The sequence below is a fragment of the Amia ocellicauda genome, chromosome 7, assembly GCF_036373705.1.
Source record: "Amia ocellicauda isolate fAmiCal2 chromosome 7, fAmiCal2.hap1, whole genome shotgun sequence".
In the NCBI taxonomy this organism is placed as follows: Eukaryota; Metazoa; Chordata; class Actinopteri; order Amiiformes; family Amiidae; genus Amia; species Amia ocellicauda.
The window spans coordinates 36444884-36565447 of record NC_089856.1 but is presented as its reverse complement, the minus strand read 5'-3'; the positions used below and the strand labels follow the sequence as shown (position 1 = coordinate 36565447).

General features: G+C 41.5%; 4 protein-coding genes and 1 pseudogene across 13 annotated transcripts; 1 reads left to right on the top strand and 4 right to left on the bottom strand.

Annotated features, from left to right (window-relative positions):
- Positions 1 to 10511: 10511 nt before the first annotated feature.
- LOC136753382 (ankyrin repeat and IBR domain-containing protein 1-like) lies at positions 10512 to 23440 on the bottom strand. Of its 2 annotated transcripts, none has more exons than XM_066709441.1 (19): positions 23123 to 23440; positions 20572 to 20829; positions 19956 to 20223; positions 19315 to 19479; positions 18128 to 18245; positions 16308 to 16606; positions 15601 to 15689; positions 15061 to 15205; positions 14238 to 14404; positions 13758 to 13846; positions 13292 to 13422; positions 12780 to 12905; positions 12504 to 12590; positions 12329 to 12395; positions 12048 to 12193; positions 11789 to 11931; positions 11470 to 11521; positions 11171 to 11239; positions 10512 to 10732 (listed from the first exon to the last, which is right to left on the bottom strand). In XM_066709441.1, the coding sequence occupies exons 1-19, from the start codon at positions 23155 to 23157 to the stop codon at positions 10637 to 10639; spliced, it is 2550 nt and encodes an 849-aa protein (XP_066565538.1). In that variant the 5' UTR covers positions 23158 to 23440; the 3' UTR covers positions 10512 to 10636. The 2 variants fall into 2 exon arrangements, with proteins under 2 accessions (XP_066565538.1, XP_066565539.1); XM_066709442.1 differs by lacking the exon at positions 23123 to 23440 and adding an exon at positions 22035 to 22142.
- Positions 23441 to 32595: 9155 nt separating this feature from the next.
- LOC136753381 (voltage-gated potassium channel subunit beta-1-like) lies at positions 32596 to 117930 on the top strand. Of its 9 annotated transcripts, XM_066709438.1 has the most exons (8): positions 32596 to 32862; positions 34067 to 34146; positions 34539 to 34583; positions 37870 to 37914; positions 38812 to 38855; positions 104546 to 104632; positions 115690 to 115772; positions 117451 to 117930. In XM_066709438.1, exons 1-8 carry the CDS (start codon positions 32800 to 32802, stop codon positions 117520 to 117522), a joined length of 519 nt encoding a protein of 172 aa, XP_066565535.1. In that variant the 5' UTR covers positions 32596 to 32799; the 3' UTR covers positions 117523 to 117930. The 9 variants fall into 9 exon arrangements, 5 of the variants coding, with proteins under 5 accessions (XP_066565535.1, XP_066565533.1, XP_066565536.1 ...); XM_066709436.1 differs by lacking the exons at positions 32596 to 32862; positions 34067 to 34146; positions 34539 to 34583; ... (1 more) ...; positions 38812 to 38855; positions 117451 to 117930 and adding exons at positions 94944 to 95436; positions 96606 to 96685; positions 97079 to 97123; positions 100410 to 100454 and having other exon boundaries at positions 115690 to 117199; XR_010817421.1 differs by lacking the exons at positions 32596 to 32862; positions 34067 to 34146; positions 34539 to 34583; ... (2 more) ...; positions 104546 to 104632; positions 117451 to 117930 and adding exons at positions 94945 to 95436; positions 97079 to 97123; positions 114359 to 114945; positions 115099 to 115219; positions 115489 to 115577 and having other exon boundaries at positions 115690 to 115811.
- Positions 59478 to 60895, bottom strand: LOC136753380 (translocon-associated protein subunit gamma-like). The gene is made up of 4 exons (XM_066709434.1): positions 60758 to 60895; positions 60451 to 60549; positions 60023 to 60154; positions 59478 to 59732 (listed from the first exon to the last, which is right to left on the bottom strand). The coding sequence occupies exons 1-4, from the start codon at positions 60859 to 60861 to the stop codon at positions 59666 to 59668; spliced, it is 402 nt and encodes a 133-aa protein (XP_066565531.1). The 5' UTR covers positions 60862 to 60895; the 3' UTR covers positions 59478 to 59665.
- Positions 71935 to 80749, bottom strand: LOC136753247 (ankyrin repeat and IBR domain-containing protein 1-like; annotated as a pseudogene).
- A 607-nt stretch (positions 117931 to 118537) lies between the features above and the next one.
- Positions 118538 to 119958, bottom strand: LOC136753379 (translocon-associated protein subunit gamma). Its single transcript, XM_066709433.1, has 4 exons — positions 119821 to 119958; positions 119514 to 119612; positions 119083 to 119214; positions 118538 to 118792 (listed from the first exon to the last, which is right to left on the bottom strand). The coding sequence occupies exons 1-4, from the start codon at positions 119922 to 119924 to the stop codon at positions 118726 to 118728; spliced, it is 402 nt and encodes a 133-aa protein (XP_066565530.1). The 5' UTR covers positions 119925 to 119958; the 3' UTR covers positions 118538 to 118725.
- Positions 119959 to 120564: the final 606 nt, after the last annotated feature.

The window sequence follows — 120564 nt, the reverse complement described above, 5'->3', positions numbered from 1 at the left end:
CAAATGCAGACATGAAGGTTAAAGTGGCGATTTGAAAAACAGCCAATTTAAATAACAAATCACACAAATTGAGTAGAATTGTTAGTAGTAGTATTGGTGTAAAAATGGCCTGTTGTTGGAGATCATTTTAAAGAGGCGACTCTAGCGCTGCCACTACGAGCCACATCGGCGAGTGACGGTCGTGTTCGTGCCGCGCAGATGTCCGCAGATCTGCGCTGCTCCACCAATGGGATCGGTGGAAATCTGCAGATCTGCGGAAACCTGCGCTACACCAAGGCGACCGGCTATACACTACACAGCGCATCAGTACTGCACTGTACTACACCTAATTGTGCCCATCCCACCGTCTCAAACACACAGTCATTTTGTATCGCAAGGTGTAGGTGTATGTTGCATTACCTATAGCTATAGGTTAAGTTAAAATACAGCCTCATTGAGAAAACAAAACAAAAAAACACTGGACAATCATAATTATGCAAACATCTGTTTTCGAGTGGGGGTGCAGCTGTTTATCTCGGGTGTGTTCATTTAGTACAGAAACTGGGGTGCATTGGCCTGCATTGGCCACCAGAGGGGGCGCTTTATTACTGGACGAACTTTTTTCACGCTGAGAAAGACGACACATGAAGTACTAACTCTGCCACAATGATGCCCTCAATGAGGCGCACATGGAAGTGGAGTGATGCACCAGGCAGAGGAAGAGGAGGAGCCTAGATGGGAAATGTAATGAATTCCTTCTGAGGTCCATAAGAAATAAGTAATCACAAGACAATATTGAAAAGTCACAATGTCTTTTTATAATTTTTATAATACTGGTGGCAGTATTGCATTGTAATATTTTCTATACAGGAAACTGCATGACTTATTTCTTATGTAGTTCATTTTCCTTCAAAAGAAAAAACATGGCCGTATAAACGAGTATTTACTTGTGTGGGCGTGCTCTCTCATTTATATCTAGCTAGCAAGCTAGTGACAAACAGGACACTTACATCAGAAGTGAGCATAAATCTCATAAGCAATGCTCATGTGCGTCTAAAAAATGCAAGGCTAATTTACAATCAAGATGAGAAATAATCATAACACACTGAAGACAAACATTTTAAATTTGACAAGCACACATGCATCATTTCAAAACCGTGCAAAACAGTTAAGTATGTGAATGTAACTGTGATGTAAAAAACAATGAAGATTAGTCTGTAATATATGATTTGAGACACAGCTTGAGTGTCCATGCACTACGCATTGCCCTATTATAAAAAATATGAACAATAAGGATGTATTTTATAATCACGGTGCCCCAGGGGTTGGTCTTGGGACCCGGGTTCGAATTCAGTCTTGGCTCCTCACACCTCCCATTGACAGGTTGCTTAGGTTGATTGGCTGCTCTGTTGGGTGTGTCAGTGGTGTGCCCGGATAACATTCACAATAATAAACACAGGAGCGTCTGGAATCGGCCCACTCACCCCAGCTCGAGGATGGGCGGCTTGTCGCATGAGGCCGGCGCTGAGCTCGGCCGGGTGCCCCCTCTTCAACAGCACCAGTCCTCTCCCATCCCGACTAAATCTCATACTAATCGAGCTTCCTTCTCTTCAATCTCACCTCTCTGTGACTCTGAACGTTCCTCTCTCCTCCTAGGTCACAAACACACACACTCCTACACCCTGCTCATCCCCATGCTGACACGAACCTGGCCGGCCTCCCTGCAGCTGCTGCCCGCCCACTCCAGCTCAGCCAGAACTCTGCAGCTCGGCTGGTGTTCTCTTTGCCCCGATTCTCACACGCTACTCCACTGCTCCGCTCCCTCCACTGGCTCCCAATCCTGGCTTGACATTGACCCTCACCTGTCTCGACCAGACTGCACCGAGCTACCTTCAGACCCTGACCTCTCCGTACGCCCCCTCCAGATCTCTCTGGTCTTCCTGCGCCAGAAGACTAACATTACCTCCTCTCCACTCCCCTCCCTCCAGAGTCCACTCCTTTTCATCCCTGGCCCCTAAGTTGTTGGACGACCTTCCCACTGAAATCAGGACAGCAGAGTCCCTGACCACCTTCCGGCGATTTCTCAAGACATATCTTTTCAGACTGAACTTGTAATTTAGTTGTTTATTCCCATGTGGCTCAGCTCCCCTGTATATTTTCACTTTATGTAACATTTCATCAAACTACATGCTTTTACATTGCTAGTACTCGTGTTGTTTATTTGATTTCCCTCATGCACCCTTCCCCTTAGCTCTTAACTATGTCTTCACATCTTGTCAGCTCACAATCTAGGATGTAGGACTTGTATTTTGTATACAGGGGCATAGGGCGGATCCTATTGAAACCGTGCTGTTTCCACCCTGGTCCTACAGTTCCTCTTCCTGCTTTTTGTTCCAGCTGAGCTCAGTCTCAATGGCTTCTGTAAAATCGGAGCTTTTTAATAGTTTTTCTAGCAGTGTGTGTGTGTGTGTGTGTGTGTGTGTGTGTGTGTTGCTTGCCATAAAAAACAGTAGCACCTGACCAGTAAAAAAATTACCTGGTGAGCATAATGAGGCGGTATGTTTTTTTTCTCCATGATCAGGTGCTGATAGATGAAATGAAATCACCTATGGAAGAATCAAATCTATATAGAAATATTCAACCCCTAAACTTAATCAAAAATAACTAACAAAATATCATCAAGAAAGATTTGCTAGTTGCCGAGTCCTGGTACTGTGAGGAGTTGAGAAATGTCTTTCGTCCACGTTTAGGGAAAAAAAAACATCAGGCAGAAACAATTATTTATATTTTTATTATATTGTTTTTGGCAGGAAATTTTGACATGACACTACATACTGAGATGCATACACTATATACTGAGATACATACACTATATACTGAGATACATACACTATATACTGAGATGTATACACTATATACTGAGATACATACACTACACACTGAGATACATACACTATATACTGAGATACATACACTATATACTGAGATGTATACACTATATACTGAGATACATACACTACACACTGAGATACATACACTATATACTGAGATACATACACTATATACTGAGATGTATACACTATATACTGAGATACATACACTATATACTGAGATGTATACACTATATACTGAGATACATACACTATATACTGAGATGTATACACTACACACTGAGATACATACACTATATACTGAGATCGTATACACTACACACTGAGATACATACACTATATACTGAGATGTATACACTACACACTGAGATACATACACTATATACTGAGATACATACACTATATACTGAGATGTATACACTACACACTGAGATACATACACTATATACTGAGATGTATACACTACACACTGAGATACATACACTACATACTGAGATACATACACTATATACTGAGATGTATACACTACACACTGAGATACATACACTATATACTGAGATGTATACACTATATACTGAGATGTATACACTACACACTGAGATGTATACACTATATACTGAGATGTATACACTATATACTGAGATACATACACTATATACTGAGATGTATACACTACACACTGAGATACATACACTATATACTAAGATACATACACTATATACTGAGATGTATACACTACACACTGAGATACATACACTATATACTGAGATACATACACTATATACTGAGATGTATACACTACACACTGAGATACATACACTACATACTGAGATACATACACTATATACTGAGATGTATACACTATATACTGAGATACATACACTATATACTGAGATGTATACACTACACACTGAGATACATACACTATATACTGAGATACATACACTATATACTGAGATGTATACACTACACACTGAGATCGTATAAACTATATACTGAGATGCATACACTCACCTCATGCATAAGGCCTGATGTGTGACACTTATTAGGCCGGCCCTGGGCCGCCTCAAATTTAGTCCGGCTTTTTTCAGACACCCAGTTCACACTTGCGGTTTTAGGAGGCCTAAGTGCGTCACATATGCCGGCAAAAAGGCGGCCTAAACAAAATGCATGCCGGGAATAAACAAATCTGCTCTAACAAACCAGTGACGCAGGACATTAAATTTGCTTACAGGTGTATGCGCTGTATTTATAATCACAACTTATTAATATTGATTGGCTATTGTTCGGTTCTATATTGTATTTGAAAGTAATCTTAACCCTTTGCAGCCAAAGCTTTCTAAAATAATTAAAAATGTGCTGGTTCAGTGGGGAATCTAAATAATATATTTCCCTTTTCAAATGTCTATCTTCGGTTCTGCACGTCTGAAAGTGCTGTTACAATTCACCCGAAAGCGAAGCACCTTTATTAGCACATCTGCATTAAATCACAATAAATCGTATGCATTAGTAAGCTTAGTATACTTCTGACTATGTTCCATGTTGTAAAATGCTTGTTTGTCACAATAAAAGTCACCATTGTGTGTGTGTGTGTGTATTTTATTAATTCTATACATTTGAGCACAAACAAATGATATTATATATACATATACACTCACCTAAAGGATTATTAGGAACACCTGTTCAATTTCTCATTAATGCAATTATCTAACCAACCAATCACATGGCAGTTGCTTCAATTCATTTAGGGGTGTGGTCCTGGTCAAGACAATCTCCTGAACTCCAAACTGAATGTCTGAATGGGAAAGAAAGGTGATTTAAGCAATTTTGAGCGTGGCATGGTTGTTGGTGCCAGACGGGCCGGTCTGAGTATTTCACAATCTGCTCAGTTACTGGGATTTTCACGCACAACCATTTCTAGGGTTTACAAAGAATGGTGTGAAAAGGGAAAAACATCCAGTATGCGGCAGTCCTGTGGGCGAAAATGCCTTGTTGATGCTAGAGGTCAGAGGAGAATGGGCCGACTGATTCAAGCTGATAGAAGAGCAACTTTGACTGAAATAACCACTCGTTACAACCGAGGTATGCAGCAAAGCATTTGTGAAGCCACAACACGTACAACCTTGAGGCGGATGGGCTACAACAGCAGAAGACCCCACCGGGTACCACTCATCTCCACTACAAATAGGAAAAAGAGGCTACAATTTGCACAAGCTCACCAAAATTGGACAGTTGAAGACTGGAAAAATGTTGCCTGGTCTGATGAGTCTCGATTTCTGTTGAGACATTCAGATGGTAGAGTCAGAATTTGGCGTAAACAGAATGAGAACATGGATCCATCATGCCTTGTTACCACTGTGCAGGCTGGTGGTGGTGGTGTAATGGTGTGGGGATGTTTTCTTGGCACACTTTAGGCCCCTTAGTGCCAATTGGGCATCGTTTAAATGCCACGGCCTACCTGAGCATTGTTTCTGACCATGTCCATCCCTTTATGACCACCATGTACCCATCCTCTGATGGCTACTTCCAGCAGGATAATGCACCATGTCACAAAGGTCGAATCATTTCAAATTGGTTTCTTGAACATGACAATGAGTTCACTGTACTAAACAGTGGCCCCCACAGTCACCAGATCTCAACCCAATAGAGCATCTTTGGGATGTGGTGGAACGGGAGCTTCGTGCCCTGGATGTGCATCCCACAAATCTCCATCAACTGAAAGATGCTATCCTATCAATATGGGCCAACATTTCTAAAGAATGCTTTCAGCACCTTGTTGAATCAATGCCACGTAGAATTAAGGCAGTTCTGAAGGCGAAAGGGGGTCAAACACAGTATTAGTATGGTGTTCCTAATAATAATTTAGGTGAGTGTATTAGATATTATTTTATACATATGAGTATTCACAAATAGTGCGTCACTGTGTCTCTCTAAAAAAAGTGGTGTACGTGTCTTTAGTGTCTATTGATAAATAAAACATAACAAGATTATATATATATATATATATATATATACGTGTGTGTGTTTGTGTGTGTAATGAAATTAAATGCAGTATATTCGTAAATATGATACATGTTAAGGCTACATTTGAGCATTCACTAATGTAACAAATATAATAAGTACAGGGCTGGTCAAATGTACAGATATAATTCTATACATTTCACTGTTGTTCTCTAAGAAAAGTGGTGTATTTGTCTTTAATGTCTATTGATGAATATATAAACTAAAGAGATATAGGTATGTGTGTTTATCTGTGTTTGCTTAAATATATATATATATATATATGTATATGTGTGTGTGTGTGTGTAATGACATGCAATATATGTACAGTGAGGGAAAAAAGTATTTGATCCCCTGCTGATTTTGTACGTGCCCACTGTCAAAGAAATGATCAGTCTATAATTTTAATGGTAGGTGTATTTTAACAGTGAGAGACAGAATAACAACGAAATAATCCTGAAAAACGCATTTCAAAAAAGTTATACATTGATTTGCATGTTAATGACGGAAATAAGTATTTGACCCCTTCGACTTAGTATTTGGTGGCAAAACCCTTGTTGGCAATCACAGAGGTCAGACGTTTCTTATAGTTGGCCACCAGGTTGCACACATCTCAGGAGGGATTTTGTCCCACTCCTCTTTGCAGATCCTCTCCAAGTCATTAAGGTTTTGAGGCTGACGTTTGGCAACTTGAACCTTCAGCTCCCTCCACAGATTTTCTATGGGATTAAGGTCTGGAGACTGGCTAGGCCACTCCAGGACCTTAATGTGCTTCTTCTTGAGCCACTCGTTTGTTGCCTTGGCTGTGTGTTTTGGGTCATTGTCATGCTGGAATACCCATCCACGACCCATTTTCAATGCCCTGGCTGAGGGAAGGAGGTTCTCACCCAAGATTTGACGGTACATGGCTCCGTCCATCGTCCCTTTGATGCGGTGCAGTTGTCCTGTCCCCTTAGCAGAAAAACACCCCCAAAGCAAAATGTTTCCACCTCCATGTTTGACGGTGGGGATGGTGTTCTTGGGGTCATTCCCCCTCCTCCAAACACGGCGAGTTGAGTTGATGCCAAAGAGCTTGATTTTGGTCTCATCTGACCACAACACTTTCACCCAGTTCTCCTCTGAAACATTCAGATGTTCATTGGCAAACTTCAGACGGGCCTGTACATGTGCTTTCTTGAGCAGGGGGACCTTGCGGGCGCTGCAGGATTTCAGTCCTTCACGGCGTAGTGTGTTACCAATTGTTTTCTTGGTGACTATGGTCCCAGCTGCCTTGAGATCATTAACAAGATCCTCCCGTGTAGTTCTGGGCTGATTCCTCACCGTTCTCATGATCATTGAAACTCCACGAGGTGAGATCTTGCATGGAGCCCCAGACCGAGGGAGACTGACAGTTATTTTGTGTTTCTTCCATTTGCGAATAATCGCACCAACTGTTGTCACCTTCTCACCAAGCTGCTTGGCGATGGTCTTGTAGCCCATTTCAGCCTTGTGTAGGTCTACAATCTTGTCCCTGACATCCTTGGACAGATCTTTGGTCTTGGCCATGGTGGAGAGTTTGGAATCTGATTGATTAATTGCTTCTGTGGACCGGTGTCTTTTATACATGTAACGAGCTGAGATTAGGAGCAGTCCCTTTAAGAGAGTGCTCCTAATCTCAGCTCGTTACCTGTATAAAAGACACCTGGGAGCCAGAAATCTTGCTGATTGATAGGGGATCAAATACTTATTTCCCTCATTAATATGCAAATCAATTTATAACTTTTTTGAAATGCGTTTTTCTGGATTTTTTTGTTGTTATTCTGTCTCTCACTGTTAAAATACACCTACCATTAAAATTATAGACTGATCATTTCTTTGTCAGTGGGCAAACGTACAAAATCAGCAGGGGATCAAATACTTTTTTCCCCTACTGTATATAAAATGTTTATTTTTCTTATTTTCTAATTTACTAAAACAGTATAATCAAACATAATCTAAAATAAAATATACATATGTATTTACAACTTGTATTTTTCTCAAATTTATACAATATAATGTAATATATATATATAAAACTTTTATTTTTCTTATTTTTTAATTTACAGAAACAGTATCATAAAACAATATAACCATATATATATATATATATATATATATATATATATATATATATTTATAACCTTATACATATATATGTATTTAAAACTTTTCTTATTTTTATTTACTAAAACAGTATCATAAAACAATATAACGTTATATATATATATATATATATATATATATATCATAATCAAATCATAACCTATATATATATATATATATATATTTAAAACTTTTATATTTATTTTTTAATTAACTAAAACGAATCATAAAACATTATAACCTAAAATAAAATATAAAACTTTTATTTTCTTTTTCTTTTTATTTACTAAAACAGTATCATAAGAAAATACAACCTTATATATATAAAACTTTATTTTTTCTGATTTCTTAATTTACTAAAACAGTATCATAAAACAATATAACCTAATATATATGTATTTAAAACTTTTATTTAAATTTTTTAATTTACTGAAACAGTATCATAAAACATTATAACCTAAATTAAAATAAATATGAATTTAAAACTTTTATTTTTCTTATTTTTTAATTTACTAAAACAGTATCATAAAACAATATAACGTAATATATATATATATATATATATATATATATATATATATATATATATGAGAGAGAGAGAGAGAGAGAGAGAGAGAGAGAGAGAGAGACAGAGACAATACTGTGTCCTGCAGCGCTGTAGCTGTTTCGCCATCTGTGTTTATTCCGCGTCTCTCTGACCCCGTTCACACTTGCAGGACACAGTATTGTCTCTGAATTGTTTGAATGTCATATCGATCTATAGCCTTAAATGTACCGATACATTTCGCTAGTTCACATCTATATATATATTATAAAAGTCTAGGCTAAGTAATGACTTATAATGTAAACAGTTCAAACTACTCGGTCGATTAAAAGTGTGTGTAGCTGGTAAACTTGCTATTTGTTGTTCTTGTACTAAGTATGATTGAAGTCTGAAATTTAACAGTATGCATTTTACACGTGGAAATTGCATTGTGAAATTGTGAACGGGACCATATAACTTTATTAATTATCTGCATTTTGCATTAAAACGATATAAATTTAACCGAAGCAGGTTTCCATTCAAATCAGTGCATTTTAATACGAGACCAGTTATTTACTATGCAATCCGAAATGCAGTTATATTGAGCTGAGCAGTACAATCACAAATGCCAGCGTTAGAGGTAAAAACTGGGACGATGCAGAAATGAAAGCGCTGTTTACAATGTGGATGAAGATGAAGTTAAAAAACAAACCGCAGGAAGTGCACAGCGCTGCTGTCTGAGGATAAAACTATAGACGCGTCACAGAGGCTGCTTTCGATGCACACGATTGCTTACTAATGCATAAGATTTATTGTGATTTAATGCAGATGTGCTAATAAAGGTGCTTCGCTTTCGGGTGAATTGTAACAGCACTTTCAGACGTGCAGAACCACAGACAGACATTTGAAAAGGGACATATATTAATTAGATTCCCCACTGAACCAGCACATTTTTAATTATTTTAGAAAGCTTCGGCTGCAAAGGGTTAAGATTACTTTCAAATACAATATAGAACCGAACAATAGCCAATCAATATTAATAAGTTGTGATTATAAATACAGCGCATACACCTGTAAGCAGATTTAATGTCCTGCGTCACTGGTTTGTTAGAGCAGATTTGTTTATTCCCGGCATGCATTTCGTTTAGGCCGCCTTTTCGCCCGCATATGTGACGCACTTAGGCTCCTAAAACCGCAAGTGTGAACTGGGTGTCTGAAAAAAGCCGGACTAAATTTGAGGCGGCCCAGGGCCGGCCTAATAAGTGTGAACGGGGTCTAAGTCACACATCAGGCCTTAGGTTTGAGGCAAGTGTATGCATCTCAGTATACAGTGTATATGATCTCAGTATATAGTGTATGCATCTCAGTATACAGTGTATATGATCTCAGTATATAGTGTATGCATCTCAGTATGTAGTGTATACACCTCAGTATAGTGTATGTACCTCAGTATATAGTGTATACGATCTCAGTATATAGTGTATGCATCTCAGTATATAGTTTATACGATCTCGGTCTATAGTGTATGCATCTCAGTATATAGTGTATACGATCTCAGTATATAGTGTATGCATCTCAGTATACAGTGTATATGATCTCAGTATGTAGTGTATGCATCTCAGTATATAGTGTATACGATCTCAGTATATAGTGTATGCATCTCAGTATACAGTGTATACGATCTCAGTATATAGTGTATGCATCTCAGTATGTAGTGTATATGATCTCAGTATATAGTGTATGCATCTCAGTATATAGTTTATATGATCTCAGTATATAGTGTATGCATCTCAGTATATAGTTTATATGATCTCAGTATATAGTGTATGCATCTCAGTATATAGTGTATATGATCTCAGTATATAGTGTATGCATCTCAGTATACAGTGTATATGATCTCAGTATATAGTGTATGCATCTCAGTATACAGTGTATATGATCTCAGTATATAGTGTATACGATCTCAGTATATAGTGTATGCATCTCAGTATGTAGTGTATACACCTCAGTATAGTGTATGTACCTCAGGGTTGAATTATGTCCCTAACGGCCAAACCCCACCCCAGGCCCAGGCTCTCAAACTGCTCGAGGCCGTAGGGGCTCCCCATGTTGCCCAGGCACCTCAGGCTGTCCCCCACCCCCGCCAGCTCAACTGCTGCTGGCAGAGCAGGGTGACCAGCCGGACGCTGAGGTTGTCCTTGTCCAGGGGGCTCAGCACCTGCAGGGTCAAGAACACGGGCGTTAACGCGCGGGTCACACTGCACACTGCTGCTGCCGTCAGCTCACAACGGCATGATTGTGTGTCTCCCACCCCTCTGTGTGCGCCTGGGTTTACATTTCAATACATCAATACAAAAGGGATGCAATCTGACTACAGACCACCAGGGAGTTTGGAGCATCAGAAAAGACAAATGAACAGAATAATCTGAACTAATCTCAACTCTGTGTCAGATTCAATATTGATCCTCACTGTCAGCTATTGGCAATGGTGATGTGCAATCCTATCTTGGCAATGATATCTAAAGGTCCAGTATCGCACAACCTAATGAACGATTTTCACAGAAAAAAGTAAACAAAAATCATTCCAATGTGTGTATTTGTTTTAGAAATAACACTTAAGCATCCAAATTAAAATAAAAAGTGTCTTTTGCAATACCTGTGGATGGCCTCTGTGACAGTTCTCTCTTTGGGCATTCCTCTCAAGCCTCAGCAGATACTCCATAAGCTTTAGATTAAAACAGAATGACACTTCAGTTACCTTTCTCGGCAAACACGGTTAGGCACCTACATACAATCGCTTACAGAGAACAAGTTACTTCCTGCACAAGCACTCAGTCTGTTAATGTCTTAGTCACATGCGTACGTCTCTGCAGAATAACTCAACAGCACAGTCTACAGGAGAGCACAGTCTCACTACAACACAACAGAGTGAGAAAGTACACGGCAGATAGTTACCTCAGAAGACTGCAACCCCAAGAGCTCCCAGTCCCACTTGCCATCATGGAAACTGCAAGATAAACAGTACAGCAGGCATGGTTTCTTTCTTCTCTTAACATTTGACAGATTAAATATTTCAGGATTGTGTCGCACTTGCTGACAAGCTAACAAATCAGCTCAGACTCAGGAACATGACTCCAGCTCAAAGAATTAATCTTTAAGAGAGAGTGAAAAAGAGAGAGAGGAGGGGGGTAAAATTCAGGGTAAGAGAGGGAGAGAGAGAGAGAGGCGGAAAGACAGAGCCATGCTGAAGGACACAGGGACAGGGGAGACGTACAATGTTTCCAAGTCCTGGGACACGGAGAAAAGGAACTCTTGCCGCTTCTGCTGCACCAAGCAGGCGGCGCGCACGATCTTGTGCCGTGGCGTGCGCTGGGTCACCAGGGTCACCAGGTCCTCTGTCACCGTCTCCAGGTCAGTCTGTGGACACAGGCACAAGAGGTCGGGGGAGAGATCAGGGAGGGGTCAGATTACATACTGATTATTTCCCATGAATCCAAAAACAAACCGAAGCCCCAGGGAAACAGCCACCTTACCTGCATACGTTTGAATGTTTTCTCCTTTCTGCTATTGACTTCCAGAAAGACCCCGTATGCAGAAGAGCAGGCCAGGATGCGCCTGGTCTTCAAGAGCTCGTGCATGGCGTCGTCAAAGAAGGTGGTGTCGGGGGCGCCACCCTCTCCTGTAGAGGCAGAACACAGAACACGGGCCGGGGGGGCGAGTCTCAGCATACAGATTAAGCATGTCCGCATCCAGTGTGAATTCACAAACTCTCTCACTAGGCACAGGTCAGTGGGGGTACGGGAGTCTCACTCACGTTCGCTCAGTGCCCGGCTCAGCTGCTCTATCCTCTGTTTTCCGGTGATCAGAAGTTCCTGCTCCAGCTGCGGGGGGGGAAGGGGACAGGAGAGAACAGAGTCACTGCTGTCCTGTTGCATTGTGTGTGTGTGGGGGGGACACCAGTGGCCACTCTGGAGCCACGTCTCTCTCACCTGGTAGCGGTCTTCATGGGTCCTGTAGCTTTTGAGGTACTCCTGAAAGTGATCATGCTCCTCAAGAGCCTTGCGCTTCTTCTGAGCCTGATTGGGGAGGGGTGACAACAACACAAAACAGAAGATAAAGCACACACTGGGTCACACTGATGCAGAATACAAAATAATAATGGTCATAATAACCACAACAACACCATAATAAAAATAAAGATAATAACAATAACAGTAATAACGCTAACAACTATAAAACAACAACAGTAAGAGTCAGGACCAAACCTCCTTCGCAATCCTCTCCTCCGCCAGCTGGATGGCATCGAAGCGCGTGCAGGTGTAGGATCCCCCTGTGTTGTAGCTGTGTAACCTCCAATCGTCCAGGCATATCCAGCAAAAGTTGAACTTGCACTGAAAACCCAACACAGACACACACAACTCTGCAGGGTCAATATTCACAGACACACATTCACTTGTGCCTACATTATTAGAGAGACTGACAGACAGAAACACAGACACAGAGAGAAAGAGGCCGACGCAGAGAGAGAGACACAGACAGACAGAGAGAGAGAGAGAGAGAGACACACAGAGACAGACAGACAGACAGACAGAGGTTCTTCCCAGGCTGCCCAACATTGTCCTTCCTGCTTTCATGACGATGATTTTGCTTTCAGTGGAAATTATATTTTTAATACCAGGAAAGAGCCAAATGAGCTCCAACAGTGGCGATCAATGAATTCAATTCACAAAGCAATGATCTTAAATGTTCAGGTGGGGGGTGGTGTGCAGGACATTACCCTGAAGCACTTCATATGATTGCATCCTTCGTTTTTCTGGATCGGCGTCTCACAGTTGGGGCAGGGCTTGGAGTTGTTGAGCAGCCACAGGCTGTTGACTACGTCCTCGCGGGCCTCGCTCACTCCACCCCCTGGGAAGACGACAGGAGAGACAGAAGACATGGAGTCAGCGGCGCGGTGAAGCCGGGGGCACACACTGACAGGCAGGAGGGGGGCTGCCAAGGAGCCGGGGAATAAACTGAGCCAAATGGGAATAGGACCGTCTATTCATTAACACAATATACATACAAATTAGCTAAAAAGGACTCAAAACAGTCAGGGTCTTTAGATCAGGGCTGGGCGGCTCTAGTCCTTGAGGGGGTAACAGGCTCCTGTAGGTTCTATCAGGTACTGTAGATTTAATAGGCAACCTGTAAGCAAACAGCAGGACACACAATGAGGATAGCAAAGCACAGGGGTCACTCACCTTCTTGCCGATCCATCTCTGACAGTTTGCCCTGCCACGCTTGCCACGTCTGACAGTCACAGGGTTCGTGTGACTTGCCGAGACATTGCCTGTAGACAAAAACAGGTGTTCAGATATGCCTCGGGCCCCCTTTCACACTCGGCCACCTCGGCTCAATCAGAACCGTGGCCGCTAAGCAAGAGAGGGGATCCCTGGGTTATCAGACTCAAGCCCGGCTGAGGTAAAGAACAGCAGAGAAGCCTTCCCAAACCTGCCCGATCTCATGAACTGCAGAGAAGCACACAACGACCTTCTGCTGACACTGTCAGGAACTCTGAAATCAGTGGCTTGTGTCTCAGGACTTGATATTGAGCAGTAATTGTATTGCTGGTGGTATGTATTTCTTTGAGACCCTAGACACAAAGCATTGTTTGCTTTTTTAGATGCTTACATTTTCCCATTAAAAAAAAAAAGTATGGTTGTTCTCTCTCTCTCTCTCACCAGCAGAACACGTGTCCGTCTCCACAGTCCACAGCCGGTGCCTTGAGCTGGGGAAAGATGAGTGGATCGGTGCCGGTCCCTCCGGGGCCCTGTCCGGCCAGTATGACAGCTCTCTCACACCCCGGGTTGGGGCACCACTTGATAGCAGGGTTGCTGTCAACAAACGCCTGGAATACAGAGGAAACAACACTGAACTGTAGTCAGGGAGACAGAGGGAGACGGGGAGAGGGAGGGAGAGAAGGTGAGGGCAAGGGGGAGAGGATGGGAGACCGAAGCAGACAGAGGGAGGACGAGGGAGGGAGGATTGATGGCCTTCCTGGAATCAGTGTTACACTTACATAGGAACAGATGTCTGTAGGAAACAGGTGAATAAACAACAGCATTCTTCTTAACAAGCAGCTAAACACACCTATACCCATGTGTACACAGACACACACAGACACAGACAGCGAACACAACTCCTCCTTGCATGACAATATCGCAGAGGAGCTATACATCAAAAGCCTCCTCAGATTTAAACACAGAATTGCTTTTTCTCAGGCTAATGATCTCTGACATCCCAACTGATTAAAAGGATAATAAGCGAAAGAGGGGAACTACAACTGCAATCGGATCATCTCAAAACTTCTGGGGAGGAGAAAAAAAAAAACAATAAAACAAAACTACAATGAGTTTCAGTTCACTTGGATGAGCTGAAATGATCTGTTACAGAGCAGATACTGAGATATGACGCCAGTACAGCCGTGACTACCGCCGAAATGTGTGTCATACACACACACTGACACACACATGCACACAAACACACACACGTTTGTGTTTTTACCTTGATGTCAAACAGGAGGTAGCGCTTGTACATCTCCTTAGAGACAATGCTCTCTATGATCTCTGCAGGAACCAGCTGGGAACAGCCACAGGCCGGGCAGAAGATATTGGGAGCTGCTCCTTCCTGGATCTTCAGGTTGAGAAACCTGAGGGAGGACACAACGCACAGAGTCAGGGGCCACGGCAGCGCAGGACACAACGCACAGAGTCAGGGGCCACGACAATGTGCTGGCCTCTCCCGCCAGTCACATCAGTGGTTTGGCCAAAGGCTGCCGCAGAACCAAATACAGTAAAGTATCCAAGCGCCAAGGGGGCTTCTCTTCACAGGAATTCAATTCACTTACCAAAGCACGCGGGTCCTTACAGTACAAACAGGGCTATAAGCAAACCAGGGAACTGGTTTCAACCTGAACATGATGATGGGGTGGGGGACGACAACCTGTGAGCTTAATACTGCTCTGCCACCTTAAATGCCACAGAAATGTCATTTGAAGCAAAATGGTCAAGTCATTTCAAGGGTGACAAAATAAAACCAACTCACCCTTCCCAGCATTCTCTGCAGAACTCGTGTCCACAAGGCATGTCCACGGGGTACTCAGACGCTGGGATAGTGCACAAACACAAGGCGCACTGGAAGAAGACACAGAAACAAGAAAACACAAGCCCATTACATTAATTCAGTCACTGATTCATTCATTAACGAATGTTAATTAGTCTGTGTGTGTTCTTCAATATGGGCTGCTTCTTGCCGGAGCCCAATTGCTAACCTTCGTAACGATTATCTGTGTAATAATAATAATGAAATGGAAAGATGTTGGATTCATTCACGTATCACCAATGTACAGAGGTAAAGAAAAGTTGACTGTTTCTAGACAGAGCGGAGACAGGAGCTGTGAACGCAGCGATTGTCAGGGAAACCCAGCGCGACCTTTCCGAATAAATATCAAAGACTATGTCTATGTAAATGTAGTGCCTGAATGCATTAGCATAATTGCTCTGCCTCAGAAGATTTCTTGATTAGGAACCCTAATAAGGGTGTCTGATACCACATCAAATCAATCAACCAACTGATTCCAGTGGCTGTAACTTGTAGATTTGTCAGGCACTGCCCCGTACCCCAGAGTACAGGGAGGAATGTAGCTGAGAGCAGTGTAAGCACACACACACACGCACACGCACACACACACGCACACACACATGCACACTAAGAGTGAGGCAGACACAGGAGTGACATGGGGGGGTCGTTACCAGAAGCCTGTCCTCATCCTCATCATTGTTTGCGTCCATGTACTCGTCCTTCTCACTGTCCTCGTCCTCTTGACTGTCCTCATCCTCCACACAGTCCTCCTCCCCGTCCTCCTTCTCGCCCTCCTCACTGTCCTCATCCTTCTCCCCGTCCTCGTCCTCGTCCGGGGTGCAGGGGGAGGGCAAGTTGTCCCTCGAATTGTACTTGCTGGGTGGAGGAGTGGGCATCTTCACCCCTGAGCGTTTGCAGCAGTCCTCTGCATTGGACAGCAATGCCATCTGCAGTTTCTCCTTGTCCCAGTCTGACACCCATGGGAAGAAGAAGAGCAACACAAGTGAAAACTGTTAGTCACTCTCACCCTAACAGATGAACTCATAAAAACAGACTCACAGACACTTTGTATTATTGCCCACTGTAAACTGCTGCTGATTTCTAAAGGAATCTTGTTTTGGGATCCACATACAGGGGTTCTCAATCCTGCCCTGCCGTTTCTTGGTTCAACTGTGCACTCAATTACTTCATTACTAATTGGGTGACCCCTAATTTAACTAATAATTTGCCTAATCTGAGATCTTAAATGTTAAACAGTTGTAGAGTTCATGTTAAGTATGACACTGTAGATTAAAATCTGGGACATAGTTTATTGAAATACACTGATTTTATTCACTGTAGCTTTGTATGTTGAAAACAAAGTTTACACAGTGTTGAGAATGTTTACTTTAATGTAGAATTATGTTTTGATAAATGCAATATTATTTTATTTTAAAATAATATTATTTTTGAACTTTAAAATATTGCTTTTGAGCATTATTGCATTATGTTTAGAAAAGTGTTTTGTTCTTGCATTAGAATGTAAATTTAATCTGTATTCATGTTTTCATGTAGGTGTATTAATTAAGGTTGTGGCCCGTGAACACATTTGTGAACACTCGAATGGCCCTTGATAGGAAAAAGGTTCCCCACCCCTGCTGTAGATGGAACTTGAAATCTCCAACTTTTATTGAGATACACAATTTAAAAAGTCAATTGAAACAAAAGAGTAAAATTGAGGGTTGAAGTAATTGAGAGTTCGGTTGGAACACAAACCAGCATAGCATGTGGTACTCCAGGACAGGTTTGAGAACCACTGAACTAGTCAATCAGAGTGTTTCTGGCTTCTTTGTATGTTTTTAATAGAAAAATTACACATAAGAAGCCAGACAATCACATTCAATTCCTCTCCATCTTATCTAGTGCATAAATGTCATCCCTTGCATCTAATGATCAGGACCAGAAACCTCTTCAGTCATCAGCGATGTTTCAGGACACGGAAACGCCAGTGGTGCGAGTTTCCCATGGTGTACATTTGTTTTTAATCAATAATTTGTATATGTTTTCCCCTTCCTCTTACTGAATGGGCCTCCATTAGGAGTGAAATGGACTTAATTAATCCCCCCCCCTCCCCGGTCGCCCTATGTAACTCCCCATCTGCTAACAAACAAACCATCTCAATATATGAACTCCCGTGAACAAATGCGAGAGATTTGCAGCAACTGCATTTCCAAGCTTTATCAATGGAGGGGGTGCTATCCAGGGCTTCAGAGATGCCTGCTGAACACAATGGCTGTGTGAGGGGACAGTGGGCACTGAGGTGCCTTAGAAAGTGCTCAATTTCACAGGCCACTGGCCGCAGGCATAATGACAGAAGACGAACAAGGCTGGCTGGTGGCTGAGTCACGACTATGTCTGTGTGTGTGTGTGTCTGTTTCTCTCTGTCCCCCTGCCCGTCTCTTTGGCTCTGTTCAGGGCCAGTCAGTGTGGAGTGCTGCGCGGGCACCGGTACCGTGAGTGCGGAGCAGGGCCCCGGCAGTGAAGAGGGGAACCTGCAGCATGTCTGCCGTCTCCTCAGTCAGATTGTTCTTCAGTTCATGCAGGTCCTGCATTGTCAGACCCTCATATGGCTGCATAGACACAAAGAAACAGAGACAAACATAGAGAGACACACACACAATGACACACAGAAATAAGAAAAACTAAGAATCCACAAGGCTGTTCAGACAACACACTATTATGTGACAAACGTAACTTTTGGTTTGAAGTGGAAGAGTAAGAATATTATGTACAATAAAACAAATCAAAAACATTACAAAAGCAATCAATCAATTTAGCAATCGCTAATCTCAAAATCAGATAGGAGAAAAAACATCAGCTGACTTTGGGATCAGTTTTTCATCACAATTTCATTCCTCCCTTATAATTTTATGGAATGCAAACCACCCCCCCCTTCTCCCTCTGTGCTTTACAGCTATAATTAGAGGTTATACACTGAGCAGCCCTCAGAATACACTGCCATGTTTTAAAACCAAACGGGAAAGTCTCCCGCAGCAGAGTGCTCTCTTATACACAGTGCATCGATGTGCTACGTTTCCCACAGAACATAATAAAATCCCTGCTTGTGTACACAGGCCACACCAGGGCATCTGAGCAGTCACACGACAACCCTGTCCCACCCGTAAATCCGTACAGTCATTTGTCCGTTTTCTCTTGGTTACATCATAGCATGGTACTTTTTTTCTTTCCCCTCGCTTTCCACAGCGGTGTGTCATGGCTGACCAGTCTGCACCCCTCCATGCCTCTTCTCCAGCTCTGTCAGGACTCTGGACTCCAGTGTAGAGGGTTGAGGGGTCTATCCCAGGTGAGGGACAGTGCTGTTGTACCCTTAAGCAAGGCACTTTACCCAGAATGCTCCAGTAAAAACCCAGCTGTATAAATGGGTCATTGGATGTACAAATTATGTGATATATTGTAACAACTGCAACTGCCCTGGATAAGGGCATCTGGTAGGCAATATGATAATGATGTCACTTGGCTGTCTGGCCAATCGACTTCTTCTTTCTCTTTGTTCTCAGCTGATTCTCCATCGTGTAGTGGCTCTGTGAACCTTTCCTCCCCCACCCCTAATACAAGAAACAAGCCCAACAGGGTGTTCAACAAGCCCCCCTCTGCCCCCTCGCTCCCAGGGGCCAGTACCTTTCTCTTGTCCAGGGCCTCCATATCCTTGGGATCCTTGGAGAAGACCATCTGAGCCTCCAGGCTGAGGGCCAGTTCTGTGTGGTGCTGCTTCTCAGCGCAGTCGCATGGGGTCTCCCTGTCCTTGTTCTCAGAGAACAGGTTGGCGTTGCAGTTCACCAAGATCTGCAGGAGACCAACATGGGGGTCGTTACAAGGAGAATAATAATGATGATGATGATGATGAACTTATTTAGCAAGTGGCTGTATCCCAGGCAACATACATGGTTTAATACGTTTATTTTAACTCCCCCCCACACCCTGCCACCAAGGGTTTCACTATAAAACTCAAACTACAAACCAGGGAGAATAAAATCAATTCAGATCAGAGAAGATCAGAACATCACCTATTCTCATAGGGTTCAAAGAGCATCTATGAATCTGTGTCAATATGTGTGGAGCTACGACGAGACTGTAAGAGCGTACAGAGCCCAGCCAGGTGTACAGCATTGTTGAGCAACTGGGAGGATGCATTTTTATACGAACTGTAAGAGTGTAGAACGAGAAAGCAGGGTATACTATTCACTTTCCCAGCTCAAACCCAGTGTCCCAGTGAGCACTGGCCAGATGTGGGCCGGGCTGTTTGAGTTCAAAGGCCTCACCTGCACACAGGTGCTCAACCCTGCAGAGGCAGCGTAGTGTAGGGCCGTGTTCCCCTTGTCGTCGGTGGCGTTGACATCGGCCCGCTCGTACGCGCCACCATCCAGCCTCTCGCCCCTCCACTTCAGGATCATCTGCAGGCAGTTGGCCCGGCGCTGATCGTCCTGCTCAGGCGGCATGGTCTGGGGCCCGGAGCACAGCAGGTGGAGGGCGGTCTGGTTGTGCGCATTGCGCTTGTTGGGGTTCCCACCTTTGTTGTAGAGGAACGACCTGTTCGTTCAGGAAAAGAAGAAAAATAGAAACTCACACACGGAACCCAACCCTTCGGACTTTGAAGAGTCAATGCCACTCGCCTCGCAAATGTTGTCAGCAGTTTATAGAATAAAACAAAAATGTTCATTTTACCCAAACACATACTTATAAATAGTAAAACCAGAGAAACTGTTATATCAGAATTAATACCTTTTTGAATTGTTTTATCGATGGCTGATATAGTCTTTTTTTTTCTTCCTTCAATTCCTTCACAGACAGAGAGAAACACACAGACACACAGAGGAAACACAGGAGGGAGACAACGAGACATTCAGAGGCAGACGGGGAGGGCGGGGTGGGGCTGACCTCAGCAGGTGTGTCATGGCGTGCTGGGAGGTGTAGTGCAGGGCGGTGTTGCATCCATATTTCTTCCCGTAGGAGGCGTTGGGGTCCAGGGATTTTCTGAACTTTGGGTTGTCCTGGTAGATCTGCATGGCCAGGGCCTCATCTCCCTTGATGAGGGCTTTGAGAAACTTTTTAGCTGTTGTTCTGAACGTTGTGGACAAGAAATGCTTTAACCCTGATCGGTCGGCCGCGCTCATCGCTTGCAATATGCTTCTGGGTCTGGAAGAGAGAGGGAGGGAGAGAGGGTTTATTCTCTATTTTTATTCAGCTTTGCTGCATCTGTGAACACTTTGGCAATGCTGGTGTAAACAGGCCACGCCAATAAAGTTCATTTTGAATTTGAGATGAACACAAAAGGGGGTTAGGGTCTGTGGAAGTGACCTGAAAGATGGCACAAGGTAACATATCCCAGTTGGCATCAGCGTTGCAGTGCCTGTTTCCTCACTCCTGCCAGAGGAGCTGTAATGACACTCTGTATCTCCACTCCAGTCAGGATACCTGGCTGTCTTCAACACTAATCCACAGGAATCTCTCCAAGTGCCCAAGAAATTAACCCCCCAACCCCAAATTACCGCTAAGGAGCAGGACATGGCAGCCTGACACCTCCTGGCAACCCTCAAATCTGGAGAAAATCAGGGGCAGTATTAATACACAGGGAAATCTGCATATATTTGGACAGGCTCCTCTGTTCCTCACTCCTACCCCCATTAAAAAGAATAATGCCAGCCCCGACCTGACCCCGTCGTAAACAACAATGGGAGAGAGTGAGTGCATCTCTGTCAAGCCTTGGGCCTGTACATCCTTAGGGATGCCACAAGCTGTTTTTGGTGGACATATATCAGCAATATCGCCGCAACCCTCACCTAATAGAAATTATAATTTATGTTGTATTTTTTTCATAAATACATGTAATGTTCAATTGCTTTGACAACATGAATTTGAAATTGAGAGAGAGGGAGGGAGGGAGAAGGAGAGAGGTAGAGGGAGACAGGAGAGAAAAGGAAACAGGGAATGAAGGACCGTTTTGCTTTGAGGAGGGGTCATGGACAATCTCTGCTGATACAGATTATTTTTTTGTTATTTGATGTTCAGCCATCTCTGTTTGGTTTTATATACATGCTTTACATGCTATATATAAATGCTTGAATTATAACCCAGTGACAGGAAGGTATCCCTTCACTGCAGGAGTGCAGCTCAGCAACCCTGTCCTGGAGGACCCCCTACCCTGCTGTTTTTTGTTCCAACCAAGCTCTTAATTACTTAATTGAAACCTTAATTTAATATATTTTGTGCACATCACAAAAACAATCTTGCTCTCATCCTGTCCCCCACAAAAAGCACATATCCCGTCTGTCTGTCTGTCTATCTATCTATCTGTCTCTGCACTCCTCCATGTGCTGAAACTGTAAAAACAAATACAATACCTGGTAAGTTTGAATAATTGGGAAGGTAGATCTGTACTATTCAAACATTGTCAGACGACGTCTACTCTCTCCTAGCTGTGAACAGCAACTGAATGCTTGACATTCCGGGGAAATCACTGGGGAAATTGAATGTGACATCACAATGGCGAGTTGCCGTGACCTCCGATGACGTAATGATTAGCGTTGCATTAATCACGTATTGGACCTAATCGAGCTACATGCGGGCCAGAACATCGTGTCCACTTTGGTTGGCTTTTTCACAGTTGATACCATGCCTATAACGTTCATATTAAGCACACAAACAATACAATTGAGCTATAGAACATTTATATATATATATATATAATTACACACACATATATTTGTATTAAAAGACCTCAGCCCAGAGAAAAGAGAAACCCGGTCCCTAACTTATTTGATTAAATCTTACGTGTAACGCTGTTGGAGAAAATATATGCTGAGACATAGCCACAGCTTTAATAAAATACGAAATCGGATTTGTATTGGGCAAAGAAGTAGGCTATGGAAATATAAAGAAAGGGATGCAGATACTAAAAAACATACAAAAATGACCACTTTGTAAAGCGACGGACATTAACTAAATATTCATAAAACACATTACGCAACTTCAAAACACCTATTTGTTAAAATAATAATAATAAAGGTAATTTCCAGAGATCAGCTGTTGTTTCATCTAATTTCCTTTCTTTTTGGAGCAAAAAATAACACACGTATTGATTAACACTGACAATAAGTTAATAACCCACATATTTTCCATTATTATTTCTCTGCCAGAGAATTAAACTGCGCTCCACTATTTTACAGTCGCAGCCATATGTATCTCACTGATTGTTAACTAAACCTATTGTTAAGAAAATAAAGAAATACGCCAACAACACTCTGGCATCCATAACTTACAGTGATCTTCCATATCCACATACGATTTACCAACTAAAACACGTCTTCTAAATAAATGATTGACACACCTATAACATCGTGTGCTGCATCATCTTGTATTGCGCATGTCCTTCCTATAGCCTGTTGTCAATGGGTCAGGTAGTCTCACGTCTGACTCAGATCATTATTACCTGACAGCTCTCGGCGCCGGCCGATGCGTCACCATCAGGGGCCCGTTTTTGAGCCCTGTCGATTTTGCTGATGGCGTTCAGATGCCCGTGTGTGAGCCGAGAGGGCAGGTTGCTCTTGTGAAGCTTCATTGTGGATAATGGCCGCTCACAGAGACGTAGTCCCGATCTGGCAAAGGACAACAAAGTTCACGTTGGCCAGCAATGGCGAAGCAATGAAAGCCGCGGCTCCCGGCCTGGCGGGTCGTGTTTGTCCTGATCGGGAAGCTCCTCGTCTGATGCAACAGATCCCGCTCCATGTGCGCAGTGTTGCCAGGTCCTCTCCATAAATTCCCCCCAGTTTGGTCGTACAAATCCCCCAAATCACGTCTCCCCCCCAAATATGATTGCTGGTCAACTGAGGTCCGGGGGGGTGGGGGTGGATGAAGTGAGAAATCGATTGTGCCAAACCCCTAAATTCCCCCAAGTTCACCATAATACCCCCCACCACTTCCCCCATACAAATGTTGCCCCCAAATGTCCCCCTGGGCTCTTAAAACCCCCCCAAATTTAGGGGAAAATCCCCCGATGTGGCAACAGTGCACGTGCGCCTGTTCCGCTGCTCTCGGCCAATCGGAGGCTCGCTCCGCTCCGCCTGCGCAGTCGCAGTGAGAAGGACGGGCAGCTCATGGCGTTTTAATCCTATCGCTTCATTTCAGACGTCGTTCGTACATCAATCAAAATCACGCTGTCCAGCGCTTGCGGTTTGTCCACAGTAGTCATGCCATAAGTTTGCGAGCCCAAGGACAAGACGAGAAATACTGTGAAATACTTGTACATACTTTACTAATCATGTCAACAAAAGGCCGATCCGGAATTGAAAGGTAGGCCTACGAGTTATCTTGTTTGAAACGAGTACATGAACTCTCCGACTACAGACTGGGCGTATATGTTTAGATGTATTATTTGATGTGAGTTACTAATAACAAACTTAATTATGGATTAAATATAGGTAAGCAACATGTCTTACACGGTCTGTGCGTTTTTCTTATTAATATTATAGGCCTATTTGGTGTATGTATGTGTATATATATATATATATATATATATATATATATATATATATATATGCTTCAAATTCAAGGAATGAAAAAGCAGCAGGTGAACTCCAACCGATTAATCACTATTTTACTGTCAACATCAACAACTGCCAAATGCTCACACCTCTGTCATGACAGGATGCAACCATTCAGTGTACATCTTGCCGAAAGAAAAAGTCCCTCAGTACTGGTGAAGTGCATCTGTCATTCATTGAACTTAGTTGGGAGCAAAGCATCTGAAGTATTGCCAAGGCATTTGGATTTTCTTGTGCGTGAGATATACAATTGGGTCTTACACAGTGCCAAGCCAAGAAACGTTTACAAGGAATTGTATAACACTCTTGGATGTGTTGACCTCAGGAAGATGATTCAACCAGCAGCAACCAGTTGGCTAAGTAGAGGAGAAAGCAATTCTAGGGTGTTGGATCAGTGGGATGCTCTCCAGTTATCTCCACAGATGCTGCAGAAGTTCAACAGATACAAATACAACATCAGGAACCGGCCTCTCTGGATGCTCTACTCATGGAAGCCTAAGTTTGCATAGCCCTGGTAAGATATCCATACGCCTAATAATACTAATAAAGCAATCTACATGATGTTGGGGGATAATTGCTGAAAGCAGCTGAAAATTGTGGATTTTTTTTTCCGCCAGTAGGGGAATTTTGAAAGAAGTGTCTGGCAACCCTGATGAGAGCAGCTTTCACTCTGTGTCATTCATTAGCGTTGGACCCTTAAAAAATAAAGGTGGTGCCCAAAGAGTGAGACCAAAAAGAGAAGGATGTGCTTTGGCTGTGCAATATATTGTCTAGATATCTTTTGAAATAGGCTAGTACAGTAACAATAGTCTAATTAGGCAATGGGGGAGAACATGCAACAGGTGTAACACATGTGTCTAGGTGTTAAACTGACAGTAGATGTAATTTGCATTGTCTGTCAGTAATGCATTCTCCCGCAATGTGTAACGCTGCGCACTACCATACTCCTACACAGACAACTCCTTCCCAAATGCAGCCCACAAAATAAAAACATTGCCTTCTTAAACTATATTTTTTTACAATTCTTTTATAATTTATATTATGTTGATCAGACCTGGATTTGAACCTTTATTTTAAGCATTTTCCGAAATAAACTATAATTACAAAGAAATTGAACGCAGCTGTCTGAGGATAGCGTTGGGCCATCTAACATCAACCAAAACCCAGGATTATGAGACACTGGTGATATAATTGGCATTTAATTAGTGATGTTCTTTGTCTAATATATCAATCAATTAAATCAATCAATTTTGATTTGTATAGCGCCCTTCGCAGGGTAGCCACGAAGCGCTTTACAGACTGATAAACATACAACAAACGTACAGCAAAATAAAAAACATAAATACAAGAAAATCAAATATAGACCTGTAAACATTTTAAATGATCTAGAATAAAGTGAGTGAACATTTAAGTAAATAAACCATTTAGGCATGGAGGAGAGAAAAACAAAAAACTCCTATGGATGGCATGTAGGAGAAAATTAATCTCTGGGGGTCCACGGCTTAGGGCCTAGGCCTAATGGTTGCCTCCCCTCCAGGCAGTATAGTTATTACAGCAGCAAGAGATCAGAAAGTTCTTTATCAGTGCTGCTGGTTGTGGTCTTCCCTCTGGAGGAGGCCTCTCGCTGGCCATCGGGGGTGGAGGGTTTGGACCATCAGCAGGCTTTGGGTTGCGATGGCTCGTCAAACCTTGGGTGTGGATTCCCCGTTGACCTTCCATGGTGAGGTGCTTCTGGGATGGGTTTTGCCTCATCAGACTTCCATGGTGGGGGACGAGGTGCCTCATTGGACCCTCAGAGGAGGCTGTTGCTGGAAGACAAAAGGGCAGTCGTGCTCAGATACTGGTCATGCAGTGCAGGACATTTCCAAAGACAGTTGTGCAATTGCATGTCCATGGCACACCGGCGGCACTATGGGCTAGAAAAACAGAGACTAAACAGATGAGTCTTCAGCCGTGATTTAAAGGCTAAGACAGAGGGGACATCTCTTACATTGACTGGAAGATCGTTCCACAGCTTCGGGGCCCTTTAACTGTATGCTCGACCACCTGCGCTTTTCTTGTGTATTTTAGGGAGCGCTAAGTAACCAGCTTCCTGTGATCTCAATGGCCAAACTGGAGTGTATTCGATAAGGAGATCTTTTAGGTAGGGAGGTGCCGGTCCCTTTAGTGCTTTAAATGTTAATAAGAGCACTTTAAAGTCTATCCTGTAGTGCATGGGCAGCCAGTGAAGAGAAGCCAATACTGTAGTGATGTGTTCATGTTTTTTTGTTTTTGTTAGGATTCTTGCAGCAGCGTTTTGGACGAACTGAAGTGCAGAAATAGCTCTGTTTGTGCTGCCGGACAGAATGGCATTACAGTAATCCAATCTAGATGTAACAAATGCGTGTATCAATTTCTCAGTGTCCTGTAACGAGAGGAATTATCTTAGTCTAGCAATGTTTCTAAGATGGAGGAAGGAAGATCTCGACACATTCTGAATGTGTGATTCAAAAGATAGATTATGATCACAGATAACACCTAGGTTTCATGCCATCTCCTTAGGGGAGAAATTAAAGTTATCATTACTTAGTTTTGTTAGTGAATGATGAACAGTTCGATTTTTGTCTCCTAAAATTATGACTTCTGTTTTTTGTCATCCATGTTTTAATCTCAGACAGACAGCAGATTAGTTTTTCTAGGTCTATGGTGTTGTTAGGATTTACTGACAGATATAATTGTGTGTCGTCTGCGTAACTGTGAAAGTTAATATTGTGTCGTCGAATGATATCACCTAAAGGGAGCATGTACAATGAAAAAAGTATAGGTCCGAGGACTGAGCCCTGTGGGACTCCGTACTTAACTTCAGTTAAATTTGAGTGGTTCTCGTTAATCTGTACATATTGGAGTCTGTTTGACAGATATGATTTAAACCATGAAACCACATTGCAAGATTTCTAAGCAGTGTATCAAGATTTTGTGGTCGATTGTGTCAAAAGCCGCACTTAAGTCTAATAAAATAATAACACTGGCGTGCCCTACATCGGAGGACTGAAACACGTCATTCAACATTTTTAACAGGGCCGTTTCTGTACTATGGCCGTAACAGAAGTCTGATTGAAATTCTTCATAAAGATGATTATCGGTTAAAAAAGCTAGCAGTTGGTTTGCAACTACTTTCTCTAGAACCTTAGAAAGGAAGGGAAGGTTTGAGATAGGTCGATAGTGTTTAAGTTGATTAGGGTCGGCACTGGGTTTCTTAAGAAATGGTTTAATTACAGCTATTTTAAATGAATCAGGAACAGATCCTGAGGATAAAGAGACATTAATAATATTGTGTATTCTGTGAATAATGAATGGAGATTGTTTTAGCAGTTTAATGGGTATAGGGTCTAGTGCGTAGGTTGTTGTTTTCATTTTAGTAATTAATTAATTAACGATGTGTGGGTCCAGACACATGCTGAGTGAAGCCTACAGACTCCAATAGGGACAAGAAACGAACAGTGAGGGGGTCGTCTTTAATGTCAATATGTATGTTAAAGTCCCCCAAAATAATGAGTTTATCATAATGTATGGCTAAGTCAGATAAGAGATTGCTACATTCGGTCATAAAAAAGGAATAGGGTTCCTGGTGGCCTATAATTAGCTATAAGCTGAAGAGGTGGATTAAGCCTAAATTCTACCTGGTGAATTTCAAAAGATGTGAAGCTGTCTAATGGCTTAGTAGACAGGCGCAGGTATGTGCGGTAGATGGTGGCCAGCCCCCCCCCCGCGGCCTGTTGTACGAGCCTGCTGGCAGTAAGAGTAGTCATTAGGGGAGGCTTCTACTAATGGAATAGTGTCGTCTGGTCTTAGCCGAGTATCAGTCAAGGTGAGCACATCTATGTGTGTGTCAGTTATGGTGTCATTTATTAAGGCTGCTTTGCTAGGTAGTGAGTGGATGTTTAAGACAGCAAGCTTATACATGGGAGAAGTAATGTGAGCAGGTAATTTCTGTCTTTTTTTTTTAACTTTTATTAGATTGTTGAAACGAGAGCCCCGAGAGGAAGGAATATGTGTTTATTCAATCACAACTAGGATGTTCCTGGTTGTTTGTGATTTGGGTTTGGGGGGCTGGTGTGGCTAAAATGCCACGGCTGAATTTTGATCCCAGTCCTCCCCTTGTTGCAGTTTAGGGGATTAAACAATTACTTCAGCAGAAAATGGCTTAAATGGCCAGTAATACTTGCCAAGAGAGAAAGATATTTTCCCCTGTGTTCCAACGGCACCGCAGTGCTGCATTTGTGGTCCAGCATCTCTCTACGAAATCTGGCACAGAAGTGCTTCCAGAATAAAATGTGATGCATTTATATATACACGTGTTGGAGTACATGTTTTGTTTTTAATTGATTATACTTTTTTCAGTCAAAGACCTTATTAACACAAAACCAATTTTTCTATGCCATTCTGTTTTTTGGCTTTTCTGCTTTTCTCCTTTTTTCTTGCTGCTGTCCTTGTCTGTTCTAAAATCCAATAGCCTACACAAGCAGCGAGGAAAATACGATTATTCAGCCCCAGTCAGATGGGCAAATTGTGCCTTACAAAATATCATCAGATTATGTCGCTGCAAAGTTGATTCTGCTCAGCAGCCCTTGTAACGGTTGAAGGTCATGGTGAAGAATTGCTATAGGGATCTTGAAGATATTGCTTTTGCTGCTTTGTTCTGCTAAAACAATATAACTGCTGACCTGTGCCAGTGATTAATCTTTTCTTATTCCTTCAGAAAGGAGAGTGCAGGAGAAGTGCAGAGCAGTGTCATGTCTAAACGCATAGTGGGTGAAGTGGGCTGACCAAACAACACAGCCTCCAGGGCTTTTTCTGTTACACAGATTGAATGTCTAGTGTGACAAGTCTGTTTTAGGGGCCGCTGGCTCCAAGTTGTTGTCTGCCCTTCACGTGCATCTTTCGTGATTTTGTTTAGTTCTTACACCTCAAGGTTCGAGAACCTGCACGTTGCAGCTGGATCTTAGACACTGGTGTGACAGGAACACTGACATTGGTCTTGTCACCGTCAGCTCCATGTCACAAATATTACATTTCACAAAGGAAATAATCCTTTTGCTAATAAAATCTAGGCCAATGTGTTTACTTGTTCTCAATTATTATTACTACTACTAGTATGATTATTTGGGGGTTTTCTTTCATCATGTGGTGATGAATTTTAGGACCATGCTCTGAAAATTCCCTCTTGTGATCTCTACGAAGGAAATAAAGATCTGACAGCTGCTCATCACTGGGGATTTGATCAAATGGAAAATCCTGTCTTCAGAACTCTGACCTGTCCTGTATTATTAATCGTGAAAGAGCCCACACTTCGATTTGAAGAAATATTCGTTTTCAGTAGCCTATATTCTCACTTTCTGAGCATACATCGGCTGGAGGTCTAGATTGTATGTTTCTCTCTAAAATGTAAAGAAATAACCATTTTCTGTTTATATCATTAGTGTGGGATTTATTTTTTTCGAAAACAGTTTCATTTACTTTTGCATAACCATAAAAACACATTTTTTCCAGATGAAATATTTTTTTCATAGTTCAGGAACAATGCATTAAGAAAATAGTATATTGTTTGCAAAAGTTGTATTATAACAAACTATTGTGTGTGATGTCTGTACTATGAATACAATTTGTGTTGGAGGAAAACTATGTATTTGCCCCTATTTCCATATGCCTACCACTTTGAGTGGCACTCGGCACAACATAAACCAAATCGACTGCATGGAAACCGATCTCTGAAAGAAGGAATCAGGAGAGTGATCCCTTTAATTGTCCTTTCAGTGGCAAAGCTTAAAAACAAAACCAGATTGGACAAGTGGAAATGTCCAATCATCTACATTGTTACTTGAAATAAAGTATTTTTACAATTAATTTATAATAGATTGTACTTCTGCAATATTTTTAAAACCATTCTATGTACTAGACATAAAGTAGAGTACTGCAAATTAAAAACAAAGACATTTAAAAAAAGGCTTTTAAAAGAGGACAAGAACCACCCAGCACGTATTTGGACGAGGTAGACTGGATAGTAACATTTTTAATATGGAATTTATACACATAATCTTCATATACTGTATGAGTACATTGAGTATGTAGAAATACAGTTCAACATAAAGAACTGAGAAGAGAAAATAGGGAAACTCCAAAACTAATTCCTGTCATGAATTATTATTATAGTCAGTCTTCAGGTTAAGCTATTCTGCATTGCGTTGCCAACAACAATCCAGTTATATTTATTTTGTTTTATTATATTTGCAATTACGGATGACAATTAGACCATTTTAGAACATGTTCAAAGTAATGGCGATGTAATTATATCATAAACTATCTCGCATGTCATGTTTATGATTTAAAAATGTACTTATCATTGGGTTCTGTGGTCCTCTTATTGTGGAGTCCTAGGTTAGAACTCTGTGACAGCAATAAAAACAAACTCAAAACTGTGTAGAACATCTGGAAAATGAAATGCAATTTAATTTCAATAACCATGGCCACAGCCAATCATGTATGGAACTTGAAATTGTTTTGAGACTTTTATTTGTACAATGCACATGTGGAGAGTTTGGTAGCTGAATTGAATTAGCAGTGGAATGAAAACCAGTATAAAGTTACCCAGCTATCTGCCCATCTATCTGCCCAGCTGTCGGTCTGTCTAATCTTGAGGTATTACCAAGCCGTAAGGTATCCTTGTGACCTGACAGATAATCGCCAGTCCAAGGTCACTCACTCGCTAAATGTATGATAACTCCCCTGCCCCCAGCAGTTTTCTTTCATAGCATATGACCTCATGAATATTCTGCTCCTGTTTTCTCGGGGGGTAAAGCTGATATGTAAATGCAGGATGTGGAATGACCTTACGTAAAGGTGAACTCACTCAAAGAGGTTGAAAAATCAATTCAGGAATGGCAGATTTGTGTGCTTGCACAGTCGGGCTTTTGTTCCCAGACTTCAACCCAGATCTCTTAAAACCGCTCTGGCAGTTAAAAGAAAAAACACTGTAGTGTTGCATTGTCAAGCAAGAGATTTGAGGCTTGGTGTAAATGTCAATAAAGCATTTGTGTGATGTAGTCAGTGCTAGATAAAGGCATGTTTTTGATAAGGTTCAGTTTTATATTGATCTCTGAGTAAGCATAAGGAAACATATCAGCAAATATTTGTTGTTGATCCTTTACAATCCCTATTGGTATCGGCGTGTTAAGAGAGATTATATTATACATTCACATGTATCCTAAATGAATCCACTAAATACTGTCCTGATGTAGAAAATGATCGCGCTTTTTTAAAAGATGCTGAGTTACAAGAATTGGAAATACAAACTCAGGACACTGCTTTCTCTCCACTTTATTTTAATGTGCTCAGTGTTAAGAGATAAGGAGGCTATAAAAGATGTATGGGTTCCCTTGCACGGAGCCCTTGAGCTGCAGCGATACTGAACAAAATCCATTTGGCATAATTGAAGTTGTGGGGTCCAGGCTGTGTAACAAGTGACTAAGTTATTAATCTCTGTGATGAGTGCTAAACCTTATTTTTGTTATTTGCAGAGCTGGGAGATGTATATTTAACACTTTGGACACCAGTAGTAAACTAGCTGGAATCCCTGGGGGGAACATGTCTAGCATTTCAAATGAATCAGTTTCTCTTAAAACAGTTACAAATTTTCTTGAAAACTTATTTTTGAAGAATCCCAAAACGCCACTGGTCACATGATTTGCCCACAGCATAGCCAAGTAAGAGAAGGTGAAATATTCTCAGATATTTTGTGTAATGCAATAAACGTGTCCAAAGACAATATTACATCTTAAAACCGATGAGGCCAAAACTAGATACATTTTCACATTTTCACAAGACATCATTTGTATCATTTTCTGGACTGTAACACAGCAATTGTCACTGATAATATACATTTTATGGCAGTCACTCCCATCTTCAGAAGACATTTGATTTGTCTGACCAGGATTATGAGATGAAGGTGAAGAAGTGATGCGAGTTCCTGGCAATTATTCCTGCTGGGTTTTTAGTCATTAGTAGCAAAGGCCGTCTCGTCACTGAAGTCCTCAGGAATCACACGCACGTTTTATTCACGTCGCAGCCCGTGCATGTACTGCACCACCTTGCTGTGAATACAAATCCACCTGGGCGTCTTGTTTTGCTCCTGTCCATACTTCTTTTACCGGAGAAGTGGATTTGAATACGAGCTGCCAAATGCAAACCAGTAGGAAACTGTTCCCATCGCTATTGTGAAGCGAGTCTTCTGGTAACGGGCAGCACAGCTTCCTGGTACTGACAGGCCTAATGAAGAAGAGAGAGAGAGAGAGAGAGAGAGAGAGAGAGAGAGAGAGAGAGAGAGAGAGAGAGAGAGAAAGCAAGCCAAGCTCCTCCTCTTTTCTGGGGCTCTTGCACTGAGAGGGGAGGCATAAAGTACTTGCAACAGCTGGGAGAGCCGCCGCTACCACAAGAGTTGGCGGTGCAGGATGCTGTAGATGGGAGCTTTGTCACGCAGCAAGCCGCGGCTCAGTACAAGTTAACGCGCATTGGTGCAGGACATACAATACTCATGATCAGACGGGATTTCAGCTTCAGACAAAACCTCGGACAGAAAGTCGCGATTCCTCTCAAGGTGCGGTCCAGCTTTGTTACTGTGTTTATACATGTAAAACACGAGTGCGTGCATGTGTAGCATACGTGTGTGTATTATAGATCTACGTGTAGCTATCGGTGGAGATAGAGGTACTTTGATTGCATTGTCTTAAAGTCTTAGTAATATTCTTGCTACGAATGTGAGCAGATGTTAAAGAACATGCTGTAAGTGTTGCTCCTGTACGTCATAATTTAGGTATAGTAAAATATGCGCTGCTGTCCAATACCTTTGTAGGCAACCAGATTGAAACTCGGTGCAAGTTGTTAGGCTACTTTGTTTCCCAGCCCGAAGCTTAATGGACGGGATCTGATCGAGAGCAGTTACCTGCACCTACGGGGTGGATTAGATATTGGATGTGAACAGTAAAGAGCATATTAGCGCACACACACACACACACACACACACACACACACACACACACACACATCAGTGGTTTTATATCGTTTCTCTGCTGTGTCCAGCTGTACGGGGTTTGTTACACTATGACACTGTGAGTAGGCTACTGAGCTTGGTTTTCAAACAAAACAGAAAGATGATTTCAGTTTCTGTACCTTCACCCACAATGACTCGATGAAATGGGTCAATTAAAAAAAGCCTTTCGTTATAATTGGGCTGCCACGATCTCGCCCCTGTCCTTCATGGGAAATCTAAGATCCGCAAAACAGTTCAGGGTATGCGCTATTGACTAGTATCGTTGCACAAGACGGAGCATAAGAAGCTGAGAATTGAAGTTACCCTAACACACAACGTTGCTTGAGCCTTTAACACCTTTTCTGCAGCGTTCATTTGTAACCTGGGCACGACTACGCTATTTTAAGCTACTGATTTTCCCTGCGATCATTTCCTTTTTGTTTTCCGACTCCATTCACAGGTTTTGAAGGTGCTCCCTACCCAACCAGAAACGCCTGCTGAAATCCCAGACGCATCCCTCCTTGGGAATCGCGATGCGCCACTGAGAGTTCAGTGACCAGATAGTCAAATTAGTCTCCAAATTCTGAACTTCGGTCGTTGACCAGCCAGAGAAACAGTGAAGTCAGTGGCATCTCTCTTTCAGTTGTCCCCACAACAGATCAAGTCAAGAAAAGAGGATTCATTCTTATACTTGGCATGTTTACCTGAGGAGTCCAGAGCGATAGAATAAGACCTTCCTATTCAGCAATAATTTAGGCATTGTTTTTCACAGGTGGCTGAGCAGCTATTGACAATTGCATATGAGAATGGAGTCAATGTATTCAATACTGCCGAGGTCTATGCTGCTGGCAAGTAGGTTGAATACATCATCTAAACAAATTCATTATATCTACTGGTGTGCATGTGTGTGTGTGTTATGATGTGGAATCCAGTAGGCATACATCTGAGTCACAAACTAACTGCACCCTCACCCCAATTCTATACTGCATAGGTGTTTTTTAATTTTATTTCTGGTGCTTCAAAGACTAACACACCTAAGAAGACCACCCATGGCAAATTAAACGGAAAGCCCTATATCTTACAGTATTTTGATTGTGGAATTGTGTACTAGCCTTTGTTATTCACAAAGCTTACTGCATATTGTACAGTGTAAACTTACTACAGACACAAAACCTGCTTTTTCCTGATTTTTTTTTTTAAATTAGTCTTATTGTGTATAATGATGGATTGCTTGTGCTTTTCAGAGCCGAGATCATACTGGGCAACATCATCAAGAAGAAGAACTGGAGGTATTGTTAGTCTTGATACAATCCATTACTATAAAATTGTCAGTAAAACACAGACAAAAAAACTAAAACAACAACCAAATTAGTGCGGTGTAAGTTTTGAATTTAAACTTGAATGCCATACAGACATAGTCCAATCAGGAGCTGGGTATTGGTGGATGTTTGACATATTCGTTGTCCTGAACTGCATATGGCTGTTGGGAGTTCAGGCAATGACAAATTACGCACTTCTTCAGTGTACTGGACGACAGACTAATAATCAAATTTAAGACGCATCTGCTCAGTCACGGAATTGAAGGCAGTTTTGTTGTTTTCCTCACGCCTGGAGCTCCTCAGCTGGTTAAACACTCTGATAAGTAGGCCTCTGATGGAAACCATAGCAACAGATGTTTTGTCTCTTCTGTCAGAATTACAGGTTGAAATTTAAAGCTGACAGGATCGGTCAGAGGCTCGTTCTGTCTGTCAGGTTTCCCATCTCTGTTGTGTTGATTTTAATGTGACAATTAGTATTAATTTAAATAAAAGAGGATTCTGTCTTTGATACCGTTAACTGGTGCCCAGCAAAATCCAATTGACAATGGAGGTTTCTATTTGAATAATTTTAGAAAAAACTGATTCCACATGCAATCCGTCGCCTTGAAAATCCTTATTAGCTCAAAGTCCAATGTGACAGCCCCAGTAGGATATAATGAAGAAGTTAAAAGTGTGTGCTATTTGCATAAGCTGTTGGATTTCCGCACTAAAACAGACTCCATCAATCCTATACAGATAGCTAAAGATTGTTTCCTGAACTAGATCATGACTTAAATCCTTTATTTCTTAACCTTTGGTCCAAGAAATCTCCTTGGAAATCTTATAGTTATCCCTCCCCTGAGGATTAGTGAGGTCTAGCTTAATCACATTTACAAGCCATGAATAACACACCTTCCTAATGCAATGTTTTGTAATTATCCAAATATAAGGATGAATTTTCTTTTGCTTTAAGTCAACCATGCAGATGCTGTTTTTCACAGAGCAAAGCTATGTGTGAAATGTTCCATAAAGCAAATCCTCTTCTCCTTATAGGACGCAGATTTGAGACAGAGCTGGTGCTGAGCAGATTTGGAACATCACACTAAATATAATATATTTTATATGGAACTAAAAAAAATCTGCGCAATTCAGCATCACACTGAATTTTGTTCCAGTTCTATCCTATGCAATGTATTGGTAGAATATACGTACTCCTGTGATGATCTGTGAACTGTGTTGTCGTCTGTTTTTTGCTTCAAGTATTCGCAGTCCGTTTGGACACAGATTATCTACCCCTGTTGATCACAAGAAGGGGAAATGAGAGAGCTTTCCGATTCCTTCCGGTGCTCTTCAGATTCGGTTTTAATTGAATTGACTGTTAGTCCCAATTTTAAAAACCGTGACAAAACCCATGGTGTTATTTTCACTATCAATTCACAGCTCCTATTTGACATGTTGAAGATATTTTTAATAAGGTTATGCTATTATCTATTCTATATAGTGTACGCTGTTAATTCAGCACAGTTATTTATATTTTTATATCGGACGGATATATTGTTTTAAATGATTGTGTATAATATAGAACTACATGATACACTGATGTGTTTGTGTACTACCTGTACCGTAGTGGGTGGCTTCAGACTTTTTTACCATTGTACCTCTTAATAAGCATTGGGAAAGCACTTGAAACTTTGAATATTGTTAAGATTTCGCTTCCTTAAATGTGATTAAAGGAGAGCAGAAAGATATGGTAGATGGCATTACATAAAATCATGCCTGTAAACCCAATATCTGACTTCCCGTAATTAAATAAGCCATATCTTAATCAATACAAAATACGGGAGAAATGAGTCCAGTCTAATTCAGACAGAGTATATTCACTGATGCAAATGTGCTATTACTTCACTTATTATTACAGTGTTATTATTCCATTTTACATTATAATGTAATAATGTTATAATAATATAGTGTTAGCAATATATAAATTTCTACTTACTTTGTGCCACAATAGTTGAATCACATTTCTGAGTTTGGCTTAATGTTGGGGCTGGAGTGGAACTGATGTTGATTACTGTTGCTTTGTGCACTGTTTCCTGATTTGACTGCAGGTCCACTAGGTGTAGCCAGACAAGGCAGGTGGATTTGACAGGCCTTTATGCTGCTAATTCACACCGCTCAATTACACGCTCTCTGTGCTTTGGGGAATTCGGGTTTTGCACTGTATAGCTTTTGATTCCTGCGGAGTCCAATTTAATGTGAAATGTCTCTCTGGGGAAACCATCTGAAGTTTTCTTTTAAATGTGTTAAAATAATAAATCCAGCAAATCATTGTTTTTTTTATTCACACACAAACTATGGAAATACAAATTAATAATACATAACATGCACACAGTTTTTACTGGTAGGAAATCAGTACATTTTCATTCATTTACAATTGAAATGACATGGAGATGTTGCCGACAAGCTAAACATTTGTGACAATGCTTGGTAGTATAGAAGGTCGAACCAGCCTATCAAAATATCCCCTGCATCTTGCAAGAAATGGTTATGATTTGGGTAATCATCTGCAGTTGCCCGTTTTAGAGCAGCAGATTCATCGTAATAGATCAGCACAAGAGCAAGCCAGTCGAATTTTTGTGCACCCTATTTCCTGGGCCAATATGCCTATGATGATGTATGATCATGCGTATCCTATGTACTGTGTCATTAATCATAACCACCCCTGGATTCTGGGACTGTGTGTTATAGGAACAAAACCGCTGGATACAATTTTTTTTTAAATATATTTGTCCAGTTGTTTGATTGAGAGTTACAAGCTTTCTTACTATTTGTCTCAAAGACATATTTCTATGTAATTTAAGGTTAAATAATGTAGTCAGAAAGAATCTGCATGTATTTATCCTGAGATTATCTTAAAGAACCAATGTGTTTGCTTTAATCTCACAATAGGTGTTATATGGAAATATTTGGTACTCTTCCTATCAGATATTTTATATGTTATTATCCGAAAGTAAATGGAAGTTGCAGCGGTACAAATTAGCTTCTATTTTCTATTCATGTTGTCTCATTTACATAGCAGGGTGTTTTTTTTATTGTTTTAAATTTAAAGCCTGTTTGCAACAAGTGGTGCAACTTCAAGCTCTCTGTTTGATAATTGTGCCTAAAATTAACTCTGTTGCAAAAATATATAGATAAGAAATGCTGATAATGGTTGGACTCCTGGAGAAACACTGGTGCTAATTATACTGACTGTTTGCTTCTGGATTTGTCTAAACAGGAGATCCAGTCTTGTGATAACAACCAAGCTTTACTGGGGTGGAAAGTAAGTGCAAGCTTTTAATCATGTTGTTTCACTTGTTCATGAATCACTCAGTGCGGCTATTTCAGAATCACATTTTTAAACACTGTCGACAAGTAAATCGCAATTCGCTGCATTAATGTCTGCATGTGTGTACAATATTTAAGGTTATCATTCTTGACATCCCCGTAACTATTAATTAAATTGACAGGCCTGCAATCTTCACCCCATGCAAACAGAGTCCTAACCTTTGTGCAAGGCTGACATTTCATGGCTGTAACAGTAATCTATTGGCTATTGTCAAATGTTAACGTTGTTTGTTCCGGTGTGAGGAAAGCAGCCCTGAACCAAAGGCTCAGTAAACCTGACCTGACCTATTCTGTCTCCCTTGCTTACACACCTTCCTATTAGCCACAGTCCCCTGTCAGACAGAGGACTTGTTGTTCAAAACCACATGAGCGAAGGTCTGTAGTGACAGAATCCTGTGCTGTGCTGAGTAAGGTATCGAACGGTTAAGAAATAAGTTTCACATGGCATTATGTAAAATCCTAAAAGGCAATGACACAGCTGTAAGATGTGATAAGCTAGCTAGGCATATTTCATCTCTCTGATGAGGCTGCATGGAACTGTTTAACACTCCCTATGAATATTAATTCCTTTCATATATATGTGATTATGATTAAACCAGCTAACTGCTGTGGGGGCAATGACAAGCCCCAGCCAAATCACACAGACAGATCGACAGATTGAATGAATTGTCTTCACAATGTTATTTTGTTTTTAAACGCTGTACACTGATTTCATTCAGAGCGATTTAGAATACTATCTGTAGTCTGTAGCAATTGCCCGTTAGGAGTCTCAAACACCATTTTCTGTGGAGGTAATGATCCGTGTTTGTTTTCTTTTTCTTTTTTTATTCAGAGCGGAAACTGAAAGAGGACTTTCCAGAAAACACATTATTGAAGGTATATCTTTATTGGTTGCTTTATTTGTTGGCATTTTTCCTTGACCCATTGTAGAATCTCAGTAGTAATTACAGCCTGGGAAATGTATCAGTCCCAGTAACTGAAATGCTGTTACCTGTACAGAAAGTAATATAATTGTGTAACTGAAAAGCACTTACCCTATTATGAGGTGTTTGTAAGTTGCTTACATTTGCATTGTGTCATTTAAGCTCCCTCATATTGACCAGTGCTTGCATAAAATGTAGCATATGGATTGGAACGGTTTCAAATATAATTAGCACTAAAGTGGCCTGCGTGTTTTCCATAAACCTGTTTAAGATAAAGCCAATGTAATTACATAAGCTTTGAACTCTATAAGAAGACAATTTTATCTTATTCAGTGTTTCAATTAGATAATGTGCGCTGTCAGATTTCATTGTACCGATAAAGGTTTCAGGGTTCTGACCACATTGTTTTGACAGTGCTTTCCTTGAACTGAGATGTCATTGCATTACAATCATCAGCTTTGCTTTTAGGGCAAATTGTGGTATGATTTCCCAACATTAGATTCAGGGCCGCCCGTGTGTCATGTGTGCAATGCTGAGGTCTTGTCAGTGGGCATGATTAGAAACAGAACTCTGTGGTGGCTATTCAGACTTATTTCTGCAGATGGCATTCTTGAAATTGTACAACATGATCAAGGGAAATAAATACAGGTGTGAAGTCATGACTGGCATGTCCTCAAACTCCTCCTGACATGTGTCTTGAATGTTATTCTGCTGCAGCATGCAGTCATGGCCTGCTGAACAGTGGAGGTGCAAGGCCCGTGTTTTTCTGCACTCTCCGTCTGCGTTCCATTGCCCACATTGAGAAGACTAGATTATAGGAGTTTAAGTGCACACTGTCACACTGTTCTCTGGGTCTCAGAATGGGTGCAGAATGTGTAAAGTTCAGGGTTTGTTTCACGATATGATGGCACTTTAATAGGAAACGGACCACTATGGGATCTCTCTCTCTCTCGACGTCCTGCACATGCAAACAACGTAAAAAATCCAGATCGCAAATTCAAATGAACTCAATATTCAATACTGTAAGACAGAACCTGTGCACTGCACATACCAGCTATAGCTCTGCAGGGCTCCATCCTTGGTCCCTTAACCTGACCCGTCTTATTTATACTTTCAGATTCGGCATAGATATGGTAATGTTTTTGTTTAAATCAGTTTCTTAATCTATATATTTTTTTAGCATCCAACTAACTAGCTTAAATCTATATTTTTACCCTGCAGACATTTGCTGGTTTACTAGCTATAACAGCAACACCTTCATAATTCTCACTTGCTCCCAGTTGTCTTAAAGCAATTGTAAATGTGTAAGGAACTTTCCCAGCAATGGTTTTCAGCTTTAAAACTTTTCAGCATAGCTTGAGGAGAGGATACTTCCAAGCACCCATTTCAATCTCCTCTCTTGTCAATTTCTAATCCGTCTGCTGGTTACCTGTCAATTGTAGCATTGGGGCCCTGTTTTCTGTAATTGAGCCTTGTCCAGTGTGCTTTTAAAGATCAGAGTAAACTGACTTTAGTTGTTAAAAAGTAATTTTAAACTCAACAGAAAGCAGAGCTGATTGCTTTTGTTATAGCCTACCTGCTACCGATCTAGGCATCGTAAAGAAACGGGTATTAGAGGAAAAAAATAAGAGCAAACCCATAGGTGTTGTGGAGCATGCCTTTATATACTGTAGTATTGATGTGTTGTATATCCATTCTCATTTGCCATATTATTTGAAAATGTAACCCACATGGAATGGTACAGTACTTATTGAACTACATTACCATGTTTTCAAACTAAAATATTCAGAAGGAAGGAGATTTAGACAAGTATACAATATTAATGTAAAGAGTGACATGTTTTGGAGAAAAAAATATATAATATGTAAATATGCAGGACGCAAATGAAACTGATGAAGAAAATAAGACGTACATAAAAATAATGGATTTTAGTTTTTGAAGGGAGTGGTCTAGTTTAAAGTTGATTTAGCATATCTTTCATTCAGGGGAAACAAAAAGTGACTGATGTTTCTGTCAAGTAGAATTTAGTACGGTCTTAAATCAATGAGTGGGAAGACGGTTATGGCTAAGACACATGTACATCCTCGCCATTTCCTGTGGCCTTGTAGAAAAAAAACTCAATTACTTTTGTATGCTCTTGGTAATTGATAAAAAAAGGTCCAACCATTATGAACATGGAATAGCATGTCTAATGATTCCCTAAAGGTGTGCTGTCAAGACGAATATGACAAATGAAACACACACACACACAATAACAGATGTTGCTAGACAATTGACTCAGTGAGGCCTCGTCTATTTGTTGTTTCTGTGGTTTAATTTCTGGCCACAAATGTTCTGCTTTGCTGTTTGAGTACTTCAGCTGATTTTAGTATTTTTATTCAGTTCACGTCACCCAAAAAAAAAAAATATATATATATATACACACACTCACCTAAAGGATTATTAGGAACACCATACTAATACTGTGTTTGACCCCCTTTCGCCTTCAGAACTGCCTTAATTCTACGTGGCATTGATTCAACAAGGTGCTGAAAGCATTCTTTAGAAATGTTGGCCCATATTGATAGGATAGCATCTTGCAGTTGATGGAGATTTGTGGGATGCACATCCAGGGCACGAAGCTCCCGTTCCACCACATCCCAAAGATGCTCTATTGGGTTGAGATCTGGTGACTGTGGGGGCCAGTTTAGTACAGTGAACTCATTGTCATGTTCAAGAAACCAATTTGAAATGATTTGACCTTTGTGACATGGTGCATTATCCTGCTGGAAGTAGCCATCAGAGGATGGGTACATCGTGGTTATAAAGGGATGGACATGGTCAGAAACAATGCTCAGGTAGGCCGTGGCATTTAAACGATGCCCAATTGGCACTAAGGGGCCTAAAGTGTGCCAAGAAAACATCCCCCACACCATTACACCACCACCACCAGCCTGCACAGTGGTAACAAGGCATGATGGATCCATGTTCTCATTCTGTTTACGCCAAATTCTGACTCTACCATCTGAATGTCTCAACAGAAATCGAGACTCATCAGACCAGGCAACATTTTTCCAGTCTTCAACTGTCCAATTTTGGTGAGCTTGTGCAAATTGTAGCCTCTTTTTCCTATTTGTAGTGGAGATGAGTGGATGTTGTCTTTGCAAATCGACCAGACAACAATACCCCAATGGAGGGTGAGTGGAGTTTTATGTTGTCGTGAACGCGCTTCCGACAGAAAGATGTCAACTTACGCTGTGCTACTGCCCGGGCAAACCATGCTGCTCGAGCCTGATTGTCCTTCGTAAGGGATTTAAAGTGTGAATGGTTTTTGTTCCTGCCAGTGTTATAACTGTTCACTCAGTTATAATAGATTTTCACAAGGCATAAAGTATTTGCACTCGTCTGAGCTCAAATTGCATTTCTGGTTCCAGCTCAATATAGATTTCTTTTCTTTAATTACAAACACACATTGTGCTTTATTACAATAAAAAACAACTGTGTAAAAAGCCCAATTATTTGCTAAAACAGTGGTGAGATTGAATTACAATTCAGGGTTTTGTTCTAGTGAGCGCAATGTCGGCGGTTAGTAAAGTTTGTTCAAGGCACTATATCTACAATCTATAAACATGACGTTGTGGGATCTCTTTGTCACTAAGGCTGTTTGGCATCTGTGCTGGAAAGAGAAAAGACAGATGTATTAACAGTTTTCCTCTAGAGAAGGACTCCAGGATTTTTAGTTGCTCTGTACAGAACTTAGAAACAGGATGAAAGTTAAAGGACAATTGAGGGAAGTTTTGTACCTCATCCTTATTGTCACATTAGGTTTATTCTGAACTACGCACTACAGTAGGGACAAGAGCCAGTCGTGTCTGGAATTCATCCCTCGCAAAGCGGAGCCTTTGAGTGCCGACATATGGCTTTGCTTCAGATGGTTAGGCCTCTACACAATTCACTCCCAGGGCTGGCTCTATCAGAAACCTTCCATTTGTTTGCATTCGTTACATTTTTCAAGTAAATAAACTGCAAGTGAAAAAGGGGACCGAGTGCCGGCTTCATAAGAGATGTGCATTCCCAGAGGCTTATTGTTGCATAAGCCTATTATTGCCAAACATTTTTGAAATCAGTCATTCACTTCACACACAGCAATGTGAACTCATAACTCCAGTCTGAAAAGATATTCTGCCATGGGGGTAAAAATGCCCTGCTTGTAATGAAATCATAAAAATTATATATATACATAAATAGAGAGAGATAGAGAAATTAAAATAATTTACATTTAGAATATATAGTATTTCTAAATCAGTCCCTGCTCAATGAACATGCTGTTTATTGTTACTTGTTTTAATTTATTTCCACAATAATATAAAAAAGTGCAGACACAAAGCTGCGCAATTTGCAAATATATATAATTGCTGAAAAAGTAGCTGACGTGATGAAAAGCTACTTGCACAAAAACCCACTCTGGCTTCTCCTAGTCTTAATAAGAAATTGCTCATTGGTTCATTAAAGTCCCTGAGGCTTTGTAGATTGTATGTTGCTGGACATTACTGTAACAAGCACATCCTGGCAATGAATTCTCACTGTATAAATAATCCAGTGATATGGGCTGCAGGAGCACCTTCCATTGCACTTGAAACGTGTCGCAGCTTTGGCGTTTGTTTTGTTTCTTCGTGTATCAGTTTCCCTCAGTTCTGCTCAGTTAGTTGCATTGTCTTGTGAATGAAACCTGATCTTTTACCCAAACCGGACAAAGAACACAAGGGGGTTTGCTCCCCAACGTGCGCAGCTCTGATAGTTATGCTGCATCATCATGCCGAGTCATCATCTTTGGGAGAACAAGAAATGCCTATCCCAGGGATATCAGACAGAGTGGAAGAGACTCGTTTCCAAAATACGGCCACATCAGGGCACTCCCATAGCATGTGCAACAAGGTGCCAATGGCACCCCGGGGACAAAGCACACACAAAGGGGTAGGGGCAAGTTTCATTAGATATAGCTTCCGAGGGGTTAAATAAGTCCTATGAATATAATTAAAGTGAATGAGCTGGTGATTAGGGTTCCTAGACGCACGCTGTAGATTATTCCAAACAGTATCCCAAGATATTTCCTCATCAACAATAGATAAGTCCCTGGTGTGGATCACAAGAGGTTTGTAGGAAGCTTTAAAAAAAATAGAGTATAGTCTGGAAACCATACCCCTAGTTTTACCCCTCTTATCAAGCACATCACGTAGTGTGTGCAATGGCAGCTCCGTCCCCCATGGCACCCCATAAGCACGCATTGCAGAGCGTAAATGCAAATAAAATAAGAAAGAGGTACCTGGAAAATTATATTGCAATTTTAAATCCTGGAATGTACGGAGGAGGTATTTATCTTTAAAACGTCAGCAAGCACATGAATTCCTCTATCTCTCCACTGAGGAAATTAAAAAGGGTGGCCATCAGAGTAATTGTGAAAAATGGGAGAATGAGAGTGCCATTTGGGTCCAAGTTTAGTGTGTTTCTCAGCTAATCTCCATACTATGATTAGCTAAGAGATTATAGGGCCAAAGTGTAATTTACAATGCCTAAGGGGAACCTCTGAGTGAATCAGATCCTGGAGTCTATGTGGGAATACTATACCTTCCTCAGTTGGTCGCCACGATACAAGAGCGCTGGGATCCAACCAACTAGCAATTGGTCGCAAAACAAAAGACCAGAAATAATATCTGAAGTTGGGCAAAGATAAGCCTCCTACGGACTTTTCACGTTTCCCCTTCCAGACAAATCTAGAAATTAAAGTATGTAGTTTATCCCAGTATTTAACTGGATGGGAGAGCGAGCTTGCAAGGAGTTAGGAAGATGCGCCCATTTATTTAAATCAGTCTCTATTTGTTTAAGGATATTAGTGAAGTTATTCATAGTGATAGAGTGTAGGGAGGGAAAAAATGTCAACACACCGAGATATTTAAACTGCTTAACCATTGGTCTATTTAAAGGCAAAACAGATTCCTTCATCCGACCATTCAAGGGCATTAAAGCAGATTTTGACCATTTTATTTTATAGCCTGATAGTGAGCTAAAGTCATTACAAAATTGTCAGTAAGTGGGGGATTGACTGAGGGCCATTCTCAGCATACAGCGAGATATGATGCCGAGTGTTGTTAACACTAATGGGAGTAAAAGATGTAGACTGACGAACATCTTGCGCAAGTGGCTCAAGTGACAAAGCAAATAAGAGTGGAGAAAGTGGACACCCCTGTCGGGTACGTCTTGAGATAGCTAGCTGGGAGGAGCACCTATTACCAGTGAGAACCATTGCGGAAGAGTTAGCGTATAAAACTAACCATATTAATAAAGTCTGAACCCAGCCCCATATGTTCCAAGACCGTCCAGAGGTATCCCCATTCCAGATGATCAAAAGCTTTTTCTGCATCCAGGGAGAGGACAGCACATGGGAAGTCAATATCTTTGACTGTGTGAATTACATGGAGAAGGCGACGGATATTAATGAAGCCTGTTTGGTCATGTCTAGTCTAGTCATATAAGTTTCAATACGACGCGATAGGACCTTGGCAAACCGTTTTACATCAGAGTTTATTAGAGACAGGGGGCGATAGCTTGCACAGTTAGTGGGATCATTGCCTTTTTTTAACAATAGGGATATAATAGCTGAGTTAGCATCACGGAGAAAAGAGCCTCTATCAATACAGTGAGGGGAAAAAAGTATTTGATCCCCTGCTGATTTTGTACGTGCCCACTGTCAAAGAAATGATCAGTCTATAATTTTAATGGTAGGTGTATTTTAACAGTGAGAGACAGAATAACAACCAAATAATCCTGAAAAACGCATTTCAAAAAAGTTATAAATTGATTTGCATGTTAATGAGGGAAATAAGTATTTGACCCCGTCGACTTAGTATTTGGTGGCAAAACCCTTGTTGGCAATCACAGAGGTCAGACGTTTCTTGTAGTTGGCCACCAGGTTTGCACACATCTCAGGAGGGATTTTGTCCCACTCCTCTTTGCAGATCCTCTCCAAGTCATTAAGGTTTTGAGGCTGACGTTTGGCAACTTGAACCTTCAGCTCCCTCCACAGATTTTCTATGGGATTAAGGTCTGGAGACTGACTAGGCCACTCCAGGACCTTAATGTGCTTCTTCTTGAGCCACTCCTTTGTTGCCTTGGCTGTGTGTTTTGGGTCATTGTCATGCTGGAATACCCATCCACGACCCATTTTCAATGCCCTGGCTGAGGGAAGGAGGTTCTCACCCAAGATTTGACGGTACATGGCCCCATCCATCGTCCCTTTGATGCGGTGCAGTTGTCCTGTCCCCTTAGCAGAAAAACACCCATAAAGCATAATGTTTCCACCTCCATGTTTGACGGTGGGGATGGTGTTCTTGGGGTCATTCCTCCTCCTCCAAACACGGCGAGTTGAGTTGATGCCAAAGAGCTCGATTTTGGTCTCATCTGACCACAACACTTTCACCTAGTTCTCCTCTGAAGCATTCAGATGTTCATTGGCAAACTTCAGACGGGCCTGTACATGTGCTTTCTTGAGCAGTAGGACCTTGCGGGCGCTGCGGGATTTCAGTCCTTCATGGCGTAGTGTGTTACCAATTGTTTTCTTGGTGACTATGGTCCCAGCTGCCTTGGTCCTGTGTAGTTCTGGGCTGATTCCTCACCGTTCTCATGATCATTGAAACTCCACGAGGTGAGATCTTGCATGGAGCCCCAGACCGAGGGAGACTGACAGTTATTTTGTGTTTCTTCTGTTGTCACCTTCTCGCCAAGCTGCTTGGCGATGGTCTTGTAGCCCATTCCAGCCTTGTGTACGTCAACAATTTTGTCCCTGACATCCTTGGACAGCTCTTTGGTCTTGGCCATGGTGGAGAGTTTGGAATCTGATTGATTGATTGCTTCTGTGGACAGGTGTCTTTTATACAGGTTTCGAGCTGAGATTAGGAGCACTCCCTTTAAGAGAGTGCTCCTTATCTCAGCTCATTACCTGTATAAAAGACACCTGGGAGCCTTAAATCTTGCTGATTGATAGGGGATCAAATACTTATTTCCCTCATTAACATTCAAATCAATTCATACATTTTTTGAAGTGTGTTTTTCTGGATTTTTGTTGTTGTTATTCTGTCTCTCACTGTTAAAATACACCTACCATTAAAATTAGCAGTTTGAATCATTTCCAATAACAGAGGTCCCAATTTATTCCAGAAACTTAAAAAGAGTTCGGGGGGAATCCCATCATACCCAGGGGATTTATCTTTAGACATATTTTGTAATGCCTCTTTAAATTCAATAAGTGACAAGGGAGCACCAAGTGCAGCGGGATCCTCCGCGGAAAGTCACAGGAGCTTGAGATCTTGTAGAAAACGCATACATTTCTCCCTGTCAAAGGGGACGTCGGAACTGTATAAAGTGGTATAAAAAGCCTGAGAGCCAAAAGATGACTGGGTTTGGCACCATTAAAATAATAGTTCTGCCTGGCCCTGTGGATCAGAAATTCTGCTCTCTGTCTAAGCAATACATTAAGTTCACGTCTAATAATGTCAAGATCCCGTGCAGTGGATTCAGAGAGAGTTTTGTTGCCTGTGCTCCAGCAATGCCAATCTTGTCTCAATCTCTTTAATTTTACTAAGTTTGGATTTATTCATATTAGATGCAAATAAAGTTGAAGTGTCCTTGATGAAGCCTTTGATTGCATCCCATAAAACACGAGGGTCCTCCACAGAGCCACGATTAAAACCAAGAAACTCATCTAGCTTAGTTTGAAATGAAGTACGGAAATTCTCGTTTTGCAATAATGTGGTATTGAAGCGCCATCTTGTAGCACGATTCGGGGTATCGGCTAATAACATTTTACTAATAACGCATGAGTGATCAGAGATCACATTTGGCAATATCCCAACGCTGTGCACCTCAGAAAATAAAGTTTTAGAAACTAAAATGTTGTCAATCCTAGAATATGATTTATGCCTTGCCGAAAAGAAGCTAAACTCCTTGGCAGTTGGGTTAATATAGGTCAACCAGTCCAGTATTTTATAGCCTGATAGTGAGCTAAAGTCATTACAAAATTGTCAGTAAGTGGGGGATTGACTGAGGGCCATTCTCAGCATACAGCGAGATATGATGCCGAGTGTTGTTAACACTAATGGGAGTAAAAGATGTAGACTGACGAACATCTTGCGCAAGTGGCTCAAGTGACAAAGCAAATAAGAGTGGAGAAAGTGGACACCCCTGTCGGGTACGTCTTGAGATAGCTAGCTGGGAGGAGCACCTATTACCAGTGAGAACCATTGCGGAAGAGTTAGCGTATAAAACTAACCATATTAATAAAGTCTGAACCCAGCCCCATATGTTCCAAGACCGTCCAGAGGTATCCCCATTCCAGATGATCAAAAGCTTTTTCTGCATCCAGGGAGAGGACAGCACATGGGAAGTCAATATCTTTGACTGTGTGAATTACATGGAGAAGGCGACGGATATTAATGAAGCCTGTTTGGTCATGTCTAGTCTAGTCATATAAGTTTCAATACGACGCGATAGGACCTTGGCAAACCGTTTTACATCAGAGTTTATTAGAGACAGGGGGCGATAGCTTGCACAGTTAGTGGGATCATTGCCTTTTTTTAACAATAGGGATATAATAGCTGAGTTAGCATCACGGAGAAAAGAGCCTCTATCAATACAGTGAGGGGAAAAAAGTATTTGATCCCCTGCTGATTTTGTACGTGCCCACTGTCAAAGAAATGATCAGTCTATAATTTTAATGGTAGGTGTATTTTAACAGTGAGAGACAGAATAACAACCAAATAATCCTGAAAAACGCATTTCAAAAAAGTTATAAATTGATTTGCATGTTAATGAGGGAAATAAGTATTTGACCCCGTCGACTTAGTATTTGGTGGCAAAACCCTTGTTGGCAATCACAGAGGTCAGACGTTTCTTGTAGTTGGCCACCAGGTTTGCACACATCTCAGGAGGGATTTTGTCCCACTCCTCTTTGCAGATCCTCTCCAAGTCATTAAGGTTTTGAGGCTGACGTTTGGCAACTTGAACCTTCAGCTCCCTCCACAGATTTTCTATGGGATTAAGGTCTGGAGACTGACTAGGCCACTCCAGGACCTTAATGTGCTTCTTCTTGAGCCACTCCTTTGTTGCCTTGGCTGTGTGTTTTGGGTCATTGTCATGCTGGAATACCCATCCATGACCCATTTTCAATGCCCTGGCTGAGGGAAGGAGGTTCTCACCCAAGATTTGACGGTACATGGCCCCATCCATCGTCCCTTTGATGCGGTGCAGTTGTCCTGTCCCCTTAGCAGAAAAACACCCATAAAGCATAATGTTTCCACCTCCATGTTTGACGGTGGGGATGGTGTTCTTGGGGTCATTCCTCCTCCTCCAAACACGGCGAGTTGAGTTGATGCCAAAGAGCTCGATTTTGGTCTCATCTGACCACAACACTTTCACCTAGTTCTCCTCTGAAGCATTCAGATGTTCATTGGCAAACTTCAGACGGGCCTGTACATGTGCTTTCTTGAGCAGTAGGACCTTGCGGGCGCTGCGGGATTTCAGTCCTTCATGGCGTAGTGTGTTACCAATTGTTTTCTTGGTGACTATGGTCCCAGCTGCCTTGGTCCTGTGTAGTTCTGGGCTGATTCCTCACCGTTCTCATGATCATTGAAACTCCACGAGGTGAGATCTTGCATGGAGCCCCAGACCGAGGGAGACTGACAGTTATTTTGTGTTTCTTCTGTTGTCACCTTCTCGCCAAGCTGCTTGGCGATGGTCTTGTAGCCCATTCCAGCCTTGTGTACGTCAACAATTTTGTCCCTGACATCCTTGGACAGCTCTTTGGTCTTGGCCATGGTGGAGAGTTTGGAATCTGATTGATTGATTGCTTCTGTGGACAGGTGTCTTTTATACAGGTTTCGAGCTGAGATTAGGAGCACTCCCTTTAAGAGAGTGCTCCTTATCTCAGCTCATTACCTGTATAAAAGACACCTGGGAGCCTTAAATCTTGCTGATTGATAGGGGATCAAATACTTATTTCCCTCATTAACATTCAAATCAATTCATACATTTTTTGAAGTGTGTTTTTCTGGATTTTTGTTGTTGTTATTCTGTCTCTCACTGTTAAAATACACCTACCATTAAAATTAGCAGTTTGAATCATTTCCAATAACAGAGGTCCCAATTTATTCCAGAAACTTAAAAAGAGTTCGGGGGGAATCCCATCATACCCAGGGGATTTATCTTTAGACATATTTTGTAATGCCTCTTTAAATTCAATAAGTGACAAGGGAGCACCAAGTGCAGCGGGATCCTCCGCGGAAAGTCACAGGAGCTTGAGATCTTGTAGAAAACGCATACATTTCTCCCTGTCAAAGGGGACGTCGGAACTGTATAAAGTGGTATAAAAAGCCTGAGAGCCAAAAGATGACTGGGTTTGGCACCATTAAAATAATAGTTCTGCCTGGCCCTGTGGATCAGAAATTCTGCTCTCTGTCTAAGCAATACATTAAGTTCACGTCTAATAATGTCAAGATCCCGTGCAGTGGATTCAGAGAGAGTTTTGTTGCCTGTGCTCCAGCAATGCCAATCTTGTCTCAATCTCTTTAATTTTACTAAGTTTGGATTTATTCATATTAGATGCAAATAAAGTTGAAGTGTCCTTGATGAAGCCTTTGATTGCATCCCATAAAACACGAGGGTCCTCCACAGAGCCACGATTAAAACCAAGAAACTCATCTAGCTTAGTTTGAAATGAAGTACGGAAATTCTCGTTTTGCAATAATGTGGTATTGAAGCGCCATCTTGTAGCACGATTCGGGGTATCGGCTAATAACATTTTACTAATAACGCATGAGTGATCAGAGATCACATTTGGCAATATCCCAACGCTGTGCACCTCAGAAAATAAAGTTTTAGAAACTAAAATGTTGTCAATCCTAGAATATGATTTATGCCTTGCCGAAAAGAAGGTAAACTCCTTGGCAGTTGGGTTAATATAGGTCAACCAGTCCAAGATCTGAGACAAAACGCTGCAAATCCCCTGAGGAGAGAGACTGTGAACCAGCCCCCTGCAGGTTGGAGCGGTCGATAGCAGAGTTCATAACAGTGTTCATATCATCACCTATAATTATGCTAAAGTCTGCCATATCTAGCAATAATTTGGCCACGGAATTAAAGAATTCAGGGTCAAATATTGTAGGGGCATAGATTGACACAAAAACTATTTTTTTGCCCGAGACAACAGTCTTCACATATGACACTCTGCCATCTTGTGTTCCATGAGATTCCAACACCATTACACGCAGGTTGCGTCTCACTATAATCACAGAGCCTTTAGACCTAGAGTCAGCACATGCTACCGCTACAACATAATAATATTTATTGGCAAATCTGTGTATGTCAGATTGTCTAAGATGGCTCTCCTGTATAAATGCAATATCTATGTGCTTTCTGCAAAGTAAGTCCAAACATCTAGTTCGTTTGTTTGGGGAATTCAGCCCACGGACATTCCAACTCAAAACTGTTATATCAGTCATCTTTAGACTCAAAAGTAAATATAACAATTAATGCCAAAGTTTCTTAAAAATAGTAGGAGCCATGACAGCATTGTTGAGCACTTAATAGGAAGCAGAAAGTATTGTTTAAGCATTGCAAGCACTTTACCTGGTTCCACCCCCACCAACCCGCCCTTCCCAGCATAAGACTTAAGAGACAACAAAAAATTGTAACACAATCCAACATCAGGTGCTGAACTGAGAAGGGTCCGATACGCCCCGCCAACTTTATTTAACATCTCTAACCCACCCTCTACCACATACATAATCCCCTCCCCTTCGCCAATCCGAAAACTATACCACAGGAGAGAGAGAATAAGGATAGTCCCTAAAAGAATAACAAAACAAAACAAGAAATAAAATAGAAAAATAAGCCAGCCCCCCCTACCCCCCATTCCACCTACTAGAAGATGGTGACATTCTCAAAGCTTACGAAGGTTTACACCTCACCACCGTGTCTACTCTGCTGTACCAAACTTTACAGCACTAGTTCCAGAACTAAACTATTTAAATGTAAGCAACCCTTTCACAAAGGTAGATATAAAAAATGTACCACTTAAAAGAAAGAAGAAAAATAATAATAAAAACAAATAAGACAAATGAATATAATAATAGTTAAAAAGACAGACCGACAGACCGCATCAGCACAGCGCAGTGTAGTATATAATAGTAGAAGAAACATTTCCCCCTTCCTCTCCTCTCCTCCCATCCACAATCAAAGAGAGAGGGAGACAACGGAAGATAGTAAGGCGTTCCAACCGTGTATCCAGAAATAAAACAAATAATAAACGCTATTATAATATAGTGAAAGCAAACAAACCCGTTATTGCTTCTGCCCTCTCCTCCCTGTAAACTCACAAATGAACGCGCCAGTTTAACGATACGCACCAACGCAATGCATTCCGGGGAATGTAGTGCTGGAGTCTCCGGGAACAGCGCAGTCCGAAGGTTTTTGCATATCTGGGCGGACAAACACCGCAGTATGGTGCACATAGCCAGACCACACCAGCAATGTTTTAACTTTTTAACGCTTAACAAAAACAGTTAACTGAAAGAAAATTTAAAAAATGAAGAAGACGAAAATCAAAGAAAAACAACAATAATAACTAAAAATAAAAATGCTGTTATATTGTCTGCTAATAATAAGCCAGTAATTACGGTATGTAACTGCAATTAGACTGTGCCATTCAGTTCAGGGAGTATCTCTTTTGAATAAAAGCTCCTTGCTGCCTCTGGAGTATCGAAGATGCTGTCCTTTCCCTTAAATGAGACGCGGAGACGGGCTGGTTGTATTAGGCCATATCTCACACTGGCACCGCAGAAAAGAGCCTTCAGCTCTGCGGTTTACCAAGTCAGCACTAAAATCAGGAAAAATAAAGACCCTATTCCCGCTGAAAGTGAGCTGACCCTTCTCTCTAGCCAGGCGCAGAAGCTGCTCTTTAGCCTGAAAATAGTGGACTCTGAGGATAAAAGGCCTCGGGCGCTGGCCCTCTCGTGGTTTTGCAGCAGAGGAGCAATGCACCCTATCCAGGACGGGGGGAGGCAAGTCGATCCGGACCAAACACTTCACGGAAGAAGTTCGCCATGAACTCTGTTGGTCTCCCCTCCTCCATCCCCTCCGGAATTCCCACGACGCGTAGATTATTTCTCCTGCTCCGGTTCTCCAGGTCATCTATTTTGGCATGGAGCTTGTTATTTTCCGCACCAAGCAGATTGCAGGCTGACTCAAGGCCAGTAAGGTGGCTGTCAAACGTGTTCATAGAGCCCTCCATCTCCCGGACTTTATCAGAACACTCGGACACCGCGGCTTTAATGGGAGAATTATCGATTGAATTTCGGAACGAAGCATAGCAATCTCGTCCCAAACAACTTCCCTGATGATCCTGTGGAAATCGTCAAGCATAATGGAGCTGCAGCCGGGCCCACCTCCGCTCACCGCTACTTCGGCAGTCGGCCCCTGACGATTTTGGTGGCATTGCAAAGTGATTATGACCAATAGCAGCAAAAATAACAATTAAATAGCAGATTAAAAGTTACTGATTAAGACAAACAAAAAAACAACTATTTAAAGGAAGGATAGTGAAGGATTGCTAAAGAGTTTTATGAAGAATTCAGGAACTACTGCATAACATGTCTACTCCATAGCACGCCCCCTGGTGGTCTCCTAGAAATGTGCTTGTTTTCAATTCAGCCTAGATTTACTGAGCACTTTCAGACGAATGGTAATGAGGAGCCGTCTGCTAGAAATGATCCTTTTTCTAAGATCCCCATTTATCTCTGTACACAGAAAGAGTTTGGTGATGATAATGGATAGAATTTCATGCTCCATGAGGAGGCAAGCTGTGGTGCCTGTAGTGCATTTAACTTTTCCACACCCTAGCAATAATAATATTATTATTATTATTATTATTATTATTATTATTAATAATAATAGCAATACACACAAAGTTAGTTAAAAACAGCAACAATCATTGTGATTTATTTAAACACATATGAGGATATAAATAACAGGAAAAGTATTCAATTTGGTAAATGTAAAGAATCAAGAAAATAAAAACCATATCAGTATCTCGCAGTATCAAAAACAAAATAAAAACAACACAATTCACTGTGAAACAAATAAAAATGTACCCACAAGTTCAAATTGTCATGAAAAGTAAATAAATGGCCAAATGTCCCCATAGATTGAATCCCTTGTTTTTATCGTTGGTGCACTTTTTTCAAATTTGGTGGAGATTGCTGAGCACTTAATCGAATTGTACTGCAGAGAAAAACTCTTCACCTCGGTTATACACAACACAGTTCAATGAGGACTTATTCACTCAGACAACAATATAATTGAAGTAATTAAAAGAGCACAGTCCTGCCAGCTGACAAACGTAACTAAAGATATAAGCACGCCCCAACCACAAACTCACGCCACCTCCTCACGTCACAGATTTATTTTTATAAAGCAGTGGTTATCGCCTATTCTCCACACTATTCACTCTTTGAATTACAATAATAAAATAAACGTTATGAATGAACAACAGTAACATAGTACAAGAAATAAATTGGGACCGATGTCCAGAAAGATAACAGAAAAGATGTTGTTTTACAGGCTCGTTAGAGTCTCCATACCCCATGCATTGTAACACACTGATGACCCTCTCTACACCAACTTCACTCCGAACTGACCCCCGATTGTTTGGGGCATCAAGTTTTATTAGTTACCTGTTGGCAACGGCTGTTGAGGCGTACGGGACCCGAACAGTGATTGGACGATGTACATAACTTATCAATCTACAAGATGTGATTGGTCAGATCCAATCAGCCTCATTTTAAAACAACCCGAATTGCAGTTAAAATGGGGGGCAAATAGATGCTAAAAGCGTTGCCAAGCCAATGGGTAACAAGCAGTTACATTTTTTAGTTCTTAAAACAAAACGAAAAAAACGGACACTGTACAGGCCCAGGAGGGTGGGTTTACATCTCAGACAGCATGCATATGTACACAGCAGCAATACAACAGACAGTTGTCAACAAAAGCACATTTTACAGGGTGTTACATATGCTTTTGTTTTGGATTGGCGGCTGGGAAGAGGATCGCTGACCTGCACAAATACAAATTAATAACTGGAGCATCTTTCAAATGTTTATTTTATTGTAAATTGATGGCAGCTCGTCAAATCTATTTGTGCTAATTCTGGATGATTTAATTAAAATTAACGAAAAGCTTAGTACACACTAACAGAGATGAAAGCACAATAATTTCAATTACATCAATAATTCATAACACATACAATTTGGTAAAGGAGATTCATTCTAATTGGCTATAATTTGTCACTATGTAATTGCACTATGTAAGTTTCCCTTCCTTACAGGAAGCCTATTCCGTGGCGAGGCAGTTTAATATGATCCCGCCAGTGTGTGAACAGGCCGAGTATCATCTGTTCCAGAGGGAGAAGGTGGAAGTGCAGCTTGCAGAGCTAAATAGGCAAGTCTGAGCCCGTCTTCTCCCCTTTCATGTGCTTAGAAGTAATGAGTTTTAGCTCGTTCATCATGTCTCTTTTAACATTTTCACATTTCTGGGAGATTACATTGATTTGTTTTATTTTACTTTGTTTTTAGAAACGTTTTAGAAAGTGAAAATAGATTTCTAATACAAATACAAGAAAATAAAACTTTTTTTAAGGCTACAAGGTCTTAGGAGATAGATGGCCTCAATGGGCATGCAAGTATTGTGGGAAATTTCCACATTTCTCATAGATATATACTCGTTCTGTATTATCCTCGAAGAACACGTACTGTTCACGTCCACTGTACTGTACTTCCTGACGGGTGCTGACCAGGCTGTGTTCACTGTGTGGGTGCAGGTGTGGGGGCGATGACTTGGTCTCCCCTAGCCTGTGGCATAATCACTGGGAAGTACGAGAACGGAGTGCCAGAGACCTCCAGGGCATCCATTAAGGTGCAGTGTTACTGCGAAACTTCCCCACTCAAACTTCAATTATTTCACAAGAGGACTGGCAGATTCAAATGTGCAAAAAAAAGCATTTTGAGGCTGTTGTGCATGTGTGGTCACCTTTTAAATCCAATGTTCTAATTCGCCCGTTTCTTCTAGTCCTACCAGTGGTTGAAAGATAAAATACTGAGCGACGATGGGAGACGGCAACAAGCTAAGCTAAAGGAGCTTTCCCACATAGCAGAGAAGCTAGGCTGCACCTTACCTCAGCTGGCAGTGGGTAAGAGAATCCTGCCGATGGGACAGAGTACACAGAGATCCACACAGCCGTCTGGGATCAGACCACTCACTTCATAACTACAGATGGTGCTGTTTTTGCGAAATTCATCCTATTACATGGTCACAGATGGTGTTAATGACGTTTTACGTTTTTCGCTTCATTTCTTACGTTCTGAATATTAATTGACTGTATTTATTGGAAGAAAAAGATACAATTCAAGTCCAAAAAACAAAGTATGTGAAAGGTAATCCAAGCGTTGTCCTTCACAGCTTGGTGTCTGCGTAACGAAGGTGTGAGCTCCGTTCTTCTCGGCACATCTAATCCTGAGCAGCTTACAGAAAAGCTGGGGTCTATACAGGCAAGCGCAACCTCTAAGCAAAGTGGATCCGAGCGTCCGTTTTACACTTGAAATGTTGAGGATGTTGCATAGCTTTTCTTATTGTCGGCCACCTTTTCTTTTTGTCTTCCAGGTACTTCCAAAGATGACATCTCACATAGTCACGGATATCGATCACATACTGGGGAACAAGCCCTACACCAAGAAGGATTACAGGTCATAAACGCTGGTTGTTTACTGGTCGACAACTGCGGATATCTAGACTAACTTTTCAATCAGCCCTCTCACTTCCAGGAATAAGTGGTGCGTGCAGCTCCCCTGCTATCTGCTGCTCAGTTTGGTGCAAACAAACAAAACGCAAACTGAGCTTGTGTAAGTGCATGTTGTTGCTGAGATAAATGTGTGCCTAAATTCTTTTTAAAAAGCACATCTAAAAAAGCAAAACAAGGATACTGCTGTATTTCTGTGATTACCTTGAACTGCTCTGCTTCCTTCATGCTCATGTGTTTAAGTAATACTTGCTTGATCTACAGGAAAGAACAGAATTATTAGATCTAACAAGAATCGAGACAAACCTTCAGGAAGAAAGAAAGAAAGAAAGAAAGAAAGGTTACAAAGAATTGGAGTTTAAGGTCAGCTGAATGGGAATTATATCATAGACCCTCTCCTTTTATTTAGAAGTCTACAAATTACACTAAGTTTAGAGCCATGCATCTGGATTTATATAGAGCCTTCTTACTGTGCATAGAGGTGATGAAGGAAGAACAAATGAACTTGGCTCCGTTTGCATTGACTTAAGGAACTGCCTCTACCTTTGCCTGCAAACTGCAGTACCGATTGCTAATGTAATGATGAGAATGTATTACCAACTACATTATAAAGATGTCAAAGACCATGGTTTATTATATTGCTTGTTTTGGGGGTTTTAGATTCAAGCATGTTACAGGACATAGCGTATAGCAAATAAAATTAGGTTCTTTTTGGGGCGGGGGTATGGTAGGTCTGGGGAAAAATAAAAATGAAACCTAGTGAAGTTAAGATATACAGTAAAAATGTATATAGTTTGTCCTATACAGCAGCACACAAACCATACATTACTGACTTTTTTTGTGCTTCATCATACGCTGGTCATGATGACTGCAGGAGCTTGACCTTCGCTAAGCAACAGTACAAGATAAAGAGCACAAACAGAATCCCGTCCCAAAAATGTGACTCCATTTCCAAGTCTGTCCAAGTTCAGCGTTCTTAATTCCACCGATACATTTGTATTTTTTAGACATTTTTGGTTTAGAGAGTTTCAAAAACACAGGAGCCATCAGCCATATATATTTTGGTACTTTTACACCCACTGTATAGAGTGCCTTGAATACGCCTTTCCCCTGGTGTTGATGTTCTCCGATACCAGTGTGACGTTGTGTGGCAGTGTCGCCCAAACCAGCTTGCTTCAACAGAAATGTAAATTTACTCTGAATAAAATGAATCCTCTATGTTTTCTACAATTTGTAAAATTGTATGATGGGAAGAAAATAAATGTTAACTTTTTTAACTTCCCCCTATAACCACAACATGCTTTTTGTCGCCATTATAAAACTATTGTATATATTTTAGCTTGATTAAATAAATGCATAATGCTTATTAATGGTTTTTGTTATCTATTCCCCACTTTAGAGCCCTGCATTTCAGCCCGAGCCCGACGGGCCTTGACTTATTTACACCTCTCGGGCCGGGCTTCGGGCCTGTTATAGGCTCCTCCTCCTTTTTATATTTTAGACATTAATTAATTAAAAGAAACTATGAGAAGTTGATGATGGTAAAACAAACATAGAAAGATGTTATATAATCTATCGCACTGACACGCATGACACAGTCTGTTCACGCACACACAGGCACACAGGTTTCCCACGGACAACACGAGAGCATGCTACTGCGCCTGCGCAGACCGGCTCGCACGGTGTTAGTGTCCCCGGCAGCGACGGCAGCAGCAGCAGCAGCGTGTCTTCAGTGCAGCTGGAAGAGTTAGAGAAGAAAGCAGGACTGGACAGAAACCTCCACTGTGGATGCTGTGCTTTTCTCCACGATGCTCTGTAAGAGACTGTTCTTCTGGCTGTAGCCATGTTAAGACTAGGAGACTTTATTGTCATTAGTCTAACTGTTGGAAACTATTGGGAATAAGAATGGCCATGTTCTGTGGCGACACCTTGATTTTTGAGGTAAGGTAAGATAACCTGCGTGTTTTATTGTATTTGTTTAGATCGTACAGCCCGTTCGTTCGTTTTTCCGCACTCCATTGCGAGCAGCAGAGCAGCCTGGTCAGCTTGTCAAAAATGCCTTTTTACTGTGGTGGTGATAATAAACATTTAAACTGACATTGTGTGATATGCTTGAAGTGTTTTATATCTATCGATTTTATTGTAGGCAAGTCAAGTGTTGATTTGAGAGGCTAAATTGATCAAACGTGATCAACTCGCTGTCGGCCGCTGGCCGCTTGGTCGTCACTTTTGAAAAACAAAAACTTTAACAAACAAAAAATTTTCCAAACATTTTTCTAAATTAACTTAATAAAGAAATGAAAAGAAATATAACTACTTTGCCATTAAAAACAAAACTGAACTATTTTAATGGCTGCAACAGTAGTATAGGCTCTAATGGAAAAAAAAAACAAAAAAAAACCACGGGCTCCAGTCGGACTCGGGCCAATAATTGTGATAAGCTGTCAGACAAGGGCCGGGCTGGGGCCTGAGCGTCTCGGGCCGGGGCCGGGCTGGGGCCTAGATTTGACGCCCGTGCAGGGCTTTACCCCACTTGTGTATAATTGACTGCTGGAAAACAAGCACTAGTCCTTAACGGCAGGAACCTCCTTTAAAAAGTGTTCAATCATAACCAGCTTTGTACATGTCACGAAAAATAAAACCATGCAGCCGCGTTGGCTCTGAATATTGTTACGCATGCAAAATAAAATTCAAATCAGATACCTGACTTGGCAAACTTTATTTGTAAAAAGTAGAGACCATTTTCCAGCCTCCATTTTTGTCATGTGTGAAGTCAGTATTTTACACTTTGCTCAAAGACCCCTGCACCAATATACTCCTGTAAAAAAGCAGATCCCTCCCACCCCCCGATTGGTCATCATTCTCCTGCAGCAATATTCAGAGGCAGCTTATTTGGATCCAGTGGACAGCAGGGCAATGAGGCCAGAGGAAGCACTGATTGACAAGATGTAATTTCTGCAAAGATTACGTCAAGGAAGAAACACTTGAAGAACAAGACTGCATAAGACAGAATATTCTGTTCTATAGGTTTGTTACTCACAACCATAACCAAGCTGCTAAGAAACACCTTGTAATAGGGCTGTCCCTACCGCTTTATCTTGCAACTAAAATTCTTCAGTGCGTTGGCCAAATGACTTTCAATGGTCAGCATTTGTCAGCAGCGCACAAAATTGCAAGCAGTGCGTTTAGGTATGCAAGCAGAGACAACACCGATATCCACTGTGGGAACAGGAAAGAAAGGATACACTGTTGGGTTGAAGTTCTTCAGCAGGAAGAAGGAGGCGATGATGACGAGGACCAGGAATAAGGTGTTGTTGTAGAAGATGGAGAAGGTGGTGGCTTCATAATCTGCAACTTCGTTCTTTTTCCAGAGGATTCTGTTTGAAGGGGTTCTGGTTAGAGGAGCTCTACGCATTTATACAGCAGGAGACTAAAATGATTCTCAATTACATGTAACCACCCAGAGGAGGAGGAGGAGGAGCAGGAGGGAGGGTGAAACAAACTGCTTTAATCCAGCTAAACTTCACCAATATACAGCTAACCACTTTAGATTACTTTTCATGATCACTACCCATCTGTCATTAAGGTTAAAGCAACATGTTTGAATCCTTATGCAACCCATGTGACCCCTGTGGGCAAAAAGCAGGTCACTGACTGGCCTGGCCATACACACCGTTCATCCTTCTCCTTGCGAGACATTTTCCTGCTGTCTGCCTCAGAGAGTTTGCGCGTCACTTCCTTAGAAACTGCATCTTCACGTTTCTGGGCTGCTCTGAGGACAAGAGATCGACAGGCGATTTATAGACGTGTAATTATAAATCTGTAGTCGTTATTCATTACTGTGACCAACAACAACAACAACCGTAGCTATCAGACTACCTTATCTTCCCCGACAAATAACTACATCTGCATGCAACTGCTAGACTGCAAAAGAAAGCACTGAGGACAGGTTATTAGAGACGGGGACAGAGAGAACCTACTTGTGTTTCAGGACAAATTTGACATTTTTGTAGGCAAAGGCAACAAGGTATGTGCTGACGAGAGTCATGACACAGTAGAGAACTGCAGACTGAACCAGGTCCATATGCCATATCCTCCAGTAGAGCCCTGGGGGGAAAGTTTTCAATTAATATGTGAATAAACACTTTTGCATTACACCCAAAAACCTGCATATGAAATTACTTTCACTGCTATATTTCTCACTTGCCAAAGGTGTCTGGGGGGGTTATTTTGTATACAGGCTTATAGTACTAGAAACTACATACAATTATTTGTTTTAATGAATGCAAGATGTTCCTCACATTATTGGATGCAATTCATACTGGATCGTGTAAGTTTGTGCATCAGAGCAAGACGGACGGAAGGGGAATAAAATTGGGAAGTATTTTTAGCATAGATATCCACATTTTCGCCCTGAAGTACACAGTGTTGCATTGAGCAAGCCAGCAACAGTCTCTTATTAGTTCTGAGCTGTGTGACGTGTCGCCGATCACTGCTACAATGTAACACCGGCATACAGTTCCAGCTTCTTGTTCAATATACTTTCTGCCATGCTGGCAAATGCAGACATGAAGGTTAAAGTGGCGATTTGAAAAACAGCCAATTTAAAGTAACAAATCACACAAATTGAGTAGAATTGTTAGTAGTAGTATTGGTGCAAAAATGGCCTGTTGTTGGAGATCATTTTAAAGAGGCGACTCTAGCGCTGCCACTACGAGCCACATCGGCGAGTGACGGTCGTGTTCGTGCCGCGCAGATGTCCGCAGATCTGCGCTGCTCCACCAATGGGATCGGTGGAAATCTGCAGATCTGCGGAAACCTGCGCTACACCAAGGCGACCGGCTATACACTACACAGCGCATCAGTACTGCACTGTACTACACCTAATTGTGCCCATCCCACCGTCTCAAACACACAGTCATTTTGTATCGCAAGGTGTAGGTGTATGTTGCATTACCTATAGCTATAGGTTAAGTTAAAATACAGCCTCATTGAGAAAAAAAAACAAAAAAACACTGGACAATCATAATTATGCAAACATCTGTTTTCGAGTGGGGGTGCAGCTGTTTATCTCGGGTGTGTTCATTTAGTACAGAAACTGGGGTGCATTGGCCTGCATTGGCCACCAGAGGGGGCGCTTTATTACTGGACGAACTTTTTTCACGCTGAGAAAGACGACACATGAAGTACTAACTCTGCCACAATGATGCCCTCAATGAGGCGCACATGGAAGTGGAGTGATGCACCAGGCAGAGGAAGAGGAGGAGCCTAGATGGGAAATGTAATGAATTCCTTCTGAGGTCCATAAGAAATAAGTAATCACAAGACAATATTGAAAAGTCACAATGTCTTTTTATAATTTTTATAATACTGGTGGCAGTATTGCATTGTAATATTTTCTATACAGGAAACTGCATGACTTATTTCTTATGTAGTTCATTTTCCTTCAAAAGAAAAAACATGGCCGTATAAACGAGTATTTACTTGTGTGGGCGTGCTCTCTCATTTATATCTAGCTAGCAAGCTAGTGACAAACAGGACACTTACATCAGAAGTGAGCATAAATCTCATAAGCAATGCTCATGTGCGTCTAAAAAATGCAAGGCTAATTTACAATCAAGATGAGAAATAATCATAACACACTGAAGACAAACATTTTAAATTTGACAAGCACACATGCATCATTTCAAAACCGTGCAAAACAGTTAAGTATGTGAATGTAACTGTGATGTAAAAAACAATGAAGATTAGTCTGTAATATATGATTTGAGACACAGCTTGAGTGTCCATGCACTACGCATTGCCCTATTATAAAAAATATGAACAATAAGGATGTATTTTATAATCACGGTGCCCCAGGGGTTGGTCTTGGGACCCGGGTTCGAATTCAGTCTTGGCTCCTCACACCTCCCATTGACAGGTTGCTTAGGTTGATTGGCTGCTCTGTTGGGTGTGTCAGTGGTGTGCCCGGATAACATTCACAATAATAAACACAGGAGCGTCTGGAATCGGCCCACTCACCCCAGCTCGAGGATGGGCGGCTTGTCGCATGAGGCCGGCGCTGAGCTCGGCCGGGTGCCCCCTCTTCAACAGCACCAGTCCTCTCCCATCCCGACTAAATCTCATACTAATCGAGCTTCCTTCTCTTCAATCTCACCTCTCTGTGACTCTGAACGTTCCTCTCTCCTCCTAGGTCACAAACACACACACTCCTACACCCTGCTCATCCCCATGCTGACACGAACCTGGCCGGCCTCCCTGCAGCTGCTGCCCGCCCACTCCAGCTCAGCCAGAACTCTGCAGCTCGGCTGGTGTTCTCTTTGCCCCGATTCTCACACGCTACTCCACTGCTCCGCTCCCTCCACTGGCTCCCAATCCTGGCTTGACATTGACCCTCACCTGTCTCGACCAGACTGCACCGAGCTACCTTCAGACCCTGACCTCTCCGTACGCCCCCTCCAGATCTCTCTGGTCTTCCTGCGCCAGAAGACTAACATTACCTCCTCTCCACTCCCCTCCCTCCAGAGTCCACTCCTTTTCATCCCTGGCCCCTAAGTTGTTGGACGACCTTCCCACTGAAATCAGGACAGCAGAGTCCCTGACCACCTTCCGGCGATTTCTCAAGACATATCTTTTCAGACTGAACTTGTAATTTAGTTGTTTATTCCCATGTGGCTCAGCTCCCCTGTATATTTTCACTTTATGTAACATTTCATCAAACTACATGCTTTTACATTGCTAGTACTCGTGTTGTTTATTTGATTTCCCTCATGCACCCTTCCCCTTAGCTCTTAACTATGTCTTCACATCTTGTCAGCTCACAATCTAGGATGTAGGACTTGTATTTTGTATACAGGGGCATAGGGCGGATCCTATTGAAACCGTACTGTTTCCACCCTGGTCCTACAGTTCCTCTTCCTGCTTTTTGTTCCAGCTGAGCTCAGTCTCAATGGCTTCTGTAAAATCGGAGCTTTTTAATAGTTTTTCTAGCAGTGTGTGTGTGTGTGTGTGTGTGTGTGTGTGTGTGTGTTGCTTGCCATAAAAAACAGTAGCACCTGACCAGTAAAAAAATTACCTGGTGAGCATAATGAGGCGGTATGTTTTTTTTCTCCATGATCAGGTGCTGATAGATGAAATGAAATCACCTATGGAAGAATCAAATCTATATAGAAATATTCAACCCCTAAACTTAATCAAAAATAACTAACAAAATATCATCAAGAAAGATTTGCTAGTTGCCGAGTCCTGGTACTGTGAGGAGTTGAGAAATGTCTTTCGTCCACGTTTAGGGAAAAAAAAACATCAGGCAGAAACAATTATTTATATTTTTATTATATTGTTTTTGGCAGAAAATTTTGACATGACACTACATACTGAGATGCATACACTATATACTGAGATACATACACTATATACTGAGATACATACACTATATACTGAGATGTATACACTACATACTGAGATGCATACACTATATACTGAGATACATACACTATATACTGAGATACATACACTATATACTGAGATGTATACACTATATACTGAGATACATACACTATATACTGAGATGTATACACTATATACTGAGATACATACACTATATACTGAGATGTATACACTACACACTGAGATACATACACTATATACTGAGATCGTATACACTACACACTGAGATACATACACTATATACTGAGATGTATACACTACACACTGAGATACATACACTATATACTGAGATACATACACTATATACTGAGATGTATACACTACACACTGAGATACATACACTATATACTGAGATGTATACACTACACACTGAGATACATACACTACATACTGAGATACATACACTATATACTGAGATGTATACACTACACACTGAGATACATACACTATATACTGAGATGTATACACTATATACTGAGATGTATACACTACACACTGAGATGTATACACTATATACTGAGATGTATACACTATATACTGAGATACATACACTATATACTGAGATGTATACACTACACACTGAGATACATACACTATATACTAAGATACATACACTATATACTGAGATGTATACACTACACACTGAGATACATACACTATATACTGAGATACATACACTATATACTGAGATGTATACACTACACACTGAGATACATACACTACATACTGAGATACATACACTATATACTGAGATGTATACACTATATACTGAGATACATACACTATATACTGAGATGTATACACTACACACTGAGATACATACACTATATACTGAGATACATACACTATATACTGAGATGTATACACTACACACTGAGATCGTATAAACTATATACTGAGATGCATACACTCACCTCATGCATAAGGCCTGATGTGTGACACTTATTAGGCCGGCCCTGGGCCGCCTCAAATTTAGTCCGGCTTTTTTCAGACACCCAGTTCACACTTGCGGTTTTAGGAGGCCTAAGTGCGTCACATATGCCGGCAAAAAGGCGGCCTAAACAAAATGCATGCCGGGAATAAACAAATCTGCTCTAACAAACCAGTGACGCAGGACATTAAATTTGCTTACAGGTGTATGCGCTGTATTTATAATCACAACTTATTAATATTGATTGGCTATTGTTCGGTTCTATATTGTATTTGAAAGTAATCTTAACCCTTTGCAGCCAAAGCTTTCTAAAATAATTAAAAATGTGCTGGTTCAGTGGGGAATCTAAATAATATATTTCCCTTTTCAAATGTCTATCTTCGGTTCTGCACGTCTGAAAGTGCTGTTACAATTCACCCGAAAGCGAAGCACCTTTATTAGCACATCTGCATTAAATCACAATAAATCGTATGCATTAGTAAGCTTAGTATACTTCTGACTATGTTCCATGTTGTAAAATGCTTGTTTGTCACAATAAAAGTCACCATTGTGTGTGTGTGTGTGTATTTTATTAATTCTATACATTTGAGCACAAACAAATGATATTATATATACATATACACTCACCTAAAGGATTATTAGGAACACCTGTTCAATTTCTCATTAATGCAATTATCTAACCAACCAATCACATGGCAGTTGCTTCAATTCATTTAGGGGTGTGGTCCTGGTCAAGACAATCTCCTGAACTCCAAACTGAATGTCTGAATGGGAAAGAAAGGTGATTTAAGCAATTTTGAGCGTGGCATGGTTGTTGGTGCCAGACGGGCCGGTCTGAGTATTTCACAATCTGCTCAGTTACTGGGATTTTCACGCACAACCATTTCTAGGGTTTACAAAGAATGGTGTGAAAAGGGAAAAACATCCAGTATGCGGCAGTCCTGTGGGCGAAAATGCCTTGTTGATGCTAGAGGTCAGAGGAGAATGGGCCGACTGATTCAAGCTGATAGAAGAGCAACTTTGACTGAAATAACCACTCGTTACAACCGAGGTATGCAGCAAAGCATTTGTGAAGCCACAACACGTACAACCTTGAGGCGGATGGGCTACAACAGCAGAAGACCCCACCGGGTACCACTCATCTCCACTACAAATAGGAAAAAGAGGCTACAATTTGCACAAGCTCACCAAAATTGGACAGTTGAAGACTGGAAAAATGTTGCCTGGTCTGATGAGTCTCGATTTCTGTTGAGACATTCAGATGGTAGAGTCAGAATTTGGCGTAAACAGAATGAGAACATGGATCCATCATGCCTTGTTACCACTGTGCAGGCTGGTGGTGGTGGTGTAATGGTGTGGGGATGTTTTCTTGGCACACTTTAGGCCCCTTAGTGCCAATTGGGCATCGTTTAAATGCCACGGCCTACCTGAGCATTGTTTCTGACCATGTCCATCCCTTTATGACCACCATGTACCCATCCTCTGATGGCTACTTCCAGCAGGATAATGCACCATGTCACAAAGGTTGAATCATTTCAAATTGGTTTCTTGAACATGACAATGAGTTCACTGTACTAAACTGGCCCCCACAGTCACCAGATCTCAACCCAATAGAGCATCTTTGGGATGTGGTGGAACGGGAGCTTCGTGCCCTGGATGTGCATCCCACAAATCTCCATCAACTGAAAGATGCTATCCTATCAATATGGGCCAACATTTCTAAAGAATGCTTTCAGCACCTTGTTGAATCAATGCCACGTAGAATTAAGGCAGTTCTGAAGGCGAAAGGGGGTCAAACACAGTATTAGTATGGTGTTCCTAATAATAATTTAGGTGAGTGTATTAGATATTATTTTATACATATGAGTATTCACAAATAGTGCGTCACTGTGTCTCTCTAAAAAAAGTGGTGTACGTGTCTTTAGTGTCTATTGATAAATAAAACATAACAAGATTATATATATATATATATATATATATACGTGTGTGTGTTTGTGTGTGTAATGAAATTAAATGCAGTATATTCGTAAATATGATACATGTTAAGGCTACATTTGAGCATTCACTAATGTAACAAATATAATAAGTACAGGGCTGGTCAAATGTACAGATATAATTCTATACATTTCACTGTTGTTCTCTAAGAAAAGTGGTGTATTTGTCTTTAATGTCTATTGATGAATATATAAACTAAAGAGATATAGGTATGTGTGTTTATCTGTGTTTGCTTAAATATATATATATATATATATGTATATGTGTGTGTGTGTGTGTAATGACATGCAATATATGTACAGTGAGGGAAAAAAGTATTTGATCCCCTGCTGATTTTGTACGTGCCCACTGTCAAAGAAATGATCAGTCTATAATTTTAATGGTAGGTGTATTTTAACAGTGAGAGACAGAATAACAACGAAATAATCCTGAAAAACGCATTTCAAAAAAGTTATACATTGATTTGCATGTTAATGACGGAAATAAGTATTTGACCCCTTCGACTTAGTATTTGGTGGCAAAACCCTTGTTGGCAATCACAGAGGTCAGACGTTTCTTATAGTTGGCCACCAGGTTGCACACATCTCAGGAGGGATTTTGTCCCACTCCTCTTTGCAGATCCTCTCCAAGTCATTAAGGTTTTGAGGCTGACGTTTGGCAACTTGAACCTTCAGCTCCCTCCACAGATTTTCTATGGGATTAAGGTCTGGAGACTGGCTAGGCCACTCCAGGACCTTAATGTGCTTCTTCTTGAGCCACTCGTTTGTTGCCTTGGCTGTGTGTTTTGGGTCATTGTCATGCTGGAATACCCATCCACGACCCATTTTCAATGCCCTGGCTGAGGGAAGGAGGTTCTCACCCAAGATTTGACGGTACATGGCTCCGTCCATCGTCCCTTTGAAGCGGTGCAGTTGTCCTGTCCCCTTAGCAGAAAAACACCCCCAAAGCATAATGTTTCCACCTCCATGTTTGACGGTGGGGATGGTGTTCTTGGGGTCATTCCCCCTCCTCCAAACACGGCGAGTTGAGTTGATGCCAAAGAGCTTGATTTTGGTCTCATCTGACCACAACACTTTCACCCAGTTCTCCTCTGAAACATTCAGATGTTCATTGGCAAACTTCAGACGGGCCTGTACATGTGCTTTCTTGAGCAGGGGGACCTTGCGGGCGCTGCAGGATTTCAGTCCTTCACGGCGTAGTGTGTTACCAATTGTTTTCTTGGTGACTATGGTCCCAGCTGCCTTGAGATCATTAACAAGATCCTCCCGTGTAGTTCTGGGCTGATTCCTCACCGTTCTCATGATCATTGAAACTCCACGAGGTGAGATCTTGCATGGAGCCCCAGACCGAGGGAGACTGACAGTTATTTTGTGTTTCTTCCATTTGCGAATAATCGCACCAACTGTTGTCACCTTCTCACCAAGCTGCTTGGCGATGGTCTTGTAGCCCATTCCAGCCTTGTGTAGGTCTACAATCTTGTCCCTGACATCCTTGGACAGATCTTTGGTCTTGGCCATGGTGGAGAGTTTGGAATCTGATTGATTAATTGCTTCTGTGGACCGGTGTCTTTTATACATGTAACGAGCTGAGATTAGGAGCAGTCCCTTTAAGAGAGTGCTCCTAATCTCAGCTCGTTACCTGTATAAAAGACACCTGGGAGCCAGAAATCTTGCTGATTGATAGGGGATCAAATACTTATTTCCCTCATTAATATGCAAATCAATTTATAACTTTTTTGAAATGCGTTTTTCTGGATTTTTTTGTTGTTATTCTGTCTCTCACTGTTAAAATACACCTACCATTAAAATTATAGACTGATCATTTCTTTGTCAGTGGGCAAACGTACAAAATCAGCAGGGGATCAAATACTTTTTTCCCCTACTGTATATAAAATGTTTATTTTTCTTATTTTCTAATTTACTAAAACAGTATAATCAAACATAATCTAAAATAAAATATACATATGTATTTACAACTTGTATTTTTCTCAAATTTATACAATATAATGTAATATATATATATAAAACTTTTATTTTTCTTATTTTTTAATTTACAGAAACAGTATCATAAAACAATATAACCATATATATATATATATATATATTTATAACCTTATACATATATATGTATTTAAAACTTTTCTTATTTTTATTTACTAAAACAGTATCATAAAACAATATAACGTTATATATATATATATATATATATATATATATATATATATATATATATCATAATCAAATCATAACCTATATATATATATATATATATATATTTAAAACTTTTATATTTATTTTTTAATTAACTAAAACGAATCATAAAACATTATAACCTAAAATAAAATATAAAACTTTTATTTTCTTTTTCTTTTTATTTACTAAAACAGTATCATAAGAAAATACAACCTTATATATATAAAACTTTATTTTTTCTTATTTCTTAATTTACTAAAACAGTATCATAAAACAATATAACCTAATATATATGTATTTAAAACTTTTATTTAAATTTTTTAATTTACTGAAACAGTATCATAAAACATTATAACCTAAATTAAAATAAATATGAATTTAAAACTTTTATTTTTCTTATTTTTTAATTTACTAAAACAGTATCATAAAACAATATAACGTAATATATATATATATATATATATATATATATATATATATATATATATATATATATATGAGAGAGAGAGAGAGAGAGAGAGAGAGAGAGAGAGAGACAGAGACAATACTGTGTCCTGCAGCGCTGTAGCTGTTTCGCCATCTGTGTTTATTCCGCGTCTCTCTGACCCCGTTCACACTTGCAGGACACAGTATTGTCTCTGAATTGTTTGAATGTCATATCGATCTATAGCCTTAAATGTACCGATACATTTCGCTAGTTCACATCTATATATATATTATAAAAGTCTAGGCTAAGTAATGACTTATAATGTAAACAGTTCAAACTACTCGGTCGATTAAAAGTGTGTGTAGCTGGTAAACTTGCTATTTGTTGTTCTTGTACTAAGTATGATTGAAGTCTGAAATTTAACAGTATGCATTTTACACGTGGAAATTGCATTGTGAAATTGTGAAACGGGACCATAACTTTATTAATTATCTGCATTTTGCATTAAAACGATATAAATTTAACCGAAGCAGGTTTCCATTCAAATCAGTGCATTTTAATACGAGACCAGTTATTTACTATGCAATCCGAAATGCAGTTATATTGAGCTGAGCAGTACAATCACAAATGCCAGCGTTAGAGGTAAAAACTGGGACGATGCAGAAATGAAAGCGCTGTTTACAATGTGGATGAAGATGAAGTTAAAAAACAAACCGCAGGAAGTGCACAGCGCTGCTGTCTGAGGATAAAACTATAGACGCGTCACAGAGGCTGCTTTCGATGCACACGATTGCTTACTAATGCATACGATTTATTGTGATTTAATGCAGATGTGCTAATAAAGGTGCTTCGCTTTCGGGTGAATTGTAACAGCACTTTCAGACGTGCAGAACCACAGACAGACATTTGAAAAGGGAAATATATTAATTAGATTCCCCACTGAACCAGCACATTTTTAATTATTTTAGAAAGCTTCGGCTGCAAAGGGTTAAGATTACTTTCAAATACAATATAGAACCGAACAATAGCCAATCAATATTAATAAGTTGTGATTATAAATACAGCGCATACACCTGTAAGCAGATTTAATGTCCTGCGTCACTGGTTTGTTAGAGCAGATTTGTTTATTCCCGGCATGCATTTCGTTTAGGCCGCCTTTTCGCCCGCATATGTGACGCACTTAGGCTCCTAAAACCGCAAGTGTGAACTGGGTGTCTGAAAAAAGCCGGACTAAATTTGAGGCGGCCCAGGGCCGGCCTAATAAGTGTGAACGGGGTCTAAGTCACACATCAGGCCTTAGGTTTGAGGCGAGTGTATGCATCTCAGTATACAGTGTATATGATCTCAGTATATAGTGTATGCATCTCAGTATACAGTGTATATGATCTCAGTATATAGTGTATGCATCTCAGTATGTAGTGTATACACCTCAGTATAGTGTATGTACCTCAGTATATAGTGTATACGATCTCAGTATATAGTGTATGCATCTCAGTATATAGTTTATACGATCTCGGTCTATAGTGTATGCATCTCAGTATATAGTGTATGCATCTCAGTATATAGTGTATACGATCTCAGTATATAGTGTATGCATCTCAGTATACAGTGTATATGATCTCAGTATATAGTGTATGCATCTCAGTATGTAGTGTATGCATCTCAGTATATAGTGTATACGATCTCAGTATATAGTGTATGCATCTCAGTATACAGTGTATACGATCTCAGTATATAGTGTATGCATCTCAGTATGTAGTGTATATGATCTCAGTATATAGTGTATGCATCTCAGTATATAGTTTATATGATCTCAGTATATAGTGTATGCATCTCAGTATATAGTTTATATGATCTCAGTATATAGTGTATGCATCTCAGTATATAGTGTATATGATCTCAGTATATAGTGTATGCATCTCAGTATACAGTGTATATGATCTCAGTATATAGTGTATGCATCTCAGTATACAGTGTATATGATCTCAGTATATAGTGTATACGATCTCAGTATATAGTGTATGCATCTCAGTATGTAGTGTATACACCTCAGTATAGTGTATGTACCTCAGGGTTGAATTATGTCCCTAACGGCCAAACCCCACCCCAGGCCCAGGCTCTCAAACTGCTCGAGGCCGTAGGGGCTCCCCATGTTGCCCAGGCACCTCAGGCTGTCGCCCACCCCCGCCAGCTCAACTGCTGCTGGCAGAGCAGGGTGACCAGCCGGACGCTGAGGTTGTCCTTGTCCAGGGGGCTCAGCACCTGCAGGGTCAAGAACACGGGCGTTAACGCGCGGGTCACACTGCACACTGCTGCTGCCGTCAGCTCACAACGGCATGATTGTGTGTCTCCCACCCCTCTGTGTGCGCCTGGGTTTACATTTCAATACATCAATACAAAAGGGATGCAATCTGACTACAGACCACCAGGGAGTTTGGAGCATCAGAAAAGACAAATGAACAGAATAATCTGAACTAATCTCAACTCTGTGTCAGATTCAATATTGATCCTCACTGTCAGCTATTGGCAATGGTGATGTGCAATCCTATCTTGGCAATGATATCTAAAGGTCCAGTATCGCACAACCTAATGAACGATTTTCACAGAAAAAAGTAAACAAAAATCATTCCAATGTGTGTATTTGTTTTAGAAATAACAATTAAGCATCCAAATTAAAATAAAAAGTGTCTTTTGCAATACCTGTGGATGGTCTCTGTGACAGTTCTCTCTTTGGGCATTCCTCTCAAGCCTCAGCAGATACTCCATAAGCTTTAGATTAAAACAGAATGACACTTCAGTTACCTTTCTCGGCAAACACGGTTAGGCACCTACATACAATCGCTTACAGAGAACAAGTTACTTCCTGCACAAGCACTCAGTCTGTTAATGTCTTAGTCACATGCGTACGTCTCTGCAGAATAACTCAACAGCACAGTCTACAGGAGAGCACAGTCTCACTACAACACAACAGAGTGAGAAAGTACACGGCAGATAGTTACCTCAGAAGACTGCAACCCCAAGAGCTCCCAGTCCCACTTGCCATCATGGAAACTGCAAGATAAACAGTACAGCAGGCATGGTTTCTTTCTTCTCTTAACATTTGACAGATTAAATATTTCAGGATTGTGTCGCACTTGCTGACAAGCTAACAAATTAGCTCAGACTCAGGAACATGACTCCAGCTCAAAGAATTAATCTTTAAGAGAGAGTGAAAAAGAGAGAGAGGAGGGGGGTAAAATTCAGGGTAAGAGAGGGAGAGAGAGAGAGAGAGGCGGAAAGACAGAGCCATGCTGAAGGACACAGGGACAGGGGAGACGTACAATGTTTCCAAGTCCTGGGACACGGAGAAAAGGAACTCTTGCCGCTTCTGCTGCACCAAGCAGGCGGCGCGCACGATCTTGTGCCGTGGCGTGCGCTGGGTCACCAGGGTCACCAGGTCCTCTGTCACCGTCTCCAGGTCAGTCTGTGGACACAGGCACAAGAGGTCGGGGGAGAGATCAGGGAGGGGTCAGATTACATACTGATTATTTCCCATGAATCCAAAAACAAACCGAAGCCCCAGGGAAACAGCCACCTTACCTGCATACGTTTGAATGTTTTCTCCTTTCTGCTATTGACTTCCAGAAAGACCCCGTATGCAGAAGAGCAGGCCAGGATGCGCCTGGTCTTCAAGAGCTCGTGCATGGCGTCGTCAAAGAAGGTGGTGTCGGGGGCGCCACCCTCTCCTGTAGAGGCAGAACACAGAACACGGGCCGGGGGGGCGAGTCTCAGCATACAGATTAAGCATGTCCGCATCCAGTGTGAATTCACAAACTCTCTCACTAGGCACAGGTCAGTGGGGGTACGGGAGTCTCACTCACGTTCGCTCAGTGCCCGGCTCAGCTGCTCTATCCTCTGTTTTCCGGTGATCAGAAGTTCCTGCTCCAGCTGCGGGGGGGGAAGGGGACAGGAGAGAACAGAGTCACTGCTGTCCTGTTGCATTGTGTGTGTGTGGGGGGGACACCAGTGGCCACTCTGGAGCCACGTCTCTCTCACCTGGTAGCGGTCTTCATGGGTCCTGTAGCTTTTGAGGTACTCCTGAAAGTGATCATGCTCCTCAAGAGCCTTGCGCTTCTTCTGAGCCTGATTGGGGAGGGGTGACAACAACACAAAACAGAAGATAAAGCACACACTGGGTCACACTGATGCAGAATACAAAATAATAATGGTCATAATAACCACAACAACACCATAATAAAAATAAAGATAATAACAATAACAGTAATAACGGTAACAACTATAAAACAACAACAGTAAGAGTCAGGACCAAACCTCCTTCGCAAACCTCTCCTCCGCCAGCTGGATGGCATCGAAGCGCGTGCAGGTGTAGGACCCCCCTGTGTTGTAGCTGTGTAACCTCCAATCGTCCAGGCATATCCAGCAGAAGTTGAACTTGCACTGAAAACCCAACACAGACACACACAACTCTGCAGGGTCAATATTCACAGACACACATTCACTTGTGCCTACATTATTAGAGAGACTGACAGACAGAAACACAGACACAGAGAGAAAGTGGCCGATGCAGAGAGAGAGACACAGACAGACAGAGAGAGAGAGAGAGAGAGAGAGAGAGAGAGAGACAGACAGACAGACAGACAGAGGTTCTTCCCAGGCTGCCCAACATTGTCCTTCCTGCTTTCAAGACGATAATTTTGCTTTCAGTGGAAATTATATTTTTAATATCAGGAAAGAGCCAAATGAGCTCCAACAGGGGCGATCAATTAATTCAATTCACAAAGCAATGATCTTAAATGTTCAGGTGGGGGGTGGTGTGCAGGACATTACCCTGAAGCACTTCATATGATTGCATCCTTCGTTTTTCTGGATCGGCGTGTCACAGTTGGGGCAGGGCTTGGAGTTGTTGAGCAGCCACAGGCTGTTGACTACGTCCTCGCGGGCCTCGCTCACTCCACCGCCTGGGAAGACGACAGGAGAGACAGAAGACATGGAGTCAGCGGCGCGGTGAAGCCGGGGGCACACACTGACAGGCAGGAGGGGGGCTGCCAAGGAGCCGGGGAATAAACTGAGCCAAATGGGAATAGGACTGTCTATTCATTAACAGAATATACATACAAATTAGCTAAAAAGGACTCAAAACAGTCAGGGTCTTCAGATCAGGGCTGGGCGGCTCCAGTCCTTGAGGGGGTAACAGGCTCCTGTAGGTTCTATCAGGTACTGTAGATTTAATAGGCCACCTGTAAGCAAACAGCAGGACACACACTGAGGAAAACAAAGCACAGGGGTCACTCACCTTCTTGCCGATCCATCTCTGACAGTTTGCCCTGCCACGCTTGCCACGTCTGACAGTCACAGGGTTCGTGTGACTTGCCGAGACATTGCCTGTAGACAAAAACAGGTGTTCAGATATGCCTCGGGCCCCCTTTCACACTCGGCCACCTCGGCTCAATCAGAACCGTGGCCGCTAAGCAAGAGAGGGGATCCCTGGGTTATCAGACTCAAGCCCGGCTGAGGTAAAGAACAGCAGAGAAGCCTTCCCAAACCTGCCCGATCTCATGAACTGCAGAGAAGCACACAACGACCTTCTGCTGACACTGTCAGGAACTCTGAAATCAGTGGCTTGTGTCTCAGGACTTGATATTGAGCAGTAATTGTATTGCTGGTGGTATGTATTTCTTTGAGACCCTAGACACAAAGCATTGTTTGCTTTTTTAGATGCTTACATTTTCCCATTAAAAAAAAAGTATGGTTGTTCTCTCTCTCACTCTCACCAGCAGAACAGGTGTCCCTCTCCACAGTCCACGGGGTACTCAGACGCTGGGATAGTGCACAAACACAAGGCGCACTGGAAGAAGACACAGAAACAAGAAAACACAAGCCCATTACATTAATTCAGTCACTGATTCATTCATTAACGAATGTTAATTAGTCTGTGTGTGTTCTTCAATATGGGCTGCTTCTTGCCGGAGCCCAATTGCTAACCTTCGTAACGATTATCTGTGTAATAATAATAATGAAATGGAAAGATGTTGGATTCATTCACGTATCACCAATGTACAGAGGTAAAGAAAAGTTGACTGTTTCTAGACAGAGCGGAGACAGGAGCTGTGAACGCAGCGATTGTCAGGGAAACCCAGCGCGACCTTTCCGAATAAATATCAAAGACTATGTCTATGTAAATGTAGTGCCTGAATGCATTAGCATAATTGCTCTGCCTCAGAAGATTTCTTGATTAGGAACCCTAATAAGGGTGTCTGATACCACATCAAATCAATCAACCAACTGATTCCAGTGGCTGTAACTTGTAGATTTGTCAGGCACTGCCCCGTACCCCAGAGTACAGGGAGGAATGTAGCTGAGAGCAGTGTAAGCACACACACACACGCACACGCACACACACACGCACACACACATGCACACTAAGAGTGAGGCAGACACAGGAGTGACATGGGGGGGTCGTTACCAGAAGCCTGTCCTCATCCTCATCATTGTTTGCGTCCATGTACTCGTCCTTCTCACTGTCCTCGTCCTCTTGACTGTCCTCATCCTCCACACAGTCCTCCTCCCCGTCCTCCTTCTCACCCTGCTCACTGTCCTCATCCTTCTCCTCGTCCTCGTCCGGGGTGCAGGGGGAGGGCAAGTTGTCCCTCGAATTGTACTTGCTGGGTGGAGGAGTGGGCATCTTCACCCCTGAGCGTTTGCAGCAGTCCTCTGCATTGGACAGCAATGCCATCTGCAGTTTCTCCTTGTCCCAGTCTGACACCCATGGGAAGGAGAAGAGCAACACAAGTGAAAACTGTTAGTCACTCTCACCCTAACAGATGAACTCATAAAAACAGACTCACAGACACTTTGTATTATTGCCCACTGTAAACTGCTGCTGATTTCTAAAGGAATCTTGTTTTGGGATCCACATACAGGGGTTCTCAATCCTGCCCTGCCGTTTCTTGGTTCAACTGTGCACTCAATTACTTCATTACTAATTGGGTGACCCCTAATTTAACTAATAATTTGCCTAATCTGAGATCTTAAATGTTAAACAGTTGTAGAGTTCATGTTAAGTATGACACTGTAGATTAAAATCTGGGACATAGTTTATTGAAATACACTGATTTTATTCACTGTAGCTTTGTATGTTGAAAACAAAGTTTACACAGTGTTGAGAATGTTTACTTTAATGTAGAATTATGTTTTGATAAATGCAATATTATTTTATTTTAAAATAATATTATTTTTGAACTTTAAAATATTGCTTTTGAGCATTATTGCATTATGTTTAGAAAAGTGTTTTGTTCTTGCATTAGAATGTAAATTTCATCTGTATTCATGTTTTCATGTAGGTGTATTAATTAAGGTTGTGGCCCGTGAACACATTTGTGAACACTCGAATGGCCCTTGATAGGAAAAAGGTTCCCCACACCTGCTGTAGATGGAACTTGAAATCTCCAATTTAAAGAGTCAATTGAAGCAAAAGAGTAAAATTGAGGGTTGAAGTAATTGAGAGTTCGGTTGGAACACAAACCAGCATAGCATGTGGTACTCCAGGACAGGTTTGAGAACCACTGAACTAGTCAATCAGAGTGTTTCTGGCTTCTTTGTATGTTTTTAATAGAAAAATTACACATAAGAAGCCAGACAATCACATTCAATTCCTCTCCATCATATCTAGTGAATAAATGTCATCCCTTGCATCTAATGATCAGGACCAGAAACCTTCAGTCATCAGCGATGTTTCAGGACACGGAAACGCCAGAGTTTCCCAGGGTGTACATTTGTTTTTAATCAATAATTTGTATATGTTTCACTACCATGAAGGCACAACACAGATTGGCTACTGTGATGTTTCTTCCACTTCCTCTTACTGAATGGGCCTCCATTAGGAGTGAAATGGACTTACCATAAACCCCCTCCCCCGGTTTATGGTATCGTGTTTTGTGAAGTGTGAACTGTCGCTCTATGTAACTCCCCATCTGCTAACAAACAAACCATCTCAATATATGAACTCCCGTGAACAAATGCGAGAGATTTGTAGCAACTGCATTTCCAAGCTTTATCAATGGAGGGGGTGCTATCCAGGGCTTCAGAGATGCCTGCTGAACACAATGGCTGTGTGAGGGGACAGTGGGCACTGAGGTGCCTTAGAAAGTGCTCAATTTCACAGGCCACTGGCCGCAGGCATAATGACAGAAGACGAACAAGGCTGGCTGGTGGCTGAGTCACGACTATGTCTGTGTGTGTGTCTCTCTGTTTGTCTCTGTCCCCCTGCCCGTCTCTTTGGCTCTGTTCAGGGCCAGTCAGTGTGGAGTGCTGCGCGGGCACCGGTACCGTGAGTGCGGAGCAGGGCCCCGGCAGTGAAGAGGGGAACCTGCAGCATGTCTGCCGTCTCCTCAGTCAGATTGTTCTTCAGTTCATGGAGGTCCTGCATTGTCAGACCCTCATATGGCTGCATAGACACAAAGAAACGGAGACAAACAGAGAGACACACACACAAAGACGCACAGAAATAAGAAAAAACTAAGAATCCACAAGGCTGTTCAGACAACACACTATTATGTGACAAACGTAACTTTTGGTTTGAAGTGGAAGAGTAAGAATATTATGTACAATAAAACAAATCAAAAACATTACAAAAGCAATCAATCAATTTAGCAATCGCTAATCTCAAAATCAGATCAGCATCAGCTGACTTTAGGATCAGTTTTTCATCGCAATTTCATTCCTCCCTTATAATCTTATGAAATGCAAACCACCCCCCCCCCTTCTCCCTCTGTGCTTTACAGCTATAATTAGAGGTTATACACTGAGCAGCCCTCAGAATACACTGCCATGTTTTAAAACCAAACGGGAAAGTCTCCCGCAGCAGAGTGCTCTCTTATACACAGTGCATCGATGTGCTACGTTTCTCCACAGAACATAATAAAATCCCTGCTTGTGTACACAGGCCACACCAGGGCGTCTGAGCAGTCACACGACAACCCTGTCCCACCCGTAAATCCGTACAGTCATTTGTCCGTTTTCTCTTGGTTACATCATAGCATGGTACTTTTTTTCTTTCCCCTCGCTTTCCACAGCGGTGTGTCATGGCTGACCAGTCTGCACCCCTCCATGCCTCTTCTCCAGCTCTGTCAGGACTCTGGACTCCAATGTAGAGGGTTGAGGGGTCTATCCCAGGTGGGGGACAGTGCTGTTGTACCCTTAAGCAAAGCACTTTACCCAGAATGCTCCAGTAAAAACCCAGCTGTATAAATGGGTCATTGGATGTACAAATTATGTGATGTATTGTAACAACTGCAACTGCCCTGGATAAGGGCATCTGGTAGGCAATATGATTATGATGTCAATCGACTTCTTCTTTCTCTTTGTTCTCAGCTGATTCTCCATCGTGTAGTGGCTCTGTGAACCTTTCCTCCCCCACCCCTAATACAAGAAACAAGCCCAACAGGGTGTTCAACAAGCCCCCCTCTGCCCCCTCGCTCCCAGGGGCCAGTACCTTTCTCTTGTCCAGGGCCTCCATATCCTTGGGGTCCTTGGAGAAGACCATCTGAGCCTCCAGGCTGAGGGCCAGTTCTGTGTGGTGCTGCTTCTCAGCGCAGTCACATGGGGTCTCCCTGTCCTTGTTCTCAGAGAACAGGTTGGCGTTGCAGTTCACCAGGATCTGCAGGAGACCAACATGGGGGTCGTTACAAGGAGAATATTAATGATGATGATGATGAACTTATTTAGCAAGTGGCTGTATCCCAGGCAACATACATGGTTTAATACGTTTATTTTAACTCCCCCCACCCACACCCTGCCACCAAGGGTTTCACTATAAAACTCAAACTACAAACCAGGGTGAATAAAATCAAGGCAGATCAGAGAAGATCAGAACATCACCTGTTCTCATAGGGTTCAAAGAGCATCTGTGAATCTCTGTCAATATGTGTGGGGCTACGACGAGACTGTAAGAGCGTACAGAGCCCAGCCAGGCGTACAGCATTGTTGAGCAACTGGGAGGATGCATTTTTATACGAACTGTAAGAGTGTAGAACGAGAAAGCAGGGTATTCTATTCACTTTCCCAGCCCAAACCCAGTGTCCCAGTGAGCACTGGCCAGCTGTGGGCCGGGCTGTTTGAGTCCACAGGCCTCACCTGCAGAGGCAGCGTAGTGCAGGGCCGTGTTCCCCTTGTCGTCGGTGGCGTTGACATCGGCCCGCTCGTACGCGCCACCATCCAGCCTCTCGCCCCTCCACTTTAGGATCATCTGCAGGCAGTTGGCCCGGCGCTGATCATCCTGCTCAAGCGGCACGGTCTGGGGCTTGGAGCACAGCAGGTGGAGGGCAGTCTGGTTGTGTGCGTTGCGCTTTTTGGGGTTCCCACCTTTGTTGTAGAGGAACGACCTGTTCGTTCAGGAGAAGAAGAAAAATAGAAACTCACACACGGAACCCAACCCTTCGGACTTTGAAGCGTCAATGCCACTCGCTTCGCAAATGTTGTCAGCAGTTTATAGAATAAAACAAGTGTTCATTTTACCCAAACACATACTTATAACAGTTTCTCTGGTATTACTATTTATATCAGAATTAATACCTTTTTGAAATTTTTTATCGATGACTGATGGTCTTTTTTTTTTTCTTCCTTCAATTCCTTCACAGACAGAGAGAAACACACAGACACACAGAGGAAACACAGGAGGGAGACAACGAGACATTCGGAGGCAGACTGGGAGGGCGGGGTGGGGCTGACCTCAGCAGGTGTGTCATGGCGTGCTGGGAGGTGTAGTACAGGGCGGTGTTGCATCCATATTTCTACCCGTAGGAGGCGTTTTGGTCCAGGGATTTTCTGAACTTTGGGTTGTCCTGGTAGATCTGCATGGCCAGGGCCTCATCTCCCTTGATGAGGGCTTTGAGAAACTTTTTAGCTGTTGTTCTGAACGTTGTGGACAAGAAATGCTTTAACCCTGATCGGTCGGCCGCGCTCATCGCTTGCAATATGCTTCTGGGTCTGGAAGAGAGAGAGAGGGAGGGAGAGAGGGTTTATTCTCTATTTATATTCAGCTTTGCTGCATCTGTGAACACTTTGGCAATGCTGGTGTAAACAGGCCACGCCAATAAAGTTCATATTGAATTTGAGATGAACACAAAAGGGGGTTAGGGTCTGTGGAAGTGACCTGAAAGATGGCACAAGGTAACATATCCCAGTTGGCATCAGCGTTGCAGTGCCTGTTTCCTCACTCCTGCCAGAAGAGCTGTAATGACACTCTGTATCTCCACTCCAGTCAGGATACCTGGCTGTCTGATGGCTTGGATGATTGGGAAGGTAGATCTGTACTGTTCAAACACTATCAGACGACGTCTACTGAATGTGACATCACGTTGGCAAGTTCACATGACCTCCGATGATGTAATGATTTGCATTGCAATAGTCACGTATTGGACCTAATCGAGCTACATGGGGGCCAGAACATCGTGTCTACTTTGGTTGGCTTTTTCACAGTGGATACCATGCCTATAACGTTCATATTAAGCACACAAACAATACAATTGAGCTATAGAACATTTTTATATATATATATATATATATATATAATTACACACACATATGTTTGTATTAAAAGACCTCAGCCCAGAGAAAAGAGAAACCCGGTCCCTAACTTATTTGATTAAATCTTGCGTGTAACGCTGTTGGAGAAAACATATTCTGAGACATAGCCTAAGCTTTAATAAAATATAAAGAAAGGGATGCAGATACTAAAAACATACAAAAATGACCACTTTGTAAAAGACGGACATTAACTAAATATTTATAAAACACATTGCACAACTTCAAAACACCTATTTGTTAAAATAATTATAATAAAGTTAATTTCCAGAGATCAGCTGTTGTTTAATCTAATTTCCTTTCTTTTTGGAGAAGCGCGTTTACAAAAATAACTCGCGTATGACTTGTATTGTTTAACACTGACAATAAGTTAATAACCATCATATTTTCCATTATTTCTCTGCCAGAGAATTAAACTGCGCTCCACTATTCTACAGTCGCAGCCATATGTATCTCACTGATTGTTAACTAAACCTATTGTTAAGAAATTAAATAAATGGGTCAGGTAGTCTCACATCTGACTCAGATCATTATTACCTGACAGCTCTCGCGCCGGGCGATGCGTCACCATCAGGGGCCCGTTTTTGAGCCCTGTCGATTTTCCTGATGGCATTCAGATGCCCATGTGTGAGCCGAGAGGGCAGGTTGCTCTTGTGAAGCCTCATTGTTGTATCATAAGGTACACTTATACATTTCAATTAAAGAAGTGAATTTATAGTATCACCTTATCACAAATCCTGGAATCTTGTAGAACTCAATTTCCGTAAATTCGTAAGATAAATTTGAAAATGTATATTAAAAACAAAGACTAAATGAAGCACTACACTAATTTTACAAAAGGTTAAAACTAATTAAAACTCAACTCTAGATCAACAAATCAAAGACAAATCACTTCTGTGACCAAATCAAAGACCATGGGATTGTATATGATAACACACAAATCGTTAAACAAAAAAGTTTATTAACACATTGACTACAATACGGGTTAGTAAGACGAAGGTGAGTCTCTCATTAGTATTGTAAGTCGGACATCAAATAACTACGCAGGTTAGTATTTATGTCCGGTAATTTCTCGTTATATATATACACTCACCTAAAGGATTATTAGGAACACCTGTTCAATTTCTCATTAATGCAATTATCTAACCAACCAATCACATGGCAGTTGCTTCAATGCATTTAGGGGTGTGGTCCTGGTCAAGACAATCTCCTGAACTCCAAACTGAATGTCTGAATGGGAAAGAAAGGTGATTTAAGCAATTTTGAGCGTGGCATGGTTGTTGGTGCCAGACGGGCCGGTCTGAGTATTTCACAATCTACTCAGTTACTGGGATTTTCATGCACAACCATTTCTAGGGTTTACAAAGAATGGTGTGAAAAGGGAAAAACATCCAGTATGCGGCAGTCCTGTGGGCAAAAATGCGAAAATGAGGTCAGAGGAGAATGGGCCGACTGATTCAAGCTGATGGAAGAGCAACTTTGACTGAAATAACCACTCGTTACAACCGAGGTATGCAGCAAAGCATTTGTGAAGCCACAACCCGTACAACCTTGAGGCGGATGGGCTACAACAGCAGAAGACCCCACCGGGTACCACTCATCTCCACTACAAATAGGAAAAAGAGGCTACAATTTGCACAAGCTCACCAAAATTGGACAGTTGAAGACTGGAAAAATGTTGCCTGGTCTGATGAGTCTGGATTTCTGTTGAGACATTCAGATGGTAGAGTCAGAATTTGGCGTAAACAGAATGAGAACATGGATCCATCATGCCTTGTTACCACTGTGCAGGCTGGTGGTGGTGGTGTAATGGTGTGGGGGATGTTTTCTTGGCACACTTTAGGCCCCTTAGTGCCAATTGGGCATCGTTTAAATGCCACGGCCTACCTGAGCATTGTTTCTGACCATGTCCATCCCTTTATGACCACCATGTACCCATCCTCTGATGGCTACTTCCAGCAGGATAATGCACCATGTCACAAAGGTCGAATCATTTCAAATTGGTTTCTTGAACATGACAATGAGTTCACTGTACTAAACTGGCCCCCACAGTCACAAGATCTCAACCCAATAGAGCATCTTTGGGATGTGGTGGAACGGGAGCTTCGTGCCCTGGATGTGCATCCCACAAATCTCCATCAACTGCAAGATGCTATCCTATCAATATGGGCCAACATTTCTAAAGAATGCTTTCAGCACCTTGTTGAATCAATGCCACGTAGAATTAAGGCAGTTCTGAAGGCGAAAGGGGGTCAAACACAGTATTAGTATGGTGTTCCTAATAATCCTTTAGGTGAGTGATGTGTGTGTGTGTGTGTGTGTATATATGTATGTATGTGTATATATATATATATATATATATATATATATATATATATAATTATACACACGTCTCATTTATGCTTAGGTGTAGAGATATATCCTATCATACCTGGAAGTTTCGCGAAACAGAGTCTTTTCCAAACAGATATTCCACTGGTTTGAAGGCTCCAAGGTTGTGCACAAAGTCTTCTTTGCAAGCAGGGTTTTTCCACCGTAGTTACTTGAAGACAGAGTCTTTGAGGAAAGCAGGGCCCTGTTTGTTTCCAAGGGTCAAGTTTCTTAAGACTCAAGTAGCTATTTAAATGATTGACACTTTCGTATTCAGTCGACTTAGTCAATTGTCCAGCTGTAAAACTCCACTGTGATCAGGTGGGCACAGGCGGGCAGCGCAGTCTGTAAAGTTCTTTATTTAATAAAGTCCTTTAAAATAATTCTTTGTACGGCTCAATCTCCTTCTCCCAGTTTAACTCTTCTGTTGCCGGCAAAGACTTAGTTGGTTTCTGGTACCGGTTCGGGCAACAGAGCTACAGGTTGAACTGTGACAGCCAGTTACTGGTTCAGATGAGTGAGTGAGAGAGAGAGAGAGAGAGAGAGAGAGAGAGATGCCGTGCGCTACCCTTTATACACCTGTCAGATCAATAGATGATTGGTTCTTGAGTTTGTGAAATTGGATTTCGGGTTTCAGCCCCCAGTGTCCTATTGGAGGGGGACTTGATTTATGACTGATGTCAATCCATGCCATCTTTTGGAAATGCTGGTTGGCTCGAGTTTGTAGCTATGTGTCGGGATTTCGGCTCTCATCCATTTCAAAGAGTTTTTATTACCTACAGGCCCCCTTCCCCAGACATCTCACAGCAGGGATTCCAAGCTATTTGGTCCATTCTCGGTGCCATCCTCCCAAGACTGTCACTTTGACGTAAACCAGTTCCCATGCTGATGAGTTAAGGAAATCTGATAACTTTGGAGGGGGGGAGAGGTCTTCTTTAGATCAGTGCTTCAGCTCAGAGCTAAAATACTCTTCTCAAAATACACCCAACATAACGCTACATTGTGGATAATGGCTGCTCACAGAGACGTAGTCCCGATCTTGCAAAGGACAACAAAGTTCACGTTGGCCAGCAATGGCAAAGCAATGAAAGCCGAGGCTCCCGGCCTGGCAGGTCGTGTTTGTCCTGATCGGGAAGCTCCTCGTCTGATGCAACAGATCCCGCTCCTATGTGCGCAGTGTTGCCAGGTCCTCTCCATAAATTCCCCCCAGTTTGGTTGTACAAATCCCCCAAATCACGTTTCCCCCTGCTAAATGTGATTGCTGGTGAACTGAGGTCCAGGGGAGGGAGGTGGTTGAAATTAGGTCCAGGTGGGGAGAAATAGATTGTGCCAAACCCCCAAATTTCCCCCTGGGCTCTTAAAAATCCCCCAAATTTAGGGAAAAATCCCACGATCTGGCAACAGTGCACGTGCGCCTATTCCGCTGCTCTCGGCCAATCGGAGGCTCTCTCCACTCCACCTGCGCAGTCACAGTGAGAAGGACGGGCAGCTCATGGCGTTTTAATCCTATCGCTTCATTTCAGACGTCGTTCGTACAGCAATCAAAATCACGCTGTCCAGCACTTGCGGTTTGTCCACAGTAGTCATGCCATAAGTTTGCGAGCCCAAGGACAAGACGAGAAATACTGTGAAATACTTGTACATACTTTACTAATCATGTCAACAAAAGGCCGATCCGGAATTGAAAGGTAGGCCTACGAGTTATCTTGTTTGAAACGAGTACATGAAGTCTCCGACTACAGACTGGGCGTATATGTTTAGATGTATTATTTGATGTGAGTTACTAATAACAAACTTAATTATGGATTAAATATAGGTAAGCAACATGTCTTACACGGTCAATGCGTTTTTCTTATTAATATTATAGGCCTATTGTATTTTTCTACACTGGCAGTTCATATCCGTTGATCTAAATTACAGTGTATATATTTACTCGGGCATTTTTTAATCATATACTGGAAAACGCATGGGTTGCAATTTCTAATCATTTTCTTACGCACTAACTTAAAGTGAGAAAACGGTAGCCTGTAAATGAAGTTCGAATTAATTGAATCATAATATACAGTTTATATGTAGGGCCTAATGTAAAATCTTTATTTTTGATGGTGTATTTTTATTGAACACAAAGTTGTAGTATCCTTATGCATCAGAGATGGAAACTGAAAATACAATTAAAAATTACACCGTATGTAAGCATGTATGTATGTATATATTTATTATTATTATTTTTATTATTATTTTCATTTCTTGGCAGACGCCCTTATCCAGGGTGACTTACAACATAAGTGCAAACAAAGTGCAAGAATACAGTGAAGTACAACGCATCAATCCTTACAAATTCAATTTAGCTAAAACAGCAATTCAAAATAATACATTTTACAAATTCCAGTTTACAATTTACACAAGTACAGTAAGTGACTTCCTATATCCTGGACCATGAAAGCTAAGTGTAGATGTAGGGTCACAGACAAGGGCTACGGGAAAGGGAGCAAGGAGGAAAACAATCAAGAATGCGAGAAGCATAATAACAATCTGTGAAGTGTTATCTAGTAGGGATAGAGGACTAATATTACAAGTATTGTCTGAAAAGATGTGTCTTGAGTAAGCGCCGGAATGAGGTCAAGGACTGTGCTGTTTTGACTTCGGTGGGCAGGTCGTTCCACCATTTAGGGGCCAGGGATGAGAAGGAGCGGCTCTGGAGGAAGGAGAGTGGAGAGGAGGTAGAGTTAGTCTTCTGGCACTGGAGGAACGCAGTGGTCTGGAGGGGATGTATGGGGAGACGAGTGACTGAAGGTAGCTTGGTGCAGTGTGGTCGAGACAGCGGTAGGTGAGGGTCAAAGTCTTGAACTGAATGCGTGCCGCTGTCGGGAGCCAGTGGAGGGAGCGGAGCAGTGGAGTAGCGTGTGCGAATCGTGGCAGAGAGAATACCAGACGAGCCGCAGAGTTCTGGATGAGCTGGAGTGGGTGGGTAGTGGATGCAGGCAGGCCGGCCAGGAGGGAGTTGCAGTAGTCCAGGCGGGAGAGGACCGGTGACTGGACGAGCTGCTGAGTGGAGTAGTTGGTGAGGAAGGGACGGATTTGGCATATGTTGCTCAGGAAGAATCTGCAGGTGTGTGTCATGTGCCAAGTGTAGAGCACAGGATCGAGGCGAGGGTCACTCCTAGGTTCTTAGTGGAAGAAGGAGAGAGTGTCATAGATTCCAAGGGGATTGAGATGGAGAGATCAGCATAAGGTGAGGAAAAGGGGGGAAAAGAGGAGATCCGATTTGCAGAGGTTGAGCTTGAGGTGATGCGAGTGCATCCAGGCGGAGATAGCAGACAAGCAGGAAGAGATGTGAGAGGGGATCAGAGGGTCAGAAGAGGGAAAAGACAGGAAGATCTGGGCATCATCTGCATAGAAGTGGTAGGAGAAACCATGAGATGTGATGAGGGGGCCCAGGGAGCGAGTGTAGAGAGAGAACAGGAGGGGGTTCAGGATGGAGCCTTGGGGTACGACTGTAAGGAGAGGTTGGGGGGTGGATGAGGAACCTCGCCAGGTCACTTGATAGGTCTGGCCGTTGAGGTGGGAGGAGAACCAGGTGAGAGCAGTCCCAGAGATTCCAAGGTCAACGAGGCAGGAGAGGAGGATGGAGTGAAATTGGGCTTCAAGGCATTCAAAACAGAAAACAGGAGACGCTTCTTCACACAGAGAGTCGTCACAATCTGGAACAAACTCCCCAGCGATGTGGTAGATGCTGATCTTGTGGCCTCCGTGTCCCATGTTGGTGCATTCGTCAGTCTCTTCAACTCCTCGATCCAGTTGGCAGGGCTTTCCGAACGGGGTTGCCAAATGCAACTCCGAAATTCACCCCAGTGGTGAGCCAATTTTCCCCCATTTCCAAACATTTCCACCCATTTTCACAATAACCTTATTAGAGAGGAATTGCATATACAGTATTATTATTATTATTATTATTATTATTTTTATTATTATTATTATTATTAATATTATTTCTTGGCAGACGCTCTTATCCAGGGCGACTTACAAAATATAAGTGCAATACAAAGTGCAGTACAGTTCAAGGCATAAAACATTACAAATTTGAAATTTGAAGTTACATAATACAGTGCAATTCAAAGCATAATACATTTTACAAATTCCAATTTACACAAGTGTATACAATATAAGAGGTCTTACATCCTGGATTGTAAAAGCTGATGAGTGCAGACAAGATGTTAGATCACAGTCAAGGGCCAAGGGGAAAGGAGCAAAGGGGAAATCAAAATGGACAAAATTACAAGTCCTGTCTGAAAAGATGCGTCTTGAGTAAGCGCTGGAAGGAGGTCAGGGACTCTGATGCTTTGACTTCAGTGGGAAGGTCGTTCCACCACTTAGGGGCCAGGGATGAAAAGGAGCCGGCGCTGGAGGAAGGGGAGTGGAGAGGAGGCAGAGTTAGTCTTCTGGCACCAGAAGACCGCAGAAGTCTGGAGGGGATGTATGGAGAGACGAGGGACTGAAGGTAGCTTGGTGCAGTGTGGTTGAGACAGCGGTAGGTGAGGGTCAGTGTCTTGAACTGAATGCGTGCCGCTGTTGGGAGCCACTTGAGGGAGCGGAGCAGTGGAGTAGCGCGTCGGAATCAGGGCAGAGAGAATATCAGATGAGCCGCAGAGTTCTGGATGAGCTGGAGTGGGTGGGTAGTGGATGCAGGCAGGCCGGCCAGGAGGGAGTTGCAGTAGTCCAGGCGGGAGAGGACCGGTGACTGGACGAGCTGCTGAGTCGAGTAGTCGGTGAGGAAGGGTCAGATCCGGCGTGTGTTGCTCAGGAAGAATCTACAGGTGCGTGTCAGCGTGGTGATGTGCTGGGTGTAGGAGAGCGCAGGATCGAGGGTGACTCCTAGATTTTTAGTGGAAGAAGAAGGAGAGAGTGTGGTGGATTCCAAGGGGATCGAGATGGGGAGGTCAGCAAAAGGTGAGGAAGAGTGGGGGGGAAAAGAGGACATCTGATTTGCAGAGGTTGAGCTTGAGGTGGTGCGAGTGCATCCAGGCGGAAATAGCAGACAAGCAGGAAGAGATGTGAGAGGGGATGAGAGGGTCAGAAGAGGGAAAAGACGGGAAGATCTGGGCATCATTAGCGTAGAAGTGGTAGGAGAAACCGTGGGAAGCGATGAGGGGGCCCAGGGAACGAGTGTAGCGAGAGAACCGGAGCGGGCCCAGGACGGAGCCTTGGGGAACGCCTGTGAGGAGAGGTTGGGGAGTGGATGAGAAGCCTCGCCATGTCACTTGGTAGGACCGTTCACTGAGGTAGGTGGAGAACCAGGTGAGAGCAGTCCCAGAGATCCCAAGGTCAACGAGGCAGGAGAGGAGGATGGAGTGATCAACTGTCAAATGCTGCGGAGAGGTCAAAGAGGATGAGGACTGAGGCGAAGGAGGCCGCCCGAGCACAGCTGAGGGAGTCAGTGACAGCCAGGAGAGCCGTCTCAGTGGAGTGAGCTGTGCGGATGCCGGATTGCAGAGGATCAAGGAGTGAGTGCTGGGACAGAAAGTCCGAGAGCTGACGGTGGACCGCCCGCTCGAGAGTCTTGGAGAGGAAGGGGTGTAGGGAGACAGGGCGGTAGTTCTGAGGAGAGGTGGCATCAAGGGTTGGTTTCTTGAGCAGTGGGATGACAGCAGCTTGTTTAAATGCAGAGGGGAAACAGCCAGAGCATATATATTTATATATGCTTCAAATTCAAGGAATGAAAAAGTAGCAGGTGAACTCCAACCAGTTAATCAATATTTAACATCATTTAATCAACATCAGCAACTGCCAAATGAACACACCTCTGTCATGACAGGATGCAACCATTCAGTGTACATCTTGCCGAAAGAAAAAGTCCCTCAGTACTGGTGAAGTGCATGTGTCATTCATTGAACTTAGTTGGGAGCAAAGCATCTGAAGTATTGCCAAGGCATTTGGATTTTCTTGTGCGTGAGATATACAATTGGGTCTTACACAGTGCCAAGCAAAGAAACGTTTACAAGGAATTGTATAACACTCTTGGATGTGTTGACCTCAGGAAGATGATTCAACCAGCAGCAACCAGTTGGCTAAGTAGAGGAGAAAGCAATTCTAGGGTGTTGGATCAGTGGGATGCTCTCCAGTTATCTGCTGCAACTCCACAGATGCTGCAGAAGTTCAACAGATACAAATACAACATCAGGAACCGGCCTCTCTGGATGCTCTACTCATGGAAGCCTAAGTTTGCATAGCCCTGGTAAGATATCCATACACCTAATAATACTAATAAAGCAATCTACATGATGTTGGGGGATAATTGCTGAAAGCGGCTGAAAATTGTGGATTTTTTTTTCCGCCAGTAGGGGAATTTTGAAAGAAGTGTCTGGCAACCCTGATGAGAGCAGCTTTCACTCTGTGTCATTCATTAGCGTTGGACCCTTAAAAAATAAAGGTGGTGCCCAAAGAGTGAGACCAAAAAGAGAAGGATGTGCTTTGGCTGTGCAATATGTTGTCTAGATATCTTTTGAAATAGGCTAGTACAGTAACAATAGTCTAATTAGGCAATGGGGGAGAACATGCAACAGGTGTAACACATGTGTCTAGGTGTTAAACTGACAGTAGATGTAATTTGCATTGTCTGTCAGTAATGCATTCTCCCACAATGTGTAACGCTGCGCACTACCATACTCCTACACAGACAACTCCTTCCCAAATGCAGCCCACAAAATAAAAACATTGCCTTCTTAAACTATATTTTTTTACAATTCTTTTATAATTTATATTATGTTGATCAGACCTGGATTTGAATCTTTATTTTAAGCATTTTCCGAAATAAACTATAATTACAAAGAAATTGAATGCAGCTGTCTGAGGATAGCGTTGGTCCATCTAACATCTAAAAGGAGATAGCTTGATGAAAACCTTTTAAAAAAAGCTTACATTTCCACTCATGTGACATGATCAACCAAAACCCGGGATTATGAGACACTGGTGATGTAATTGGCATTAAATTAGTGATGTTCTTTGTCTAATATATGTGTTTATTCAATTACAACTAGGATGTTCCTGTTTGTTTGTGATTTGGGTTTGGGGGGCTGGTGTGGCTAAAATGCCACGGCTGAATTTTGGTCCCAGTCCTCCCCTTGTTGCAGTTTAAGGGATTAAACAATTACTTCAGCAGAAAATGGCTCGCCAAGAGAGAAAGATATTTTCCCCTGTGTTCCAACGGCACCGCAGTGCTGCATTTGTGGTCCAGCATCTCTCTACGAAATCTGGCACAGAAGTTCTTCCAGAATAAAATGTGATGCATTTATATATACACGTGTTGGAGTACATGTTTTGTTTTTAATTGATTACACTTTTTTTCAGTCAAAGACCTTAATTAACACAAAACCAATTTTTCTATGCCGTTCTGTTTTTTGGCTATTCTGCTTTTCTCCTTTTTTCTTGCTGCTGTCCTTGTCTGTTCTAAAATCCAATAGCCTACACAAGCAGCGAGGAAAATACGATTATTCAGCCCCAGTTAGATGGGCAAATTGTGCCTTACAAAATATCATCAGATTATGTCGCTGCAAAGTTGATTCTGCTCAGCAGCCCTTGTAACGGTTGAAGGTCATGGTGAAGAACTGCTATAGGGATCTTGAAGATATTGCTTTTGCTGCTTTGTTCTGCTAAAACAATATAACTGCTGACCTGTGCCAGTGATTAATCTTTTCTTATTCCTTCAGAAAGGAGAGTGCAGGAGAAGTGCAGAGCAGTGTCATGTCTAAACGCATAGTGGGTGAAGTGGGCTGACCAAACAACACAGCCTCCAGGGCTTTTTCTGTTACACAGATTGAATGTCTAGTGTGACAAGTCTGTTTTAGGGGCCGCTCGCTCCAAGTTGTTGTCTGCCCTTCACGTGCGTCTTTCGTGATTTTGTTTAGTTCTTACACCTCAAGGTTCGAGAACCTGCACGATGCAGCTGGATCTTAGACACTGGTGTGACAGGAACACTGACATTGGTCTTGTCACCATCAGCTCCATGTCACAAATATTACATTTCACAAAGGAAATAATCCTTTTGCAAATAAAATCTAGGCCAATGTGTTTACTTGTTCTCAATTATTATTACTACTACTAGTATGATTATTTGGGGGGTTTCTTTCATCATGTGGTGATGAATTTTAGGACCATGCTCTGAAAATTCCCTCTTGTGATCTCTACGAAGGAAATAAAGATCTGACAGCTGCGCATCACTGGGGATTTGATCAAATGGAAAATCCTGTCTTCAGAACTCTGACCTGTCCTGTATTATTAATCGTGAAAGAGCCCACACTTCGATTTGAAGAAATATTCGTTTTCAGTAGCCTATATTCTCACTTTCTGAGCATACATCGGCTGGAGGTCTAGGTTGTAAGTTTTGGCAACACATTCTACTTTTTAGTATCCAATTTTGACACTACATGTATAGTTAGAAAGTAACTGACATGCAATTTTTCTTTGTGAAGTTCAAGTTTTTTACATCCTGTGAACTTTTGTCTAGGATATGTTACTCTCTAAAAGGTCAAGAAATAACCATTTTCTGTCTGTACCATTAGTGTGGGATTATTATTTTTTTTTTTTGGAAAACCGTTACATTTACTTTTGCATAACCACAAAAACACATTTTTCCCTGATGAAATATTTTTTTCATAGTTCAAGAACAATGCATTAAGAAAATAGTATATTGTTTGCAAAAGTTGTATTATAACAAACTATTGTGTTTGATGTCTGTACTATGAATACAATTTGTGTTTGAGGAAAACTACGTATTTGCCCCTATTTCCATATGCCTACCACTTTGAGTGGCACTCGGCACAACAAAAACCAAATCGACTGCATGGAAACCGATCTCTGAAAGAAGGAATCAGCAGAGTGATCCCTTTAATTGTCCTTTCAGTGGCAAAGATTAAAAACAAAACCAGATTGGACAAGTGGAAATGAAGAGGAGGTTACTTTTTACAATCATCTACATTGTTACTTGAAATAAAGTTGTTTTACAATTAAATTATAACAGATTGTAATTCTGCAATATTTTTAAAACCATTCTATGTACTAGACATAAAGTAGAGTACTGCAAATTAAAAACAAAGACATTTAAAAAAAGGCTTTTAAAAGAGGACAAGAACCACCCAGCACGTATTTGGACGAGGTAGACTGGATAGTAACATTTTTTAATATGGAATTTATACACATAATCTTCATATACTGTATGAGTACATTGAGTATGTAGAAATACAGTTCAACATAAAGAACTGAGAAGAGAAAATAGGGAAACTCCAGAACTAATTCCTGTCATGAATTATTATTATAGTCAGTCTTCAGGTTAAGCTATTCTGCATTGCGTTGCCAACAACAATCCAGTTATATTTATTTTGTTTTATTATATTTGCAATTACGGATGACAATTAGACCATTTTAGAACATGTTCAAAGTAATGGCGATGTAATTATATCATAAACTATCTCGCATGTCATGTTTATGATTTAAAAATGTACTTATCATTGGGTTCCCAACTTCTGTGGTCCTCTTATTGTGGAGTCCTAGGTTAGAACTCTGTGACAGCAATAAAAACAAACTCAAAACTGTGTAGAACATCTGGAAAATGAAATGCAATTTAATTTCAATAACCATGGCCACAGCCAATCATGTATGGAACTTGAAATTGTTTTGAGACTTTTATTTGTACAATGCACATGTGGAGAGTTTGGTAGCTGAATTGAATTAGCAGTGGAATGAAAACCAGTATAAAGTTACCCAGCTATCTGCCCATCTATCTGCCCAGCTGTCGGTCTGTCTAATCTTGAGGTATTACCAAGCCGTAAGGTATCCTTGTGACCTGACAGATAATCGCCAGTCCAAGGTCACTCACTCGCTAAATGTATGATAACTCCCCTGCCCCCAGCAGTTTTCTTTCATAGCATATGACCTCATGAATATTCTGCTCCTGTTTTCTCGGGGGGTAAAGCTGATATGTAAATGCAGGATGTGGAATGACCTTACGTAAAGGTGAACTCACTCAAAGAGGTTGAAAAATCAATTCAGGAATGGCAGATTTGTGTGCTTGCACAGTCGGGCTTTTGTTCCCAGACTTCAACCCAGATCTCTTAAAACCGCTCTGGCAGTTAAAAGAAAAAACACTGTAGTGTTGCATTGTCAAGCAAGAGATTTGAGGCTTGGTGTAAATGTCAATAAAGCATTTGTGTGATGTAGTCAGTGCTAGATAAAGGCATGTTTTTGATAAGGTTCAGTTTTATATTGATCTCTGAGTAAGCATAAGGAAACATATCAGCAAATATTTGTTGTTGATCCTTTACAATCCCTATTGGTATCGGCGTGTTAAGAGAGATTATATTATACATTCACATGTATCCTAAATGAATCCACTAAATACTGTCCTGATGTAGAAAATGATCGCGCTTTTTTAAAAGATGCTGAGTTACAAGAATTGGAAATACAAACTCAGGACACTGCTTTCTCTCCACTTTATTTTAATGTGCTCAGTGTTAAGAGATAAGGAGGCTATAAAAGATGTATGGGTTCCCTTGCACGGAGCCCTTGAGCTGCAGCGATACTGAACAAAATCCATTTGGCATAATTGAAGTTGTGGGGTCCAGGCTGTGTAACAAGTGACTAAGTTATTAATCTCTGTGATGAGTGCTAAACCTTATTTTTGTTATTTGCAGAGCTGGGAGATGTATATTTAACACTTTGGACACCAGTAGTAAACTAGCTGGAATCCCTGGGGGGAACATGTCTAGCATTTCAAATGAATCAGTCTCTCTTAAAACAGTTACAAGTTTTCTTGAAAACTTATTTTTGAAGAATCCCAAAACGCCACTGGTCACATGATTTGCCCACAGCATAGCCGAGTAAGAGAAGGTGAAATATTCTCAGATATTTTGTGTAATGCAATAAACGTGTCCAAAGACAATATTACATCTTAAAACCGATGAGGCCAAAACTAGATACATTTTCACATTTTCACAAGACATCATTTGTATCATTTTCTGGACTGTAACACAGCAATTGTCACTGATAATATACATTTTATGGCAGTCACTCCCATCTTCAGAAGACATTTGATTTGTCTGACCAGGATTATGAGATGAAGGTGAAGAAGTGATGCGAGTTCCTGGCAATTATTCCTGCTGGGTTTTTAGTCATTAGTAGCAAAGGCCGTCTCGTCACTGAAGTCCTCAGGAATCACACGCACGTTTTATTCACGTCGCAGCCCGTGCATGTACTGCACCACCTTGCTGTGAATACAAATCCACCTGGGCGTCTTGTTTTGCTCCTGTCCATACTTCTTTTACCGGAGAAGTGGATTTGAATACGAGCTGCCAAATGCAAACCAGTAGGAAACTGTTCCCATCGCTATTGTGAAGCTAGTCTTCTGGTAACTGGCAGCACAGCTTCCTGGTACTGACAGGCCTAATGAAGAAGAGAGAGAGAGAGAGAGAGAAAGCAAGCCAAGCTCCTCCTCTTTTCTGGGGCTCTTGCACTGAGAGGGGAGGCATAAAGTACTTGCAACAGCTGGGAGAGCCGCCGCTACCACAAGAGTTGGCGGTGCAGGATGCTGTAGATGGGAGCTTTGTCACGCAGCAAGCCGCGGCTCAGTACAAGTTAACGCGCATTGGTGCAGGACATACAATACTCATGATCAGACGGGATTTCAGCTTCAGACAAAACCTCGGACAGAAAGTCGCGATTCCTCTCAAGGTGCGGTCCAGCTTTGTTACTGTGTTTATACGTGTGTGTATTATAGATCTACGTGTAGCTATCGGTGGAGATAGAGGTACTTTGATTGCATTGTCTTAAAGTCTTAGTAATATTCTTGCTACGAATGTGAGCAGATGTTAAAGAACATGCTGTAAGTGTTGCTCCTGTACGTCATAATTTAGGTATAGTAAAATATGCGCTGCTGTCCAATACCTTTGTAGGCAACCAGATTGAAACTCGGTGCAAGTTGTTAGGCTACTTTGTTTCCCAGCCCGAAGCTTAATGGACGGGATCTGATCGAGAGCAGTTACCTGCACCTACGGGGTGGATTAGATATTGGATGTGAACAGTAAAGAGCATATTAGCGCACACACACACACACACACACACACACACACACACACACACACACATCAGTGGTTTTATATCGTTTCTCTGCTGTGTCCAGCTGTACGGGGTTTGTTACACTATGACACTGTGAGTAGGCTACTGAGCTTGGTTTTCAAACAAAACAGAAAGATGATTTCAGTTTCTGTACCTTCACCCACAATGACTCGATGAAATGGGTCAATTAAAAAAAGCCTTTCGTTATAATTGGGCTGCCACGATCTCGCCCCTGTCCTTCATGGGAAATCTAAGATCCGCAAAACAGTTCAGGGTATGCGCTATTGACTAGTATCGTTGCACAAGACGGAGCATAAGAAGCTGAGAATTGAAGTTACCCTAACACACAACGTTGCTTGAGCCTTTAACACCTTTTCTGCAGCGTTCATTTGTAACCTGGGCACGACTACGCTATTTTAAGCTACTGATTTTCCCTGTGATCATTTCCTTTTTGTTTTCCGACTCCATTCACAGGTTTTGAAGGTGCTCCCTACCCAACCAGAAACGCATGCTAAAATCCCAGACGCATCCTCCTTGGGAATCGCGATGCGCCACTGAGAGTTCAGTGACCAGATAGTCAAATTAGTCTCCAAATTCTGAACTTCGGTCATTGACCAGCCAGAGAAACAGTGAAGTCAGTGGCATCTCTCTTTCAGTTGTCCCCACAACAGATCAAGTCAAGAAAAGAGGATTCATTCTTATACTTGGCATGTTTACCTGAGGAGTCTAGAGCGATAGAATAAGACCTTCCTATTCAGCAATAATTTAGGCATTGTTTTTCACAGGTGGCTGAGCAGCTATTGACAATTGCATATGAGAATGGAGTCAATGTATTCGATACTGCCGAGGTCTATGCTGCTGGCAAGTAGGTTGAATACATCATCTAAACAAATTCATTATATCTACCGGTGTGCATGTGTGTGTGTGTTATGATGTGGAATCCAGTAGGCATACATCTGAGTCACAAACTAACTGCACCCTCACCCCAATTCTATACTGCATAGGTGTTTTTTAATTTTCTTTCTGGTGCTTCAAAGACTAACACACCTAAGAAGACCACCCATGGCAAATTAAACGGAAAGCCCTATATCTTACAGTATTTTGATTGTGGAATTGTGTACTAGCCTTTGTTATTCACAAAGCTTACTGCATATTGTACAGTGTAAACTTACTACAGACACAAAACCTGCTTTTTCCTGATTTTTTTTTTTTTAATTAGTCTTATTGTGTATAATGATGGATTGCTTGTGCTTTTCAGAGCCGAGATCATACTGGGCAACATCATCAAGAAGAAGAACTGGAGGTATTGTTAGTCTTGATACAATCCATTACTATAAAATTGTCAGTAAAACACAGACAAAAAAAACTAAAACAACAACCAAATTAGTGCGGTGTAAGTTTTGAATTTAAACTTGAATGCCATACAGACATAGTCCAATCAGGAGCTGGGTATTGGTGGATGTTTGACATATTCGTTGTCCTGAACTGCATATGGCTGTTGGGAGTTCAGGCAATGACAAATTACGCACTTCTTCAGTGTACTGGACGACAGACTAATAATCAAATTTAAGACGCATCTGCTCAGTCACGGAATTGAAGGCAGTTTTGTTGTTTTCCTCACGCCTGGAGCTCCTCAGCTGGTTAAACACTCTGATAAGTAGGCCTCTGATGGAAACCATAGCAACAGATGTTTTGTCTCTTCTGTCAGAATTACAGGTTGAAATTTAAAGCTGACAGGATCGGTCAGAGACTCGTTCTGTCTGTCAGGTTTCCCATCTCTGTTGTGTTGAGTTTAATGTGACAATTAGTATTAATTTAAATAAAAGAGGATTCTGTCTTTGATACCGTTAACTGGTGCCCAGCAGAATCCAATTGATAATGGAGGTTTCTATTTGAATAATTTTAGAAAAAACTGATTCCACATGCAATCTGTCACCTTGTAAATCCTTTTTAGCTCAAAGTCCAATGTGACAGCCCCAGTAGGATATAATGAAGAAGTTAAAAGTGTGTGCTATTTGCATAAGCTGTTGGATTTCCGCACTAAAACAGACTCCATCAATCCTATACAGATAGCTAAAGATTGTTTCCTGAACTAGATCATGACTTAAAGCCTTTATTTCTTAACCTTTGGTCCAAGAAATCTCCTTGGAAATCTTATAGTTATCCCTCCCCTGAGGATTAGTGAGGTCTAGCTTAATCACATTTACAAGCCATGAATAACACACCTTCCTAATGCAATGTTTTGTAATTATCCAAATATAAGGATTAATTTTCTTTTGCTGTAAGGCAACCAGGCAGATGCTGTTTTTCACAGAGCAAAGCTTTGTGTGAAAAGTTCCATAAAGCAAATCCTCTTCTCCTTATAGGACACAGATTTGAGACAGAGCTGGTGCTGAGCAGATTTGGAACATCACACTAGATGTAATATATTTTATATGGAACTAAAAAAAATCTGTGCAATTCAGCATCACACTGAATTTTGTTCCAGTTCTATCCTATACAATGTATTGGTAGAATATACGTACTCCTGTGATGATCTGTGAACTGTGTTGTTGTCTGTTTTTTGCTTCAAGTATTCGCAGTCCGTTTGGACACAGATTATCTACCCGTTGATCACAAGAAGGGGAAATGAGAGAGCTTTCCGATTCCTTCCGGTGCTCTTCAGATTCGGTTTTAATTGAATTGACTGTTAGTCCCAATTTTAAAAACCGTGACAAAACCCATGGTGTTATTTTCACTATCAATTCACAGCTCCTATTTGACATGTTGAAGATATTTTTAATAAGGTTATGCTATTATCTATTCTATATAGTGTATGCTGTTAATTCAGCACAGTTATTTATATTTTTATATCGGACGGATATATTGTTTTAAATGATTGTGTATAATATAGAACTACATGATACACTGATGTGTTTGTGTACTACTTGTACCGTAGTGGGTGGCTTCAGACTTTTTTACCATTGTACCTCTTAATAAGCATTGGGAAAGCACTTGAAACTTTGAATATTGTTAAGATTTCGCTTCCTTAAATGTGATTAAAGGAGAGCAGAAAGATATGGTAGATGGCATTACATAAAATCATGCCTGTAAACCCAATATCTGACTTCCCGTAATTAAATAAGCCATATCTTAATCAATACAAAATACGGGAGAAATGAGTCCAGTCTAATTCAGACAGAGTATATTCACTGATGCAAATGTGCTATTACTTCACTTATTATTACAGTGTTATTATTCCATTTTACATTATAATGTAATAATGTTATAATAATATAGTGTTAGCAATATATAAATTTCTACTTACTTTGTGCCACAATAGTTGAATCACATTTCTGAGTTTGGCTTAATGTTGGGGCTGGAGTGGAACTGATGTTGATTACTGTTGCTTTGTGCACTGTTTCCTGATTTGACTGCAGGTCCACTAGGTGTAGCCAGACAAGGCAGGTGGATTTGACAGGCCTTTATGCTGCTAATTCACACCGCTCAATTACACGCTCTCCGTGCTTTGGGGAATTCGGGTTTTGCACTGTATAGCTTTTGATTCCTGCGGAGTCCAATTTAATGTGAAATGTCTCTCTGGGGAAACCATCTGAAGTTTTCTTTTAAATGTGTTAAAATAATAAATCCAGCAAATCATTGTTTTTTTTATTCACACACAAACTATGGAAATACAAATTAATAATACATAACATGCACACAGTTTTTACTGGTAGGAAATCAGTACATTTTCATTCATTTACAATTGAAATGACATGGAGATGTTGCCGACAAGCTAAACATTTGTGACAATGCTTGGTAGTATAGAAGGTCGAACCAGCCTATCAAAATATCCCCTGCATCTTGCAAGAAATGGTTATGATTTGGGTAATCATCTGCAGTTGCCCGTTTTAGAGCAGCAGATTCATCGTAATAGATCAGCACAAGAGCAAGCCAGTCGAATTTTTGTGCACCCTATTTCCTGGGCCAATATGCCTATGATGATGTATGATCATGCGTATCCTATGTACTGTGTCATTAATCATAACCACCCCTGGATTCTGGGACTGTGTGTTATAGGAACAAAACAGCTGGATACAATTTTTTTTTAAATATATTTGTCCAGTTGTTTGATTGAGAGTTACAAGCTTTCTTACTATTTGTCTCAAAGACATATTTCTATGTAATTTAAGGTTAAATAATGTAGTCAGAAAGAATCTGCATGTATTTATCCTGAGATTATCTTAAAGAACCAATGTGTTTGCTTTAATCTCACAATAGGTGTTATATGGAAATATTTGGTACTCTTCCTATCAGATATTTTATATGTTATTATCCGAAAGTAAATGGAAGTTGCAGCGGTACAAATTAGCTTCTATTTTCTATTCATGTTGTCTCATTTACATAGCAGGGTGTTTTTTTTTATTGTTTTAAATTTAAAGCCTGTTTGCAACAAGTGGTGCAACTTCAAGCTCTCTGTTTGATAATTGTGCCTAAAATTAACTCTGTTGCAAAAATATATAGATAAGAAATGCTGATAATGGTTGGACTCCTGGAGAAACACTGGTGCTAATTATACTGACTGTTTGCTTCTGGATTTGTCTAAACAGGAGATCCAGTCTTGTGATAACAACCAAGCTTTACTGGGGTGGAAAGTAAGTGCAAGCTTTTAATCATGTTGTTTCACTTGTTCATGAATCACTCAGTGCGGCTATTTCAGAATCACATTTTTAAACACTGTCGACAAGTAAATCGCAATTCGCTGCATTAATGTCTGCATGTGTGTACAATATTTAAGGTTATCATTCTTGACATCCCCGTAACTATTAATTAAATTGACAGGCCTGCAATCTTCACCCCATGCAAACAGAGTCCTAACCTTTGTGCAAGGCTGACATTTCATGGCTGTAACAGTAATCTATTGGCTATTGTCAAATGTTAACGTTGTTTGTTCCGGTGTGAGGAAAGCAGCCCTGAACCAAAGGCTCAGTAAACCTGACCTGACCTATTCTGTCTCCCTTGCTTACACACCTTCCTATTAGCCACAGTCCCCTGTCAGACAGAGGACTTGTTGTTCAAAACCACATGAGCGAAGGTCTGTAGTGACAGAATCCTGTGCTGTGCTGAGTAAGGTATCGAACGGTTAAGAAATAAGTTTCACATGGCATTATGTACAGAAAGTAATATAATTGTGTAACTGAAAAGCACTTACCCTATTATGAGGTGTTTGTAAGTTGCTTACATTTGCATTGTGTCATTTAAGCTCCCTCATATTGACCAGTGCTTGCATAAAATGTAGCATATGGATTGGAACGGTTTCAAATATAATTAGCACTAAAGTGGCCTGCGTGTTTTCCATAAACCTGTTTAAGATAAAGCCAATGTAATTACATAAGCTTTGAACTCTATAAGAAGACAATTTTATCTTATTCAGTGTTTCAATTAGATAATGTGCGCTGTCAGATTTCATTGTACCGATTAAGGTTTCAGGGTTCTGACCACATTGTTTTGACAGTGCTTTCCTTGAACTGAGACGTCATTGCATTACAATCATCAGCTTTGCTTTTAGGGCAAATTGTGGTATGATTTCCCAACATTAGATTCAGGGCCGCCGCGTGTCATGTGTGCAATGCTGTGGTCTTGTCAGACTTATTTCTGCAGATGGCATTCTTGAAAGGGTACAACATGATCAAGGGAAATAAATACAGGTGTGAAGTCATGACTGGCATGTCCTCAAACTCCTCCTGACATGTGTCTTGAATGTTATTCTGCTGCAGCATGCAGTCATGGCCTGCTGAACAGTGGAGGTGCAAGGCCCGTGTTTTTCTGCACTCTCCGTCTGCGTTCCATTGCCCACATTGAGAAGACTAGATTATAGGAGTTTAAGTGCACACTGTCACACTGTTCTCTGGGTCTCAGAATGGGTGCAGAATGTGTAAAGTTCAGGGTTTGTTTCACGATATGATGGCACTTTAATAGGAAACGGACCACTTTGGGATCTCCCTCTCTCTCGACGTCCTGCACATGCAAACAACATAAAAAATCCAGATCGCAAATTCAAATGAACTCAATATTCAATACTGTAAGACAGATCCTGTGCACTGCACAGACCAGCTATAGCTCTGCAGGGCTCCATCCTTGGTCCCTTAACCTGACCTGTCTTATTTATACTTTCAGATTCGGCATAGTTATGGTAATGTTTTTGTTTAAATCAGTTTCTTAATCTATATTTTTTTTAGCATCCAACTAACTAGCTTAAATCTATATTTTTACCCTGCAGACATTTGCTGGTTTACTAGCTATAACAGCAACACCTTCATAATTCTCACTTGCTCCCAGTTGTCTTAAAGCAATTGTAAATGTGTAAGGAACTTTCCCAGCAATGGTTTTCAGCTTCAAAACTTTTCAGCATAGCTTGAGGAGAGGATACTTCCAAGCACCCACTTCAATCTCCTTCTCTCTTGTCAATTTCTAATCCGTCTGCTGGTTACCTGTCAATTGTAGCATTGGGGCCCTGTTTTCTGTAATTGAGCTTTGTCCAGTGTGCTTTTAAAGATCAGAGTAAACTGACTTTAGTTGTTAAAAAGTAATTTAAACTCAACAGGAGGCAGAGCTGATTGCTTTTGTTATAGCCTACCTGCTACCGATCTAGGCATCGTAAAGAAACGGGTATTAGAGGAAAAAAATAAGAGCAAACCCATAGGTGTTGTGGAGCATGCCTTTATATACTGTAGTATTGATGTGTTATATATTCATTCTCATTTGCCATATTATTTGAAAATGTAACCCACATGGAATGGTACAGTACTTTTTGAACTACATTAACATGTTTTAAAACTAAAATATTCAGAAGGAAGGAGATTTAGACAAGTATACAATATTAATGTAAAGAGTGACAAGTTTTGGAGAAAAATATATATAATATGTAAATATGCAGGACGCAAATGAAACTGATGAAGAAAATAAGACATTAAATCAATGAGTGGGAAGACGGTTATGGCTAAGACACATGTACATCCTCTCCATTTCCTGTGGCCTTGTAGAAAAAAAACTCAATTACTTTTGTATGCTCTTGGTAATTGATAAAAAAAGGTCCAACCATTATGAACATGGAATAGCATGTCTAATGATTCCCTAAAGGTGTGCTGTCAAGACGAATATGACAAATGAAACACACACACACACACAATAACAGATGTTGCTAGACAATTGACTCAGTGAGGCCTCGTCTATTTGTTGTTTCTGTGGTTTAATTTCTGGCCACAAATGTTCTGCTTTGCTGTTTGAGTACTTCAGCTGATTTTAGTATTTTTATTCAGTTCACGTCACCCAAACAAACAAAAAAAAAAAAAAATATATATATATATATATATATATATGCTGAAAGCATTCTTTAGAAATGTTGGCCCATATTGATAGGATAGCATCTTGCAGTTGATGGAGATTTGTGGGATGCACATCCAGGGCACGAAGCTCCCGTTCCACCACATCCCAAAGATACTCTATTGGGTTGAGATCTTGTGACTGTGGGGGCCACTGTTTAGTACAGTGAACTCATTGTCATGTTCAAGAAACCAATTTGAAATGATTCGACCTTTGTGACATGGTGCATTATCCTGCTGGAAGTAGCCATCAGAGGATGGGTACATGGTGGTCATAAAGGGATGGACATGGTCAGAAACAATACTCAGGTAGGCCGTGGCATTTAAACGATGCCCAATTGGCACTAAGGGGCCTAAAGTGTGCCAAGAAAACATCCCCCACACCATTACACCACCACCACCAGCCTGCACAGTGGTAACAAGGCATGATGGATCCATGTTCTCATTCTGTTTACGCCAAATTCTGACTCTACCATCTGAATGTCTCAACAGAAATCGAGACTCATCAGACCAAGCAACATTTTTCCAGTCTTCAACTGTCCAATTTTGGTGAGCTTGTGCAAATTGTAGCCTCTTTTTCCTATTTGTAGTGGAGATGAGTGGTACCCGGTGGGGTCTTCTGCTGTTGTAGCCCATCCGCCTCAAGGTTGTACGTGTTGTGGCTTCACAAATGCTTTGCTGCATACCTCGGTTGTAACGAGTGGTTATTTCAGTCAAAGTTGCTCTTCTATCAGCTTGAATCAGTCGGCCCATTCTCCTCTGACCTCTAGCATCAACAAGGCATTTTCGCCCACAGGACTGCCGCATACTGGATGTTTTTCCCTTTTCACACCATTCTTTGTAAACCCTAGAAATGGTTGTGCGTGAAAATCCCAGTAACTGAGTAGATTGTGAAATACTCAGACCGGCCCGTCTGGCACCAACAACCATGCCACGCTCAAAATTGCTTAAATCACCTTTCTTTCCCATTCAGACATTCAGTTTGGAGTTCAGGAGATTGTCTTGACCAGGACCACACCCCTAAATGCATTGAAGCAACTGCCATGTGATTGGTTGGTTAGATAATTGCATTAATGAGAAATTGAACAGGTGTTCCTAATAATCCTTTAGGTGAGTGTGTGTATGTATGTATGTATGTATGTGTATATATATATATATATATATATATTGCTTCTTTGAAAAAAATAACAACACAGATGGTCACAAATACTCTCCATTAAGAGAAAACTGTCAGAAAACGTTCTCTAACTCCCTAACATTTTTACTGTGCATTTTCCTGAAGTGAGCTCTCCGCGCTGTCTGCTGGGGCTTGTCTTGTACTTCAACGCGTTCTGACAGTTGTGCTCTTCCTTTGGTGCTTGCAGGATTAAAGGGCTCCCTTCAGAGGCTGCAGCTGGAGTACGTGGATGTTGTCTTTGCAAATCGACCAGACAACAATACCCCAATGGAGGGTGAGTGGGGTTTTATGTTGTCGTGAACGCGCTTCCGACAGAAAAATGTCAACTTACGCTGTGCTACTGCCCGGGCAAACCATGCTGCTCGAGCCTGATTGTCCTTCGTAAGGGATTTAAAGTGTGAATGGTTTTTGTTCCTGCCAGTGTTATAACTGTTCACTCAGTTATAATAGATTTTCACAAGGCATAAAGTATTTGCACTCGTCTGAGCTCAAATTGCATTTCTGGTTCCAGCTCAATATAGATTTCTTTTCTTTAATTACAAACACACATTGTGCTTTATTACAATAAAAAACAACTGTGTAAAAAGCCCAATTATTTGCTAAAACAGTGGTGAGATTGAATTACAATTCAGGGTTTTGTTCTAGTGAGCGCAATGTCGGCGGTTAGTAACGTTTGTTCAAGGCACTATATCTACAATCTATAAACATGACGTTGTGGGATCTCTTTGTCACTAAGGCTGTTTGGCATCTGTGCTGGAAAGAGAAAAGACAGATGTATTAACAGTTTTCCTCAAGAGAAGGACTCCAGGATTTTTAATTGCTCTGTACAGAACTTAGAAACAGGATGAAAGTTAAAGGACAATTGAGGGAAGTTTTGTACCTCATCCTTATTGTCACATTAGGTTTATTCTGAACTACACACTACAGTAGGGACGAGAGCCAGTCGTGTCTGGAATTCATCCCGCGCAAAGCGGAGCCTTTGAGTGCCGACATATGGCTTTGCTTCAGATGGTTAGGCCTCTACACAATTCACTCCCAGGGCTGGCTCTATCAGAAACCTTCCATTTGTTTGCATTCGTTACATTTTTCAAGTAAATAAACTGCAAGTGAAAAAGGGGACCGAGTGCCGGCTTCTTAAGAGATGTGCATTCCCAGAGGCTTATTGTTGCATAAGCCTATTATTGCCAAACATTTTTGAAATCAGTCATTCACTTCACACACAGCAATGTGAACTCATAACTCCAGTCTGAAAAGATATTCTGCCATGGGGGTAAAAATGCCCTGCTTGTAATGAAATCATAAAAATTATATATATACATAAATAGAGAGAGATAGAGAAATTAAAATAATTTACATTTAGAATATATAGTATTTCTAAATCAGTCCCTGCTCAATGAACATGCTGTTTATTGTTACTTGTTTTAATTGATTTCCACAATAATATAAAAAAGTGCAGACACAGAGCTGCGCAATTTGCAAATATATATAATTGCTGAAAAAGTAGCTGACGTGATGAAAAGCTACTTGCACAAAAACCCACTCTGGCTTCTCCTAGTCTTAATAAGAAATTGCTCATTGGTTCATTAAAGTCCCTGAGGCTTTGTAGATTGTATGTTGCTGGACATTACTGTAACAAGCACATCCTGGCAATGAATTCTCACTGTATTGCACTTGAAACGTGTCGCAGCTTTGGCGTTTGTTTTGTTTCTTCGTGTATCAGTTTCCCTCAGTTCTGCTCAGTTAGTTGCATTGTCTTGTGAACGAAACCTGATCTTTTACCCAAACCGGACAAAGAACACAAGGGGGTTTGCTCCCCAACGTGCGCAGCTCTGATAGTTATGCTGCATCATCATGCCGAGTCATCATTTTTTTTATTTTTTTTTTTTTTTTATTTTTTTTTTTTTTTTTTTTTTTCTTATTTTTTTTTTTTTTTTTTTTTTTTTATTTTATTTTTATATAGCATGTGCAACAAGGTGCCAATGGCACCCCGGGGACAAAGCACACACAAAGGGGTAGGGGCAAGTTTCATTAGATATAGCTTCCGAGGGGTTAAATAAGTCCTATGAATATAATTAAAGTGAATGAGCTGGTGATTAGGGTTCCTAGACGCACGCTGTAGATTATTCCAAACAGTCCGGATCACCAGAGGTTTGTAGGAAGCTTTAAAAAAAATAGAGTATAGTCTGGAAACCATACCCCTAGTTTTACCCCTCTTATCAAGCACATCACGTAGTGTGTGCAATGGCAGCTCCGTCCCCCATGGCACCCCATAAGCACGCATTGCAGTGCGTAAATGCAAATAAAAAAAGAAAGAGGTACCTGGAAAATTATATTGCAATTTTAAATCCTGGAATGTACGGAGGAGGTATTTATCTTTAAAACGTCAGCAAGCACATGAATTCCTCTATCTCTCCACTGAGGAAATTAAAAAGGGTGGCCATCAGAGTAATTGTGAAAAATGGGAGAATGAGAGTGCCATTTGGGTCCAAGTTTAGTGTGTTTCTCAGCTAATCTCCATACTGTGATTAGGTAAGAGATTATAGGGCCAAAGTGTAATTTACAATGCCTAAGGGGAACCTCTGAGTGAATCAGATCCTGGAGTCTATGTGGGAATACTATACCTTCCTCAGTTGGTCGCCACGATACAAGAGCGCTGGGATCCAACCAACTAGCAATTGGTCGCAAAACAAAAGACCAGAAATAATATCTGAAGTTGGGCAAAGATAAGCCTCCTACGGACTTTTCACGTTTCCCCTTCCAGACAAATCTAGAAATTAAAGTATGTAGTTTATGCCAGTATTTAACTGGATGGGAGAGCGAGCTTGCAAGGAGTTAGGAAGATGCGCCCATTTATTTAAATCAGTCTCTATTTGTTTAAGGATATTAGTGAAGTTATTCATAGTGATAGAGTGTAGGGAGGGAAAAAATGTCAACACACCGAGATATTTAAACTGCTTAACCATTGGTCTATTTAAAGGCAAAACAGATTCCTTCATCCGACCATTCAAGGGCATTAAAGCAGATTTTGACCATTTTATTTTATAGCCTGATAGTGAGCTAAAGTCATTACAAAATTGTCAGTAAGTGGGGGATTGACTGAGGGCCATTCTCAGCATACAGAGAGATATGATGCCGAGTGTTGTTAACACTAATGGGAGTAAAAGATGTAGACTGACGAACATCTTGCGCAAGTGGCTCAAGTGACAAAGCAAATAAGAGTGGAGAAAGTGGACACCCCTGTCGGGTACGTCTTGAGATAGCTAGCTGGGAGGAGCACCTATTACCAGTGAGAACCATTGCGGAAGAGTTAGCGTATAAAACTAACCATATTAATAAAGTCTGAACCCAGCCCCATATGTTCCAAGGCCGTCCAGAGGTATCCCCATTCCAGATGATCAAAAGCTTTTTCTGCATCCAGGGAGAGGACAGCACATGGGAAGTCAATATCTTTGACTGTGTGAATTACATGGAGAAGGCGACGGATATTAATGAAGCCTGTTTGGTCATGTCTAGTCTAGTCATATAAGTTTCAATACGACGCGATAGGACCTTGGCAAACCGTTTTACATCAGAGTTTATTAGAGACAGGGGGCGATAGCTTGCACAGTTAGTGGGATCATTGCCTTTTTTTAACAATAGGGATATAATAGCTGAGTTAGCATCACGGAGAAAAGAGCCCCTATCAATACAGTGAGGGGAAAAAAGTATTTGATCCCCTGCTGATTTTGTACGTGCCCACTGTCAAAGAAATGATCAGTCTATAATTTTAATGGTAGGTGTATTTTAACAGTGAGAGACAGAATAACAACCAAATAATCCTGAAAAACGCATTTCAAACAAGTTATAAATTGATTTGCATGTTAATGAGGGAAATAAGTATTTGACCCCGTCGACTTAGTATTTGGTGGCAAAACCCTTGTTGGCAATCACAGAGATCAGATGTTTCTTGTAGTTGGCCACCAGGTTTGCACACATCTCAGGAGGGATTTTGTCCCACTCCTCTTTGCAGATCCTCTCCAAGTCATTAAGGTTTCGAGGCTGACGTTTGGCAACTTGAACCTTCAGCTCCCTCCACAGATTTTCTATGGGATTAAGGTCTGGAGACTGGCTAGGCCACTCCAGGACTTTAATGTGCTTCTTCTTGAGCCACTCCTTTGTTGCCTTGGCTGTGTGTTTTGGGTCATTGTCATGCTGGAATACCCATCCACGACCCATTTTCAATGCCCTGGCTGAGGGAAGGAGGTTCTCACCCAAGATTTGACGGTACATGGCTCCGTCCATCGTCCCTTTGATGCGGTGCAGTTGTCCTGTCCCCTTAGCAGAAAAACACCCATAAAGCATAATGTTTCCACCTCCACGTTTGACGGTGGGGATGGTGTTCTTGGGGTCATTCCTCCTCCTCCAAACACGGCGAGTTGAGTTGATGCCAAAGAGCTCGATTTTGGTCTCATCTGACCACAACACTTTCCCCTAGTTCTCCTCTGAAGCATTCAGATGTTCATTGGCAAACTTCAGACGGGCCTGTACATGTGCTTTCTTGAGCAGGGGGACCTTGCGGGCGCTGCGGGATTTCAGTCCTTCATGGCGTAGTGTGTTACCAATTGTTTTCTTGGTGACTATGGTCCCAGCTGCCTTGGTCCTGTGTAGTTCTGGGCTGATTCCTCACCGTTCTCATGATCATTGAAACTCCACGAGGTGAGATCTTGCATGGAGCCCCAGACCGAGGTAGACTGACAGTTATTTTGTGTTTCTTCTGTTGTCACCTTCTCGCCAAGCTGCTTGGCGATGGTCTTGTAGCCCATTCCAGCCTTGTGTAGGTCAACAATTTTGTCCCTGACATCCTTGGACAGCTCTTTGGTCTTGGCCATGGTGGAGAGTTTGGAATCTGATTGATTGATTGCTTCTGTGGACAGGTGTCTTTTATACAGGTTTCGAGCTGAGATTAGGAGCACTCCCTTTAAGAGAGTGTTCCTAATCTCAGCTCGTTACCTGTTTAAAAGACACCTGGGAGCCTTAAATCTTGCTGATTGATAGGGGATCAAATACTTATTTCCCTCATTAACATTCAAATCAATTCATACATTTTTTGAAGTGTGTTTTTCTGGATTTTTGTTGTTGTTATTCTGTCTCTCACTGTTAAAATACACCTACCATTAAAATTAGCAGTTTGAATCATTTCCAATAACAGAGGTCCCAGTTTATTCCAGAAACTTAAAAAGAGTTCGGGGGGAATCCCATCATACCCAGGGGATTTATCTTTAGACATATTTTGTAATGCCTCTTTAAATTCAATAAGTGACAAGGGAACACCAAGTGCAGCGGGATCCTCCGCGGAAAGTCACAGGAGCTTGAGATCTTGTAGAAAACGCATACATTTCTCCCTGTCAAAGGGGACGTCGGAACTGTATAAAGTGGTATAAAAAGCCTGAGAGCCAAAAGATGACTGGGTTTGGCACCATTAAAATAATAGTTCTGCCTGGCCCTGTGGATCAGAAATTCTGCTCTCTGTCTAAGCAATACATTAAGTTCACGTCTAATAATGTCAAGATCCCGTGCAGTGGATTCAGAGAGAGTTTTGTTGCCTGTGCTCCAGCAATGCCAATCTTGTCTCAATCTCTTTAATTTTACTAAGTTTGGATTTATTCATATTAGATGCAAATAAAGTTGAAGTGTCCTTGATGAAGCCTTTGATTGCATCCCATAAAACACGAGGGTCCTCCACAGAGCCACGATTAAAACCAAGAAACTGATCTAGCTTAGTTTGAAATGAAGTACGGAAATTCTCGTTTTGCAATAATGTGGTATTGAAGCGCCATCTTGTAGCACGATTCGGGGTATCGGCTAATAACATTTTACTAATAACGCATGAGTGATCAGAGATCACATTTGGCAATATCCCAACGCTGTGCACCTCAGAAAATAAAGTTTTAGAAACTAAAATGTTGTCAATCCTAGAATATGATTTATGCCTTGCCGAAAAGAAGGTAAACTCCTTGGTAGTTGGGTTAATATAGGTCAACCAGTCCAAGATCTGAGACAAAACGCTGCAAATCCCCTGAGGAGAGAGACTGTGAACCAGCCCCCTGCAGGTTGGAGCGGTCAAAAGCAGAGTTCATAACAGTGTTCATATCATCACCTATAATTATGCTAAAGTCTGCCATATCTAGCAATAATTTGGCCACGGAATTAAAGAATTCAGGGTCAAATATTGTAGGGGCATAGATTGACACAAAAACTATTTTTTTGCCCGAGACAACAGTCTTCACATATGACACTCTGCCATCTTGTGTTCCATGAGATTCCAACACCATTACACGCAGGTTGCGTCTCACTATAATCACAGAGCCTTTAGACCTAGAGTCAGCACATGCTACCGCTACAACATAATAATATTTATTGGCAAATCTGTGTATGTCAGATTGTCTAAGATGGCTCTCCTGTATAAATGCAATATCTATGTGCTTTCTGCAAAGTAAGTCCAAACATCTAGTTCGTTTGTTTGGGGAATTCAGCCCACGGACATTCCAACTCAAAACTGTTATATCAGTCATCTTTAGACTCAAAAGTAAATATAACAATTAATGCCAAAGTTTCTTAAAAATAGTAGGAGCCATGACAGCATTGTTGAGCACTTAATAGGAAGCAGAAAGTATTGTTTAAGCATTGCAAGCACTTTACCTGGTTCCACCCCCACCAACCCGCCCTTCCCAGCATAAGACTTAAGAGACAACAAAAAATTGTAACACAATCCAACATCAGGTGCTGAACTGAGAAGGGTCCGATACGCCCCGCCAACTTTATTTAACATCTCTAACCCACCCTCTACCACATACATAATCCCCTCCCCTTCGCCAATCCGAAAACTATACCACAGGAGAGAGAGAATAAGGATAGTCCCTAAAAGAATAACAAAACAAAACAAGAAATAAAATAGAAAAATAAGCCAGCCCCCCCTACCCCCCATTCCACCTACTAGAAGATGGTGACATTCTCAAAGCTTACGAAGGTTTACACCTCACCACCGTGTCTACTCTGCTGTACCAAACTTTACAGCACTAGTTCCAGAACTAAACTATTTAAATGTAAGCAACCCTTTCACAAAGGTAGCTATAAAAAATGTACCACTTAAAAGAAAGAAGAAAAATAATAATAAAAACAAATAAGACAAATGAATATAATAATAGTTAAAAAGACAGACCGACAGACCGCATCAGCACAGCGCAGTGTAGTATATAATAGTAGAAGAAACATTTCCCCCTTCCTCTCCTCTCCTCCCATCCACAATCAAAGAGAGAGGGAGACAACGGAAGATAGTAAGGCGTTCCAACCGTGTATCCAGAAATAAAACAAATAATAAACGCTATTATAATATAGTGAAAGCAAACAAACCCGTTATTGCTTCTGCCCTCTCCTCCCTGTAAACTCACAAATGAACGCGCCAGTTTAACGATACGCACCAACGCAATGCATTCCGGGGAATGTAGTGCTGGAGTCTCCGGGAACAGCGCAGTCCGAAGGTTTTTGCATATCTGGGCGGACAAACACCGCAGTATGGTGCACATAGCCAGACCACACCAGCAATGTTTTAACTTATTAACGCTTAACAAAAACAGTTAACTGAAAGAAAATTTAAAAAATGAAGAAGACGAAAATCAAAGAAAAACAACAATAATAACTAAAAATAAAAATGCTGTTATATTGTCTGCTAATAATAAGCCAGTAATTACGGTATGTAACTGCAATTAGACTGTGCCATTCAGTTCAGGGAGTATCTCTTTTGAATAAAAGCTCCTTGCTGCCTCTGGAGTATCGAAGATGCTGTCCTTTCCCTTAAATGAGACGCGGAGACGGGCTGGTTGTATTAGGCCATATCTCACACTGGCACCGCAGAAAAGAGCCTTCAGCTCTGCGGTTTACCAAGTCAGCACTAAAATCAGGAAAAATAAAGACCCTATTCCCGCTGAAAGTGAGCTGACCCTTCTCTCTAGCCAGGCGCAGAAGCTGCTCTTTAGCCTGAAAATAGTGGACTCTGAGGATAAAAGGCCTCGGGCGCTGGCCCTCTCGTGGTTTTGCAGCAGAGGAGCAATGCACCCTATCCAGGACGGGGGGAGGCAAGTCGATCCGGACCAAACACTTCACGGAAGAAGTTCGCCATGAACTCTGTTGGTCTCCCCTCCTCCATCCCCTCCGGAATTCCCACGACGCGTAGATTATTTCTCCTGCTCCGGTTCTCCAGGTCATCTATTTTGGCATGGAGCTTGTTATTTTCCGCACCAAGCAGATTGCAGGCTGACTCAAGGCCAGTAAGGTGGCTGTCAAACGTGTTCATAGAGCCCTCCATCTCCCGGACTTTATCAGAACACTCGGACACCGCGGCTTTAATGGGAGAATTATCGATTGAATTTCGGAACGAAGCATAGCAATCTCGTCCCAAACAACTTCCCTGATGATCCTGTGGAAATCGTCAAGCATAATGGAGCTGCAGCCGGGCCCACCTCCGCTCACCGCTACTTCGGCAGTCGGCCCCTGACGGTTTTGGTGGCATTGCAAAGTGATTATGACCAATAGCAGCAAAAATAACAATTAAATAGCAGATTAAAAGTTACTGATTAAGACAAACAAAAAAACAACTATTTAAAGGAAGGATAGTGAAGGATTGCTAAAGAGTTTTATGAAGAATTCAGGAACTACTGCATAACATGTCTACTCCATAGCACGCCCCCTGGTGGTCTCCTAGAAATGTGCTTGTTTTCAATTCAGCCTAGATTTACTGAGCACTTTCAGACGAATGGTAATGAGGAGCCGTCTGCTAGAAATGATCCTTTTTCTAAGATCCCCATTTATCTCTGTACACAGAGAGTTTGGTGATGATAATGGATAGAATTTCATGCTCCATGAGGAGGCAAGCTGTGGTGCCTGTAGTGCATTTAACTTTTCCACACCCTAGCAATAATAATATTATTATTATTATTATTATTATTATTATTATTAATAATAATAATAATAGCAATACACATAAAGTTAGTTAAAAACAGCAACAATCATTGTGATTTATTTAAACACATATGAGGATATAAATAACAGGAAAAGTATTCAATTTGGTAAATGTAAAGAATCAAGAAAATAAAAACCATATCAGTATCTCGCAGTATCAAAAACAAAATAAAAACAACACAATTCACTGTGAAACAAATAAAAATGTACCCACAAGTTCAAATTGTCATGAAAAGTAAATAAATGGCCAAATGTCCCCATAGATTGTATCCCTTGTTTTTATCGTTGGTGCACTTTTTTCAAATTTGGTGGAGATTGCTGAGCACTTAATCGAATTATACTGCAGAGAAAAACTCTTCACCTCGGTTATACACAACACAGTTCAATGAGGACTTATTCACTCAGACAACAATATAATTGAAGTAATTAAAAGAGCACAGTCCTGCCAGCTAACAAACGTAACTAAAGATATAAGCACGCCCCAACCACAAACTCACGCCACCTCCTCACGTCACAGATTAATTTTTATAAAGCAGTGGTTATCGCCTATTCTCCACACTATTCACTCTTTGAATTACAATTCACTGTACAGGCCCAGGAGGGTGGGTTTACATCTCAGACAGCATGCATATGTACACAGCAGCAATACAACAGACAGTTGTCAACAAAAGCACATTTTACAGGGTGTTACATATGCTTTTGTTTTGGATTGGCGGCTGGGAAGAGGATCGCTGACCTGCACAAATACAAATTAATAACTGGAGCATCTTTCAAATGTTTATTTTATTGTAAATTGATGGCAGCTCGTCAAATCTATTTGTGCTAATTCTGGATGATTTAATTAAAATTAACGAAAAGCTTAGTACACACTAACAGAGATGAAAGCACAATCATTTCAATTACATCAATAATTCATAACACATACAATTTGGTAAAGGAGATTCATTCTAATTGGCTAGAATTTGTCACTATGTAATTGCACTATGTAAGTTTCCCTTCCTTACAGGAAGCCTATTCCGTGGCGAGGCAGTTTAATATGATCCCGCCAGTGTGTGAACAGGCCGAGTATCATCTGTTCCAGAGGGAGAAGGTGGAAGTGCAGCTTGCGGAGCTAAATAGGCAAGTCTGAGCCCGTCTTCTCCCCTTTCATGTGCTTAGAAGTAATGAGTTTTAGCTCGTTCATCATGTCTCTTTTAACATTTTCACATTTCTGGGAGATTACATTGATTTGTTTTATTTTACTTTGTTTTTAGAAACGTTTTAGAAAGTAAAAATAGATTTCTAATACAAATACAAGAAAATAAAACTTTTTTTAAGGCTATAAGGTCTTAGGAGATAGATGGCCTCAATGGGCATGCAAGTATTGTGGGAAATTTCCACATTTCTCATAGATATATACTCGTTCTGTATTATCCTCGAAGAACGCGTACTGTTCACGTCCACTGTACTGTACTTCCTGACGGGTGCTGACCAGGCTGTGTTCACTGTGTGGGTGCAGGTGTGGGGGCGATGACTTGGTCTCCCCTAGCCTGTGGCATAATCACTGGGAAGTACGAGAACGGAGTGCCAGAGACCTCCAGGGCATCCATTAAGGTGCAGTATTTCTGCGAAACTTCCCCACTCAAACTTCAATTATTTCACAAGAGGACTGGCAGATTCAAATGTGCAAAAAAAAGCATTTTGAGGCTGTTGTGCATGTGTGGTCACCTTTTAAATCCAATGTTCTAATTCGCCCGTTTCTTCTAGTCCTAGCAGTGGTTGAAAGATAAAATACTGAGCGACGATGGGAGACGGCAACAAGCTAAGCTAAAGGAGCTTTCCCACATAGCAGAGAAGCTAGGCTGCACCTTACCTCAGCTGGCAGTGGGTAAGAGAATCCTGCCGATGGGACAGAGTACACAGAGATCCACACAGCCGTCTGGGATCAGACTACTCACTTCATAACTACAGATGGTGCTGTTTTTGTGAAATTCATCCTATTACATGGTCACAGATGGTGTTAATGACGTTTTACGTTTTTCGCTTCATTTCTTACGTTCTGAATATTAATTGACTGTATTTATTGGAAGAAAAAGATACAATTCAAGTCCAAAAAACAAAGTATGTGAAAGGTAATCCAAGCGTTGTCCTTCACAGCTTGGTGTCTGCGTAACGAAGGTGTGAGCTCCGTTCTTCTCGGCACATCTAATCCTGAGCATCTTACAGAAAAGCTGGGGGCTATACAGGCAAGCGCAACCTCTAAGCAAAGTGGATCCGAGCGTCCGTTTTACACTTGAAATGTTGAGGATGTTGCATAGCTTTTCTTATTGTCGGCCACCTTTTCTTTTTGTCTTCCAGGTACTTCCAAAGATGACATCTCACATAGTCACGGATATCGATCACATACTGGGGAACAAGCCCTACACCAAGAAGGATTACAGGTCATAAACGCTGGTTGTTTACTGGTCGACAACTGCAGATATCTAGACTAACTTTTCAATCAGCCCTCTCACTTCCAGGAATAAGTGGTGCGTGCAGCTCCCCTGCTATCTGCTGCTCAGTTTGGTGCAAACAAACAAAACGCAAACTGAGCTCGTGTAAGTGCATGTTGTTGCTGAGATAAATGTGTGCCTAAATTCTTTTTAAAAAGCACATCTAAAAAAGCAAAACAAGGATACTGCTGTATTTCTGTGATTACCTTGAACTGCTCTGCTTCCTTCATGCTCATGTGTTTAAGTAATACTTGCTTGATCTACAGGAAAGAACAGAATTATTAGATCTAACAAGAATCGAGACAAACCTTCAGGAAGAAAGAAAGAAAGAAAGAAAGAAAGAAAGAAAGGTTACAAAGATTTGGAGTTTAAGGTCAGCTGAATGGGAATTATATCATAGACCCTCTCCTTTTATTTAGAAGTCTACAAATTACACTAAGTTTAGAGCCATGCATCTGGATTTATATAGAGCCTTCTTACTGTGCATAGAGGTGATGAAGGAAGAACAAATGAACTTGGCTCCGTTTGCATTGACTTAAGGAACTGCCTCTACCTTTGCCTGCAAACTGCAGTACCGATTGCTAATGTAATGATGAGAATGTATTACCAACTACATTATAAAGATGTCGAAGACCATGGTTTATTATATTGCTTGTTTTGGGTGTTTTAGATTCAAGCATGTTACAGGACATAGCGTATAGCAAATAAAATTAGGTTCTTTTTGGGGCGGGGGTATGGTAGGTCTGGGGAAAAATAAAAATGAAACCTAGTGAAGTTAAGATATACAGTAAAAATGTATATAGTTTGTCCTATACAGCAGCACACAAACCATACATTACTGACTTTTTTTGTGCTTCATCATACGCTGGTCATGATGACTGCAGGAGCTTGACCTTCGCTAAGCAACAGTACAAGATAAAGAGCACAAACAGAATCCCGTCCCAAAAATGTGACTCCATTTCCAAGTCTGTCCAAGTTCATCGTTCTTAATTCCACCGATACATTTGTATTTTTTAGACATTTTTGGTTTAGAGAGTTTCAAAAACACAGGAGCCATCAGCCATATATATTTTGGTACTTTTACACCCACTGTATAGAGTGCCTTGAATACGCCTTTCCCCTGGTGTTGATGTTCTCCGATACCAGTGTGACGTTGTGTGGCAGTGTCGCCCAAACCAGCTTGCTTCAACAGAAATGTAAATTTACTCTGAATAAAATGAATCCTCTATGTTTTCTACAATTTGTAAAATTGTATGATGGGAAGAAAATAAATGTTAACTTTTTTAACTTCCCCCTATAACCACAACATGCTTTTTGTCGCCATTATAAAACTATTGTATATATTTTAGCTTGATTAAATAAATGCATAATGCTTATTAATGGTTTTTGTTATCTATTCCCCACTTTAGAGCCCTGCATTTCAGCCCGAGCCCGACGGGCCTTGACTTATTTACACCTCTCGGGCCGGGCTTCGGGCCTGTTATAGGCTCCTCCTCCTTTTTATATTTTAGACATTAATTAATTAAAAGAAACTATGAGAAGTTGATGATGGTAAAACAAACATAGAAAGATGTTATATAATCTATCGCACTGACACGCATGACACAGTCTGTTCACGCACACACAGGCACACAGGTTTCCCACGGACAACACGAGAGCATGCTACTGCGCCTGCGCAGACCGGCTCGCACGGTGTTAGTGTCCCCGGCAGCGACGGCAGCAGCAGCAGCAGCGTGTCTTCAGTGCAGCTGGAAGAGTTAGAGAAGAAAGCAGGACTGGACAGAAACCTCCACTGTGGATGCTGTGCTTTTCTCCACGATGCTCTGTAAGAGACTGTTCTTCTGGCTGTAGCCATGTTAAGACTAGGAGACTTTATTGTCATTAGTCTAACTGTTGGAAACTATTGGGAATAAGAATGGCCATGTTCTGTGGTGACACCTTGATTTTTGAGGTAAGGTAAGATAACCTGCGTGTTTTATTGTATTTGTTTAGATCGTACAGCCCGTTCGTTCGTTTTTCCGCACTCCATTGCGAGCAGCAGAGCAGCCTGGTCAGCTTGTCAAAAATGCCTTTTTACTGTGGTGGTGATAATAAACATTTAAACTGACATTGTGTGATATGCTTGAAGTGTTTTATATCTATCGATTTTATTGTAGGCAAGTCAAGTGTTGATTTGAGAGGCTAAATTGATCAAACGTGATCAACTCGCTGTCGGCCGCTGGCCGCTTGGTCGTCACTTTTGAAAAACAAAAACTTTAACAAACAAAAAATTCTCCAAACATTTTTCTAAATTAACTTAATAAAGAAATGAAAAGAAATATAACTACTTTGCCATTAAAAACAAAACTGAACTATTTTAATGGCTGCAACAGTAGTATAGGCTCTGTAATGGGAAAAAAAAAAACAAAAAAAAACCACGGGCTCCAGTCGGACTCGGGCCAATAATTGTGATAAGCTGTCAGACAAGGGCCGGGCTGGGGCCTGAGCGTCTCGGGCCGGGGCCGGGCTGGGGCCTAGATTTGACGCCCGTGCAGGGCTTTACCCCACTTCTGTATAATTGACTGCTGGAAAACAAGCACTAGTCCTTAACGGCAGGAGCCTCCTTTAAAAAGTGTTCAATCATAACCAGCTTTGTACATGTCACGAAAAATAAAAACATGCAGCCGCGTTGGCTCTGAATATTGTTACGCATGCAAAATAAAATTCAAATCAGATACCTGACTTGGCAAACTTTATTTGTAAAAAGTAGAGACCATTTTCCAGCCTCCATTTTTGTCATGTGTGAAGTCAGTATTTTACACTTTGCTCAAAGACCCCTGCACCAATATACTCCTGTAAAAAAGCAGATCCCTCCCACCCCCCGATTGGTCATCATTCTCCTGCAGCAATATTCAGAGGCAGCTTATTTGGATCCAGTGGACAGCAGGGCAATGAGGCCAGAGGAAGCACTGATTGACAAGATGTAATTTCTGCAAAGATTACGTCAAGGAAGAAACACTTGAAGAACAAGACTGCATAAGACAGAATATTCTGTTCTATAGGTTTGTTACTCACAACCATAACCAAGCTGCTAAGAAACACCTTGTAATAGGGCTGTCCCTACCGCTTTATCTTGCAACTAAAATTCTTCAGTGCGTTGGCCAAATGACTTTCAATGGTCAGCATTTGTCAGCAGCGCACAAAATTGCAAGCAGTGCGTTTAGGTATGCAAGCAGAGACAACACCGATATCCACTGTGGGAACAGGAAAGAAAGGATACACTGTTGGGTTGAAGTTCTTCAGCAGGAAGAAGGAGGCGATGATGACGAGGACCAGGAATAAGGTGTTGTTGTAGAAGATGGAGAAGGTGGTGGCTTCATAATCTGCAACTTCGTTCTTTTTCCAGAGGATTCTGTTTGAAGGGGTTCTGGTTAGAGGAGCTCTACGCATTTATACAGCAGGAGACTAAAATGATTCTCAATTACATGTAACCACCCAGAGGAGGAGGAGGAGGAGGAGCAGGAGGGAGGGTGAAACAAACTGCTTTATTCCAGCTAAACTTCACCAATATACAGCTAAGCACTTTAGATTACTTTTCATGATCACTACCCATCTGTCATTAAGGTTAAAGCAACATGTTTGAATCCTTATGCAACCCATGTGACCCCTGTGGGCAAAAAGCAGGTCACTGACTGGCCTGGCCATACACACCGTTCATCCTTCTCCTTGCGAGACATTTTCCTGCTGTCTGCCTCAGAGAGTTTGCGCGTCACTTCCTTAGAAACTGCATCTTCACGTTTCTGGGCTACTCTGAGGACAAGAGATCGACAGGCGATTTATAGACGTGTAATTATAAATCTGTAGTCGTTATTCATTACTGTGACCAACAACAACAACAACCGTAGCTATCAGACTACCTTATCTTCCCCGACAAATAACTACATCTGCATGCAACTGCTAGACTGCAAAAGAAAGCACTGAGGACAGGTTATTAGAGACGGGGACAGAGAGAACCTACTTGTGTTTCAGGACAAATTTGACATTTTTGTAGGCAAAGGCAACAAGGTATGTGCTGACGAGAGTCATGACACAGTAGAGAACTGCAGACTGAACCAGGTCCATATGCCATATCCTCCAGTAGAGCCCTGGGGGGAAAGTTTTCAATTAATATGTGAATAAACACTTTTGCATTACACCCAAAAACCTGCATATGAAATTACTTTCACTGCTATATTTCTCACTTGCCAAAGGTGTCTGGGGGGGTTATTTTGTATACAGGCTTATAGTACTAGAAACTACATACAATTATTTGTTTTAATGAATGCAAGATGTTCCTCACATTATTGGATGCAATTCATACTGGATCGTGTAAGTTTGTGCATCAGAGCAAGACGGACGGAAGGGGAATAAAATTGGGAAGTATTTTTAGCATAGATATCCACATTTTCGCCCTGAAGTACACAGTGTTGCATTGAGCAAGCCAGCAACAGTCTCTTATTAGTTCTGAGCTGTGTGACGTGTCGCCGATCACTGCTACAATGTAACACCGGCATACAGTTCCAGCTTCTTGTTCAATATACTTTCTGCCATGCTGGCAAATGCAGACATGAAGGTTAAAGTGGCGATTTGAAAAACAGCCAATTTAAATAACAAATCACACAAATTGAGTAGAATTGTTAGTAGTAGTATTGGTGTAAAAATGGCCTGTTGTTGGAGATCATTTTAAAGAGGCGACTCTAGCGCTGCCACTACGAGCCACATC

Coding starts and splice junctions, on each gene's coding strand:
- LOC136753382 (XM_066709441.1), bottom strand. CDS start 23,157: ATGGTGACGCATCGGCCGGCGCCGAGAGCTGTCAG. Junction 12,591..12,779: donor AGGAGAGGATTGCGAAGGAG/GTTTGGTCCTGA, acceptor CTCCCCAATCAG/GCTCAGAAGAAGCGCAAGGC. Junction 12,396..12,503: donor CCCATGAAGACCGCTACCAG/GTGAGAGAGACG, acceptor CCCCCCCCGCAG/CTGGAGCAGGAACTTCTGAT.
- LOC136753380 (XM_066709434.1), bottom strand. CDS start 60,861: ATGGACCTGGTTCAGTCTGCAGTTCTCTACTGTGTCATGACTCTCGTC. Junction 60,155..60,450: donor CGCAAGGAGAAGGATGAACG/GTGTGTATGGCC, acceptor CCCTTCAAACAG/AATCCTCTGGAAAAAGAACG. Junction 59,733..60,022: donor AAGAACTTCAACCCAACAGT/GTATCCTTTCTT, acceptor TAATCTTTGCAG/AAATTACATCTTGTCAATCA.
- LOC136753381 (XM_066709436.1), top strand. CDS start 95,152: ATGAAGAAGAGAGAGAGAGAGAGAGAGAAAGCAAGCCAAGCTCCTCCT. Junction 95,437..96,605: donor AAGTCGCGATTCCTCTCAAG/GTGCGGTCCAGC, acceptor TGTTTTTCACAG/GTGGCTGAGCAGCTATTGAC. Junction 100,455..104,545: donor AAGCTTTACTGGGGTGGAAA/GTAAGTGCAAGC, acceptor TGGTGCTTGCAG/GATTAAAGGGCTCCCTTCAG.
- LOC136753379 (XM_066709433.1), bottom strand. CDS start 119,924: ATGGACCTGGTTCAGTCTGCAGTTCTCTACTGTGTCATGACTCTCGTC. Junction 119,215..119,513: donor CGCAAGGAGAAGGATGAACG/GTGTGTATGGCC, acceptor CCCTTCAAACAG/AATCCTCTGGAAAAAGAACG. Junction 118,793..119,082: donor AAGAACTTCAACCCAACAGT/GTATCCTTTCTT, acceptor TAATCTTTGCAG/AAATTACATCTTGTCAATCA.